Source organism: Odocoileus virginianus, chromosome 1 (genome assembly GCF_023699985.2).
Source record: "Odocoileus virginianus isolate 20LAN1187 ecotype Illinois chromosome 1, Ovbor_1.2, whole genome shotgun sequence".
Taxonomy (NCBI): Eukaryota; Metazoa; Chordata; class Mammalia; order Artiodactyla; family Cervidae; genus Odocoileus; species Odocoileus virginianus.
The window spans coordinates 40,630,410-40,774,221 of record NC_069674.1 but is presented as its reverse complement, the minus strand read 5'-3'; the positions used below and the strand labels follow the sequence as shown (position 1 = coordinate 40,774,221).

Sequence of the window (143,812 nt, the reverse complement as noted above, 5' to 3'; positions counted from 1 at the left end):
TGAGCCCTCTGGTCTCAGTTCTACTGCTCAGCGCAGACAAACTGTGTGAATCATTTCCAGCAAGACTTCGCTGCCCCAAGTACAAAGGAAGAGTCTGCCCTGGGCCCCTGCATGAGCTGTGGGAAATCAGTAACCTCTCTGCCTCATTAGGCATCACATTATGTGGTTAAGCATTGAAGGTCATTTCTTGGTGATGAGGCCTGTGGTTACATAGATGGATAAAGTGTCCATGACTTCTATGAGTAGGACAGACTGGACCCATGACATCCCTCAGTAGGTCTACCCTCCCCCATTGTCCACACAAAGACCTTAATATGTCTATGGGCCCATCAGTCAACCTCAAACATTCAGGATCCCACTCACCAAACCCCATCCAACCAGCCCAAGGGCAGCAGGACCTCTCCCACACACACAAAGTAGCAACAATGTAGTGTTTTACTCATGCCTACCAGGCATGAGGTTGCACAACTCTGCTAATTCTCTGACCTGGGCAAAGGGCAGGGACCCTGGGCAGAAAAGTAGGGGATGGCCTCCTACAATACAATCTCTAGCAGTTACCCACATCAAGTATGTACATCACAGCGGGAAGGGTCTCAGCCACACTAGAGAGTGAATATCTGTGGGTGCCCTTACCAGGAGTAAATAAGTGTTCTTTTGCTCCACACCATCTTCATCAGTTGGTTTGTCAATATGTGGATTTGGGCCATTCTATTAGTTGTATGGTTGTATCTCTGCCGTAATTTTCATTTCCCAGATGAAATATGAAGTGAAGCATTTTTTTCATGTGCTCAGTTACCATATGTTTATATTCTTTGTGGATGTGTCTTGTAAGGCCTTTGACCATTATTAATGAAGTTGTTTTCCTATCTTTAAGTTTTAAGGGTTCTTTTAGCATTTTATCTAACAGTCCTTAATTAGATTTGTCTTTTGCAAATATTTTCTCCCAGTCTGTGGGTTTTCTCCTCATTCTCTTGACATTTACTTTCTCAGATCCAAAGTTTTTAGTTTTATTGAAGCACAGCTTACGAATTTTTGTTTTCATGGATCATGTGTTTAGTGTTGTATCTGAAAAAGCCATCACTATATCCAAGGTCATCCAGGTTTTCTCCCAGGTCATCTTCTAAGAATTTATAGTTTTGCATTTTACATTTAGTTCTGTGATCCAATTTGAGTTAATTTTTGCAAAGAATGCAAACCTATGTCTAAATCTTTTATTTTTATTATTTTGCTTATAGATGTGTAGTTCTTATAGCACCATGTGTTGAAAAAATTATCCTACTATATTGTATTACCCTTGTTCCTTTGTACAACACCAGTTGATGATATTAATGGGGCTCTATTTTGGACTCCCTAAACTTCTGCATTGCCTTGTTTTGTCTATTAATTCAATACCACACTCCATGCTATAGATCTATACATTTATATATTATAATCTATTTACTGTAGATTTATAATAAATCGTGAAGTCATCTAATGTCGGTCGGTCTTCCAACTTTGTTCTTCATCAATATTGTGTTAGCTATTCTGAGTCTTTTTCCTGTCCATATAAAACTTAGAATCAGTTCATCAATATCTACAAAGTAACTCAGTGATTTGATTGGGATCGTCTTGAGTCCATGGTTGAAGTAGGGAAGAACTGACATCTTGACAATATTGAGTCTTCCTATCCGTTAATTAAATTCCATTATTAAATTTATTAAATTATTTATTAAATTTTTCTTTAATCTCTTTCATCAGAGTTTTATAGTTTTCCTCATATAGATCTTGTACATATCTTGTTACATTTATACAAAAGTATTTCATTTTGGGGGATGCTAATGTAAATGGGTGTTATGTTTTTAATTTCAAATTCCATTAATTTATTGCTGTTATTTTCAAAAGGGACTGACTTTGGTATATTAACCTGTATCCTGCAACCTTGCTAAAATTACTAATTAGTTGCAGGAATCTTTTTGCTGATTTTTCCAGATTTCTTTTTCCTAGACTGCCACGTCAGTCTGCAAATAAACCCAATTTGAATTCTTCCTTCCCAATCTGTGTACTTTTATTTCATTTTCCTGTCTTAGTGCATTACCTAGGACTTCAAGTACAGTGTTATAGTGGTGAAAGAGGTCATCCTTTCCTTGTGCCTGCTCCTATTGGGAAAGCTTTGAGCTTCTCACTATTAAGTACGACTTAGCAGGAGTTTTCTTGTAGATAGTCATCAACAAGTTGAGAAAGTTCCCTTCTATTTGTAGTCTACTGAGTTTTTATCATAAATCGGTGTTGGATTTTGTCAAATACTTTTTCCATGTCTATTGGTATTATTGTGTGGTACTTCCTTAGCCTATTATGTGATAGAGTACATTAATTTTAGTGTTGATCCAGCCTGTATACCTGGCATAAATCCTATTTGGTCAAGCCATATGATTCTTTTTAATACACTATTGGATTCAATTTTGTAATATTTTGTTGAGGATTTTTGTTTCTATGTTAATGAGAGACATTGGTCTGTAGTCTTCTTTTATTGTAATGTCTTCATCCATTTTTGGTGTTATGGTAATGCCGGTCTCATAGAATGGACTAGGAATTATTCCCTCTGCTTCAATATTCTGCAAGATTATTATAGAGAATCGGTATAACTTCTTCCTTAAATGTTCAGTAGGATTCTATGTGGACCCGGTGCTTTCTGTTTTGAAGAGAATTCTGGCATTTTCTCTTTGCAAATTTGAATTATATTTAAGTAGTATTTGTACTTATTTATTAATGAACTTTATGGATTTTATTCTCCTCCTATTATTGTAAAGTGGTTCTTTACAAATGGTACCAACTCTTAGCCTCTCGTTTGTAACCTGGAGTCAAAGGCAACCCTGAGCATATTGGTTTTGCAGAAACTGTACTAAGAATTTATGTGTTGGATATGGAATTTTAAAGTTGATGGACCACAGGAGTAGATCTGAATAAATAAACTATGTATTTTGCTCCCAGGTCCTGGACATAGGAGGCCCAGCATGCCATTCAGGGCCACAGGAGAAGCACCAGAGTGGCCAGGAGGTAGAGAGCAGGAGAAGGGCTAGATCAAGGCCATGGCCTTTACTGAGGTCTCCTTGGGAAAGGCAGGGCAAGGCAAGGTGAACAGCCTAGGATTGGCTAGTTTGAATAATGCTAGTGGCTTTAAGGTAGAGGGGTGGCCTCTGGTTGCCTGGTATCTGGCCCTGGGGTGACTAAGGCAGAAGAATTTTGCTTTCAGGGAAGCACAGCCTAGATAGTATAGGCCTGGCTCTGGACTGATTGGTTCTTATATCAAAAACATGCTCCAGGATGAGCCCTTTTCTACCCAAGGAGGGCCAATAACTCCCCGGCCAGAAAGTTTCTAAGATGCCAAAACGTCATCCTATGTTTTATATATATATATAAATATATATTATACAATACAGAAACGAGAGGTAATTCATCATGCTGGAGTTCAGAAGAGGCAGCAATGTGAGGTGTGAATAGAAACCACCAATGGAGGATGACAACTGTAACAGCATGGGCAATAGTTATGCTGACTCATGCCCGTTGCTGAGGATTTACCACGTACCAAGCGCTGTACTGAGGATTTCCTACACATGATCAGCACACACTGTGGGGTGACTCTCATTCTGGGCCCACACTTTCAAAATGACCAGCCCCAAGCTCTGAACCAGCCCTTCAACACCAAGAACATTATTTGTACCTATAATGCAGGTTTCAGTGTGGCAGACTAGCAGGCACGTGTGTGCCTGCAACTTGTACTTGAATCACACTTGAGTTCAGCCTCTCCAGGTCCTTGCCTACACAGTGAGGGGAATCCAGGTTCTGGACTACTGAACCTCTGAGGGTCAACACAAGGAATGTACTGGGCTGTGGGCAAAGATGAGAAGCTTGGAGACTGTGGGTCAGCTGCTGCCATGGGCCAGTCTTGGAGCCCATGTGGGGCCTTTGCACATGCCCAGAACCCCATGTTTCTCCCCAGAGGGCTGCCCAATGTCATAGTGAAAGGCACCGCTCACAGGTGACCCTGAGTGTTAGACTAGTGCGACTCTGGACACACACTGCAGATTTCACAATGTTTTTATTCACAAACACAAACAAAAGAGGCTTACATTATGCTCAAAGCAGTGTGACTAAGTGCCATGAGGTCAGGAGGACCCTAGGGGTGTACCAATGCAACAACAAAACATTGACCCAGACCTCAGGACACTGGGATGGCGTCCAGGCAGCCTCCACCTTATTCACTCCGTGACTTTGGGCACACCCTTCCCCTCTGCAGCCCTCTGTTTCCCCATCTGGAAAATGATCCACTGCACCAGGTGAACTTTATTTTTTTAATTATTGTTTAGTAATTTACATGTTCTTTTTAGAAAAATATAAAGTGGATTTAAATGATATTAAAATTTACTTATGATACTGACACCTAGATACTACCAATCTTCCCATTTCCACGAATCTCTTTTTGGATGTGTATGTGTGTCTGTGTGTGTGTGTGTATGGCATGTATTGTGTAATTTTAAAATGGGATCATATTGTGCTATCTATTCTACAGCATTTTTTCATTTAATATATTATGAACATTTTGTCTACAGTGTGTATTTACATCCACAAGCATATGTGTGTGTACATATATGCACATGGACGCACATATGTTGAAACACAGATTACTGGCTGCAGAACATTCCTTGTCCTTGGACGTATGTGCACTTCTGCTGGGGCTCTTAAAGACAACACTCCACAAATACAACAGAAAATGAGTCACTACTTGGTCTGATCACTTCCTGGTGCTCCTATAAGGGCCTTTCCCTGTGGCTCAATGGTAAAGAATCTGCCTGCAATGCAGATGACACAGGTTCGATCCCTGGGTCAGGAAGATCTCCTGGAGGAGGGCTTGGCAACCCACTCCAGTATTGTTGCCTGGAGAACCCCATAGACAGAGGAGCCTGGCAGGCTACAGTCTATAGTGTTGCAAAGAGTCAGACACAACTGAGCAACTGAGGATGCAGGCATGCGTGCTTTTGTAAATGGAACTGCTCCGTCAAAGGCTGAGCATGTTCTCAAGCCTTGCACCTAGCTGACCTGCCCTCCAGAAGGGCTGTGTCCACTGAGCCCCAGCCGCACGGTGAGGAGGGCTCCCTTCCGCTGCCCACAGCACTTGAATCTGAAGCACTTCCTCAACTGTGATGGTCTGTGCTAACAGGTGGGGAAAGGTTCCCAGGAGAATCCTTGTCTCTGACAATCACCTTCAGCACTCTAGGGTGCCTCCAGGATTCAGAGATCTCAGAACATTCGGAAAATTATGACCTCAGACATTGCCTAAATTTATAGACAGAGGAAGAAACAGTGACAACATCCATCCACCCAAAATCACACAGTAACTTACTGGCAAAGCTCAGATGGATAACACTTTTTAAAAATAGAAGATTAGTAGCAAGGGCAAGAGGGTTGCCATGTCTTTGGTCTCTATGCCTTAGGGGACTAAGTTGGAATGATGATCTCCACTCTTTTGAGGATCTCGATAAACCATTTGGCACGCAGTGAGAGCGCCATGCCTGGCCCATTGTTGGGGGCCGTCCCCAGGCACCCATGGGCCCTGACTTCCTGAATTAGGACACCTAACCCAATGGACACAGAGGCAGTGGGCCAGGTGGAGACCCTCAAGGCTCGGGGCCCCGCCCCCGAGCTGCCCTGCGCCTGCGCAGTCATCAACGGAAGACTGCACACAGGTGGGCTCCTGCACACCTGCGTGGGCCTGCAGCACCGACGCCGCGGGTACTTCAGGGCGCAGGGGCTCTCCGAGAGCGCTGCGGGCGTCCGGTCCCCGCTGGGAAGCAGGATGGAGCCTGGGGAGAAGGTAAGCCAGGGCATGATGGGGACCAGTTTAGGAGTGAGGACTGGAAAGTGGGGGGAGGCGGGGCAGTGGGAGGGAGGCTTCCGAAAGTGTCCAGGGGCAGGTAGGCCAGGGCAGGATGGGGCTGGGGGTGGGGGGGTGGCGGGGCGCTTGAAGGAGGTAGGAGTGGAGGGGTGCTTCAGGGGGCCGAGGTAGGAATCCCCGGCTCCTGCCGCTGCTGGAAGCAGCCGCGGAGTCCTGTCTGAGCTCCAGGTTGGTCAGACAGCACCTGAGCTAATATCAGGGGGCATCCTGGTCCTTGTCCGAGGCGCTACACGACTTCCCTGGTCCAGAGACACCTGTCCACTTTTCTCCCTCTGCTAGCGACCTCTTCTCAGAGCCCCGGCTTACCCGAGTACCGCACCCAGGGCCTCATCCCGGAGACATCAAAGGGGATTCCCCTGTTCTGACACACAGCCCCTTCTGCTGCCCCTCCCCACTCCTATGGGGGAGTCCAGGGGGCTCGCTAGCGGTGAATCCGCCTGCCAGTGCAGGAGAGGTAAAAGATGTGGGTTCCATCCCTGGGTTGGGAAGTTCCCCTGGAGAAGGAAATGACAACCCATTCCAGTATTCTTGCCTGGAAAATTTCATGGACAGAGGAGCCTGGCGGGCTACAGTCCACAGGGCGGCAAAGAGTCAGACACGACTGAGCGATTCCCCCTCTCTGGAGAAAGCCTGGAGGCCAAGGCCATCAATGGGAGACAGAGGGGAACCCAGGCGTTGCCTTGTCCCAGATGAGAAATGGAAAGAGGGCTGCAGAATTAGGTAACAGGCCCCCCGGTGAAGTTCAAAACCTGACCTTCATAACCCTGTATTTTGGCTCCAGCGGCACCAGCTGACTAAGGAGCCCTCAATCACTGCCCCCCACCCCCAAAACCAGGGATTTTCTTGGGATTTCTGAGTTTCTGTATCTCTTCATCAGACAAGTAGGGGTTTCTTTTTCCTTTTTCATTTGTAAATAGGTAACACATGCCCCTGGTTTCAAAATTAAAAAACATAAACAAGTACACAGTGACTCCCATCACCTCTGTCCACCCTTATGTTTACACCATAAGTAAACATCATGTTTTTAGCCTCTTCTAGAACTTTCTTTAGATTCTTTTTTCCTCAGTTTGTACAAAAGAATTCTACCTAAAACAAAGAGATCTTTCCTTGTCAGTATATTTAAAACATTGTATATAAAACACTGTTAAAGGTCCTAGCACATTTATCCTTTAGTTTGTCAGTTTTTTCCTAGATATCAGAAAGATTAAGCCCTTATTTATCTCTTCTGAAGTTTGTGGTTTACCTATTCTACTTAGTATATCATCTTTTTAAAAATTATATTTTGTTTAACTTTTTCCTTTTTATGGCTTCTGTATTATAAGATAGTTAGAAAGCCTTACTTCTGACAAACTTACAGAGAAATTCACCATCGTTTCCTTCCAATACTTTTATAGCTTTTTTTTTATATTTAAATCTTATGTCCATTTGGAATTTATCATAATGAATTATGTGAGTAAGAATCCAACTTTGTTTTAGATTTTTTTTAATTGTTCTTTTTCTAATAATCTATGAATTTTTAAAGAATATAATATTCAATCCCTTGTAATTTATTTTATGTAAGGCATGAGGTAGGGGCATGATTTTACCATTCTTTTTTTTTTCCCCCAAATGGCCAACCAGGCAGAACAACGCATAATGAGAAAAAGATCTCTTCCCTACTCCTCTGAAATCCCATTTTTTCCCCATTTCTCATATGTATGACTAGGATATCATTTTTGTAAAACAATAACTTTTTTTATCTGTAAGCTCTGTGTATAAATATTTGTAAAACAATACTAAATCATTTTATCTGTAAACTTTCAATATGTTACAAGATAACTGTATTCAAATTTCCAAAATTGAATTATTGGTTCTTTTTTCACTTTCATAAATGTGTTAGTTAAAAGTAGCTCTTGTTAATAAAGAATATCTCTCCTTGAAGTTTCTCTTTTGTGAAAGTCCCAGTCTTCCCCCTCACCCCACATCTTTATTCTGAGCTCTTGGTCCCTGTTTGAAGTAGGAAGACTTAGTCTCGTTTCACAGGTGCTGATAATCTTCCAAGGGGTTTAGATCATTTCTTTTTCTCCTTGATCTAGCAGGGGCTAAAAAAAGAAAAGTGAATTATCATCACTACTTCCTTTCTGTTTCTCCTTATTTCTCCTTGGATTTTGCCCTATGAATGTTGATGCTATACTATCTGGTGCAAAGATAATAGAAAATTTTTAACATTTATTTTTTTGTTACACTGTACTTTTGTGGTCTTGATGTAGTAGTGTATTTTGCCATGAATTCGGCCTTTTCTGATATAAATAGTGAAGTCCCTCCATTGTTACATCCTATTTGAAACTTTCTTGGGCTTCTGATCTTAAGTGCATCCTACTGTATACAGTGTGGAGTTGGATTTGTGTTCTAATCCAATCTGAGAGTCATTGAATAGGTGAGTTTATTCTAGATGTGGCAGCTGTTTGAACTTTACTCCACCAAACAACATAGATGGTAAATAAATAAAAAGATGTTCACTATCATTAGACATTACAGAAATTCAAATGAAAACTACTATGCAAATTAGATACCACTACTCATATATTATAAATACTGAAATTAAAAAAAAAATAAAAACGGACAGTACCGAATGTTGGTGAGGATGTGGAGGAACCAGAACCCTCCTGTGCTGCCAGTGGAGTAGAAGACTGGCACAGCTGCTTTGGAAGACAGTTTGGCAATTTCCGATGCCAACTCGATTCTCTGGAGTAAATCCTATCTTTCAGGTTAATAAGAGTTGCTGCTGCTCTTTAATGAATTAAGTCATGACCAACTCTTTGTGACCCCTTGGACTGAGCCTGCTAGGCTCCTCTGTTCATGGGATTCTCCAGGCAAGAATACTAGAGTGGATTGCCATTTCCTTCTCCACGGGATCTTCCTGACCCAGGGATGGAACCCAGGTCTCCTGCTTAGCAGGCAGATTCTTTACCACAGATTCTTTACTGGGAAGCCCTAGTTAGAGTTACAATAATCCATTTCTAAGGGTTTTTGCTAAATGAAACAGTGTTAAAAGGACCCCAAGGGCTGCACAGTAGACCCTGTGTAAGTGATTGTGATCAGCTCATCCTCCCAAGAGGAGGGAGTACTTCCTCCCTGCTTTCTGGCCCAGCTTGAGGCATCTTAATGGGTGAAATCAGGCATCCCCAAATGTGAACTTCACCAGCTCTGGTCCACCACTCAGCCCTGCTGCTTACCTGCTTCCAGTCACTCACCCCACCTGAACTTGACTTCCCCTCAGTTTCTGGGTGATTACACCCACCTTATAAGAATACTGTGAGAAATCCAGGAGAACAGATTTTGAAAGTTCCAACACACTCCATGGATTAAATGTTTCCATAGGAAACCCTCTCTAGACTGTATTTTCAGCACCTCTGATGTAATCAAGGGTTTATTTTGGAAGAAGAAAAGTGGCCATAATGAAATCACTACCACCTATCAATGGGTTTGGGGTTGGGATATTATCAAGATTTTGAGAAAATATCCTACCCCACTCTCAGCACCCATGCCCGCCCAATGTGATTGCATTTACATACAAAAAAACTGCAATTTTGCTTTTTCATACTGAGTTTCAAGGTTAAGATGATTTCATTGACATTTCAAACTTTTTTCTTAAAGAAACATTATCTAAAAGTCATCTGTTTTTCAGTCTTATCCTTAAAAAAAAAAGTCTTTTTGATGGATGCTTAACATTTTACCAAAAAAAGAGAAAACTAGTAAAAAGGCAGGCAGAGTACAGGGTGGTCTTGTCCTATGCCAGGTTTCAGCTTAGTGCTGGAGGCTCCCCTCACTGGGGAAGAACTGGAGGGCCTGCCTCATGGTGGTCACACCTCAGGCAAGTTCCCCAGGGGCTTGGTGCCCAGCCCAAGGCTCCCCCGGCTGTGACCAACCTTCTGGGATTCTGACCTCTGTGTGTTGTTTTGGCAGGCTTCTGGGTTGAGCTCCCCTGAGGATGAGAACCTTTCTTTTGTGACCAGACGGTCATCCCTGAGGTGGGCCCTGAAGCACAGCACCCCGGCGGAAGCTGCCCTCAGCCGGCACTCAGGGTTACAGGGCGATGTCCCCAGCCACCGGGAAGGGGGCCCTGCAGGCGGGTCCCCACGACCTGCACGCTCCTCCTGGGACCTCCTGTCATCCCCAGGAGGGGTCAGCCTCATGGCCTCCTTCAGAAAGAGGCGGCTTTCCACCATCGAGGCCTCTGAAGTGTCCAGTGAGCAGCTCGGATCCAACTCAGACCCCTTTGATTTTGAGGAAGACCCGCCCGTGCCAGCCTCAGTCACCCAGCAGCAGCAGCGGCAGGGCAAGTCCCCACCAGCAAAGAGATCACCACCAAACTTGAGATTGCCCGGGATCCCAGACACCGCCAGGAAGAGGCCTCGGGACCTGAAGAGGCTGGCAGCTGTGGTAGGACCTGACCCGACCCCAGCCCACCCCCCGGAACTTGGAGTCCCTGCCCACTGCCCCCCCCCCCCCGCCCCCCGGAAGGCAGCCTGGTGACAGTTGAGAGAGTAAATGCTGCGCTTTCCTCACTGATGGGTCATGTCCTGGGTATCAGGAGGTCACCAGGACTGAAGGAGACCATCCAGCCTAGGGCCCTGCCTGTACCCACCCTTCCCCAACTCTGAGGGGTCCCCGTGACCCCACAAGAAGGACTTTCACTTGTGGTGCCTCCCACAGTTCCCATGCACTCTTTGAACTCTGTAGCACACCTATCAGCCTTCCCGGGGCCCTGGGGATGGGGGGCTGGGGGGGGGTTGGAGCGGAGTCCCTGGAAAGCCGCTCTCTCGGTCCTCCTTTGAGCTGTGACTTGTCCTCGGAGATCCAGCCCTCACACCACACACCACCAGATCAGGCTAAGCCATCTGAACTTTGCCCACTGTGTTTCTAGTGCCTCTACCTTGTTCAGCAGCCTGAGACATCCCACACCCATCTTCTCTACCTTGTTCAGCAGCCTGAGTCATCCCACCCCCATCCCATTGTCCTAGGGGCCCTTCCTCCTCTGCCTGCCCTCAGCCGCCCTGAAGGAGCCCCTAGAAGACACAGCAGGAAAACAGCCTGTCTAGACAGCCTCATACACTCATCTGCAAGTGACCACCCCAACCCTCACACACTCTGCCCACGCCTGGCTGATCCCGCCTTGTTCCTGTCTCCTCCCCCTCAACCTCTCTCTGCCCTCATCAGACCCAGATCCTGGGGTCCTAGCTCCCTCCATTCGCTCATGTACCTGCTTGTCCTCACACTGAGCTCAGTCCCCTGGGGTCTGACTGGCTCCGTCATGGGGTCGTAGTGCCTGGCATGCAAACGCTGTCCAGGCTAGCTTTACTTGTGAGTCCTGCATGGTGCCCAAGAGCAGACCCATGTGATGGCCTTGCAGTCCTGGATGGGCACCTGCTTTTCCTACCCAGCTTGTCTCTGGCAAAGATCAGTGTTCTTACAACGTGGACCTCAGAGATGCCTTTCTGTTAACAGACAGAGCGAGTGAGGCAGTGGGAACTCCACCTGCTTCAGAGCATTGAAGAGGCCACCCAGCACGAACTCACTATCGAGGACGACTGAGTGCTCAGCCCTGGGCCCAGGATGCAGCTGTGCTCAGGAGCTCCTGCTATGGCCTGACTTACTCATCTGTCTGACCAACCATCTGTATGTCTGTAGACCTTCCTCAGGACTTGCCCTGGGTCCGACCTTGCCCTCCATTGTGCCTCTGGATGGGGTGGGAGGAACTGGCTGATTGATGATCTTGTTACTCAGATTCCAAACATGGTTCTCAGAGTCCCCAACAGAGATGAAGGGATGGAGGTGGCAGGTGTGGAGAGGGGAGATGGATGCCCCAGGGCCACCCTGGAGTACCCGGAGACAAGATATGTCTTCTTCCCTCCCACCCTGCCTCCTTCCCCAGCATAGCCAGGTGAGTCTGAGATACTAGGATGACACAGTGTAAGAACAGGACCAGTTTTAAGGTAAAGACCAGGTTCCTAGGCAGCCCACTCAGCTTAGGGGAAAAAGTCTTCACACCTAGCAGGCTTTGAACACCATTCCAGGAAAAACCAGAGCAGCGGCTCTCATTTGGAAGATATTCTGACAGTTTGCAGGCGCTGGCTTGTTTAGTGTTGTTGGGAGAGGAATTTAACCCCCTCTAGTAGCACAGGCCTTCTGCTGTCCTTTTCTAGAGCTGAGCTCACTGCCTCATTGCTTAGGATAAGGATCCCACCAAAGGACTGGAGGTATATATGACCCTTATACTGTAAGGAAAATGAAGCAGGGTGCCCAGGGCACGTTGATCAACAGAAACCCAGCATTAGCCTCCCAGATCCAGATGTCTCTGAGACTTGTCTGTTAGTGGACACATTATGGTTACCAATATAGAACTAGTTTTATTCCTGCAAATGCTTTCATCCCCTACTTTACCTTAAAAAAAAAAAAAAAAAGTTTATTTTCTGCCTTCTAAAAACCAAAGATTGCTTATGTTTTCCGTGCCATCCTGCGCACCTCCACAGCCCCTCCTCTAGGCCAGTCCTAGGTGACCTGGCTCTTCTCAGGGACACAGATAAAGCCTATTGCTAGAGCAGACTCCAACAGGGCACCTAAGCAGAGTCTCAGGCTGGCCGGAAATGACCAGAGACAGGTCATGGCAGATTCAACAAGGCAAGGTCAAGGATGGCCTAAGAGAAAGAGGAAAGGCTTACTCTGGAGCTGCTGGGTGGGTGGAGGGCATTCCAGCTCAGGACGGTGCTTCCTGGAGAAGCCTCTGTTTATGCAGTGGCTTTGAATAAAGAAGGAATGATGGAATTCCTCATGAAGTATTAGATGCAGGTTGGGGGCTGCGAGGATGAGATACTTCAATTGTCATTTGTGGGTGTTCACATTTATGTGGTAAGAACTTATTTACTGTGTAGTGCATTTAAACATTTAAGTTTTATGAGCTAATTCCTGCTTTATAGGCTGGCTATTTGATGTGTTCACTTTTTCCTTTTTTATAACAATTATCAGATTATAGAAATAAGTTTATACTTTTGTAAAAATGTAAGAAGCAGAAAAACTGACTTTAATCAAATAACATGGAGATAAACACTGCAATGTAATTCTGCCCACCTTTATTATTAAACATAAACTGTTTTCATGAGAACGGTTTCCAAAGCCTGTGTCTGATGCAAAGTGATTCTCATGTGTAACCTAATGACTTTTATCTCTCTCCATCCTTTGAAAAGTTCCTCCTGAGAATGAGTCCAGGAAGGAAGGAAAAATAATGCAGAGACTGTGGGAAAACTTGTTTTTGAAAGATTGGGAATTACAGGTACTTGGGAGAAAGTTTTACCCATGAGATAAATTCCTAGATATTTTACATTGAGTTTTCTCTTGTTGACTGAAAAAAAAGCACAACCTAAAAGTTGACAGTTGTTTTATTCTGCAGATTTACTGAGGACTTAAGCCCACTATACAGCCTCTCCAATCATTCTGAGAGGCTGTTTCGAGGAGATAAAGGAGGAGCCAGAATATATTTGAGTCTGGGGGGGCTAGGGGGAAGAGTAGTCGAACATAATATTACTGCTAATTAAAGAAACAGACATCTCAAGTTAAAGCTTTTAGTGTTCTTCTATGTATGAGAGATACAAGAGTCTGTTGAAGTCATTCCATTGATCTGCACCTTAGCTAACAAAATCATTTGTTTACAGGCGATATTCTTAGTCCACACTCTGAATTGTTAACAAAACAGATTCTTGACTTCCCTGGTGGTCCAGAGATTAACACTCTGTGCTCCAAATGCAGGGGGGTTGAGTTTGATTCCTGGTCGAGGAACTAAGATCTCACATGCCACACAGTGTGGCCAAAAAATAAATTAAAAAAAAAATTTTTTTTTTAAAGCCAGGGTCTTCCCTGGTGGTCCAGTGGTTAAGACTCTGAGCTCCCAGTGCAGGGGGCACTGGTTCGATCTCTGGTTGGAGAACTAAGATCCCACATGCCATGCAGTTTTGACAACAAAAAAAAATTCTTATACAATTGGAATATATGTAAGTATCTGTAGGCCCTCTCCTTAAAGTGTTTAAAGTGCAATTCCTGTGAATATTTCACAAATAAAACAGATTGTGAGCATGTTCCGTCCACGGGAGGGCGCTGGTGGGAAGCGGACTGAAGAAGGAGCAAGCCAGTGCTGGCCAGTCTGCTGCTCAAGGGCAGTAAGGTGTGGTCAGAGCGGAGTCCCTCTGACCTCCAGCAGTCAGCTGTGTCCTGGAGAAGGGCTGGCCCTGGAGATGCTGGGAATGAACTAGAGGGCATATTCTCAGACCAAGACACTCAGGACAATGGGTGCCGCCACTCAGCTGGCACAGACAATGAGAAGCTGCAAGATCTCCAAATGAATGATTGTCTGTGGGCAAAATGACAAACCTCTAATAATAGCCCCTGGGAATTACGCTAATCATAGTCATTTAGAGGCCAGCATGGGTGTGACTTGGACCAGCACTGAAAGAAAAAGGATTTCCTTAATTCTTGTTTCGTTTGCAAACCCATATGTTTTGCAGAAAATACAATTTTAAAATATATGAGCAAAGAAACACATGCTGTTTCCTGGTGCAATTTCTGTTTAACTTAAAATGAAAAGTTATCTCAAATATTTATTTAAAGAGTACATTTTCCCCTAAAATCCTATTTATACACAATGTGTGTATTTGATGTCCACACAGCCCAAGCATTCCCCCTTGTCATCAAGCATGGTTCAGAAAACTGCTCTGTGGAGATTGTATTTGTTGTATGAACATGCCCACCTCATGTGTTCCAATTTCCCTATTGCTGACTGTTTGGTTTGTATATTAGTGTATCTTACTTTCTGTTGTGTTTTAGTTTTCTATGACTTCACAACAAATGACCACAAACTTAGCAGCTCCATCCACCTATTAGCTCAGTTCTGGTGGCTCAGTTGGAATCAAGGCAGACTCTCACCTGGAGTACCTGGGCGAGAACAGAACCCAGTTCCCCGTGGTCATGAGACTCAAGGTCCTCTTTCCTAGCTCGCTGTGGGCCAGGTGCTGCTCTTAGATCCCGAAGGCCACCTGCATTTACGTGGCCTCCTCACTCTTCAGCAATCAACGGTGCAACAGAACCTGTTCATGCTTCAACTCCTTCTTTCTTTTCTGCCACCAACCAAAGAAAGTTCCCTGCTTTTAAGGACTTTCGTGAGGTCTGGTGTGCCTGGTGATATAAGCAATCACACAGCTGGAGGTGGGGGTTATATCTCATCCCAGTCACAGGTCTGGAGATTAGAAGGCATGGACTCTTTGGTGGGGGGCAGCTTTAGAATTCTGTCCACCAAAGTGTTCCCAAGTTTTCATCATTACAAATAACACTGTGATGACAACTTTGATACAAAATGCTTTGTGCCCATGTCTGCTGATTTTGTTAGGTGGAATCCTAGAAGTTATTTTACTGGATTTAAGAATGTTAACACTTTGTGGTCTGTTTTGTGTTACCAAGTAAGTTACAAATTCCCAAGAGCAGTGCCCAAGCAGGAGTTCACTATGGTTTTGCTAGTGTTAAAAAATCTTCTAGGAACTTTCCTGATGGTTTAGTGCTTAAGGATCCACCTCGCAATGAGGGGACATGGGTCCAGTCTCTGACCAGGGAACTAAGATCCCACATGCCACAGAGCAAAGAAGCCTGCATACCCTGCAATGAAAGATCCCTCGTGTTACAACGGAGCCCCAACACAGCCAAATAAATAAATATTTTTTAATCTTTTAAGACATTTACCAAACTGAAAGGTGATAGGAAAATTGTTTTCTATTTTCCTTTCTTTCACTGGTATAGTTTGGTTCAGCGTATTTCCTTATGTTTTCTAGTCACTTTTATTTTTTCTCTGCAAAGCCTGTTAATGTCCTTTTTTCTACTTTGGGGATATTGTGCTTCTCAGAATGATTTTAAAAATCTCTTTCCTATGAGTTGATTTTATTTTAAATTAAAGACACTATCAGAGAAAAACTATACATCGTAAGTGATGGTTAATTTTAAGTGTCAACTTTGCTGGGCTATGGTGCCCAGTTGTTTGGTCAAACATCAATCTAGATGTCACTGTGAAGGTTTTTGTTTTGTTTTTTTTTTTTTAGATGAAATTAACATTTATGTCAGTCAATTTTTGAGTAAAGCAGATGACCTTCCATATGTAAGTGGTCCTCATCCAATCAGTTGAAAGCCTCAAGAGAAAAGACTGGGGTCCCATGAAGAGGGGATTCTAACTCCAGATGGCCTTCAGACTCAAGCTACAGCCTCAACTCTTCCCTGGGTTTCCAGCCTGCTGACCTGTCCTGCAGAATTTGGACTTGCCAGTCCCTGCATCCTTGTGAACCAATTCCTTAAAATAAGTTTCTTTCTTTCCCTCTTTCCTTCTCACCCCCCCTCTCTTCCTCTCCCCCCTGTCCCACCAACTGCAACCCCTAGACCTCACACACACACACACACACACATGCACACACTATTGGTTTAATTTCTCTAGGAACCGTAACACAGCATAAAGGAAAAACAATTTGACTGATAGATTTCTCAGCAGCAGTCACAGAAGTCATCCCTCACTATAAATTTGAATGGGATAATATTTCAGAGAAAATAACTGTCAACCAATAGCTGAGTCTTCAGGTTTGTTGTGGTTTTTTTTTTTAACCTTTTGAGAAAGGAGATGAAGAAATTTACAGATAAACATAAGGTTAATTTATCACTGAGGCCTGAGCTAAATGATCTCCTAAAAGATGAAAGAAATACTATTCCATCAGGATAGTCTGAGATGCAAGAAGGACTGGTGAAAAATGGGGAGTACAAATGAAATTTTCTAAATTATCAAAGTGAAATACAAGCATATGTCATTTTATTATGCTCCACTTTATTGCATTTTACAGATCACGCCTTTCCTACAAATTGAAAATTTGTGGTAACCCTGCAATGAGTAAGTCTATCAGAGGCATTTTTGTAACATTTACCGACTTCATTTTGGTGATTCTCATATCAAATGTTTCATTATATTTGTTATGGTGATCTGTGATCTTTATTACTACTATGACTTGCTGAATTCTCAAATAACAGCATTTTTTAGCAATAAAGTATGTTTTAATTTTTATTACTTTTAATATATATTTATTTGACTGTGCTCTTAGTTGTAGCACACCAGAATCTTTAGTTTTGACATACAAACTTAGTTGCAGAATGCAAACTCTTAGATCTCTAACTAGGGATAGAATCCAGGCCCCCTGCGTTGGAGCATTAGCCACTAGATCACCAGGAAAGTTCCAATAAAGTATTTTTTAATTAATGTATGTGCATTTTTTAGACATAATGCTTTTGTACACTTACTAGACTATCAGTTCAGTTCAGTTGCTCAGTCGTGTCTGACTCTTTGCAACCCCATGAATCGCAGCACGCCAGGCCTCCCTGTCCATCACAAACTCCTGGAGTTTACTCAAACTCATGCCCATCGAGTTGGTGATGCCATCCAGCCATCTCATCCTCTGTCGTCCCCTTCTCCTCCTGTCCCCAATCCCTCCCAGCATCAGGGTCTTTTCCAATGAGTCAACTCTTCACATGAGGTAGCCAAAGTATTGGAGGTTCAGCTTCAGCATCAATCCTTCCAATGAACACCCAGGACTGATCTTTCGGATGGACTGCTTGGGTCTCCTTGCAGTCCAAGGGACTCTCAAGAGTATTCTCCAACACCACAGTATAGAATAGTGTAAATATAACTTTTCTGTGTGCCAAAAAACATAACTAGGAGGCCAAAAATATTGTGCAACTTTGTTGCAATACTCACTTTACTGTGGTAAACTGAAACAAAACTTGTAATATCTCCAAAAGATATCTTTTTGTGAAATTTTAAAAAGCACAGGACTAAAATAATAGTTAAGAATACCATGTAATTAGGGTGGGGCAATGATGACAGTTCAAGCACCTATTTTTCAGTGAGAACATCATCTTGTTTTTTACCTTTTAACCTTGAACTATTCAGATGTGAATGCATTACTGCTTCAATGAAAACACTTTTTCTTTTCCCATTTGCCATTTTTGTTACTTTGTTTTAATGTTTATCAGAGCACCCAAAACATTCATTCTCTCTCTCATCAATAATTCAACTTTTTACAAATCATCCTCGAAGACAGGGAAGAATAAGGCAGACTGGCATCTATCACTTGGAAGAGCATGCAACAGGAAATAAGATTCAAGCCAAGCAAAAGGTTCTCAGGTGCATTATTCTTTCATTTGACCGTTGGGTTAACTTCACCAATTATATTCTCCAGTGTTTACAGTAGCTGGGAATGGAGGCCAAAACATCATTGCCATCTTGGTGCTCAGCATTGTTTATTGAGTGGGGGATAATGTAGCAATTAATACTGTGAATAATGAAATTTTCTTTTCCCTCTGGCAGTCTTAATACTCTGGGCTTCCCAGGTGGCGCAGTGGTAAAGAATTCACCTGCCAGTGCAGGAGACTCAAGAGATGTGGGTTTGATCCCTGGGTCGGGAAGATCCCCTGGAGAAGGAAATGGCAACCCACTCCTGTATTCTTGCCTGCAGAATTCCATGGACAGAAGAGCCTGGCAGGCTACAGTCCATCGGGTCACAAAGAGTGAGACACGACTGAGCGACTGAGAACACATGCACATCTTAATACTTACAATAAAGTGAATCAATAAAAAGGGAAATTAAACAAGACAAGAAAATTGAGAAGCGAGATGGTTCAAGTTCAAATATAGCATAAACAAAATAAATGGGTTGAATTCCCTGGTTAGAAGACAGAGCCTCACACTGAATTTTTTTAATCAAGTCATGTGGTACTTTGAAGATAGTGACGACCTTTGAGAAGGGTGGGAATACTCATGGGGAGACACGGAAGGAGCTTTGAGGGCTAAGATGTTCTAACTGTTGATGTGCATGCTGGGTACAGGGTGGTTTACATACTGGACACTGAGACTCTAGGTGCCTCCCTACAGTTCGTGGATGCAGCCAGGCCCAGAGCCCCAGGAGAAGATGGGGGCATCACCTCAAACAGAAACATTGAGGCACACAATTAATACCTGTCCCACAGGAGATGAACCCCACTCATATACGCAGAGCTTTTAAGATGATGGCAAATACTCACTTCAAAGGACAAAGAGAGACAAGTACATAAAGAGCACAAGGAGGTTATGAAGGTAGAAGAAAACATCAGAGAACCTAAAGTTTGTCTTCAGGGAATAATGATGAAACAATGGGATGCCACACAAAGACATACCCAGCAGATAAAAGATGCCTCTGAAATTTAAAACTTAACAGAATCACATAAAAGCATTGGAAGATGAAACTGGGGAATTCTCCCATAAAGAGTCCAAAAGGCAAACTGAGAAAAAATAAGATTAGAGGAACAACATCACCTATCCGATATCCAAATACTAGGAGATTAGGAAAGTGAAGACAGAGAAACGGAGAAGGGTTACTTATCAACAGAATCACTCAAGAGCATTTCCCAAAAAGGGAGGATGTGATTTCCATATTAAAAGGCATGGGCATGCAGCGTACAGTGTAGTGGGTAAGCCTGATCCATTCACGTGGCACAGGAATTGTCAGCACACCGGACAGAGACCTGACCCAAGAAACCTCCTGAGAGAAAACTGTCCTACAAAGTTTCCCACTGAGGACCCTATGGGTCCCACTTCTCCAGGGCTCGCTGGGAACCAGGAGGCAGCAGTTACTGTCCTCAGAATTCTCAGGGAACTCACTTCCAGTCTAGAATTCTAGCCCCCAGACCCAGAAGAAGGGCTGCCTTCTGCACAACCACCACCCAAATCTGTGATCTGGACCCACTGAATAAGTGAAAGGGGAACATGTGGTTTGCTTTTCTTGAGCTCGGAGTCATATTGGTTTGCCTGTTTTTCTCTTGGACTGTTTCTTTTCTGACCCATTTGTCTTTGCTTTTCCTATGCTAGTGTTAGGCCATGACCCTCTGTGTCTGTTAAGGAAATAAATTCTTTGGTTTTGTTAGTGGTGGTTTTCCAGTCCCCTTGGATCCTTTGCCCAGTCCACTCCTGCCCCTTGGAAACCCTCAGTCACATCTCTTCCTCTGCCCTCCCACCTGCCCCTAAATATATTCCTTCCCATTTCTTCTAGCCCCTCCGCCACTCAGCACTGCTTATCTGACAGCTCCACCAGCAGGGACTCCCCGCTGGGAGAGGTTCACTGCTGGATCTGTGAACATCTGCCTGGGGCGTCCCTCCACGCTGGGCCCCTGGGATGCTGGGCAGGCAATGCCAGCCCAGGGACACAGCAGCTGCTCAGCAAAAAGCTACTCACCTGTGCTTCCCTAAAACACACTGTCTTCAGAGGCATAAACGCAGATTCCAAGGCGACCACACCAGAGCATGGATGTGAGGAGGGTAAATGGGTTAATGCGCATGGGTGCTCAGAGCTCTTCTGATGTTGCTGCTGGTGCTCCTCCTCCTTCTCCACCTCCTTCCTCCTCCCCCACCATCATCATCACCACTGCCATCATCACCACCATCACCATCATCATTATCCATGGGTACTCAAGTTTTTCTGCTCTGATCCTCATTCAACCTTGATGACTTCCATAAAGACCTCATTTTCAAGCACAGCCACACTGGAAGACAGACTTCAAAATATGAATTTGGGGTGCACATAGTTCAGTCCATAGCAGATCTTATTTGGAATAAGGGTCTTTGCAGACATAATAAAGGTAAGGGTCTGGAAATGAGATTATCTGCACTAAAGTGGGCCCTTATTCCAGTGACAGCAAAGAAGACACAGACACTGAGGGAGAAGACCATGTGAAGACAGTGGCAGAGACGAGAGTGGTGGGACCACAAGCCCAGGACACCTGAGGCCACCAGAAGATGGAAGAGGCATGGGACAAAGTCTCCCTCAAGCCCCAGAAGGAATCAATCCTGTGGCACCTTGATCTCAGACCTCTAGCAGGCATGGGACAAAGTCTCCCTCAAGCCCCAGAAGGAATCAACCCTGTGGCACGTTGATCTCAGACCTCTAGCCTCCAGACTGTAAGAGAATAAATTTCTATGGTTGTAAGTGCCCCCCAGTTTTTGGTAATTTGTTACAGGAGACTAATACAGCCGCCTAAATGGTAACCTTGTTTATTCAGTGATTCATTAGATAAATTTCTATTGAGTAGGTGAGTACAGAGGACAGAATCCCTACTCTCAGGGGATTACCTTCCAGTGAGGAGTCAGGAAATGGTACAGACAAAACCTATACATTGAACGCATACTCAGAGGTGATGATGGGCAGGAGAGTAAAGTGAAGCAAGGGCTGAGGAGGCTAGTTTTAACCACAGAAGTGAAGGGGCCTTTGGGGAAGCTGACATTTAAGCAAAGACTCAGAGGAGCAAGGAGTCCAGTGGGAACCAGGAAGGCGCATCCAGGCTCATAGCCACATAACACAGAACCCATCAGACATCTGGGCGCTTCCAGAGCCCATGGACCCCACCTCTCCTCCTGCCCCTTCTCCTGGGCCCACCCCTGCCACGGCTTCCTGGTGGTCCAGGCTCCCCACAGGTAGATCTCAGCTCTCCATGGTGACTGACGCCCAGCCACTCTTCACCCCACCCCACAGCCTCATCCAGCAGGAAGTTTTGCTCATCCAGGGCAGGGATACAATTTAACCTGCTCTCAAGGAGGGCCATGGTGTCCACTGACATTACCTGAGGATGCCTGAGTTTCAGAATCAGCCACAACTAGGGACCACACTCTACTCAGGGCTGGAATAGAATTTTTTTCATAAATCACAAGACAATTGTCATTCAGTCCACTAAGTGCTGTCCCCAGCAGCCCTGAGATATGCTGCGTCACTGTGGCCTCTGCCTGGAGGTGGTCATTGCCACCTGCTCAAATGGCCCAGGACCCCAGAGCCCCTCCACTCACTAGATCTGCAGGAGTGCACAGCAGGTCAAGAGCAAGACTGAACCCCAACTTTCATATTTCATTCAGACAGGCATGATTTTTCCCTGTTCTTTTATCAAAGATTAAGCAAAAGATACTCATTAGACAGAGAGACTAGTCAAGGGGAATTATCTTCCCTGGATTCTCATGGTTAGGTGAAGAAGTTAAAAAGAGCTTAAGTGTGTCCATCCATTGCTCCCACTTGGGAGCAATTGCTTGTCATTTGAGGGGGCAGTTCATCAGAGGAGCAGAGCCCACACCAGGGGCCAAAGGAAGAAAGGGGTGACAGCATTTTAGAAAATTACACTCTCTCCCCGCAGGATAAGTTAAACAGATAGGAGTGTCTTTAAAATATCCACACAACCAATTGTTTTTCTATTAAAATGGCCAAGGAGTTTAGTCAAGCAATTTTTTTCCTTTATTTTTGTTAAATAAGATTCCAGAAAGTATAGTGCAAACACTCAGTAGAAAAGTTGCAATTAAGAAATGTACATTCACATTTAACTTTTCAGTCCATTCACTGTTTTTTTTTTTAAATAAAAATAGGACAAATTATTCAATTACTTGTCTCAATTTAATAATCTTGGAAAAGACTGGAAGGTACTCTACAGTGTTCAGTGGACGTAAAAATAGACCCGTATTGATTATACAAATCTATCATGAGAAGTTACCCAGTGATATTGAGTTGTTGTCGTTCGGGTACAGACATTTTGTTTCCGCGTCTAAAGAAGCATTTTCCGTGAGCTCTACCAGCGGGACAATGTGTCACCCCAGCCACTCTGCGCTCCCTGGAGGGACACAGGAGGGTGAGGGGTTCACACAACCCTTCTCAATGAGTAAAGAAAATCCAAGAGTGAGCTTTGGGTTTATCTTAAATGGGAGTGGAATCTGCTGCTAAGAGATGGTCAGAATTGGTACATTAGCTCTGCGTGTGCAAGGTGGGGTGCCATCGGTGTGAACGGTGTGCACGAGAGACAAGGGGAGTGCATTGAGGCTGAGAGGCGACACTGCAGGAGGGGTGCAGGAGCTGCACAGGCTCAGGGTCCAGGATCCGCCGAGGCGGGATGCGCTGCGGCCAGCCAGCAGACGACCCGTGATGGCCTGGGCCATGCTGTGTGTTTTGGATCCAAACGAAGTTTTACACGGTTAGGGATTTCACAGCATGCGATGTTGAGTGCAAACGGCTCACGCGGCCACAGTTTCTAAAGAGATGAAGGCAAAACCACGTGCCTCTCTGGGGCGGATGCCCAGGGAGCATCGGTGACCCTGGCCCGTGGAAGAGGCCGCAGCAGTGGCTTCGTCAGGATTCCCGGAACATGGGAATGGTGCCCTGAGACATGTGCTGCGTGCCTGGGCCAGGGGTTGCGTGGGGGTTGCTGGTGGGAGGCAAAAAACAAGTTCTGGCTACTGGTGGGCCCGCTGCCCATGGAGTGACATCTGGAGCATGAGCCCCAGACATGGCTCTCTGGCTGGCTGGTCCCGCATGCTGCCCTGCATGCACTTATGAAGCCCAAGGGTGGGCAGATCTCTGGGGGTTAGTCTAGGAATTCCTCTCTGCTTAAACATCAGTTCTCAATAAGTGACTGCCAGCTGTTTTTGGAATCCAATACTGCTGAAGATGAGCAGCCAGCTCTGGGAGCCAGCCAGCCCTGGGGGAGTCAGGGACACCTGTGCTCTGGAGGCACCCAATCCTTCACCATCCACCACGTCTCTGCCTCATCTTCCACACATTCTCAGTGAAACCTGCACTTGGACGTTCTCTAATCCCCAAGGAGGAACACTGGCTGCCTCCTCCACACCATTGCGTGACAAGGACATCAGAGGACCCTGACCTGGTAGAGCCCCTTGGTGGGGGCTGGGTTGGCTTCATGTAAGTGGAGAACTGTGTGGTTTGGGAGCGTCTGAGGGCCTGGTTCTCTCCCAGGCCGATGGCAGAGGCCTTTATAGAAAGTGAGAGGACAACAGTCCTCCTCACTGAGGGACAGTTTCTAAGACACGATGACAGATGGTACTGCGGGATTCAGGTTTAGGACAGAAAAGGATGACAAGACAGGGCAGGGATTCCAGCCCAATGTTGTCAGTCTTTGCCGGGGACCAGCTGCTGGAGCAGAGGCAGCACTCAGAGGAGAGAACACACACTCTCTTCATCTCACAACGTTAGGCCCAGCTGAGGATGCCTCTGTGCCTGGGAACACCCAAGGGGTGGGCTGTGGGGCAAACTCACTGCCTGGGGACCCGCCTGGCTGCTCAGAACTAGCCTGGCCCGCACCCCCACCACCCGCGTGCACACAAGCTCAGGGCGCCATCAAAACCAGCACAGCTTCGCCAATTTCACCGTTAGTTAAGAGGCGCTGAATAGAACAGAAAACAGGAGCTCGGAATGGACAGGAACAGGATGAATCCTGGTCCTGCCACTCAGGGCTGTGTGACTTTGTCCACATTTGTAGCCTCTCTGAGCCTCAGATTTTCATCAAAAACGTGGGGAGCATAGCCACACCTCTCCCTGCCAACTGTTTGGAGGTGGGCGGGGTGAAGCACAGGGAAGGTGCCCCGTTAGCTGCCGAGCTAGACATGGGTCTTAGTCATGATGGTTTCCTTAGTTTGTGGTCACATGAAAAGTCCACTGCAGATGTAGTTTAACTGCACAGAGGAGTGATCTGCCATTTCCCTGTGGTTATTAGTGTAGAACAAACTGAATCTAGGGAAGTACAGGAATTTCATAAAGGAATGAAGGATTATATTCATAACTACATGGACAGTCATTATTTGCGGCTGAAGAATAGGAGCCATCTGTAATCACAAGAGATCCAGGGTTTCTTTCCCCAGCCAATTGTGACCCACTCCCCAGAAGACCACCTGTCTATTGCTTCTTCCTTCAGCCTAGATATTGAAGCCAGACCTCTAAGTGGCTCCCCAGGTGCAGAGAAATGGGGGTGCCCTGCCAGCTCCTTCCCCCAGAACTCCGGCACCAACAGCCCCCCACCTGCAGCTCTCCCCACAGGCCTACACATATACCAAAACCCAAACACAACAAAAATAAAACCACCACACAGACAATAAGAAGTAGAATCAGGCTGGGATCTTGATGCCCTGAACTTCGTACTGATACTGGAGAGAGATTCTTAAAAAAAAAAAAAAAAGAGGGAAAGAGAGGAAGGGAGGGAGGGAGAGAGATAGGAAGCTTTCTTACTCTCTAGTAGTTTCTGGAGATGGAGGCCTGGGTTCCACCTGGTTGCCAGCAGGGGTCAAGGCCGCCTTTCTGTCCACCCCTCCCTGCCCCCTGCTTCCAGGCTCGGAATCTCTAGGGGCACGCAGGGATGACTTCACCTGATGCCCTGTGGGGCAGTCATTTGTATGTATTCCTAGTTATTCCTGTATTCCTGTAGTCTGTATTCCTCTATTCCTAGTATGTTTCTTATATGAATCCATCCTGATTCCAGGAACAAATAACTGATTCTAATTTTGCTTATGCCATGCCATGCAAATACACATGCACGCGCGTACACACACACACACACACACACACACACACACACATACAGATTCAGATTAAGTTAGGCCTCTGGCAGAAAAGTTATCTTTTATCGTAGTGAACACATGTGTTATACTTTCAGGAAAATTAAGGAATATGAATGTCTGAGCTATTACCATGAAGTCAAGCTGTTTAGGGAAGTCCAGCCCCAAATGGGGCACCTGAAATTGGGCTTGTTAATTTCATGAGATGGACAAAGGAGAAGACAGATTTCCTCTCACCATCACAGGACCTGCCTCCCACACACGTGAGCACAGAGGGAAGGACAGAGCACAGAGCAAAGGCAAACCTCCCTGAATCCTTTCCAAAGCTTCCTGGGGCTTCCTGGAAGTGAGAAGCCCCGAGGAGCTCCCCTGAATGCCTACAGTCTGGGGTGTGCCCCTGACCTGGGAGGGAAATATGGGTCGGGTCCCAGCCTCTGGGGCTGAGCCCACGGTCCACAGCTGGTGTGACTGACCACCCTGCTGGCCATGCCCGCCCGGCCCCAGCCACTCAGCTGTCCGCTGCATCCCACTCACCCTCCCACACTGTCTCCCTGGCACCGGCCTCCCGGCCATCAGTTCGCAGAGAATCAAGGATGCCTTTCCTGCTTTTGAGGGTGGGAAACAACTGTCTGGTAGCACTCCCCAGGTGCCACCCATGCAGGCCTTGGGCACCAGCCCCAAGCTCCTGAAACCACCCTGGGAAAAGTCACAGCTCCACTCCCCCCACGACACACAAGGCCACCCCCTGGGCACCTGGCCTGGTCTCTGCTCACAACAGACCAACAGACTTCACTGGACGCTGGGCACTGTGTCAGCGAAATTCTGAGGGTAAAACCCATCTCTGAGTTGTCTCCCAACTGAAGGTGGAGGCCTGAGCCATTACAGCTAGCCTCCCAACACCCAGGCCTAGGGCCCCCTGTCTGGCCTGCTGACCTCCAGACCTGGCAGCACAGCCCCCAGTGGACCTGGAATCTGACTTAGACCCACCCTGAGCCTAAGGTCCTGTGAAGGCAGATGCAAACCCAGGAGGCTGCATGAAGTGATGTCACATCTTTCATCGTTCACAATGTAACTGGGAATGTTACATGATAATCTAGGAAGGCTAATGCACACTTGCAACTTTCAAAGCAAACTGCGGCTGGCGAGGGGGACATCCGGGCCCTAGGACACAGTCATGTCCTTCAACTGCCAGCCAGCCACAGCCCACCTCTCATTTAAATACTTCACCAAAGCAAATATTTTGAAACCAATTGCCTCTACAAAGTTTGGATTTTGGGGTTTTGTTTTGTTTTGTTAATTGAAGCCATTACAAAACCAGGGCAAGTCAGTTTTCTGCAGGGGCTAGTTATACACAATCGACGGGCCTGCACACTTCAGAATGACAAGTGTGAGAGCAGGTCTGTGGTCCCCCTGTAAGGGAACTGCTTGATGCAGGGCATATGCATGGGAACCCGCATTTCCTGTGTGCATGGTAGATGTACACTTAGGCAGCGTTTGCCTTACGAGTCATGCTTTTTGTCCCCAGCAGGACCTGCCACATAGGGAGAAACCTCCAGGATCCCCAAACTCAAGGAATCACAGAACACGCCATGTGGAAGGGCGGACGCACCCTGGAAATGAGACAGGTCCACCTGCCAGGGAGAAAACCTAGACACAGCTGCCAGACCAACCCAGCTCTTCCTTCCTGAGCGGTAGGTGAAAGCAAGGATTCAAATATTATATCCAGGTCGCTGCCGGGACAATGGTATCAGGTGGAGACAAAGCAAGGAAGGCTGGCTGGATCCTGTCCAAGCCTGCACATCAGCCAGGGATTGGGGGGTATCAGCGCCCCACAGTGCCCTTCAGTTTGGAGAAACATGTGCACATGGCTTGTCTCTGACTCACCAATCTGCTTTGGACCAGACCTGTCTCTACAGTTTGGAGTTAGAGTTATTGCTTCTAGTGACAGAAAGGGTCGGAAGCCCTGGTGGCTCTGGAGTCTGATAAACACGGCAGGCTCACGGCGGCCGGGTCTGGGGGGAGGCGTCCACCCTGTAGGACACGGACCTCCGAGTGGACTGGCCCAGGGTTGGGGGCCGTGGAAGCGTCTGGAAGGTCAGGGCTGCGTTCTAATCTACTGAGGTCAGGCACAAGAGGCATGCAAGGGTCTTGAAAGGACACAAGGATGGGGTCATTCCAAAGGGTAGCGGCCTAGCCAGGCAGGGGGATGCATTAGGGACCTCACGCGTAGGCTAAAGTGTGCTGTTCACACCGGGTGTTGGGCTTGCCCTCATTTTGGTCAGAAGGGAGCAGGCAGCACCTAACCCAGTGCACTATTTACAGAGCATCTTAAAATAAATAATTTAGAGAGAACCCTACTCGGGAGGCTCTAACATTTGTACATGATTATTGTACAAGGTTAAAAATAAATAAGGCAATATCATACAGTCTTATCACAAATAAAAAGGAAATTGTTGACCAAACCCCAAGGAACGTTATGGCTGAACACGGCCCCTGTGCCCACAGGAAGCAGGTAGGGTTTGGAGCTGCTGATGATGAAGGTGGTTCTGCTCATCGAAGGGGAGACCTCGCAGTTTCAGAACAGCTGAGGCCCCGATGGCTTCCCGAGGCGGCGGTGACGGGGTGCCACGCATTCCGTGGCTTTGCCAACCCACATGGGGATCCCGCGGCTCTGTGGACCCTAGGTCCCAGCACAGCAAGGCTGGGATCTCACACCAGGCTCAGGGTCCATCTCGCTCAAGTCGATGTGAATTCAGAGCGAGCCCGTGGCTGTGGGAGCAGCGACTGCTTTCTCACTGGCTGATGGCTGGGCCATCCTCACCTTCGATCGACTGCAGCCCCTCATCTTTAAACAGAAACCTCGTGCTCAGAATATTCCTGACTGCCTACCCGCCTCATCCACTTCTAAGGGGCCATGTGATCACACTGGTCACACTGAGTTAACGCACATGGCCCAGGACCCTCTTTGCAGCTTACCGCCTGCACCCTGAGTGAGTGCCCCCTTTGCCAGGTGACAGCGTATTTGCAGGGTCATGATCCACTATGCCGCCCACCTCCTCCCACCGTGCCCTGGGGTGGAAGCTCGGCCATGGTGAGCAGATGGGCAGCAGGACCCTGGACAGCATCTCAGCCCCACAGCTTGGTACAGACATGCACACGTGCAGGAACCACGTGCTCTGGAGATGACTCGGTTCTGCCCTGTCTGTAGGAGGCGGGGGACCACTCATCCAGGGTGCATCTGAGCAAAGACTGCCCACCTGCCCACCTCTGTCACTGGCCCATCCATACTGGCTAAGCAGCCGACTCTGTTGGCTACCCGCCCCCACAGTCACAAGACACAGGCCCACAATGGGGAGAGCCTGGAGGACACGGGGTTCAGTCCAAAGTGAGCCCCTGTTCCAATACAGAAAAGTCAGGACCCCCAAGGAGGGGGTTGAGCCCTTGGAGACCAGCGAAGAGAGGGACACCCAGGCTTGCTGACTCTGCCAAGCAGGGCTCCCCTGCAACCCACAGGACCCCCCAGATGCTGTCGAAGCTCTGGGTCTTGGATGGACATTCCCCCCTACATTGACTTGCCTGCCCAGAACCTTCCCTCCAGTTTCAAGCTGCCCTCCTCCTTGCGGTCGAAAGTCAAAGTCTCCACGTCCAGCTATTTCTAGACAGTTCCTTCCCACTGGCCCTCCTGCACCTCTGCCCCCTGCAACAGTGTATTCCAGCATGGTCACACTCCTCGTCTCCATGGCAACCACAGAGATACACTGGTAGGAGATTCCCAGCCTTGCACAGAATTATTCGCAGTCACCTTCCCCGCAAATTAGAGCAGGGGCATCTAAACTGACAACCATGAACGCCAAAACTCCACATCCAGGGGACTGGTTCTGCTGGAGAAGCGCCTTCCATCCAGGAAGCTTTCTCATGCTTGTGAGGTTCACTTATCTTCAGAGTCAGCGAAGCCTTGCACCGCTGTTCAGCACACAGGAACTCAAGATGCCACGGTAGAGAGGTCAGAAATGATACCAACCACCTTCTCTCCTTTGAACAAACACAGTGGCATGGGCAGAAAAGGGAATGTCCAGGTTTCACAGGAGCTGATGCACTCAGGCAGTGCAGGTGGAGAATGCAGAGGCAGAACATGAACTATGCTGGTCACAGAGATGTGGCTGCAGGGACCCCCAGAATTTCAGAAGACCCGCCTCTCTCAGCGAAAACTCAATCTGAAGAAAGCCAGTGGCCACCACCATGCCTGCAGTGGGACAGGTGCTCCTAAATTCTTCCCAAACCATCCCCTAAGGCCTGTCCTGCTCTGGCACTGCTGAGAGAGTCCTGACTCCCACTCTGGGCTCTGCAGGCCACCGCCCAGGGCTGGAGCTGCCCCCATGGGACCCACACTGCTGGGCTGATGCTGATCCATCTCAGGACACGAGGTGGGCACCCCAGTCACTCTGCCAGCCAGACCTCTGAGGCTCTCACTGTAGCCTATGGCCCTGGCGAATGTCCTAAAGGTCCTGACACCTGCAGCTGACCCAGCCAACCTCCCTCTGCCACTGAGATGAGGACAAAACAAACACGGTCGCCAGTAAAACCTCAGTGTCCGTGCGGTCAGGGTTCGCCCCTCACCCGACTTGCTGCTGGACTCACTGCCCAGCTGCTTCGGGTCATGCCTGGACTGTGCCCCTTCCCCAGCCCGGTCACTGGCTCCCGGCCCTGCTCTGCTGGCTGGGCTGGTCCCTGAGGGAGCCCCAAAGACCCCCAACACCTTGAGCATTTGTGCCCTGTGCCCCAAGCGGCTGGCATGGGCTCCACTAAGCCTCCTTCCCAGAGGCTCCAGGGGGCAGGTGTTGGCCTGGGGGGCCTGGGGCAAGCCCCGAGCCCTGCAGAGCCCCTGGCCCAGGTCCAACTGGGAGGCCGGCCGCAGGGGGCACCGGGGGGTGACCCGCGGCCAGTCTGGTCTGGAGGCCAGCTCTTCCATAAGGACACATTTTCCGCTCTGAGTTCAGGGACCTGGTTTGGGAGCCATTTCCATCGGTCCTGCCTTCCAGGAAGTATGTCAGCATCTCGCCCTTGCCCTTGACACTGACTTTGCCTCGGCACACGAAGCGGTAGGAACCCCGCCGCAGCAGCCGGTGAACTTCCTCTGTGACCTGCAGCGGGGAAAGGCCGTCAACAGGGAGCCCACGGGAGGGTCCCTCCTCCCCCTGCACTGCCCACCCCAGTGGCCCAGCCTCGGGCCTCCCCAGCTCTTCCTGGAGTCTGAGCCACGCTCCTCCCATGTTCACGCTGGTCTCTCTGTGAGAAGGACGTGATCATGCAAAGAGCATGGGACTCGGAGGGGCCTTAACAGAGCCCTGGACAAACAGGAGCGGACAGCACTCACCATAAGGGGTACCGAGAGTGGAGGAGCAGGCTGGACGGGGCCCCAAGGACCCAGCCTCAAGGACTGGCATGTGGTCGAGCTCTGTGGTCACCCCAAGCCAGATGCCTGGACACCAGGCTCCAACTGAGGGCCGGAGCTACGTGGCCTCACTCAGCTCCCCAACAGGCTCAGTGCACCCCAAAGTCCTTTGTGGAACTGAGCCACAGACTAGCCGATTACACAGGGAAGACGCTATCCTCAGAAAGGTCACCTCTCAGATGTGGCCTCTGAGATGCAAGGTAGCAAAACGTATGGTGATAAAAATCTCTTTCCTTTCACGTTGAACCCACAATTCATCCATTCAAAGAGATCTGTGCTCCCTAGAACCCTGACATCCAGCTTGAGCCCAAATACACACACTGACAAAACCCTCTGAGTCTTATCCTTATGGTGAGCTCCCTCCCTTCTTGCCTTATGAAGAATGAGAGGCAACAAAATTCCAAGATCATTGCACAAAGAATTGCTGGAGGTAAAGGTAATCCGCCACTACACACAGTCAAGCTGAAAATGAAGGTTTCAGGTTGGGATGGGCCTGGGTGTCCTTCCAGGTTGCCCGGGAGCTCCAGCTACCCCTGTCCTCTACATCCCTCCACCCTGAGATTCGAGCCAGGAAATCCCAGGCTGTGAGTCGGGGCTGTGCATGATGTTGCCGTGGTGGGTCCCAGAGAGGGTCAAGGTCGGGGCTCAGAGACACAAGGTCCCCAAGAGGCTGAGAGGGCATCCCCCAGGAAGTTTGATTTTTAATCATCTGCAGGAGAATCCCTGTATTTCCCAAGAGGCTGACTAGGAACTCTCCCTAGAGTTCTCTGTGAGGCCTGGCCAGCATCAGGGGTGGGGGGACACCTGCTCTGTAGCCACGTCGACCTGACTCTGTCTAAGAGACAATGCTGGGCCCCCATAGAGGAATTTCCAGGGAAGAACCTGCTTGATCACCAAGCAGGTGGCTGAGGTGGAACCTAGGAATCATCACAGGTACCTGCTTGAGAGTTAGTGCCCAATGAATGGGGGCGGGGCCCCAGGAACTGAAGGGGCACGACACAGGAGAGCCCCAGGCCAGCAACCTTCTCACTGAACTGCAGCCTGCAGGATCGCACCCCAGTGTCTCTCTCAAACCCTGGGGTGAATGCACGGGTCTGTGGAGGACCGAGTGAGAAGTTGTGATAAAAAGGATCAGCGTTAACTGGCTGCAAGATGGGGACTGCCGGCTGTGCAGTGCTCAGAGGCGGCCTCGGGGCCCGACCACAGCGGAGGGCCTGGCCCCAGCACTACATTCTCTGCCACTGTCTTTCACATCTTCACTGCCAGCTGGCATCATGGCACCAAGTTCTCGTCCCCCATGAGCCACCCACAGGTTCCCAGGTCAGGTGGCCCACTGCACCCACCTTTCAAAAGGCAAGGAAGCCCCTTCTCTTCTAGGGAGCCGTCACCACTCCCAACTAACTGTCCCCTGCCACTCACCACCCCAACTCTGCTCCTGAAAACAGAGGGGTCACCCCGCCCCCCGCCGCCAAAGCCGCAGACACGCTGAGCCACATGGCTCGGTGTCCCCACCCAGAAGAGTCAGACAGGGACAAGAGGATGCAGGCTGCTGGGCTGGGTGGCCACCCCCACACGACCCTTGCCCCTCCCACCTCAGTCTCCCGGCACCAGGATGGACACCTGGGCCCTGGGGACTTCTGAGAGAACTGACCTGGATCCGGCCCTGGACGCCAGTGCTGTCCATGCGACTGGCCACATTGACCGTGTTTCCCCAAATGTCATACTGCGGCCTGCGAGCCCCGATCACTCCAGCTACCACAGGGCCAACGTTGATGCCTGGAAAACAGCCATGGCATGGTGTCAGTGCAGAGGCTTACGAGGGGAGGAGCTGCCCCTCGTGAAGTCACGGCTTCCTGGGGTCACCGAGCAACACTCCTCCCCAAAGCAGGGACCCTACGGCATTGCCGAGGGGCAGCTCCCGACCTCTACTTGCACACTACACCATTAACCAGCAGTCCCCACCTCAAGAAGAAGTCCCGTTTCCTGGAAGGGTGACCCCATGCTGAGTCCTGCTGCTAAGAAAGCTAATCTTTCAGTCTGTAGGTGTGTCCCCACACCCAGCTCCCTCTTCCAGAAAGGGCAGTAGCTCCTGTTTCCCCAGATGGGATCCCTCTGTTCTTTCCAGTGTGGGGCCCAGAACTAAGTATTTGGGGATGCTCTAAAGAAAGTGAGGCCCCCTTCTCTTTATGTGGTCAGGGTCTAACTGGCCTGGACAGTGACACAGACCCAGGTGCCCCAAATCTCCCCTACAGCCAGGTCGGGGCTGATGCCACATCACACCTTCTGACTCTGTACTCTGCATCAATTTTTCTGAGCTTACCCAAGCATATTAATAACATTTCAGACATTGACCCAGTCAGCCCCCTAAAGCCTGGGCAGTAGGTACTTAGCATCTTCGGGAGAAGGCGGGGGCAGAAATGGCTAAAGTGAGCTGGGAAGCTCAGTCTAGGTGAATATGGGGACCCAGGGATAATCCCCAAAAGGGCCACTTCCAGATGGCTGGAGGAACCTGGGGAACCCCCCTTTACCACCCTGGAGGCCCCAATCCACGTGGACAAGACGGAGCCAGGATCCAGCCTCCTGTTTGACCAGCCGCCCAGGCACGGAGGTCCAATTGGCCTATGGGTCCTCAGTAGGAGAGTAAGAAGCAGAATCTCCCTGATGGACCCTTGGATCTCTTTCCTGTCACATCCGTTCATCTATGAATCTGAGCCCACGGCCCCGGAGGAGAACGGAACCCTGCGGGTGAGGCATAGAGGGTGCCCTGCTCCCACCTCCAGTACATCTGGCAGGCCAGGCACCAGGGCCAAGTTATCCCTTGTGTTTAAGCTCATCAAAACTGCCCCCACTCTGATGGACACTGGCGACTACACCTCAAACCCACTCAAACCCAGCTCTAAGTTCTGTTCTTAAGGTCACTAAACATTTGAATTGTAAAACAAAAATAAATGTCCAGTTTAACTGTATCACAGACTAGCAGGTAAGTGTGGGGAGAAAGGGGGTAGGGAGGGAGGGAGGGAGAAAGAACTCTCTAATTTTACTATATCCTCAACTAATACAAAGTTTTCTGCTAAACCTATCTTACCAGGAAAGAAAAAAGTGAATTTAAGACTAAAAGGAAAGAAACCCTATAGTCTGGTAAGAGCTAGAGAGGAGCTCAGATCCCAGCTGGTTCCCCTCCTCACTCACAGGCGAGGAACGGGAGCCCAGGAGGACCAGGGCCCGGACTGAGCCTACACCACTGGGCTGCTGCACAGCCTCTCAGATCCCCAGGCCTGCTGACAGGAAACGGGGCATCTTCCTCCAGGTAAGTGTGGGCTCAGAGCTGTATCTGAGAGTCTCTAGGACAATCAAGATTCCTCCTGTGTTGTGTGAGCTGGACAATGATTCTTCCAGGCTCTTAAGTCACCGATACCCAGTGGTCCCTGTATCACTTGCACTCCTCTGGGTGGCGCCATCCTCCTTCCTGTGAGACAAGGGAGTCTGGACCAGCGACCCCTGCTCGTGAGGAAAGGCCCAAGCCACAGGCTCGCAGGGCAGCAGAGGAAGGGTGAGCTGGCCCACGTGATGGGACAACTTGCAGCCACGTACCAACACGGAGCACAAAGTCGTTGTAAGACTGGTAGTTGATCTCATCCAGGACATCAAACATCTCGATGGCAAAATCTGCCAACGTGCTGAGGTGGGAGGAGATGCACTTCTTAGCCTGGACATGAGCACACACAGGTTATTACATTTGAGGGGTGCAAGGCCAGAGAGGACAGGGACCTGCAGGGGTGAGGGGACTAGCCTGTACCCCTCATGGCATGAGGGACTTGATCCCCATGTCAATAGCTGGCTGGGGCTGGAGGCTGGCTGGGTGGTTCTCATCAGGGATTGAGTGGCACCCTATAGCTGCCCTCGGGTGTGTTTATCATCCCATTCTACAGGTAGGAGACTGAAACAGAGGTATAATATTATTGCTCAAGGCTTACAGCTCCTGAGCAGAGGCTGAGGCCATTGGAACCTAAGCAGAGCCCTTCTGCAGGAATGGGCTGGTGGGATGGGAGGGGACCCTGTTGTGGGAAACCAAATGTCCCACTGCTCAGACAATGCTGCCACTGGCTGATCATAGACAAACAAAGCAAGGTGACCACAGTGGGTGGTCAGCGTTCACAACAGCAGAGAGCAATTCCAACCCTCCTTCCTCACACACTGAGACTCTCTTCACTGTGTTGTATCTCCTTGGATACAAATCAGGTGGTTTGCAAAGATTTTCTCCAAGTCTATGAATTGTCTTTTCATTATAGTATTTTCCACAAGTAGAATTTTAAAATTTTAATCAAGTCCAACCTAACAGTGTTTTCTTTCACAGATCATGCTTTTTGTACCACGTCTAAAAACTCATGACCAAACCCAAGGCTACCTAGATTTTCCCCTATGTTATCTTCTAGATATCTTATAGTGTTGCATTTTACATACAGGCTTATGATAACATGTTGAATTAGTTTTTGTGAAGAATGTAAGGTCTGTGCCTGGATTCATTTTACAAATATAGATAGCTAGATATCCAATTTTTTCTAGCACCATTTGTTGAAGACTATCTTTACTCCATTTGTCAAAGATCAGTTGATTGTATTTATGCAGATCTATTTCTGGGCTCTCTATTCTATTCCACTGGTTTATTTCACTACTCTTTTGCCAAAACCATACTGTATTAATTATTGCAGCTCTAAAGAGTTTTTTAATATTACTTATTTATTTGGCTGTGCTGGGTCTTAGTTGCAGGATTCGAGATCTTTGATCTTTGTTGAACCATGCAGGATCTTTATTTTAGTTGCAGTATGTGAAATCTTAGTTGCAGCATGTGAGATGTAGTTCCCTGATCAGGGATCAAACCCGAGTCCCCTGCATTGGAAGCAAGGAGTGTTACCACCAGGGAAATTCCATAAATCTTGGTGTCTGATAGTTTCAGTCCTCTAATTTTGTCCTGCTTCTGCTATGTTGTGTTGACTACCCTCAGTCTTTTGTCTTTCCATGCAAACTTAGGATCAGTTGGTCAAATAACAAAATAACCTGCTATACTTTTTATCAGGATTGCAATGTCTACAGATCAAGTGAGAATAACTGACATCTTAATGATAAATGAGTCTTTCTATGCAGAAACACTGAGTAGTTCTTGACTTATTTAGACCTTCAATCTCTTTAATCAGACTTTTATAGATTTCCTCATAGAGATATTATATATATATTTTTAATTTCTACCTAATATTTAATTTTGGGGTACTAATGTAAAATTGTATGTGTTATTTTAAACTCCCCTTGTTCATTGTTGGTATACAAGAAAGCAATTGACTTTTGTACACTAACCTTGTATCCTTCAACTTTGCTATAATTGCTTACTGTTGTTGTTTTGTTGATTCCTTTTTATTTTCTATATAAACAATCATGTTATCTATGAACAAAGATACTTTTACTTCTTCCTTCTCTGTCTATATACTTTTTATTTCCTTTTCTCATCTTATTGCATTAGCAAGGACATCCAGTATGAATGTCAACTATGAGTGGTGAAGGGGGGCATGTTCCTCATCTTAGTGGAAGATATTTATTTCTTACCATTAAGAATGATGTCAAAGCTACAGGGCTTTTGCAGATATTCTTTAAGTTGAGGAAGCTCTGTCTCTTCCTAGTTTGCTGGGAGGTTTTCTTTTTTTTAAATCAGGAATGAATTTTAGATGCTGTCAAATAATTTTTCTGCATTTATTGATATGTTCATATGATTTCTCTTCTTTATCCTATTGATATGGTACATTTTACTAATTCATTTTGTGGTTTTTTTTTTCTTTATCAATTATTTTTTTATGGAAATTTTTTTTCATTTATTTTTATTAGTTAGAGGTACTAATTCACTTTGAAATGTTGAACCATTTATCTAGAATAAACCATTTATCTAGAATAAATCCAACAACCTGCTTGTGGTATATAATTCTTTTCATACATTGTTGGTTCAACTGGTAAATATTTGCTAAGGACTTATGCATCTACATTCATGAGAAATAGTTCTATAATATTCCTTTCTTGTAATTCTTTATCTGGTTTTGATATTATGGTAAAATAAAATGAGTTAGGAAGTATATCCTCTACTTCTACATTATGAAAGAGATTTTAGGAAACTGGTATGATTTTAGGAAACTGATATGAGCCAACTTTCCTCACATGCCTGCTGGAATTCAACAATAAACCCATCTGGGCCTAGTGCTTTCTGCTTTGGAGAGTTATTAACTACTGATAAGTTTTCTAAAATAGATACAAACCTGTTTAGATTATCTGTTTTTCTTATGTGAGTTTTAACAGATTATGTCTTTCAAATAATTGGTCCATTTCACCTAAATTACCAAGTTTTGTGGTCATAGAGTTACATTTTTATACTAGTTGGAAATGGGAACTTTAAAAATATTTGATTTTCTAATTGTCTGTAGTTAAGGAACATAAAATATAAATTTCTATGTTGTTTTACATCCAGCAAGTTTCACAAAATTATTTAAAAATTCTTTCAGTATATACAAACATTTCAGCCTTGTATATTTTAAATATGCAAGCAATTTGAGAATGAAGGTTTGTTCTTACTTTGCAATTCATAAACCATCTATTCACTTTTCTTTCCTTATTGGACTGGCCAGGCCTCCACTGTAGTATCAGAGAGTTGTCCATAATACACTTTAATATCTTTTAAATGTCCATTGGTTCAGTGGAATTGGCCACTCTTTCATTTCTAATATTAGTAATTTGTGTCTCCTCCCTTCTTCTTGGTTAGCATGGCTAGAGATTATCAAATTTATTGACCTTTGCAAAAATCCAACTTTTGGTTTCATGTATTTTCTTCACTTTATCTCTTTGATTTCATTCATATGTGCTCTGATTTTTATTATTTCTTTCCTTCTGTTGCTTTAGGTTTATATTGTCCTTCTTTACTTTTCTAAGATGGAAGCTTTCTGATTTTGAATTGGTCTTCTTTTCTAACGTATAATTCAATGACATAATTTCTCTCTAAGCACTGCTTTTTCTGCATCCCACAAATTTTGATGTTATATTTTCTCTTTGGCGGGGGGTTGGGGACTGTTAGTTCTAAAAGGTCTTGTAGGTCTTCATAGAACCGTTCAACTTCAGCTTCTTCAGCATTACTGGTCGGGGCATAGACTTGGATTACCATGATACTGAATGGTTTGCCTTGGAAACGAACAGAGATCATTCTATCATGTTTGAAATTGCATCCAAGTACTGCATTTCGGACTCTTTTGTTGACTATGATGGCTACTCCATTTCTTCTAAGTGATTCCTGCCTTCCTGCCCACAGTAGTAGATATAATGGTCATCTGAGTTAAATTCACCCATTGCAGTACATTTTAGCTTGCTGATTCCTAGAATGTCGACATTCACTCTTGCCATCTCCTGTTTGACCACTTCCAATTTGCCTTCATGGACCTAATATTCCAGATTCCTATGCAACATTGCTCTTTACAGTATCAGACCTTGCTTCTATCACCAGTCACATCCACAGATGGGTGTTGTTTTTGCTTGACTCCATCCCTTCATTATAACACCCAAAAAAGATGTCCTTTTCATTATAGGGGACTGGAATGCAAAAGTAGGAAGTCAAGAAACACCTGGAGTAACAGGCAAATTTGGCCTTAGAGTACAAAATGAAGCAGGGCAAAAGCTAATAGAGTTTTGCCAAGAGAATGCATTGGTCATAGCAAACACCCTCTTCCAACAACACAAGAGAAGACTCTACACATGGACATCACCAGATGACCAACACCAAAACCAGATTAATTATGTTCTTTGCTGTCAAAGATGGAGAAGCTCTATACAGTCAGCAAAAACAAGACCAGGAGCTGACTGTGGCTCAGATCATGAACTCCTTATTGCCAAATTCAGACTTAAATTGAAGAAAGTAAGGAAAATCACTAGACCATTCAGGTATAGCCTAAATCAAATCCCTTATGATTATACAGTGGAAGTCAGAAATAGATTTAAGGGACTAGATCTGATAGAGTCCCTGATGAACTATGGACGGAGGTTCGTGACACTGTACAGGAGACTGGGATCAAGACCATCCCCAAGAAAAAGAAATGCAAACAAGCAAAATGGCTGTCTGAGGTGGCCTTACAAATAGCTGTGAAAAGAAGAGAAGCCAAAAGCAAGAGAGCAAAGGAAAGATATACCCATTTGAATGCAGAGTTCCAAAGAATATCAAGGAGAGATAAGAAAGACTTCCTCAGTGATCAGTGCAAAGAAATAGAGGAAAATAATAGAATGGGGAAGACTAGAGATCTCTTCTAGAAAATCAGAAATACCAAGGGAATATTTCATGCTAAGATGGGCTCAATAAAGGACAGAAATGGTATGGACCTAACAGAAGCAGAAGATATTAAGAAGAGATGGCAAGAATACACAGAAGAACTGTACAAAAAAGATCTTCATAACCCAGATAACCATGATGGTGTGATCACTCACCTAGATCCAGACATCCTGGAACATGAAGTCAAGTGGGCCTTAGGAAGCATCACTACGAACAAAGCTAGTGGATGTGATGGAATTCCTGTTGAGCTATTTCAAATCCTAAAAGATTATGCTGTGAAAGTGCTACACTCAGTATGCCAGCAAATCTGGAAAACTCAGCAGTGGCCACAGGACTGGAAAAGGTCAGCTTTCATTCCAATCCCAAAGAAAGGCAATGCCAAAGAATGCTCCAACTACCGCACAATTGCACTCATCTCACACGCTAGTAAAGTAATGCTCTAAATTCTCTAAGCCAGGCTTCAGCAACATGTGAACCGTGAACTTCCAGATGTTCAAGCTGGTTTTAGAAAAGGCAGAGGAACCAGAGATCAAATTGCCAACATCCACTGGATCATCAAAAAAGCAAGAGAGTTCCAGAAAAACATCTATTTCTGCTTTATTCACTATGCCAAAGCCTTTGACTGTGTGGATCACAATAAACTGTGGAAAATTCTGAAAGATATGGGAATACCAGACCACCTGATCTGCCTCTTGAGCAACTTGTATGAAGATCAGGAAGCAACAGTTAGAACTGGACATGGAACAACAGACTAGTTCCAAATAGGAATAGGAGTACATCAAGGCTGTATATTTTCACCCTGCTTATTTAACTTATATGCAGAGTACATAATGAGAAACTCTGGGCTGGATGAAGCACAAGCAGGAATCAAGATTGCTGGGAGAAATATCAATAACCTCAGATATGCAGATGACACCACCCTTATGGCAGAAAGTGAAGAAGAACTAAAAAGCCTCTTGATGAAAGTGAAAGAGGACAGTGAAAAAGTTGGCTTAAAGCTCAACATTCAGAAAACTAAGATCATGGCATCTGGTCCCATTACCTCATGGGAAATAGATGGGGAGACAGTGGAAACAGTGTCAGACTTTATTTTCTTGGGCTCCAAAATCACTGCAGATGGTGACTGCAGCCATGAAATTAAAAGATGCTTACTCCTTGGAAGGAAAGTTATGACCAACCTAGACAGCATATTAAAAAGTAGAGACATTATTTTGCCAACAAAGGTCCATCTAGTCAAGGCTATGTTTTTTCCAGTGGTCATGTATGGATGTGAGAGTTGGACTATAAGAAAGCTGAGCGCCAAAGAATTGATGATGCTTTTGAACTGTGGTGTTGGAGAAGACTCTTGAGAGTGCCTTGGACTGCAAGGAGATCCAACCAGTCCATCCTAAAGGAGATCAGTCCTGAGTGTTCATTGGAAGGACTGATGTTGAAGCTGAAACTCCAATACTTTGGCCACCTGATGCAAAGAGCGGACTCATTTGAAAAGACCCTGATGCTGGGAATGATTGAAGGCAGGAGGAGAAGGGACTGACAGAGGCTGAGATGGTTAGATGGCATCACCGACTCAATGGACATGAGTTTGAGTAAACTCTGGGAGTCAGTGATGGACAGGGAGGCCTGATGTGCTACAGTTCATGGGGTTGCAAAGAGTCAGACACGACTGAGCGACTGAACTGAGCTGATTTTCATTTTTATTAAGTTCAAAATGTTTTTCAACTTCCTTTGAGATTTCTTATTTGTCCTTTGTATCATTCACAAGTATACTGTTTCATATCCCAATATTTTGGATTTTTCCAATTATTTCCTGGTAATTGATTCTCCTAGCAAAGGTTTCCTTGGTAGCTCAGTGGTAAAGAATCCGCCTTCCAATGCAGGAGACACAAGAGACGTGGGTTCAACTCACAGGTTGAGAAGATCCCCTGAAGAAGGAAATGGCAACCCACTCTAGTATTCTTGCCTAGGAAATCCCATGGAGAGACGAGCCTGGCAGGCTACAGTCCATGGGGTCGCAAAAGAGTCGGACAAGACTTAGCAACTAAACAACAACAGTAGATTTCTACTTTAATCACAATCTAGTCTGAGAATATAGTTTACATTATTTCAATTCTTTTAAATTTTTTTAAGCTGTGTTTTATGGCCTAGAATGTGATCTATCTTGGTAAATGTCCCACGTGAGCTTTAAACGAAGTAGATTCTGTTGTTTTTCAATAAAGTAGTCTATAGATGTCAATTACATCCAGGTGATTGATGATGCTGTTCAGTTCAGTTCTCTTTACAGATTTCCAGCCAACTGGATCTACCAATTACCATTAGCAGGGTACTGAAGTCTCCAACTATAATAAGGAATTCATCTACTTCTCCTTGCAGTTCTATCAGTTTTTGTCTCCTGTTGTTAAGTACATAAATATCAAAGATTTCTATGTATGCTTGGAGAATTAACTTCTTTATCATTCTGTAGTGTACCTCTTCATCCTTGATAATTTTCCTTGATCTGAAATTTGCTTTGTCTAAAATTAAGATAGTTACTTGAAATTTTAACAGGGCTGCATGGTATCTCTTTCTACATCCTTTTACTTTCAATGTATCTGTGGCTTTATATTTCAAGTGTATTTCTTGCAGAAAACCTAGTTGGGTCTTGATTTTTGGCGACTCTGTCAGTTTCTGCTGTTTAATTGATGTGTTCAGACCTCTCACATTTAAGGCGACTGCTGATTCGATTAGCATCTACCATATGTATAACTGCTTTCTATTCACTGCTTTTTCTTTTTTTTACATCTTCCTCTCTTTTTTCTGTCTTTTTATAGGGGCACTCTGGGGATTTTATTCAGAATCCTGAGCTGAGAAAGAGGAATACTCAGCAGTGCCAGTTCCCAGGATAGGAGTTGGGGGGATGGGGGTTGAGGAGGCAGGGCTGGAGGAAGTTCCTGTGTTCGGCCTTCTGCATTGATTTTCCATAGAAGGCTGTGACTACAGAGAACTGGCCACTGACGAGACAGCCTTCAGGCTGCTCCCTAATCCAACACAGAGGAAAACTGAGGCCCACAGCAGGGAGCCTGCCCATGGTCCCTGGGCAGCTGGGGACAGAGCCAGGACTCAGTCCCCGAACAGGGCACACCTGTCAGTCCACACTCACCTTGGTCCCAGCAGTAGGCGCCAGCCCCACAGCGGCCATGTACGTGCTCCCGATGGTCTTGATCTTCTCTAGGTCCTTGTAAAAGTCTTTGTCCATGAGCTTTGTTTGAAACACAAAACTGTTAAATGTTACATAACATTTTAGACAAGTCACAGCAGTGTACAGCGCTGGAAGCAAGCACAGAGCAGACAGGTGCATTCTGGAAAGCAATGTTGTCTTCTTCATGTGGGCACAAGACACGATCTGGGATCAAACTGAGAAATGCAGGCCTCAGGGGCTCTAACAAAGGCATTTTAAAAAGGCACCAAGGAAGAACTGTGCAGAACACACCCCCATCCTCCAGCAGCTGACCTCACGATCACCCAGGAGGAGGACAGGCCCCAGGGAGGGAAGCAGGCCCAGACTGGAGGCCCGCTGTGGACAGTGCAGAGACACCTGCCCGCCCATCCTGCAGGTGAGGCTGCCCACCTGAGCTTGGCATTCACAAGGAAGAGCACAGGTACCACCACTCACCCTCCCCATCTTAAGGCAAAGTTTCTTCCTCAAATGTCACGATCGGCTGGGATTCCCAAGGAGACAAAATACTTGTGATCCCCCTGGCCCCATGCCATCCACAGAGCACACACTACATCAGTGGACACAATTCAGGACTCTGTTGGAGGGGGCACACAAGGACACCCAGGCCCCAGGGTGTCAGGACTGCAGGGCAGCCCTTACCTCGTCAAAGTCGGCGATGATCTCGTTCAGAAGGCGCAGACACTCCACGCCCATGTTGTTGCCATCCAACTCGATGTAGAAGTCATTGAAGTTGGGGATGGATGCAAACATGACTCCCACCTGCGAGTATGACTGGTAGTACAAGTCCTGGGGCAAGGGGAGTCAAAGGTCAGGTCAGGCAGCGAATGGGCAGCCAGAGCAGCATTCAGGGCTGGTACTGGGGGCTTGTGCCTTCAGGACCTAAAAACCTAGCCTGAGCCTCTTTATTTTTGAGTCAGCTTTTGTAAGCCCTGCTCTGTGCTGTCCAGGTGGTCCCAGAGTTTTACTGCAACAGGTTGTGGCCATTTGGATGTTCAGACCAACCCAGACGAGCTGAGCACAGAGAAGGGAGTGAATAGCCAGGCAGGTGGGGTGTGGGTTTTTTTGTTTTTTCTTTTTATGTATCTGACTTTTTTTTTTAATTAGTTGGAGGCTAATTACATTACAATATTGTAGTGGTTTTGTCATACATTGACATGAATCAGCCATGGATATACATGTATTCCCCATCCCGGTCCCCCCTCCCACCTCCCTCTCCACCCGATCCCTCTGGGTCTTCCCAGTGCACCAGGTCCGAGCACTTGTCTCATGCATCCAACCTGGGCTGGTGATCTGTTTCACCCTAGATAATATACATGTTTCGATGCTGTTCTCTTGAAACATCCCACCCTCGCCTTCTCCCACAGAGTCCAAAAGTCTGTTCTATACATCTGTGTCTCTTTTACTGTTTTGCATATAGGGTTATCGTTACCATCTTTCTAAATTCCATATATATGTGTTAGTATACTGTAATGGGGTGTGGTTTTGAAGGCACCCGCTGCCCAAACTCAGCCAGGAGGGGGCCACCCAGGCCTCAAGGCAGAGTTTGCAACCTCATGTTGCAAACTTACTGCAGCATCCTGCCTTCCTTGTGGGGACAGTGGATGCTATGCTCTCTCCCAGGATCAAAGGGGAGGACATGCTAATTCTGAGCACCTGTCAACCCCACATCCCAGGAGTCTTGGATCTGGCCCTGCCCTTGAGGGTGGGTAGAGGGGCCACTGCAACTCAGTGCACACAAGCCCCAGGCTCACCATGTTGCGAGGGTTGGACATCAGGAAGTGCTGTGCAACGTGGGCTGGCAGGAGGTTGAAGAGAATCCTCTTGTTGTCCAGCTTCACTCTCTCCATGTCATCCCGCTCCTCCTCTGCCTGCGAAGGGGGTCCTCTATTAAGTCACCCAGCCACCCGTTCATGCCTCCTTCCCTCACTTGACAGCCCACCATATGACACTCCCTTACTTGACACCCTGCCATGTGACAAGTTCTCACTTGGGTCAGACTCTGAACCCTCTTCCAACAGGGTCCTGACTTTGAGGTGTTCATGTGTCTAGTTTTAGCAAGAACCCTGCTAAGACAGTTTAACCAGATACCCCATCCTTGACATCTGATCACCCCAGATATCTGATCAGATTCCTCATCCCAACCCTCCCCAGGTGATGTTAGATCACCCTGACCTACCCCCAGCATGAATCCTGTTAGGTCAGTTCAGCCAGAACATCCCTCACCCCAGATGTCTCCTCTTAATAATCTTCCATCCACCACCCCCCACACTGCTCCTTGACTATAAACCCCCACTTGCCCACGCTATATTTAGGGTGGAGCTTCATCTCTCTCCCCCACTGCAGTGGTGCCTACACCTAACACAATGCTCCTGAATAACGTCTGCCTTACCATCTTTAACAAGAGTTCTGAATCTATGCCTTTAACACATTCTTCCCTGTAATCATCCAAATTGAACACCAAGGGCACTGATGGTCTATACCAGGTTCATCTCCAAGCAAAGGAACTAAATCAACATTGGGGGCCCAGAGGATCCATGAAATTCTGGACCAGTCATCACCCAGATCAACTGGAGCTTTCAAAGGCCAATAAAGGGCTCAGCCCCCATTTCCAGGCTGAGAAGCCCTACCTTCTGCCATCTGCAAACTGGAGGCCCAGGAGATCTGATGCTGTAACTCCTGGAGATCTGAGACCCAGGAGGGCTGAGAATGGAGATGTCCCAGATAGTGCAGTCAGGAAAGAGGGGCCCCATTTCTCTCTTCCTCCACCTTTCTGTTCTATTCAGGCCTCCTTCAATGGATGGATGAAGCTCACCCACATTAGGAAGGAGAATATGTTCTACTGAGTCCATATTCAAATGCTAATCTCATCTAGAAATACCCTCCCAGACCAACCCAGAATAATGTATGGGCAAATAACTGGACACCTCATGATCCAGCCAAGCTGACACATAAACTAACCATCATGATGTCCTCTTCCAAAACCCTCCTGTGCTGTCTCGCTTGCCTTCTGGGGTGTACAGGCCCCTCTTTGGGGCACCCAGGCTCTGAGAACCACCTCCTCCTAGAGAAGTACCAAGAGAGAAAGGACCTTTCCAGAGCACAAAGTGAGAAGAACCTAATCTCTAACTCCGGGACTGGTCTCACTGGAGGAAAAGGCCCTTTGTGAAACGTCTGCATGGACAATCATCAGCTAGGCAGGGGATCAATGCTGGTGTTTGTTCCCACAGAGAGCAGCTACACTGCAGAGGGGAAGAGTGTGGAGATTCAGAGTGGGCCAGGCTCATCAGACCACATGGGGCACAGAGGAACCCCTACCCCACTGTCAAGAGGGTGAAACACGAGAGGAGATGGGGTCAGAGGAACATCGATAAAGATGATAGCAATATCGTAAAAAAGCAATGCCAGACAAAAGACAGTGGAACAGTATCTTTAACATATGGAAAATTTAAAAAATCAAAAACTCATAATCCTAAACCCAGCAAAAGTATCTTTCAATCATGAAGGCAAAATGAAGAGTTTTTCAAACATACAAAAACTGAAAGAATTCATCACCAACAGACTTGCGAGAAGCATCTGCCCTTCAGGCAGAAGGAAGATAACACCGGATAGAAACCCGGAAGTGCACAAAGAATGAAAAGTACCAGAAATCATAACGAAGTGGGCAAACAAAAAATATTCTTTTTCATTATAATCTATCTTTAAAGTATGCTTTAATGTTTATGATGGAAACAATAATATATTTGGGGGTTTATAATATATGTACAAATAAAGTATATGATGATGTCAATGCAAAATCCCTAGGATGAAAAAATTGATGTATATATTGTTATTAATATTAAGGTTCTTATTTGTAAGGTAGTATAATACCACTTGAAGACAATGCTAAGTATCCATTAAAATAACACAACAAAGAGTTAGAGCTAATAAAAATACAGATCAAGTAGAATAATAAAAATATTTAATTAACCCAAATAGGTAGAAAAGAGGAAAAAGAAAACAAATAGATGGGCAGGTGGGACAAATAGGAAACAGCAACATGGAAGATTAAAATACAACCACATCAATAATCACACTAATTGTAAATTATCTGAAGACCTCAATTAGAAGGCAGAGATTTATAGGAATTAGATTAAAAGGCAAGATTCAATTGTATGTTGCTTACAAGAAATCCACCTTAAATAAAAAGATACAATAAGGGGGCACTCTCCGTCCCCCTTCTGATGTCTATGTCAGAAGCTTTCTCTTCTCACTTTAATAAAATTCTGCTATACAAAAGTTCTTGAGTGATCAAGCCTGGTTCCTGGTCCCGAAGCTAAATCTTCTTCGGAGATCACAAATCTGACATCATTCACTGTAAGCTATCTCGGGGGCTTGTCTGGGATCTTCAGGTCAAGTAAAAACAGTCAGAGGTCTAGCCTCTCTGCTTTCTCAGTATGCACCTTTTCTGCTTTACTTTACTAAATCTACAGTGTGCTTGTGTGAATGAATGACACGCCCGGCTCAATGATGAGCCCCTCCTCTGCAGTTTCATGGTGCCTTGTAATGACTACAGGCAGCCCCAAAAAGGGGAGCCTTGTCCGGGATTTATACTGACCTGCCAATGGCAAGAGTCACCCAAGGTTCCTGCTAGGGGAGCGGCCAAAGCTCCCTACACGGGCAAAGCATGTAGACCAAACTTTCCTTTCTCAGTCACCTTTTCCTGGCCTCTTTGATCATTTCACAATTTCGTGGGGAATCAGAACTACTAACATACTCTGTTGGATCTAGACTATGTGGACTTGTGATTCATGCTGTTACTATGTACTTTTACTCAGACCCCAAACTTGGTAGTCATGGAAGCACCTAGCCTTGCTAGGAGCCAAAAGTTACAAGAGCATGTTTGGGAGCGAGGCGCAGCTCTAGCTCCAGCAATGCCTCTCAGGCTAGAGGTCACTCTCTTCGCTGCCTGCCTCAGGGGCAAGCGATCTGGCAAATAGTCTTTGTCTCCTATCTATGTGGACAGAAGCACTGCTGGTGACCATGAGGTTTTTAAGGACACAGATCGGGAGCTGCAGGATCTGGTCAGATTGGAAGTGAAATGGGCTTCTTCCTTTGGTAGCACTAGCTCTTCTTAGTGGACCAGAGGAGGCTTCCTGGTGGCTTTTGTTTCAACTCCTTAGATATTCCTTTTGTGGAATCTGTGGAAATGAACTGGAAGGATTGGCCCTAACAGCTCAGGAACAAAAATCACTTTTTCCTCACTAGCCAATCCTCCACCACCTCTTTTGCTATCACGTATACTGGCGTGGTGACACTCAGAAAGGACATCGTGGTTGTTGTTCATCCGTTTATGACTCACTGCTTCTACTGTGGTCAGGACTGTACTCAGGAATGTGCATGGGCACATGAAAGACAGATGCTTCCCCTAGGAGTCCTAGCTTGGGAAATGTTCTGGGAAAACTACTCTGCTCCACCTCAGGTAGCATCAGAGAAAAGGGCAAATCAAACAAAGGTCTTGGTGGTATGAAACTAAATCATCTTGGGATGCTATCTGGAATGCACCCCTGGTGCATCTCTACCCTGTGTCGGTGGTAGAACCAGGAGCAAAGAGTAAAACGCCTGCGTCGGTAAGGGACAGACTAAGTCCGACCAGGGAAGGAAAGCTTTGGTGGATAGTCTGTCTACACCCCCATCTAGAGCAGGGAAGGACACTTCCAGTGGAAAAAAGCCACAGCTGTGGATGCCGCTTTTTTCTCTCTTACAGATGGGAGCTAGCAGTTCCAGAACCACTCCTTTAAAATGTATTTTTAAAAAGCTAGGACAAGTTTGATCTTCAGAGTTTAAAAAGACATGCTTAATCTTCTTCTGTGATACTGAATGGCCACAGTATCCTTTAGAAGACAGGGAATGCTGGCCTGTTGAAAGGTCTCTTAATTATGATACTATTTTACAACTAGACTGGTTCCTTAGAAAACAAGAGAAATGGGTAGAAGTGCCACATGTGTTGCTCTTTATCTCTCTGCAAGACATGCCAGACATATGTCCTAAGGGTGCAGATTTGGGTGTGAAACCTTCAGCTCCCTCCTGTCCTCTTACTTTGCCCCTGTATCTGGGGCTCCCAACTGAATAGGCTGAGGGTCAAGGGCACCGTCTCAGGAGGGGTTTCCTCAGCCTCAGTAGAAATTCATACCATACCAATTGTGGTCCAGACTATCTAGAGGATCCAGAAAAGTTCACAGAAGCCTTTATAGGGCTAACTTTGTGACCTTACTTGGAGAGATGTAATGTATGTCTTGGGACAGACAGGCTAACTCCTGACTCAAGAACTCGAGTTTTGGGGGAAGCTACTACTTTTGGAGATGAATGGCTTGAACGTGAGACAAGGGAAAATAAGGAACATGAAATAGCCCTCCTTCCTACTGGGAGCCAAGCAGTTCCCATAACAGAGCTCCTTTGCCAGATGTATTCTTGAAGGACTCAAGCGAGTGCAAGCTAAGACTTTAGACTATGCTAAGTTGACTGACATAGAATAGGGAGAGAAGGAAACTCCTGATAAACTCCTATTGAATTCCTAGACAGATTACGGGAGGCTCTCTGCAGGTCTACTGACGTTGACCCTGAAAGTACAGAGGGAGAAACGGTCTTAGAAGATAAATTTCTCACTCAGTCAGCTCCAGATACCTGCTGTAAGTTACAAAAACAGGCGTTCGGACCAAATCAGTCTTTAGAAAAACTTGTAGCTGGCTCAGACAGTATATTATGGTAGAGAATATAAGGAGGAAAATAGCAGGCAAAAAAGAACCAGGCTATAGACTGAAGCTGTGGCTGTTAGACTGAACAGTGGCTGTTAGACTTGCTCTGAAACAGCCTGAGGAAAAGTGCCCAGAGGGACCCAGGTGAAAAGGGAGAGGCATCTCAAGTGGGATTGCCATCAGGCATCTAAGCCACCCCCAGCTCCATGTCCAGTGTGCAAAGGACCATACTGGAGAAGAGACTGCCCTCTGAGGTATAGGCCCCAGACGTCAGGCTCTCAGGACAATCAGGACCAAAGGTGCCTAGGGGTCCCCACACAAGCTCCCATCCTAATAATACCTAAGGAACCCAGGGTTTTAGTAATTGTGGAGGGTCAACCAGTAAATTTTCTTTTGGACACTGGGGCAACTTTCTCTGTGCTCGCTGAAGCTCCTGGCCCACTTTCCTCCTGATCCACTACCATAATGGGACTGTCTAGACGAGTCAACTGTTATTATTTCAGTCATCCTTTAAGCTGCAACTGGGACTCTGTATTATTTTCTTGAGTTTCTCCCTCACTCCTTCTGGGGAGGGATATATTGAATAAGGTCCAGGCCTCCGTTTTCATAAATATGGAGCCTGCTCTTTCTCTCCCATTAATTGAACAAAATGCAAATCCTAGAGTGTGGGCTGATGGAAAAACTATGGGTCAAGAACAAAATGCTGTTCCTATCGTTGTCAAGCTCAATGACCCTCATCTATTTTCACATCAAAAGCAGTATTCACTAAAGCCTGAGGTTAATGAATGGGCAAAATCTTACTGTACTGACTTCTCATGATGTAAGTGGGATCTTAAACTCTAAAGTTCAGAGTGACAATGGCTCTGTCTTTAAAGCTGCTGTAATTCAAGGGGTGTCAAAGCTCTAGGAATAGAATATCACTTACACTGTTTCTGGAGACCCCAACCTTCAGAAAAAGTTGAAAAGGCTAATGACATTATTAAAAGACACCCATGTAAGCTAGCTCAAGAAACACAAGACAGTTGGTTTAAAGTTCTACCTGTAGCTTTAATGAGGGCTCAAACTGCCCCTAAGAAGGGACTATCTCTATGACAGAATGCTTTTGCACACAGATATTGCCATAGATCCTAAAGCCTTAGAACTATTTGACTCAGCTTTCAACTTTTCAACCTTATCATCAATTGAAGGCTTCCCATGGTGGGTTACTCCACTTCAAGGAAAGGACTTTCTTCAACTCCGCAAAACATTCACCAACAACCATATGCAATGCCTCTTCTTGATCTGATGACATCTAACAATCCTAAGATGGACTGGTATAACATATTGTACCTTAACTATGGACACAATGTGACTTTTAATTTTGATTAGGTTTTAACTTGGCTTAATGACTATTTTGCCTTACATCTGTAACTGTAAACTGGGGTTTGTTTCTAACCATCTAAAAGGTTTTAAGTTACAATAGGTTGTCCAGGTTCCTATGAGTGCCACAGCCTCCTCCAACTATTACTTGGGGCCCCTGGATGACAGACTACATATGAGGGTTAGGAGAATATGTTGGCTCAACAATTTAGGGACCACGCCCCTCAACAGCAGGAAGTAGTTATGGAATGAACATGATGCTCCTTTTCCTAGGCAACATAATTCTCCTAAAAGAAAAGGGGGGAATGAGAGGGTAACAGGCAGGAAAGCCAAGGGTCTCCAAACGGAGGAAATAGGCTGCAAGTGTCAGACATTTTTTATCTCTCCCTTAAGCAGCAGGAAGAAACAAACTTCAAGTGTCAGACCTTTTCCTCTTAAAATTCTGTGTTGCCATGATGACACCTGGTTCCACCTGAACTTAACTTTTCTTGAACCTTGAGCTAATCAATGTGTTTTTCTTATGGAAGTGTTTTTCTTAATCCATGTTAATAGATTTGTGTATTTGCTTTCTATTTGCAAAATCTGTGTATTTGCTTTGGAATTTGTCTTTCTTTAAAATGGTTCCACCTAAGACTAAATTTTGGCTGATAATAGCTCAACAAACAAGTATTCATATCAATTGTTTTATGGCTGGGGGATGATACACCTCGTGCCATCCTATCTCAAAAATGCATGTTGTGGGAGAGGGGCCTGGTGAAACTCCCTCAGCCTTGAGGTGTCTCTCTAATCTGATTAATAGCTTTCTAACAGATGGAAAACATCCAGCTAAAGACTAGCAGGGGGGGCATTCTCTGACCCCCTTCTGATGTCTATGTCAAAAGCTTTCTCTGTCCCTCTTTATACTTTAATAAAACTCTGCTATATAAAAAAAAAAAAACACAATAAGGTTACAAGTAAAATGAGGGGAAACGCATAACAAGAGAGCTGGATTACCTGCATTAATATCAGACAAAACAAACTGCTGAGCAAAGTGCATTACTTAGGAAAAGGTCTTTTTTTTTAAAGGTTCAATATTTATTTAGTTTTTGTTTTAGCCTGAAGATATTTTGAACTGTAGTGTTGGAGAAGACTCCTGAGAGTCCCTTGGACTGCAAGGAGATCAAACCAGTCAATCCTAAAGGAAATCAGTCCTGAATATTCATTGGAAGGACTGATGCTGAAGCTAAAGCACCAATACTTTGGCCACCTGTTGCAAAGAACTGACTATAAAGAAAAACCCCTGAAGCTGGGAAAGATTGAAGGCAGGAGAAGAAGGGGACAACAGAGGATGAGATGGTTGGATAGCATCACCAACTCAATGGACGTGAATTTGAGCAAGCTCCGAGAGCTGGTGATGGACAGGGAAGACTGGCATGCTGCAGTCCACAAGGTCACAAAGAGTCAGACATGACTGAGCGACTGAACTGAACTGAAGATATATGAAAGGGTCTTTTTTGATAAGAGGGACAGAGGTTTCAATTTATCAAGAGGACATAATCTAAAACATTTATGCATGTAATAACAGATCATCAAACTACATAAAACAAAAACTGATAGAACTTTAATAAGTTAGAAAGAATGGTATTGAAATCTCTATCTATAGGTATAGCTGGAGATTTCCAAGACCACTGTCTCTAAACTTGACAGAATGACTAGAGAGAAAATCAGTAAGGGTATAGAAGACCTGAAGGACACTGTCAGTAACCCGATTTAACTGACATTTATAAAACACCATCCGACAGCCACAGAACCTCTCCCTGGCTAATTCCTCCGAAATCTCCAGGTATTCTCTCTAGAGGCTGATGTCACTGACTTGAGGGCTGAGTCAGGCTACGGGCTGTTTTATCAATGCAATGGCACTTCTATCACTGTTCTGGAATCATCTATGACTGACACATTTATTCCTTTATCAGCCTCTGGGCATTCAGGGCAGGGTTATGCTCCACTATATGAGTGTCCCCATACAAGGCCTGGTGTAGACCAGGTGCTCAATAAGCAGCTACTGGATGGAGCCAGGCAGGACACCAGGCGCAGAGAGAGGGCCGCCCCAGGCTATCTGTGCACTTTCCAACATGGTGACAGGTCTGACTTCCCTCGAGTGGGGAACATTCCAGGACTCAGAGCCCAAGGTTCAGCACCAGTGTTTGATTCTGTGGGCATTTCCTTGGCACTGTGTTTCAGAACACAGCCGTGATAAACCCAGAAGCACTGTCTTCACTGAGGGATGTTTTCAACCCAAGTCCCAGAGGTGACACCAGGGGCCGAGAAAACAGGATGAACAACACACATGGCATTTCAGATGTGAAATCAGGGTCATGAACTGTGTCGCATGAACTTCCTATAATCCCAAGCACCAGGTTACTGTCCCACATGTGGAGAAAGGAGGCCTGGGAAGGGAAGTGACGGAGGAAGTGCAGCTGGCCTCAGCTCGGCCCAACGACCAAAAGCCTCATGTCTGAGCCAGCCCCAGCTCTGAGTGCTGAGAACAGCAGCTGCACAAATGGAAATTACCCTCAGAATAGGTATTCATTGTAGAGAAATTGTTTTACTATAATTGTCATCATGATTATCCACTGAGTTCAAAGAAAAAAAAAATCACTGGAGCGAAAGCATTCTGATAGTTACAGATTAAGAGGTTGAGAGGTCATCAGAAAGGAAAAGTCCATCTGTTTATTTAGGTTTATAGAACCAACTGGGTCCCAGTAAATAATTAACCAATGAGTCTTTGGTCTGACAGTTTTGCAATAGTTTGAGGCACTCTGATACCTGCATGACAGCCTTAAATATCCACAGGGCAAACGGGCAAAGTCTAAAAATTTTCTTGTTTTGTTGTGTTTACAGGAAATGAGGTGTTTCATGTTACACATCCTTAGAAAAATGTGTCAGTGTGTTCTGTACAGGCAAGCCTTCCCTCCATGACACAGAGGTTCTTTCTTGCACCAAACTGCCTGGAAAATTCATTTCTCGGTGAGGCTGGGTGTACAAGGGGTATCACTGAAGGAGAATCCCAGGACAGGGTCAACCACCGAACTTAATAACATTTAAAGGGACACCAGAGATTTCCTTGGAGGTTCAGTGGTAGACCTTCCTTTCTAACACAGGGTGTGCACATTGAATCCCTGGTCCAGGAACTAAGATCCCACGTGCTATGAAGTCAAAATACTAAAACATAAAACAGAAACAATACTGTAACAAATTCAGTGAAGACTTTAAAAATGGTCCATATAAAAAAAAAAATCTTAAAAAATAAAGGGACACCGATGCCTAGAATGGCCCTTGCCCACCCATCTGAGAGAAACTGCTTGCCCTGGAGGAGGGAGTCCCCATTTGGGAGAGCCAACAGCAAGGGCCTCAAACCCACTGAGAGTGAGATCCAGAGCAAGCATCTAGTCAATGAGTGGGCACCATCTCACACACCCCCAGGCCGATCAGGCTCTTCCTGGCTCATCCTAAGTCCGTTCTTCTCTAGCTCTGAGTCTCTATTCCTAACTGAAAGACTTTAAACCAGAGGGGCCAGCTGATGGCAGGGTAGACACATCTCAGAGACCAGCCAGTCTGGTCAGCCTGGAGAGCCAGTCAGAGCGGGACAAGACCAAGTTCAGCTGCACAGTCTACCACAGAGAGGCCGTCATCCATTACCTGGCAAGGCTTTGGCAAGCTGCAGTGGCCAGATGGCCTTTCCAGGAATGGTGTGCACCACTCTCTTCCCCTGACATCCACGCTGACCCAGGGCCAGCCCAGAGGACCTACCCCCCGGCCCCCCTCACAGTTTCTGGTTAGGCTCTGCTGCTGGAAGCACCAGGCAGGAGCTGGGAGGGAGGGAGCAGTGTGATGAGGTCCCTCCCAGCATGGTCACTGTAGGCTGGCCGTGTCCCTTGGACAAAGGTGGTGAGTCCTGTCTGGTGGCCTGCCTTGTCCTGGTTCTGGGGACCACTCCTGCACCCCCAAGGTCTGGGATGGGGACCCTCCACTCTGCGGCCCTGGTCACTGCACCCCTCTAGGGTTGCCCTCCCCTGACCCACCTTTCAGATGGTCCAGTGCCATCAGCTCTCTTGACCTTGTCAGTCAGAAATGTGCCCTCTGCCCTCTGCCCAGACTGAGTGACATGTGCCTGAGACCACGCCCACCTCCATCTTAGCCCCTTTTCCAATGGCCAACCCTGCCCAGGCTCCACCCAGCCACTTCAAAAGTGCCCTTCTGGTGGCCCCCATGACGGTGGTGTCTCCCCTCAGGATGCCTCCCCAGGCCCCCTGCTCCATTGCACTCTACCACCAGGCCGCCTTCCAGAGTTGGGATGGGACCCTGCCACCTCGGCTGCCCCCAGAGGAGGCAGAGTTCTGGATGGCCTCCCCACCACCCCGCCCCCATGAGGTCTCTGTGAAGGTCCCCCTCCTGTCACACTCCTTGTCTCCTTTCCTCAACACCGGCCCCTCCCACCCTCCCACGACAAACTCTCAAGCATCCAAGAGGCCCAGAGAAGCCCAGGCACTTCCAGAAGCCTGGCTGGGTATCACGTGGGCATGCCTGGGGAGCAGCGGCCTGGCTTTGGCACTCATGAAGGCAGTAGCTGGAGCCCCTCGAGGAGGAGGACAAGCCAGAATCGGGTGCACCACTTGCATGCCCTCACCACCACCACCCCTGCCACGCTGCCTAGGAACTGGGGCCAATTCTGTACAGACAGCCCACCTGGGAATCTCTGCCCGTGGAGAGGGAATGCGGGGTTCAGATCTCAGCAGCTCCCTGCCCACCTGGAATCCAGAAGCCAGGTATGGAGTGAAGACAGGGCTGGGCCACAGCCCCTTAGAATCAGAATCAGGAGGTCTCTCCCTCCAAGGCCTGATTCAGGGCCCCACTGGCTGCACACAGGGAGTTAGTCTGTCTAGAACAGGCACTGACTTAAAAGTACACACAGGCTGCAGAGTGGAAGAAGCAGGCTAATCCAAGGGGATAGAAAGCCGACAGTGGCTCAGGGCTGGGAGTGGTTAGAAATGGGGAGTGACTGCTGATAGTTACAGAACTGTACTAAAATTGACTGTGGTGACGGCTGCACAATTGTGTGAATATATTGAATATTACCGAATTGTACACTTTGTATAGTGGGTGAATCTTGTGGGAAGTGAATTACATCTCAGTAAAGCTGCTACACAAAAAGGAATAGATAAGCCAAGTTTTTCACTTAGTTATCTATGTGTGCACAGATATACATACATACAGAATATACATGCACACACACACATTTTCTTTCTTTTGTTTGCCCCAAGTAATGGATTAATTCCTCATGATCTTGAATATACAATCTGCCCTGATGTGCAGACAGAAACCTGCTTAACTAGCATCTTATCTTTTCCAGGTTAACTAAAGGGTAAACAATAGTTTTCATCAGAGAGATCACCACCTTCTGCCCCCATCACAGGCAGCCTACCCCTCCATCCCCAACCCCTCCTTCCCATAGTGAGAACACTCAGCAGCGGCTGTCCTAAGGAAGTCCCCTGAAACTTACAGCCTGTCAGATGTCGGGAGCAGGGTGTCTGCACCTACTTTGTGCCAGGGCCCCAGCCAAGCCCATTGGGAAGGAAACTGTAATTATTCCTCAGTGCAATGGCTAATTGTATGTGTCAATCTGATGGGCCACAGAGCACCCAGATGGCTGGTGAGCATCATTTCTGGGTGTGTCTGTGTAAGGACACATAGGAGAGATTAGCTGGACTGAGAGGCTGGACTGTGGGAAGATGTCCTCCACTCCAGCCAAGGGGGTGGGCATCATCCAATCCTTCTGAATAGAAGGAAAAGGCAGAGAAGGGGCAACTCCACTCTTGGCCTGAGCTGGGCATCTATCTTCACCACCCTCAAGATACCAGCACTCCGATTCTCTCACAGCAAGTGCTGATGGACAGGGAGGCCTGGCGTGCTGCAGCTCATGGGGTTGCAAAGAGTTGGACACGACTGAGTGACTGAGCTAAACTGAACCGAAGTGGCACTTGGTGTCCAGGACTTCTCAGCCTCCATAACTCACAGGCTAGTCCCTGGAATAAAACTCCTTTCTGCAGAACCCGACCAACACACCCCCACACAGGATTAGAGTCATCACCCAGTTGGACTAAGGACCAGGGAAGAGAGTCACATAGACACCAAGGCGGGTTGTGGGGGTTTGGGATGAAGACCACCTAACTCCAGGCCCATCGAACACGGCTGACCAGGGCCTCAGTCACTGACCACCCACCTCCTGCCTATTCTACCAGAGGACGTGGACAGGAGTCACAACATCTCCTGAAGAAAGGATGTGGGCAGGCAGCAGAGGAGGAGCCTGGGCCCCCAGAAGGCAAGTCTGAGCCTGTCCCGCTGCACGGAACGTGGGGCGACAGCAGGGTGCACCCAGCCACCTGTGCGCCCACAGCCACAGCCTCCTGTCTGGGGCCCTCTGGGCTGCACCTGTCTGGGGTCCAGTGATGCACGCCACTGTGCTGCAGCTCTGGGCTGGATCCCTGGCTACACTCTGGTTCCTGGTATGCGGATGCTCCCACCCACCTCAGACCTGCCGGGACTCCTGGACTTTCCAGCTCCGGCCCTGGGCATGTTAATCCATATCTGATCCCCATCTGTGATCCCACCTCCTGGGCAGGGCTGCCGTGGGGACTGAACAAAGCGAGTTCCCTCAGACAGCCAAGGGCTGCTTCTTCATGTGTCAGAAGGACAAGGCCCTCCTGCAGCCTCTGTTCTACCGCACACCTGCCTCCCCACTTTCAGTCGAGGAAACAAAGGAAGCAATCTGCCCAGGGCCACCGATGGAGTCTGAACTCTGGACCCGAAAGTCAGAAGACCCCGGTTCCCCGGGCCAGGGTCACAGAGAGGCGGGTGACAAGGACACATGGAGAGGGTGACAGAGGACACAAGCAGGCAGTGAGGGGGACGCAGAGACACCACACCACACGTGACCTGGGCTGAGCTGTGCACCCAGCTCTGGCTCCCGGCGGGCGAGCAGGGAGAACTCTGGCGGTCACCAGCTGCCACCAGGCCTCAGGGCCTAGGACAGCCCCCAGGTCTGCCACCCCTCCACCTCCCCCAGGCCCCTTGTGTCAGAATTCCCCCGTGTGCACTGTAAAAATATGGGTTCCTGGCCCCCAGAGCAGACCTACTCAATCTGGAATAGGCCATGTGAGATGTGACAACCTCAGGGCTTTCCCAGGACCCTGATGAGACCCGCTGTCATGTCTAGCCTACTGAGGCTGAGTCCCTCTGCCAGAATGCCTGTGGGGATAGGAACCTCACAGGCAGCAAAGCATCCAATCTCTGACCATCAGACAGGGTTCATCAGACTGTCCCCCTCCTGCCTTCCTGCCATCTTGCTCCTTGGCCCCACCACAGCCTCCTCCACCCAACAGTGATGCCCACATGGCTACTGGCATCCAGCCAGGAGCCCCCACCTGAAACTCCTCCCAAGGGATCGCCTGATCACCACCCCCCCCAAAAGGAAGCAGAGGGTCTCCTCTTGCCTGGGCCGCCCAGAGGTAGTCCAGCCGCAGCTTGACATCCACCTGCCGGGCGTGCAGGGCCAGCGTGCACGAGAATAGCAGGATGGCCACGATCGGCTCGAAGCTGCGCCCTGAGACGGCACCGGCCCTGGGGGAAGAGAAGGAAGGAAGCCAATGTCAGTGCCAAGTACACGAGGCCCATCCCCAGGAGGCCCTCAGACGTGACACCCCCAGTGGTGCCCAGGAACCTCGTCCACAGAGAAACCCAGGAACTCAATAGCGTGTGGGCCCAGGTGAAGACAGGGAGCAGCCCCAGCTCAAAGAGCTTCTAGTCAGCAGATTGGAACACAGAGCCCCAGGCAGACACTGGCAACGCCTGGCCGGCAGCTCTGGCGGGAGCAGCGTACCTACCCCATGGCCTTCGTGTACCCGCTGAGCTCCAGGACGAGGATGTAGGAGGTGGTGAGCACGGCGAGCAGGATCATTTTTGGCAAGGAGGAGACCCGCAGGAATATGGCCAGCGGGAGGGTGCCCACGAGGCCGCACAGCAGGGCGTGGGGTGCAGACTCGCACGGCGGGCCAGGCAGCACTGGGTCCCCGCCCCCGGAAGACAGGACCACCAGGGACCCGTTGGGACTGGAGCTCCAGGCCCAAGGCAGGCAGCCCACCTGGAGGAGGAGGGAGGGAGCAGGAGCGTGGGAGGGGCCCCACTCAGGACACGGGGTGCACCCTCCTCCCAGCCCGCCATGGCCTCTGGTTCCAACCCACTCCCCTGGTGCCAACAGCCAGGTTTCAGACACTCCTGTCTGCTCATGGCCCTTCTGGGCTCCTCACCACTAGAGGGGGAGCCCCAGGATCTGGGCCAGGAGGACACAAGGCCCCTACCATCCTCCCAAACCACTCAACGCCACTCTGTTCCTCCCCACACCACCTCCTTCCTGTTTCTCTGCCTCAGCTTCGTCCGCACACAACGAAGGGCAGAGTCCCCAGTTACGAGGAGGACATCACATTTCCTCCACTGGGAGATGTTCCTTTCCCCCACCTCCTTGGGCACCCCCAGGCCGATCTCTGACCCCCCCTTGTTTCCCTCTACAGCCCAGGGACAGGACCTCCAGGGTGGTCCCTCGCAGGGGCGCCCCCATCCCTGCACCCAGCAGAGACGCTCACCACACAGCCTTGGGCCACAGAGTAGATTAAGACCACGATGAAGATGCACAAGACGGTGCGGATCTGGATGGTCAGGCACCCTGGAAAACACTGAACAACAAAATACTATTTTAAAAACTGCTTCTTATCACAAAGCCAATCAGGTCCACAGTAAATAAATCATGATACAGAATGTCCGCAGCCATCTGTATGTGGCTAGATTCTCACCCCACGTTCATCTTCCACACACATTTCTTGACTGTTTTCATATTATTAATCTCCCAGGTGAAAACGCTGCCCAAACTAAAAAAAGTAAACTGACATTTTTAAATTTAAAAGGGTCATACCTCCCACCACTCTGTGACACTGACTGGCACTGAAATTCATCAAAGAGATTATGTTGACATTTTCATGATATTACATCCCTCTATCTCAGAAATGATATTTCTGATATCTGATATCAGATATCTGATATCTGACATGATAAAGACTTCCCATTTATTTGTGGCTTCCTTTATAGACCTTAACATTTATCATTTTCTTCACACAGGCTTTATTTTGTCCAGCTATTATGTTTTAAGCCTATTTAAACATTGTGCAATATTCAACAAATGATTTCATGGATAGAAGTTCTTTTTAGACTCACACTTCTGAAATTAGAAATGAAAACAAAAACAGAGACCACAGCGACCTTACAGACAACACTGACCAGTCAGGGAGCCTGGGGCCATCTAGAGCGTTATCCCCCTAACTCTCCCTGCTCTGAAGTCAGGTACATTACCATCCCTGCCCTACAGGTGGGAAAAAATGCAGCCCAGACACCACCAGCCAACTTCACTCATTCTACAGCCCAGCAGAGACAGTGGGCGCTCCAGCTCACACAGTGGTGGGTATGGATCCGGGTCCCAGTTCTGGGCTCCTGCATGCTTGTATTTTCCTTGAAACGCAGGTCTCCTCTGAGCTTCTCAGAAAGACAAGCTGTTCTGTGGTGGTGCCAGCCCTGCTTGTTTACTAACTGGCATCACACCCTCCCACAGGGTGTCTGCTCTCCCACAGAGCCCAGGCCTGACCACAGATGCGCCAGGGATTCAAGCCCTCAGCCCCATGAAGCACCGGCTGCTCATGCTGTCACTCAGCACACCCTGAGACGCTGCTTCCGGTCCAGTGGACTTCAGAGGCCCCCGGGGCACCACCTGGAGTGAGGCCTGGCCCCAGCGCTGCAAGAGGCAGGGACAGGACCAGAGTCTCTCGGGAGGCGAGGAGAAGAGGGCCACCTGCCACGGATGGGCAAGCCCTGCCCAGGGTGTGTCCCCCTCTGAGCATGCTGGGTGGACGCGGACACACAGCAGGACTGCCAGGCCTCTAGGCCACCCTAAGGGAGGGCAGCTTTGGGGAAGTGAGAAGACTCAGAGGAAACTGGTCTCCGGCAGCAGAATGGGGTTACTGGATAAAACCAGCCTTGGGCCCACCCTCCTCCCCTCTCTCTCTCCCTCTGGTTTTTCCTGAATATGTAGGGCCAATAAATTCCCTTTATCATTTAAGGCCATTTGAGCCCCTGGATCACACAACGGTGAACAGCTGTGACTGCCAGCCTCAGGGTACCAAGACTCTTCATTCAATACTAAATGCCTGATCCTATGACTGTGTTTGATTAAACAGACGAGAGTTAAAATATCCCTCTAGTAATGACAATCACAGGGACCCAAGTAGAGCTTGGACTTGTTTGCTGGGAGCAACGAGAGGAGTAGGAGCACATACACACAGGATAAGAAGGGCTGTCTGGTCATCTTAATACTAACAGCCTCCTTCTTCACAGTTAATTTGGTCAACTTATCAGTTCTTTTTCATGAGCAAATATATATATATACATATATATATATATACACACACACACACATACAGACAATACAATTTATATATATGTGTGTGTGTATATATATACATAGATACACATATAAATATATACACACAGACCTAACAACAGCATGAAAAATAGTCTGTCATGATACAGAAAAAAGGTAGTTGAACTGACATGAACAATGAAAAATTCTCCCCAGAACATGATCCACAGTTAGTCCCTAGTGACGGGGGCACCAACTGTGTGGGTGAAGGTCCCAGATGGCCTCAGCTGCCCTCGGCCAGAAACCCTGGCTGTCACCACTTCTATGTCACAGTTGACTCGAGGCTTTTTTGGTGATATTTGGCTGCAACGGACAATCCCACCTGCGTCTCCCCATCTCCACACGTGCTGGCCGCTGCAGGAAGGCTTGTTCCCACCCCCACCGCCCACCAGTCAGAGCCTATGGTCTGGCCCCTCCCTGTAACCCAGAGCCCCAGAGTCCTCTGCACAAGCCTGGCAGTGAACTTAGAGCCCAGCGCAGGGCCTGCAGAGCAGACGTGGGATTGGTGGCACGCGCTGGTCAGGTGACCCGCAGCCACCAGCTGTTAGGACCACGGGCTGCAGCACGGAGTCAAAAATCACACACTTAGGAAAAATGCTCAGACCCACAGGCGAGGGCAAGGACGGGCAGGGGTGATGGAAAGAGAGGGGCTGGTGGAGTCAGGGCCACCTCTGCCAGGAGAACTGTTGGTCCACCAGAAACAGATTTCAAATACTGGGGACAAATGGAACAGGCCATAGAAATTAACATCCACTTGCTTTCACTTGAAATTAGGTGAATAAAGCAATCTTATTTGACGTGGGGGAAATTTCACCGAACCAGACGCCTCCATCTATGAAATCAACGAGCTGGAAATGTGGTTTGAGTAAGTAGAATTTTTTTCCTAACTCAAGAAGTTACCTTTGAATAATAAAGAATTTAAATAAAACTGATTCAATCTTCTCCCAAAGTAGCTGTTTTCGACAATTGTGGGAAAATAACCCTGGGTCTGGCAAAGGTGACAAGTGGGAGTCTGGTGGGGACCTGGGATGTTTGATAATGAAAGCCGAGGACATGAGAAAGGTGTGTGGGACAAGACAGAGTCCTCTACCAGCAGCTTCACGTGACACAGGATCGCAGGCTCAATCCGTACATGAAGCATCCTCGAGAGAATGGATGCCCCAGTCACGGACATGAACACACAACAAGCCGCAGGACTCTCTACCCACACAGAACAGTGTCACACTACATGTTCATTTATTCCGTCACTGTCAACCACCACCCTTGTCCACGGGGCACGCTGCTGAAACTCCACAAAGAGCACCTGGCACGTAACAGGCTTAATATGTTCCTGCCACATGGACAACTCTTTTCACCTGCCAGGGAGGCGAGGGGACAAATTGCCTCCACTGCTCCTACCTGTCCTGCCAAGAAGGCAGCCAGAGGCCATCGCTTGCCTGTCCGGGTGATGTGTAGGTGCAAGACACACACAGACTTATGCCTGGATCAGGTAACATGCAGGCACAGAACACACACACATATGGACCTGGACCTAGTAATGGGCAGGTACAGAACACATGCACACATATACCTGGACCCGGGTGATGTGTAGGTGCAAGACACACACAGACTTATACCTGGATCAGGTAACATGCAGGTACAGAGCACACACACATATGGACCTGGACCTAGTAATGGGCAGGTACAGAACACATGCACACATATACCTGGACCTGGGTGATGTGTAGGTACAAGACATACACAGACTTATACCTGGATCAGGTAACATGCAGGTACAGAACACACACACACACATGTAACTGGACCAGGCAATGGGCAGGTACAGAACACACACACATGTACCTGGACCCGGGTGATGTGTAGGTACAGGACACAGGCCACCAGGAAGCAGATGCAGAACACCAGCAGGAGCAGGACGGCCACACTCCTACGACAGAAGACATACGGTCACTGCAGGTTGGGCCAGGTGACATGTGCCTGACAGATGCCATCTTTCCTCCCCTCCCCCAGCAGGTCCCAGCCCCCAGGAAGACACACTGGTCCCTGGGGACTTGCCCATGCCGGTCCTCTTCTAGGAGACAGGCTTTTCCTGTGTCCACCCCAACTTCTAAATGCCCCCCTCCAGGGTCTCTCTAGTCCTAGGAATGCTCAAGAGATGCCCTCCGCATGCACAAAGGGCTAGGGTTGCACAGACTTGGCTGCTGGGCACTGCCCTCTTTCTGGGCTTCATCTGGGAAGGGTTTTCTTAAGAAAGTTGGATCCCCTAATAGGCCATCCAGGTGGTCACTGTGTGTCCACAGGGTCTTGGGGTGGGGGCTGGCTTCCAGTGTCTTCTGGAAACTCACAGGAGAATTGCTCCACTCGGGAGGTTTATTAAGAAAGTGGTACATCTAGAAGAAGAGCAGGTTCTTTCTTGCCAAGAAACCAAAACTGTCACTCACTTTGATTTAGTATGATTCAACGTTATTAAAATCGTATGTTTTTTTTCCTTTCCAGGGGCTACTTGTCCTCATTTAAATGTTTCTGAAAATGACAAGCACCCAGAAGCCAGGGTGCCCCATTGGCGGTCCTGTGTGTGATCTCCCGCAGTCGGGGCCATGAAGTTAAGAGTGCGTGTGCTGTGGACAGAGTACTCTGAAAATATGTGGTGTCTGAGGATGAGCACATTCAGAATAACAACGGAGAGGGAGCAGTCCCATGCATTTGCCATCAGGCATGCTTAGCTAGGTCCTCCAGGTAATGGAGAACTGGCATGTGGCTCAGGCGGTCTCCAAAAGCGGGGACTCCGTGGGAGAGTGACCGCAGGAGTTGAACCTGAACTTGAAAACAAAGGGGTTCCTGGTAACCTCCTATGACTGATGGACCCAGAATGGCACTTACTGTGGGATTATTAGAAGGTAGACAAGGCCGAATAAGGCGGCCAGAATGAGAGCCAGAACCACGGCGCTGGTGAAATACTCGTCCTGAAGCTGGTGGTACTAGAAGACACAGAAATAGACCATCAGCTGCCAGCTTCCAGGAGATGCCAAGGGCTTCCCAAGGGCGCCAAGGATGCCTAGGACCACCACAGCGAGAGGAGCTGCACCCACATCCCCAGGACGTCCCAGGGCCTCTGACTCGCAGCCACCCTGAGCCCCCCGGCACTCACCTTTCGCTCTCGCTCAGCCTGCTTGTACTTCAGGGTGAAGAAGTTCAGGTCTGCCATCTCCAGCTCCATCTGGCGGGCTTCCAGGAGGCGGCCGATGTACCTGTTGACACGTGTCCCGGGGGTGGCTTGGACAACGTTTGTAGAGAAAGACGAGCGGTTTCTGAGTTTTTCCGAGGCTGTTCTCAATGCCCTCCGCTGACCATTATAGAAAGAAAGGCAGAGATATGGTCAGATTCTCCACTTAGTAAAGAAAAGAGCTCTTATGCTCCATCCTCCCGGGTCCTCGGTTTGGGGATCTGAGATGCATTCCTGGCTCCTCCACCTGCTAGTGAGGAGATCCCAGGTGCGTTATCACATCCTTGGTGTTGGGGTTCTGTGTTTGTAAGTGGGGCCACATGGCGGTTGTGTAGTGGCACCATGTGGAGGGTTATGGGACCCCACACGTGTGCGGTGGACAGTGTCCAGCAGAGAGCAATGAAACTTGTTCTTTGAAAATATCAATAAAATCAACAGATCGCAAGCAAGCATGACAAAGAAAAAGAAAGAACTATATAAACAAATTCAGGAAAGAAGCAAATTTACTACAGACACTGCAGACATCAAGAGGATAATGAGGAAATTTTATGAACAATAGTTCACATAAAAATTTGACAACTCAGTGACTTTTCTGATGGTCCAGTGGTGAAGACTCTGTGCTTCCACTTTAGGGGGCACAAGCTCAACCCCAGGCTGGGAAACTAAGATCCAATATGCCATGAACAGACAAAAAAATTTAAGAAAAAAAATAATTTTTAATTATAAATAAATTTGACAACTTAGATCAATCACCTACTCCTTGAAACATACAAACTACCACAACTCACCCAACAGGAAAGATAATAATAGAAAAGCTCTATAATGGCTACATAAATTTAATTCATAATTTAAAAATTCATGAAAAAGTAATCTTCAGGCTGAGATGGTTTCATTGTGAATTCTATCAAATATTTGAATAAGAATTAACATCAATTTTATAGTCTCTTCCAGAAAATAAAAGTCAACACTTCCCAACTCACTTTGTAAAGTATTATCCTGATACCAAAACCAGACTAAGAGAGTATTAAAGAAAACTACTTGTGAGGGCATGTCCCTCATGAATATTGATGCGAAAATCCTTAGCAAAACATTAACAAATAGGATTCAGCAATATATAAATAGAAGTCTATACCATGAACTTTTCTAGATACATAAGGTTTAAATATTTGAACACTCCACGCAACTTATCATATTAACACTGTATTAACCACCACATGGAAGAACCCACGGTCACATCAACTAAAAAATCTTTTGACAAAATTTAATACCCACTCATGATAAAAATCATTAAAAAACAAGGAAAGGTGGGGAACTTCCCCAACTTCATGAAGAACAGGATACCTACAACTAGGTAGATAAACCTAGAGCCTGTTACATAGAGTGAAGTAAGTCAGAAAGAGAAAAACAAATATCATGTATTAACACATATGTATGGGATCTAGAAAGATGGTACAAATGAGCCTGTTTTCAAGGCGGGAAGAGAGATGCAGTCATAGAGAACGGACATGTAGACATGGGAGGAAAGGGGACGGTTAGACAAATAAAAAGAATAGCACTGACATAAATACACTACCACGTGGGAAGTACACAGCTAGTAGGAAGCTGCTGTAAAACACGGGAAGCTCAGGTCAGCGCTGTGATGACCTAGACAGGTGGTAGTGAGGTTTCAGGAGGGAGGGGATATATGTATACATGTATCTGATTCACCTCGTCACACAGTTGAAACTAACACAATGCCGTATAGCAACTATACTCCAATAAAATAAATTAATTAAATTAAAATTAAAAGGGGGAGAGAAATTGGGAGCCTCCTGGTGTACATTCCAGACGGGACAAATCTACTAGCAGTTTTAGGGAGAGCATCCCCCCACACTGGCTGGGGCTGGGGAGACACATCTCCGCCCTGCTGCTATGGGGGACAAGGGCACTACCACCTCTAACCAGCTACACACCCACTCCCAAACAGACACGTGAGGCAGAGAAATTCATTTTACAAAATGATCAGAGATGTACATGCACGATCATGAGCAAAAGGCTGTGCATTAGTTACTTTGATTAAAAGGAAAAACAAAAAGAAAGCAGAAATGACATAATTATCAGTAGAAGTGGAATAAGTAAATGGTCTCTCCTTAGATGGGAGATTTACTCAATGACTGAGGAATCCTACTTTTGAGGAATAGTCAACAATATAAGGAAATGCTTATGATACACTGGCAAGTGAAAGAAAGCAGCAAACGTTGTATATCATCCCATCAATTTTATTTTTTAAAATGTGTAAATATACACACATCTAAGAAGCTAGAAGGACCAAAATATTAATAATAGGTTGGCTGTGGATTGTCAGATTGTATATGAATGCTTTTCATTCTCTTCTTTGTGAATTTTTGTATTTTTCTATATTTTCCACAATGAATTCTTTTATAGTCAGGAATATTGAAGGAAGAAATAGAACAAGTGTAAGCACACGGGTGTCGGGTTTTACTGCAGGTACTTGTCCCTGCGTATTAAGAAGAGCAGCCCCTTGGGCGCCGTCTGAAATGGGGGTGCAACTGGCCTGTGCGGGTGCCCTAAAACCAAACCTGGAAGCCCAGGCCGCCCTGCAGGCACCTGCATGGTATCGCCACCTAGCGGCCGACCTACCCTGGGCTCCCACACTTCTGATCCAGGGGAGGCCAGGAACAGGGGAACCCAAGATGGGCTGTGGTCTGAGGCTGACCACAGACACCTGAGTCAACACTCCCCAGAACTTGGGACACAATTTCTCACAAATGAAGCACAAAGGCTTCATAGATAGTGGTGGCCTCCACTGTCTGGATCCCGCCAGCCTTCCCGGCTCCATCTGCAAGAACACCTCCATCAGGCTGTTACGCCTGGGGGTGAGGATAAAGTGAACAGAAGACAGCAACAGAAAAGATGAGGCAACCTCGTCCTAAAGCAGATGCAGGACTTGGGACCCGCTGGGGAGAATGGCCCCAGAGAAGGGACTGCTCTGCTCGAGATCATCGGACGGGTCACTTGTCATCCTTCCCCCGCTGGTGGCCAGCCCCACCCACGCACGGCCTCTCCACTCCATCCTTTCAAGACCACCATGGACTCCCCCGTCCAGGCCACCTGCCTGTCACTGCCCTGCCTTCACCACTGATGCCCTCCCACGGTGCTGACACTGCTCCCTCTGGAAACTGGACTCATTTCCCCTGATCACAGGGCAAAAGTGAAGAAGGGGCACAGAGTGGAGCAGAAGTCCGGGCTCCCAGCTGGGCCCCCAGCCCCTGGCACGTGCCCACGGGGGCTGCACTGTCTCTCTGCCTCCCCAGCAGGGGAGCTGCCTGGGCCCACAGAGGCTGTGGGCAAAGAGGTCAGAATTGGGTGCGCTGGGGGTGAGGGATCAGAGTCTGGAGGAGGCAGCAAGATGGAGGGAGAAGAAGGATGGATGCAGGAGGGCGTCTCAGAGCAGAGCACAGGACTGGGCTGTGGGATCCTCAGTCTGGGGCCAGCCAGGCAGCGGCGGAGGTGTCCCAAGCACCCACCAGCGATGTCGGGGATGCTGGAGCAGGGGTCGAAGGACCCTGAACACCCAGGGAAGACCCGTGGGAGACTGTGGGGACAGAGGGGCTGAGGATGAAACCCGGGATACCACCCCTCATCCTCCCAGAGGAGACAGAAGGACCACAAAGCCAGGGAGGTGACAGGCTTGGGGAAGAATCCAGGAATCCAAACTCTGGTGTGGAAGGAGGGGGAGAAGGGGCCCTGAGCACAGCAGGTCTCCCCAGCAGGGATGGGAAGGGTGGCTCTGCAGGGCTCCCTGGGTTCCTGGGCCATGGCGCCAGGAGGATGGGCTGCGGACACCAGCCAGAAAAGGTGGCCAGTGAGCCCAGCGTGGGATTCCTCCTCAGCTAAGGAGCCATGGGCGGGGTAGGGTCTGCTGCTGGCACTCGTAGGTCCGAGCCAGGACACTGAGGGGGCTGCTCAGTCCCTGAGAAGGAGAGACTGACGCTAACCGCGTGGGCTCATCAGACACAGTCTGAATCCAAAGGCCACAGGCTCCTTTCACAGGTCAGCAAGCTCTTCCCAGGAAAAGCCTGGGCTCCTCGATCTTATGAACCCCACCCTCCCGGGCAATCCAACAGAAATGATTCGCTCTCTCCCCTCTCCCCACACCAACTTCCCTGAGGAGTCCTGGGGACACCAGCCCTTGCCTTGGGCTCCAGATCGATGACTCTGCACTGCCCTGGCTGGCTTCATCTAAAATTTGATTTTTTTGTTCATTGTGGGTTCTTTTGGATTACACTTAATTTTTTTAAAATACTGCACTATTATTTATCCTGATGCTTCCCAGATGGCTCAGCAGTAAAGAGTCCACCTGCAATGCAGGAGATATGGGAGACCCAAGTTCAACCCCTGGGTCGGGAAGATCCCCTGGAGGAGGAAATGGCAACCCGCTCCTGGAGATGTCAGGAGCCCCCCTTCCTTGGTTAAGTCCCTCTAGTTGATGGTACACGGCCTCCAGACTTGAAAGAGGTTCCTTTTGGAGGTGTTCCTGCAGGGCAATCTGGGTGCAGGACTTTCCATTTTTCTTCTTGGGTTGGTCAGAGTCACCTTCGGATCATCTTTAATCTTCTGCCGGAGTTGGGTGGGGCCTGGGGTGAAAGCATGGAGCTGAGTGGGGAATCAACATCTATTCTTGCCTGGAGAATCCATGGACAGAGGAGCCTGGCGGGCTACAGTCCATGGGATTGCAAAGAGTTGGACACAACTGAGCACGCATGTAGGAAATTTATCCTGACACTGAGTTTTGGACATGTATTTAAATTGTACACCTCACTCCCCTCCCCCAGTCCCATCTCTGGAGGGTTAAGTTGAGTCAAGGGGGCTGGGGGTGGGGGCGTGCTGCAGGAAGAAGACAGCGATTAAGTCAGTATTTCTACGCTGGCAAGCTGGCAAACAGGAAAGCCTGAGAGTGCTGCTGTTACACGTTCTGGGTAAATATATCAAACCACTCATACTGTGAAATGAGCAACTGAACTGACAAAACAGTGAGGGAAATGACCAGAGGCCAGAAACAATAGGACAATAGGAATTCAGGCCAGGAAATGGTGCCATCATGCTCTTGTGGGGCTCACAGGAAACCCAGGGCCCAAGCAAGATGGGCAGTGAGGTCACAGACATCTGGCTGAACCCCAGACCCTGAGAGGCTCCGTCAGAAAGAATGACCAGGAGAGACTGAGCAGTGGAGTTGGTGAAGAAGCTGGCCTGTCTTAGACCTGACTCTATATCAAAGGCGTGTGCCTGCCTGTGCCTGCCTCCTGGGACATCTAGAAACCACAGGTTGGGCATTTAGTTTAAAGACTCCCTCGTGGCCGGCAGAGGAAAGACTAATCTCCTTGAGAGAATTCTCCATCAACAGAGCTCTTACTGCATTTCCAGATAAAGTCTTCCCAAATAGAAGCCCATAATCAAACCACAAAAACTCCCTCTAGAATAAGGCACCACAAGTGAGAGTCAGCAGGTTTTGCTTCTTCCTAAAAAGTCACTGAAACTGTGGTGAGGGACTTCCTTTTAAAGGCATAAAACCCACAAGGCAGAGAAAACCAGAGTGCAGAAGGCAGCAATGCAATCTCAGGAAACAGGCAATCAGTCATTGACAGACCCAAGAACACAGACGACCATGAAAGTGAGAATATTCAGAAGGTGCAATCATTGGTACAAGGACAAGGGCTGGAAGGCCAATAGCAAGAGGACTCGGGAAGAGGATGCTCAGAGCCACTGATGAAGTGATGGAGCAGGCTTTACCCCAGGATCCCAAAGGACCAGAGTCTTCCCTGGAGGGGAGGGGATCAGGGGGGTTATAGACACAAGGTCCGTGTGGTTGAGGCAGACACTGAGGACCACCCCAGCCACAGCGCTGCCTCCCCACTCAGCTCCATGCTTTCACCCCAGGCCCCACCCAACTCCAGCAGAAGACTAAAGACAATCGGAAGGTGACTCTGACCAACCCAAAAAGAAAAGTGGAAAGTCCTGCACCCAGGATGCCCTGCAGAAACACCTCCAAAAGAAACCTCTATCGAGTCTGGAGGCCATGTACCATCAACTAGAGGGACTTAACCAAGGAAGGGGGGACCTCTGATATGAGAGCCAGAGAGGGAGGGAGCGGATGGCCAGAGATGTTCCCCATGGAGGTGAAGGACCATGCTGTGGTGACACCACACTGAGGCTCTTGGGATGCAGACGGAAGGGGAAGGAGCCTCCAGAAGCAGCAATACAACATCTGACATATGCGAATATCCTGAGGACAGATTTAAACAACACTGGGGTATCTGAGCTCAAATTCACCGATAAATCCATGGAATGTCAATTTGTGGGGAAAAAAAAATACAAGATAATAAAAAGGTTTCTGCAGGAAAGCAAAGCAGCCCAGCTCCAAAGAGCATTTACAAGACTATGAAACATGAGGGGTGGGGCTGATGGAGCTGACCACAGCAGGACCACACTAGGAGGACAGACAGGTGGGGACTCGGCAGGGCCGGCACGCGGGAGCAGGGCCAGCCTACCTTGTCATCGTCCTCACAGGTCATGACGTTGGAGAAAGGGATCTCGGCCTTGAACATCTTCCGGCAGTGCATGAGCTGCACCAGCAGGTAGCACACGGTCTTGAACTTCATCCTCTTGGCCGGTTTTATGTCTGAGAGAATCAGCCCTGGAAATATCTGTGCAGACGGGCAGCAAAGAGATACACTGTGAGTAACAGGCATGCCCTACCTCTCACGGGGAGCACAAATGTGACAGGGGAGAGGGGTCATGGGCAGCTAGCTCAAGGCCTGCTGCTCGCCAGGGAACAGAACCACAACCCAGCCCCCAAACATGCAGCTCTCAACTCCACCCAATGCGTCTGAAACTAGAGCAATGCCTGAATCCCGGGGCGGATGTGTGGACATCACCCAGCTAGGTCTGCACCATGCTGGTGAGTGTCACCCACCGGCCCCCGAAGGTCGGTAGACCTGTAGACCTCCTATAGACCTCCCCTTCTGCCTTTTGCCTTTTTCTCTCCCTTTTTCACCCCAAATTTCCTCCAAAGGGGCTGCTCGTTGTACAAACCACATCATCCTGCTCATCCTCAAACCACAGCCCTGCCTGACGCTGTCGTTTAATTCTGCATGACAGGAGGGCGGCATCCACACAGGGCCCCAAGGCTCCCTCCACCAACTCAGAACCTCCTACACCCCGGCAGCAGCTCCCAGGCCTCCCTCCTTGGGCTCCGCCCTCTGCTCCCCTATTCCCAGGTTCACCCAAGCTGGTTAGCCAAACCTCTCACCCGGCCTTCCTCCAGAGCACCGGACACCTGCCCTTCTCCTGCACACTCACTCCCCTTCTCCAGGAATCAGCTCACCTCACCCTACCTGTCCTTCCCAGAGCCCCACTTCTCTCACCTTGCCAGCACTACACCATCCAAGGTCCCCATGTCACATGGTGCACCGCATCCCAGGCTGGGGAGGGCTAGACCAGGGATGCACCAGGACAGCGAAACCCGAAGCTCTCCCTCATATCTGACCTGCTTGTGGCCAGGAGTACCACAGCCTCTTGTGTCCTGCGCCCCTCACTGGAGCCCTGCACCCCTCACCGGAGCCCTGCACCCCTCCCCAGAGCCCTGGAAGTGGCTCAGTCACCCTTGATCATGTCCAGATCACTTCCCCAGGGCCGAGTGACCTTCAGTGCCCACACAGGATGGTCACAAGCCTTCCTTTGTGCACAGCACCCCTCAATCCACAGTGCAATCCATCCCTGACTTCTGACAGAAGGTTCTCAAACCTAATTTGCAGGAGAGGCAGCAAAGGCCCAGGGACGTGCAGGAGGACTCAGACGGCCCAGCCCTTGAGGACCCCAGGGCCCCGACTCCCAGTTCCCTCCCCGCCCCTCCCCACTCGTGCAGCAGGCCAGGCCCAGCACACAAGGTCAGCGGGAACACCCTCAAGCCCGCAGAGCTCAGGGTCTGAGAAGCAGCGACCCGAGGAGAATGAAGGCTCCGCACAGGAGGCGCTCTCAAGCCTACCTTTCGCCGATGCGAGGGCACAATAAAAAAGGTCTCGATGTTATGAGTTTTCAGAAAACTGTTCCTCTCGTGTCCGTGCCCCGGCTCCACCTCATAGTCACCGTTCAGGCACGCCAGGGTGGTCTTTGTGATGTGAACCTTCCTGTGGAAAAGGGCGTGAAGATCCCTGCTCAGGGCCAAGGCGGGGCCTCACCCACAGGGCCGACACTCGGCAGGGTCCTGACGGGGGCGTCCCCTGCCAGGGGCAAGCTCTGGAAGGACCACTCAGCTTCCCTGGGGCATAAGCACAGAGGGCTGGCAGGTGGGGAGGGGCGTGAGGGGGACCCAGAGGGAGGGGAATGTATGCAAAGAGGGGGGAGAGCAGAGAGAGCTGCAGGCAGAGGGGAGAAGGGGCTGGAGGGGAACCGAAGGGGAGGAGGGAAGCAAGTGTCAGGATGCAGAGGGGATGATGAGGGACGCAGAGGGCGGCGAAGTGAGGGAGAAGGAGGCCTGTCCCCGGGCCATGGTCTGTCCCCAAAACCCCCAGGGAGGGAGGACTCAGCCCAGTGCCAGGCCCTGCAGGGGGAACGGCAATGCTCTGCCTCCTCTGTGCCCCCCACCCCCGTGCCCAGAACCCTCTGCTGAGGCCACTGCTGATCTGGCGTCTGGTCCTCATTGTGCAGCACTGAACACAGCTGATGGCGCTCCTCCTCCCCAGGCCCTGCTCCTGGCGGCCTGCATTCCTTCTCACCACCCTGCCCCTCCCCTGCTCCTCTTTCTGCTCTCAGAGACTCTCAGGTCTGGGCTTCATCACTTGCCCTCCTCCTTGTGGTCAGTGTGGAGTTCCAGAGTTTCAGGGCCCCAGGGGCCTGTGAGCCCCTAACTGACCTCGGTGCCTGGGGAGACCCAGTCTGACTGATGAAAAAGGGGCCCCCCAGCCCTGTGTCATGCTCCCCTCTTGTGCACTCCCCAGAGTGCTCCCCGCGGCCCCCAAGAATGTGAACCCCACCAGGGCCAGGGGCTCTGTCTTTGCTGCCAACGCCCCCTCCAGGGGCTTCCCTCATAGCTCAGTTGGTAAATCATCTGCCTGCAATGCAGGAGACCCAGGTTTGATTCCTGGGTCGGGATGATCCCCTGGAGAAGGAAATGGCAACCCACTCCAATATTCTTGCCTGGAGAATCCCATGGACAGAGGAGCCTGGCAGGTTCATGGGATCGCAAGAGTCAGACACGACTTAGCTACTAAACCACCACCACCACCACCCCCCTCCAGCAATAGCGCTGCACCCGTCAGGTGCTCTGTAATCAGTATGCTCCTGGCTAGTGGTCTTCTTTGGTGGGGGTCGGGGAGAGGAGTGTCTCAGAAAGGTGGAGTGGAGGAGAAGAGGGAACAAGGAAGCCAAGTAGAGAGCGGGCTCGGGGGATGAGGCCCCTCCTGGGAGTCTGGTAGGTGGAGTCAAGGTAGGTGTCTGGAGTCTGAAGTCTGGTAGATGGAGAGCTACAGGTCAGCCCCAGCTTGAAAGAGGCCCTGGCCAGGTGAGGGGGCCTGTGGAGAGCCCCCTAACAGTGGGGAGTCCCTGGGCTTGTCCTAAGCATGAAGCTGCAGAGCAGGTAGGACCTGTAGGACCTCAGCAGGCAGGGGAGGATGGAGGTGGACGGCTCCTGTCATGTCCTAGCTGGCTGAGGGTCTGGACTTTGTGCCAGACAGGGGGCTGTGAGCAAGGCTGTCAGAGAGCCAGACACAGTGAGAAGGTGTTTACAGTGATCCCCTGAGACCCTGCTGTGAAGGGCAGAGAACAGGATGGGGGTGTGGGAGGGAGGGGTCAGTGCCTGTGAGGGTCCCCCCAGGGGATGTGCAAAGGCAGCCTGTTGCAAACAACAATGCCAGAGTTTCTTAGCTCACTTAGAAATGCCCTAGACTTCCCAGGTGGCACTAGTGGTACAGAACCCACTGGCCAATGCAGGAGACATAAGAGACGTGGGTTTGATCCCTGGGTTGGAAAGATCCCCTGGATAGCATAGCAACCCACTCCAGCATTCTTGCCTGGAGAATCCCATGGACAGAGGAGCCTGGAGGGTTACAGTCCATGGAGTTGAAAAAAGTCAGACACAACTGAAGCGACTGAGCACGCAGAAATGCCGTGGCCATTCCTAGGGCAGGTACAGTGAGGCTTTGAGGAAGATTTTGAGCCCCCACCTCCCTTTTTCTGCTGCTGGATTCTAATCTCCAGGCTGGCTACTTCCTCAAGTCCCATCAGCCTCCCTTTCCTGATTTCAAAGCCACTCTCCAGAGCACGCCGAGCAGCCTCAGATGCCACCTGGCCCTCAGCCAAGCTCAGGGCCTCAGCACAGAAAGGGGACTCCTGTTTCCACACTCCCCACTGAGGCCAGGCCAGGAGGGAGGAGGAGAGATGTGGTCCAGAGGACGTCAGCCTCCAGGGTGAGGACAGGATGCCTGGGGGCAGGCAGAGGACAGGAAGCCAGGGTCAGAGGGGCCACAGAAGAGGGCACAGAGCTTTGCCCTGAAGTTCAGAGGAAGTGTGCAAAAGCAGACACACATGTGCAAGCATCTAACGCTCAGCTCGAGCCCCTGGGAACCACAGCTCAGCCCACGAACCCCTTAAGGAGAGGAAAGCAGGAGGGTGTGACTGAGAGATGAGTGTGCCTCAGAGCCCCCTTCCTGCAACCACATCATCCTCCTGCTGCCCACCATTCATGGAAGGAGGGGAGCACCCACTCAGCTCTCAGATTAATGTTTTCACAGCAATGCAATGCCTTGGCTCTGTGGAATGGTTTGAATAAAATGAGATCAAGGGAGGCGACTGTAATTAGAAGGCATTAGAAGTGCAGGGACCAATGAGAAACACATCCTCATTCTAGAAGAGAATCTGTTAACTTCCCTAGTGGGGCGCTAAACCACAACACTTTCCACTGCCTAAGTCTGAGAAAGAAAGTGAAATGAGAAGCGGCAGTCAGCACTCTGGACAGCTCCCAGCCAGGCAGACACGGGGCTTTCAGTCTCCGCCTCCTCCCGTCAGCTTGCCTGCTCTCTATGGGGCCAGGAGTCTGAGTCAGCCCAGCGCAAGCCCCCCCAGTTGTCGATGGGGGCTAGGATGGCCAGGCTTCCCGGCCCTCCAAGCAGAAGGGCCAAGTACTACCCCCTGCCCCTGCCCTCAGGGTCCCGGACTTACCCAGGCAGGCCAGCGGCCTCCATGACGTTGGCCAGGGTCACGTCGTTGGACCACACGTCATACTGCCACTTACGCAGGCCTAGGACCCCGCAGAGGACCCTGCCGGTGTGCAAGCCCACACGCATGTTCAGATCCACCTCAGTGGCCTCGGCCACGGACCTGCGGCAAACACAGACACGGGGCAGAAGCTGGGACCCTGCAGTCTGCTCCCATAGCGCCATGAGCACAGGGGAGCAGGAGCGTGGATGGGAGGGTGGTCTCTTGACCTAATCAGCCTGACCCCTGAGCTGGAGCCTCTGGTGGGCAGGGGTCCCTCCAGGCTGGCTCCCCCAAACTCCAGAGCCACTGCTCAGCTCACAAGGCATCGCACCTCCCCGCCCTGCTCCTTACCCAGGGCAGCCTCAGAAGGGAAACGAGCCCAGGGTCCCGGTCCCAGGACCCTGATCCTGCTCTGTGTCCCACTGACCTGATCAGGGTGCTCATGCCTGCTGCCTACCCGGGGGCCAGCGTAAGGGGGAACATCTGACGGGGCCCTGGGAGCCCCAGGAATGGTCAAGGTTTGACCCCAAGTTCCCTGACTGAGAGGGCAGGCTAATCCTGTGGGGAGGCCCAGGACTCTGCAAACCCGCCCGAACAACAGGAGGACTCTGTGGGACACAAACTGTGCCATGGTCAACTCGCGGGAGAAAACAAGATGAAATGTGTGGATGCTGAAATCAGACTGCAGGGCCAGTATGCACTCCACCTGCCCAGCCGCTCACGTCCCTGGGCTCTAGCTTCCAGCAGAGGGTGGCTTGAAGCCCTGAGGCCCCCAGCAGAGACTACCCTTGGAAGTGAGGGCATCTGGGTGAGGAAATGGGAGGTGGTTTTTAAAGCTCCTGGAAAGAGACTCAAGGCAACCTGTAGGTGGGCAGGGCTCAGAAATCCCCTCTGGAGCCATGAAGATGCCTGCAGGGTCTCTCCAGGCCCACAACGCCCACAGTGGAGTGAGATGCGGGAGGCACATGATGGGCTGTGATCACAAGTCAGAGCACAGAAGACGCAGCGCTGCCACGGGGAGACCCTCTGATGCCATGTTTCTCTTTTTCCCACTTTCCCCAAAAGGCAGAACAGTCTTAAAGCATATTGCTGAGGAAGCAGTATCAGGCCTGCTTGGTGTGCTCCAAGTGACAGAACTGCAAGGAAGCATGAGGGTGGGCGGGGGGTCAGTCATGGCGCCCCGGCCCCTCCACCCTGGCTGGGTCCAAAGGTGGGCCTGCACAGCAGGTGTGTTAGAAGTTCCAGAGCAAGAAGGGAGGGAGGCTGAGCCAAACTGGGGGACACAGCAGGCCCATGATCAAGACAGTTCAGTTCCCCTCACCCACCCACAGCCCCTGAGAACAGCCAGCTCACTGTTCTCCAAAGAAAAACCCTAAAGGACCAAAAAAAAAAAAAAAAAAAATTAAAGGATGAGGGGCTTTGAGTGATGTTGGAATAAAGAGACTGGGAATCTTCATCTGGAACCAAATGAATGTGACCAGGACACAACTTAAGTCTACAACATTGCAAGGAGAATGAAAGAGAAGGAAGGTCCCAAAGCTTTGGCTCACCAGGCCTCTGACAGCGAAAGGAGCCAGTTCCGTGCAGAAGGGAGGGCTGAGCCGGCCACCCGCAGGAATGCCAGATGGAAATGGCCAAAACTCCCCAAAGACTCTGAAACCCATCATCTCTCCAGAGCAGGTTATTGATAAATGATGCCCCTGCTAATGATTCACAATTTACTGATCATCATAACAGGAGTGGCAGTGTTAAAGAAGGGAAACTTATCCACCCAGGGTGCCCCACCGGCTGAGCCCTCAGAGCTCTGCCTCCCCGGCCCAGCCCTTGCACACTCAGTTGCTTCAGTGCCACTGTCCTGTCTTCAGAACAAGGACTAGAGGCTGCAACCAGGAAGGGACAGGATGAGGGGGTGTGGTCGAGGAGCAGGGGAGGGAGGGAGGGAGGACAGAGCGTGGGGAGGAACACGGGGCGGGGGAGGTGGTTTAAGAGAAATGAAGGCCTCTGGGGAAACCCCATCTGACCTGGCGACTAACCACCCCGACCTCTGCCCTCTCTTGGCCTCGGTTTCACTGTGTGCAATCCAGCGTGGGGCTGAATGAGCCACCACAGGCTCTGAAAGCATTCAGACTCAATCCCAGTGCCCCTCAGCACCCACATCCTGCTGCTCCTCTTGCATGGGCTGTGGAGATACTAACAGAGGCTCCACGGGGCACTCCAACAAGAGGGGATGATGATGGCAAACCTGCTCGGCCCTGAGCTGCCGCCACTCTGCTCCACTGAGGCCAGGATTTGTCAGCATTACTGACAAAGTCCCATTTCTCAGTAATAACACAAGAAGAACGAGGCTCACTGGACCCAGCCCACTTGCCAGGTCAGCATCCCCCCAACCTGCCCTCGCCCTAACTTCCACTTACACACTGCTCATTTACCCACTGCCTGGCCACAGGGGCCCCCACTGGTCACAGCCCCCTGCCCCAAGCAGCCTCCACTCAAACCTTCCCCCCAATCTAGACTTTAACCAGGAGCAGCTCTGCCCATAACTGGTCACTTCATCCACCAAGGGCCTGTCCCCCAAAACCACAGCACCAGGGGCTCCAAAGGTGAGCTAAGACACCACCTTCCTGGCTGGCCCTCCAGCCTAGCTCACCAGCCTCTGCATTCAGGAGACCAGACCACAGAATCATGCAGGGTCCAGGGCAGCTTGGTGTTCAGCTTTGAGAATCTCAGAAGTATGGATGTCACCAACTTTTAATAAAGGTTTTTTGGAAGTCTGGCTGTCCACATATCTTTAGTACCTAATTAGCTGAATATATTTTGAATGTGTATTTTTTTTCAGTTTTAACTTTTTTTCATTCACTTGCCAATCTCCAGTTAAAGGTACTGAAATAAGAAAACTAAGATTTTTTTTTTAATTTTTTAATTCACAAAAAGAAATCAATTTGGGAAATGTAAGTAAGTAAACCTGCAAAAGGTGTTTTTGTGCATTTTAGGCATTTCTATTGTTGCAGCAATCGAAGAAAGGCAGGGGGGACTTCTGGGACCCACGTCCACCTCCCTCAAGCAGGAGTCCCTGGTATGTAAGGACTGATTCTCCAGCTTCCAACCAACCAGGCAGCCCAGGACACTCTACCAATTCACTCCATCTGTCATTGCTTCCAGCAGGTTCTCAATTGCAGTAACAGATGTGCCGTTAACTGGACAATCACTTAAGATAAATCTTTCCTCAAGAACTGTCTCACTCTAGATCACCAACAAGGACCTACTGTGTAATACAGGGAACCATACTCCATACCTTGTAATAACTTATGAGGGAAAAGAACCTGGAAAAGAATATACACATATGTATAACTGAATCACTTCACTGTACATCTGAAACTAACACAATATTATAAACAACTATACTGTAGTTTTTTAATAAAAATTTTTTTAAAAAAGAAAAACCATTAAAAAAAAAAAATGTCTCATTGAGGAACATTTACCAAGAACTGAGAAAATTGAGGAGGGGGAGAATGGGGCCTCCAGAACCATCAGAAATGACTTTTGCCACTTGAGCATCTCTTCTCATTAGACCTCCACTCCAGCTGGGTACATTGGGTCTACCCATGACCTGAGCACAGGCAAGCTGGCCCTTACCAGTTCAAAGATGGGTCAGGGAAAGAAAAGCACATGCCATTTACTTCTACTTATTACAATGAACTAAAAATACCCAGACTGCAAGCAAAGCCATGTTTGGATTAAGAATTTCTCAAAATGGTACTTGTGTGTTTGGAGGTCTGACTTGCGAATGGCTAACTCCTGTGATGGTCGAGGAGGTCCCGGTGGAGTGGAAAAACCCGCTTCCTGTAAGTGCACAGAATCAAGATGCTCTGGAGCCCCAGGGACAGCAGCCATCCAGCTGGCTCACACTTGAGCCACTCCTTTTTGGGAAGGGGAGACTTGATGAATTGACATCTGCAGTGCCTGGGGATCCAGCATCTTCCCTGCCAGCCCATTTAACCTGGGATCCCATTTAATTCTCACAACAGCTCATTTCACAGCAGAGAAAATCAGGGATGTGAGGAAACTGAAGCACCACCTTAGGGATGGGACAGGGGGCCCATCTGCTTCCTTGGGCAGGAAGCCCCAACCCGCTCAAGAACACCTGAATCTGGGGACTGATGGCTTGAACCCTAGGAAGTGCTCATGTACCAGACCTGGCGGCAGAGAAGCAGTTCCTCAGGACTGACCTAATAATGTTCAAGGCCTAATGAAGGAACGCTGTACGCTGGGGTGCAGGAAAGAGTGGAGGCACAGATCTCACACGGGCAGCACACCCTCTGGTGGGAGGTGGGGGGACAGGCTCAGGCCTGGGCACCCTGGGGAGGGGCCACAGGAATTAGGGTCAAGGACATAGGTCCAAGCAGCATGACACCACCAGGAGTCCTAGAGAGAGAAATAAAAAAAGGAGTCCTGGGGAAATCTCCCTGGAATCCTCAAGGTCTATCCCCTGAACATCAGGCCGCAGGGCCCAGATGTAGAGGCCAAGAGTGGGTTCCACTGCCCTGGGTTTCTGCCAGCCCATCCTCACTCAGAGCCCTGGATGTCATGAAGCCGACACTCCCATTTTACAGATGGGGAATCTGATGGCCGGGGTCACAGCGCTGCAGAGGCAAGCCCAAGCCAGTCATCACACTCACTGGGCATATAAGGCAATTCTCACTCTATCTCCATTCCTCCCACGGGCACGTGCCATCTGACCAAAACCAGGAATACATATAACTTTAAATTATTATTAAAAATCACACCAACAAAATTAATCTGTGGTGTTTCTTTTAAGAGTGTATTGCACACCTTAATTAGGTCCACAAGTCTGAGAGAAGGATCTGATTTGGGTATTGAGGGCAGACAGGGTCCAGATGCCCCAGAGCAGGAGTCCAGGGGGCCTCGGGGCACCAGCCTTGGGCACTGCCGCTCTCCTGGGAGGGTAAGAGTCCTCTGTTCTCAGCTGCTCAGTCATGTCCAACTCTTTGTGAACCCATGGACTGCAGCCCATCAGGCTCCTCTGTCCCTGGGAGCCCTGGGACTCCACATTCAAGGCAGTACTTTTTGCTTTGTCTTTTACACGGAACATGAAAAATCTTTTCCTCTGTTCTCCCCATAGAAGTGAACTTTCTACCAAGTGGAAAACAATATCGTTCCCCACTTGCCGGCCAAGGAGACCCTCGACCCCTCCGTTCTCACACAAGTCAGAGCTGGTCAGGCTGCTCACCTGCCCTAGCAGAGATTTCTTCCTCGGTTTTTATGAATTTCAGTAAATTACTACACTCCTCTCTATCCTGTGATATCAAATGCTTGACCCACACAAGTTGGTCCTGTGCTCACAAGGGTCAGAATGGATTGCCCTGTTTCGAGAATGGTCCTGGTGGATGCACCACCAGCAGAGCATCAGCCTGAAAAGGGAGGTGACGGCGGTGGTCCAACACACCACAGTAGGACAAGCACATTCCCGATCCTGAGCATCCGTGTCACCACGCACAGGATCTGTAGGAGACGCTTTAGGAGTCATAACCGTGAAAACCATCCCTCCTGCTTTTGGACTTCCTCTGTCCACTCAGAGGCCCCCAGGCCTGCAGCAGACCTTTCTGTGGCCTTGGCCAGGGACGTCTCAGCACTCTGCTGCTTCCTGGTCACTCACAGCGCCATGCCCACCACCCAGGAGCACCTGCGGCCTCCCCAAAGAACACAGTGGTCAACAACCAGCCTGTCCCCCAGTTCAGCCTCTTTTTCCAGAGCAGAGGGTACATACTGAAATCACCTGGGGGTGATTATCCACTCTAGACCACAGCCCAGATCAGCTTCCATGGGCTCTCTGGGCAGAGCAGCCCTCCGGGGCTCAATTTGCCCAGGCAATGCTGACGTGCAGGTCCTGTCTCCTGAGAAGTCGGCTACCAGACCAAGCATGTGGTCTGAGAGCGCTGAGTGCCCTGTCTTTACACGCAATGTGCAGGTGTGTGGACCCTGCAATCTGCCTCATGGGGACGGTACAGCAAGCCTGCTGTCCACCCCTGTCTCATTCCACTCTTGTGCTACTAAGTCTCTTCTCCCAAGTGTGAGACCACACCAGGCCCTGGTAACCCCACTCACTGAGACGAAGCCATCTCTCCACGCTGCTGAGAAGCTGAAATGTGGATCTATGCACCAGCCACCATCTCACCCTCCCGGCTCCACACTTTCCTTAACCAAACAGAAGGCCCCTACTGCCTCATCCCAGGACCTGGGGACGAGGACTGTGAGGAGACAGGGTGGCTAAGAAATCGGTGGGCAGACCTCCCGGTGCTCCAGAAATACCAGCTCCATCTAACCCTCTCCCGACAGAGAACACCTGCCGCCTGGATATCTGCCCTCATGGGCGAGCACACGTGATTCCTTTTCAACTGGAATTCAGCCAGATTTGAGCCAAAGCTTTCCCACAACCAGAGCTCCCCTGGTGGCTCAGACGGTAAAGAATTCACCTGCAATGCAGGAGACTTGGGTTCAATCCCTGGGTGGGGAAGATGCCCTGGAGAAGGGAATGGGTACCCAATCCAGCATTCTTGCCTAGAGAATTCTGTGGTCAGAGAAGCCTGGCGGGCTACAGTCCATAGGGTCACAAAGAGTCGGACACGACTGAGGGACTAACACTTTCCCACAATCAACTCCCTGAGCATCTCATCTAGCTAAGCTAGAAAGGTTCTTTCTTTTGACTGGACTAATGCACAGTTCCTTGGAAGAAAAGTTATGACAAACCAAGACAGCATATTAAAAAGCAGAGACATCATTTTGCCAACAAAGGGCCATATAGTCAAAGTTATAGCTTTTCCAGTAGTCATATACAGATGTGAGAGTTGAACCATAAAGAAGGCTGAATGCCAAAGAATTGATGCTTTTGAACTGTGGTTTTGGAGAAGACTCTTGAGAGTCCCTTGGACTGCAAGGAGATCAAACCAGTCCATCCTAAAGGAAATCAACCCTGAATATTCATTGGATGGACTGATGCTGAAGTTGAAGCTCCAATATTTTGACCACCTGATGGGAAGAGCCAATTCATTGGAAAAGACCCGGATGCTGGAAAAGATTGCAGGCAGGAGAAGGGGATGACAGAGGATGAGATGGTTGGACAGCATCATCGACTCAAAGGACGTGAGTTTGAGCAAACTCAGGGAGATAGTGAAGGACAGGGAAACCCGGTGTGCTGCTGTCCATGGGGTCACAACGAGTTGGACATGACTGAGCGACAACAACAGCAACAACACACAGCTGACAATACCTGGGATCACCACGAACAAAAAAGCGCAGCCCCAACAAAATGCACAGTAGGGACCCCTAGAGGCGGAGCCCCGCAGTGCAGGCAGGGCGCCTTCACCCTGCACCTCGCCGGGAGGCACCGGTTCTCTGCAGCCTCGGCACAGGTGACCCACCTCGGACACTGGCCAGGACAAGGCGGGTTGCACGGCGGGGCGGGCTCCCCACAGGGCACTCACGTGATGGTGTCGATCATGTCCAGGCCCATCTCCACGCAGCAGTGGGCGTGGTCGGTCTTGGGCTGCGTGAGGCCGGACACGCAGTAGTAGCAGTCTCCCAGGATCTTGATGCGGCGGCAGTGGTTCTCCTTCAGACGAGAGGGCAAAGGGCAAGTTAGCAATGTACCCGGGGCCACCGGAGAACCTGCTCTTCTGCCACCAGAGGCTGAGCTGGAGGCACAACCTAGACCAGGGTCCAGACTGTTCCCCCTACAGTCAGGGCACCTCCAGAATGCAGGTGTTCCCCATGGCTGGGACTAGGGTCGCTTTGGGGCACCCCACACTGCCCCACACCCCTCCACCATTCTCGCCCTTCAGTTCACCAGGGCCAAACCCACAGACCCTTCAAGGTCAGGAGGCCACCCCATGCCCGGAGCCAGCTCCTCTCCCCAAGGAGGGGTCCTCTCTCCCAAGAGGGGCTTTGACAGTCTGACCACCAACTCAAATCATCATGTGATGGCTCTTCTGGAACATGCTAGTCCCCTCCCCACCCCAGGAAGGGCCAGGCCACACGCCTCTGAGCTACCCGTAGCTTAACTCAGAGTCGAGGTCCACAGGCCATGTGAGCAGCTCTCCCCAAAGGATCACCAGCCAGGGTCTGAGCCCCGACCTCACCACCCACAGGGAACACCTCAGAAAGGCATCCTATACCACACAAGATCTCCTCTGACATTTACACAACAGGAAGAATGCTGGCTCCACCTCGTCCTCAAGTTGAGGACAGAGAGACACAGGAGACGCTTGCTACCATCCACCCTGCACTCACCCATCGGGGCCGGCTATGATGACGATGGTGACTGTCAGCTTTATGCAAGGAGAGCCTTAAAACAGCATTTCTGGAACATTTTGTTTTCAACGCCCCTTTATACCCCCTAAATAACTGAGGACCTCAAAAAGTTTTCATGTAAGTAGGTTAGGATTATGGATATTACCACATAAGAAGCTATGACTGAGAAGCTTTTTTTAAAATGTATTAATGCATCTAAAGTAATACATGACCCTCTTCCCCTCCTCCTCCCTCCATGGAACATGTTGCTGTTCACCAGGACCCCAAAGCAGAGAGAGCTAAAAGAAAAGAGGAAGTGAAACTCAAGATTAGGGCTGCTTCAGATGATACAAAGGATTCTAAAGACAGCATCATCCGTGGGGAGGGTAAAACTGTCCATTCAAGTTAGAGTTTTGGATTATTTATGGGCTTTATTTATGTGTTTTTCCACTAACCTTGAAGAACTTTAATAAAGGAAACAAAAACCATTAAAAATAAAGTAACAGTAGCCAATCCATTACATATTAACAAGAGTATGTAACAAATTTTATGAAAAATTATGACACTTTCCAAAACAATCACTGTGAGAACCAAGGCTTTGTTCTCCCTTCTGCCAGTCTCGGTATCTGTCTTCACAGAAGACAGCTGTTTTCTGTGTTCCACTTTCTGGTTCTAGTCTATCTGTTCCAGCTGATTCTATGTTCCACCATTCACTCCATGGTCTCTCCTGGAGGATGTCTGTGAAGGAAACAGGCCTCACACAACCTGTCCTTGGATTAGACGGATCTCACAGCCCCCAGGCAGTCTGGACACCCAGAGCTACACTGACCCCACTCTGAGGACACATTCTATAAGTTTTATTTAGTTCTGCTCTTCATTTTCTTACAAACGAGCCACCTCCTGCAGGTTTTCTCGAATGCTATGAATTCTCAGCGCCCTGGGATGAGAATTCGCAGCCTTCACCACCCATGCACTGATGCAGGACACGCTCCACCAGGCAGAGGGGTGGGGGACAGGCCAGGGCCAGCATCCCAATGCTCTCCAGAGTGGTGGTCCAGGCATCAGCGGAGGGGCGTCCTCTGTGCACATGACTCAGTGCCTGGCTCCTCCCAGCCCTGGGCCTCCCTCACCACAGGGACACTCCGTCAAGGAGGAGGAGAGTGGACATTCCCCCTGTTGGGAGGGCTCTGGGAAAGCCCAGTGACTGGGTCTGCCTCAACCCGAGCTCTGAAGGCACCTGCTGTGGTCAGGGAGCTGGCCTCAGGGAGGCCCAGGATCTGGCCACTAGCCTTCAAGTGACCAGGGCAGTCACTCAACCATCAGACATCCGCCTCCTGGCCTGCAGAGGGGGTTTCCCCGTGTCCCACGGCAGACCATGCTGCGGCTGACAGTCTGGGAGCCCAGGGCCAGCCAGGTGCAGATGTCCACATCATGGAGCCAAGGGCCAGGCTTCTGGCAGGCAGCCTTCTCCAGGCCAGGAGGCAACACTGGGCTCTCTTCCGGAATTGCTAGCATGTCCGCCCCCACCTGTCCCTTCACTGCCAGGACACACGGTGTAGGTCATTGCGGGACAGCTCCCTCCTCCACCCCTTCCCCATCTTCACACTCAGGCTACCTTCACTGGACCCAAGGACCCAGGATGAGACGAGGGTCCACTGCCAGGTTCCACCATTCCCTGGGCACAGAGACCCTCAGTGGAAAGCTCGTGAACCCCCAACTCGTCCAGCGTTCCTCCCAGCTGTCCATCTGGGGAGCTAGACCCCTCCCCCTTAGGAGCCCACAGAAGTGACAGGACCTACTCCACTTGGGCACTGCTCCTGCAGAAGATTCCTCAAGGTCACCAAGCCCTGATTCTGGGGACCTCAGGGATGACAGGTGTCCCTACCCATCAGCATCCCCCTGAGGCATGAGTGTGGGTGACCGTGGACGTCCCTGCATCCCCCAGCTTGCATTCCTGGCCATCTCCAGGCCCCATGGTCCCAGCCTCCTGTTTGTCTCTGTGTGTCCCTAACAGGACTGCCCCTAGACTGGAAGGTGTGAGCAGGTGTGTGTGTGTGTGTGTGTGTGTGTGTGTGTGTGTGTGTAAGTGAACGGACCGTAAATTTGATAGGCTGGTCATAAGTGGCAGCTGTACCGTCAGATTCGAAGGAAAATCAGAGGCCGTGGATGGGCCTGCCCCAAACAGCCAGTGTGAGCCTGACTGTCCCCCGTGACACTGACACTCAGAGTGGCCGCCAGAAAAAGGGGAGCATCTGTGGGGCTGGGGAGGCTCTCTGATGGCCGGACCCTCAGGACAGGAGGGGTTGGGAGAACAAAGTGTAAGTGAAGATGAAGGTAAGTGGTACCCCAGCAAGCCTCAGGAGTGAGCCTCCCTGCCCAGCATGGCCGCTCTCCAAGGGAAGACAAGAGCATCTAGCAGGTGACATCCAGGCCACAGGCTCACAGGTCCACCGGGTTCTGGGGAGAGCTTCCTAGAGAACAGCCATCCTCTGCTGGACTGGTCGACACAGTCAAGACTGGGAGGATAATTACAGCCAGTCAGTGACACGCGTGTTCTTGGCGACCATCCTAAACTGGTCCCTCCTGGGCCGGCTCCACCGCAGGGCAGCCGACACAGCCCAGAACAGACTAGGGAAGTGAAATGCTAACCTGTCGCCTTGTTTTTTTAATCTCAACTGCACCGGCTTTGGTTAACAAGCTTAAGACACCAAAAAAGGTTTCTTCCATTGCTTTGGGTGTTTTAGATTACACCACCTTCGCTGTAACTAATGAAAGCCAGCGCCTGGAGTTCCCCAGCAGGAGCGCGTGTGACAGCTGAACAGCTGTTTCCCAGCCAAAGCAAGAAAGAAAATGGAGGGGGAGGGCCGGAGGAGCTGGCTCGGAAGGGACAGGAGTGATGGGGACATGACAGACAGAGCCCCCTCAGAGCAGCAGAGGAGCTGCAGGAGGATCCAGGGAGGAGGCTCTCACGCTTTGGCTTCCAGATGTGTTCTGCAGGCTCGCAGGTCAACTCTGGACCTGGCTGGCCCTGCCGGAGAAGATGGCAGAGATCCTCACACTCAAAGGCTCTGTGAGCCTGCCCCACTGGCCCCAGACCTGGGAAGAAGCAGAAAATTCAGTGGGATCAGGAAGACCCACTGCAATTTCAGAACCCAAAGATGCCCAAACCTCTCTGGGACTGAGGCTGACTCTGAAATGGGAGTTCAGAGAGGCCAGAGGCCATCAGGTGGACTCCACACTGCACCTGGATTCTGGGAAGGCAAGGAAGCTCCCAGGACCTGGTGGCACCCCCCAGGGGAAATGGAGGTGCAGACGGAGAGCTGGAAATAACCCAGTGACTGCACCTGATCCCCAGGTGATTGCATCCAAAACCCAACAGGCTAAGTCATATTAACTTTGTACGGTGGCTGGCCATCAGTGGGAAAACAACGGGTCCCAGGGAGGCTGGCTCAGTCAGTCAGTCGATAAGTTGTGCCCAACTCTTTGTGTTCCCATGGACTGTAGCCTCCCAGACACCTTTGTCCATGGGATTTCCCAGGTAAGAGTACTCGGAAATGACAGTTTGTCATTTCCTTTTCCAAGGGCTCTTCCTGACCCAGGGAGTGAAACTGGTGTCTCCTGCCTGCATCTCCTACAATGGCAGGTGTGTCTTTTACCACGTGAGCCACATGGGAAGCCCCCACCGAGGCACACTCTTCAGTAATAAACAGTCACATGTATATATCTGCTCCTGGTCTTCAAAAGGAACAATGGAGGGGCAACCCCAGACACAGAACAGATGCCTAAATGCATGGGGTGGGAGAGATGGTGGGGCAGGGCAGTATCTTGACCCTGCAGATACTTGGCAGTATCCGAGTATCTTGTCTCGGAGTCTCCATTGTGGGATGAAGCTACGCCAGTATTTTATGTACTTGAAAAATTAATTTAAAACAGCAATGCCTAAAAATCAAAACCAAAATAAAATAAACCTAACTACAACCTCGCTGGCAGTGAGCACACAGCAGAGAACTATTCCAGGTGAGGAGAAAACACATATTTGACTATATATCAGTGCTATTGCTATGCTTAGTCACTCAGTTGTGCCCGACTCTTTGCGACCCAATGGACTGTACCCACTAGGCTCTGCCCATAAGATTCTCCAGGCAAGAATACTGGAGTGGGTTGTCATGCCCTCCTCCAAGGGATCTTCCCAACCCAGGGATGGAATTCAGGTTTCCCGCATGGCAGGTGGATTCTTTATCCTCTGAGCCACCAGGATATAAGGCTTCTCTGGTAGTTCAGAGTATCTGTCTATAATGCAGGAGACAGCAGGAGACACAAGTTCAACCCCTGGGTCAGGAGGAGGGCATGGCAACCCACTCCAGCATTCTTGTCTGGAGAATCCCATGGACAGAGGATCCTGGCAGGCTACAGTCCATACGGTTGCAAAGAGTTAAACACAATTGAAGTGCCTGAGTATGCACGCACACACACACTAGTGGGATATAATCCAAGGACAAGATAACCACAGAAACCACTAAAGAAATCTTAGGTTGTATTCAACGTCTTATTGTGGGTAATAATATTGTTGATGCTCTTTTGAATCAACTGTGCATAAAAGAATGAAACAAAAAATTATAATACTGTCATTAGGGTTTCCAACATCAAAGGAAAAGAGACACAAATGTAAAAATCAAAGGACTGAGTGAACTGGAAATATCCATATGAACTCAGAATTTGTTTCCCTTTTTCTAAAAAATATTTTCCACCTCTGCCTTCTGGAAAGTCACAGGGCCAGAGACAACCCGGATTACAGGCTGGAAAACCCATTTCCTGCTGAGAGAAACTAGAGCTTCTGAAAAGTGCCGCATCTGTGTGTGAGGCAGGAACATGCTGGGAGGGTGTGGGCCAAGTTGCTAGGAAGCAGGAGGTAGCCTCAGGCTCACCCCCTTGGAGGATCTAGTCCTGAACCTTGATAAAGAAATGAAAAGAATCAAGCATTCACTGAGGATAACCAAACAGCTCATGAGTAAATGTTCTTCATTTTTAAAGAATCACAAGCTAATAAATGCAGAAGAAACAACAGGATCAGAAAACTGACGCTGAGTGTGTAAACCCAAGTGAATACAGATCAGCCAAGCTTTCAGGCAACTGCTGTGACCCTCGGGCACATCGTCTTGGGAAGCCCATAACAACACAGGAACCTCAGATTCACACGCCCCAGTGAGAAGAGGCCAGCAGAGGAGCCAGCACAGGGGGGAAGCAAAGTGATCAGGGAAGGGACGTTAACACAGATGAGAGCTCAGGACCTAAGGCAGGTGCAGAAGGTCAGCTCGTTCAGGTGCCTGGACAGGCCGGGAGAAGTACAGAGCACACCCACCCCTGGAGCTGAGCTGCCACCAAGGGCAGGCGCATCAACAAGAAAGACCAAAACCAAGACACACTTGGCACATCCACTGAGTACAATGTGTGTATCCATCTGGTTTTCTGGTTTTTGTACGCTTTCAAGGTCTGACATCTCAGGGGCCTTGCTGATAGGAAAGGATGCCCCCAGCTTACCGCCGCTAAGTCACTCCAGTCGAGTCCGACTCTGTGCGACCCCATAGACGGCAGCCCACCAGGCTCCCCTGTCCCTGGGATTCTCCAGGCAAGAACACTGGAGTGGGTTGCCATTTTCTTCTCCACCCCTGCCCGGGGCTGGCTAATTCTTGGAGACAGTAGACAGCTTGTTCCTATCCCACTGCAGATCAGACTCTCATACTCCTGCCACTCCTAATCATCAGGGTGGGGACCAGGGAGCAGGAGACACCGACAGCCCAGAGCCCTCACCATCCACACTGTCCAGCCCTATGTCTGCTCGTCGCCATGGAAACACCTATAAAGCCCTGTCCCCCTCTCCCAGCCTCTCTGCCTCTTGGGCACCCAGTGATCCCTCCTCTGTGATTAATAGAGCATCCTTCCCTGGCCTGAGCCTCCATGCCATCACTGTCACCTCTGAAAAATGGAGTATTTCCTGCCATATCAGTAAACAAGGATGTCACAGCCATCAGAGATTGCAGCCCTCCGTGTGTGAGCCGGTGAGCCCTGAGGGAACTCAGGAAGAAAAGAATACCTGCCATCAGACCGAAGCCACTCACTACCTCTGAGCCTGGAGGAAACTCAGGATATGAAAACCACAGGATACGGCCCCAGATAGCTGAGGGCTTATCAAAAGAATGATTTCACTGAGCCCAGACTTGCGTCTTCCCCTACAGAGAAAAGCACTAAATTCCTTAACTTGGGTTATCTGTTTTTCTTTAATTAAAAATAATCTTTTGATGATTAGACTACCTGCCCTTTGTTGCAAAACTTCTATATAACCTGGCTCTCTCCTTGCCTCCTTGAAGCAGTTCTCTCGGGGTCACTTGAGATACTGTCTCCTAGGCTTAAAGTCCTAAAAATTCCCACCAAATTAAACCTAACTCTCAGCTTCCAGGTTGTGAATATTTTTTAAGTCGACACCTCCATAAATTAAAATCCACAGGCACAACCCAGACATACATCCATCTCATGTGAATCCTGACTGAAATAAATGAGCTCTGAAGAAGAGATACATTTGAGACAAGCAGGGTGACCAAGCCCAGATCAGGACTCAGTTACCTGTAACTGTGGGCAGTGTGGGCAGCGGTCATAGGGGTGTCAAACTGGCACCGGTCACAACGTGCTGAACAGAGGAGCCATTCTCCAAGGCTGCCAGGATGTGGCACGCTGACGGGTGGGATCTGGGGGGAGGGTGCAAGCCCACAAGACTGGCCAGACGTTAGTTTCTGTTGAAGAGGATTGTGAGTGCCTGGGGGCGGTTGTTATGTTACTGTCTCTAACTTTGTGCATGAGTGAATTTCCTAACACCTTCAAGGGCAGGGTTTACATCTGACTTGTTCCTGCTGCATCCCCATCACCCAGGACAATTCGGGCACATAGTAGAGACCCGGCAGCTGTTTTCTGAACCCAACTAAGGACACGTGCCTTCTCGATGACACACAGAGGCACCGCATCCTCTTCACACGCAGTGTGAAAACTGGGATTCTATTCTATATGCAACTTTACATTCTACTTTGATCACTTAAAATCGTACTTTTAGGTCAGTTTTCCAAGCTGAGCTCAGGTGATGGTCCCGTGGCCACCCCTTCCAGGCTCTGCTCATGATATCTCTTTATATCCTGACCACATCTATTTCAGCAAAATCCTGGTTTCACAAAGTTGGCTCAAGGTCTCCCTGCCTGGATTGTAATTTCCCTGGCCAAGGTTCTCTGACTCCGTCTGGGGCTCCAGTCTGCCTCTCACCCCCACCAACAGCAGGTGCACAGGCAGCTTTGCTGAAGGAACACTGCCGAGCAGAGTCACAACTGGACTCTGGCACATGTCAGGCCATGGGACCAGCTGTCAGAACAGGAAGGTATGACCCTCTGAAATGACCCAAGGACAGTTTCCTGAGGAGGAGGAAGAAAGATGAGGATAGGAAGGATGGACATGAACATAGAGCCAAGCAGCTGAGAACTGGGTGGGGAGCTCCACCCTCTGACAGGCTTCCATGGGTCCCTTTCAGAATCATCCAGAGTAACACAAGTAACTGGGAAATAATGCCCTCACTAACACAGGCCATCACAGTCATCCATCAGGCACTGGACCCCTCACATTCCTGTCCAAGTACTCCTCGGTGTTGGGTCCTCGTGGCCTGGAAAGGCTCCCAAAGCATCTGAGTTCAGGGACAATAAGGACTGGCCAAGCCCAAGGGCTGGCATCCCCAGGGAGAGCCCCTGGCAGACCCCAGGAAGGCTTGGACCTAAAGAGGGGAAGCCTCTGAATTTGTCCAAGCTCTCTAACCACCCATGATGTGTGCAGGTCAGCTGCCTGGCCCTGGGCACCAGCCTGAATCCAGTGCATCCCCTTCTTGTGCCTGGCAATAGCCACGCCGGGGCCGAGAACAAGCTCTTGCTGCAAACAGTCCCTGAAGGATTCCTGGTGTCATGACCAGAGCTGAAGACCAGGTTCTCACCTGCCCGTCACCCCTGAGGACCAGTCTGCCAGCCGACAAGAGGCCAATATGAACCCAGGCTCATCCCCATGGCTGGCACACCAGGAACCCTCCCCACTACCACATGCCTCCTGGAAGCTGCCAGAGGGGCATCTGCTTTGTCCGGGCAGATCACTTTCCCATGGGAAAAACTGACATCCAGAGATGGGTCCACCCCCAACAGGTGGTGGTGAAGCAAGGCTAAACCCAGGACAGGTGTTTCTCCGTAAATTCAAAGGGTGTGGCCAGTTTCCGAGAGACACACAGACATCAGAGCAAACACAAATCTAAAATAGATCCAATAAATGGAGGAAAGGTCAAAAACAGTGCACATCTGCGGTCGTCAGCCATGGATCAGGGTAAACAAACCGTCAGCTCCTACAGAGATGAAGACAAACACACTGTGAGACTGTCTAACCACCCACCAGGGACCTTCATAAAGGAGGATGTGTTTGCATCCCCGGGGTCGCCACGCCTTCCACACAGGGCACTCGGATGTAAAACAAGCACATACACAAGGAAAACATGTCCAGGTGCTCCTCTGAACAGGACACAAGCAGAAAACAGTGAAAACATACTGAAGACACAAAACACCAATGCATGAAAGAACAGAGGAAGAAAGCAATAAATAAGAAGCAAACGAGGCCATTTTAATTTTGAGCTTCCTCACGGTCAGTCACCTCAACAAGGACAAAAGATTCAAATTGCTTCTAAAGAAGAAACAATTTCTAGAAAAGACGGAAACTGCACTGGATGGTAGATGGCAGATTAGACGCTGTAGATGCAAAGATTAGTGAACCTAAAGGTGCAGCAATATAAACTGTCCAAAATGAAATAGAAAAAAAAACCAAAATTTTTTATAAAGATCATCATCCTGGACTTCTCTGATGGTACAGTGGATAGGAAGCCATCTGTCAATGCAGGGGAGATGGTTCAATCTCTGGTCCAGGAAGATTCCATATGCCGCAGAGCAACCAAACCCATGACTGCAGCGACTGAACCTGTGCTCTAGAGCCCAGGAGTCACAATGACTGAGCCCACAGACCTTAGGTGTGACCTGTCCCAGGGAAATCTCAAAACCCCAGTGCTCAACCCACAGCACAAAAAGGGGGCAGGCATCCTCAGATGTCACCAACTGACCCCCAGCAGGCAAGTTTCAAGTCCAGGTAGTCGTCCCAGAAAAGGGCAGTGCAGGCGACATCTGCCAAGGGACAGAGAAGGTGGAGGGTGGCCTGCAGGCAGTCCACACTCACGCAGGGCCCCACAACCCACCAGTGTCTCCTCCTGTCCAGGGCCCTCCACTGGAGGTGCTGACTGGGTTCATGCAGCCTCTTGCCATCTGCAAAGGCAGCAAGCACTCTGGTCCCAGGGGAGGAACCAGTGAGGCTGAAACAACAGCCAAGACCACATCTCCACCAGAGGATCCACCAGGCATGTCCTGGCCCCAGGAGCAACCTCATCAGATGAAGCAGGTAGCTGCACTTACCGTGGCCAGCTCATCAAACTTCCCGAAGAGCTCGTTGAGGAGTTTCACCAGCTCCTGGGCAGTACACTGTGACGCCAAGCCCGTGAAGCCCACGATGTCTGCAAAGAGGATGCTGCAAGACAGAGAGGTACCAGCTGCCCTCTTCCATGAGCTCAGACAGACGTCACCTGAAACCACAGCCCCCCGTGTATCCCTGCTGGATCCGGGACAAGACTGAGATTGGGAGAAGCTGGGGGACTCCTCGGTCACAGAGGGAGGAAATACTGGAGCCACTCAGAGTTCCTGCTGACTCCTCCCAGGACACTGGAGGGTCAGAGGTGACCCCCACATGCTGTCTATATACTCCGTGTCCCCCAGACCCAGGGAGCAGCTCAACGTCCATTAGGCCTGCTCCGCTTCCCAGGGTGGCCTGGTGACGGGGTCATGGCTGGTGGCAGATGAGCAAGAATGACATGTTCTTAAGGAATGAGCAGCCCTCACACCATCTCCCCACCCCCTCCCTCCACAGCTAATTCCAGTGACTGAGCCCAGGCCCTGTCAAAGCCATCCAGGGGTGCTGTGCTGTGGGCAGGGCCGCCTTTCAGTCAAGGGTGACAAGGGTGAGGGCAACATCTCTCTTTGATGCTGGGCACCCATGTCAGGGTAAACAACACCGTGTCCACCCATAGTACACAGCCAGCAACCTGGATTCTGCAAAGACTTTAAAAGTGTTAAGTAATGAATCAACACAGAGGACCAAGGCAGGACAGAGAACTTGTAAAGCAACAGAGAGCTTCCCCTAGCCGTACGTTTGGAAGAGGGTGGGGTTCCTTCTGAGTCTTCCAAGCACCTTGATCCCCCACAGGTGTAAGGGATGATGGAGAGGTGTCCAGGGCTAGCTCAGAACAAGCTGCTCCACGGGAACCACGAGGCCTGATCACGGAGTTCCTGGATCAGTACCAGGTGTCACCTCCAAACCACTCACCCCAGGGGAACACCCCTCAGTCTTGAAGACACTGTATGGCCAACTTTTGTCACCTTCAGCCAAAAGCACCCTCAGCTATGAGAGCTGGGAGATCACTCACGTGGGTACTGGAGAGGTTGACGAGACATAAACGTGCATCTCCAATTTAAATGAAGAAAGTGATGTGTACAGTAATTTGTTCTTTGGACACAATTGCATTCACATCTTAATTCCTGATGCCAGATCTTAACTCAGGGTTGAATTTTCAATAATACCTCATGCCAGAAAGTGGGAACCCACATTACAGGTAGAAAGTGGGAACCCGCATCTCAGAAAGGCTTCTCTCTGATGAGGTCCTTACCCCACCACGTCAACCACGCCCTGCCCAAGTGCAGAGAGCGGTTGTGTTCACCCCAGGACAAGTCTCATATGCTGTTATAATCCTCTAACTGCAGAAGAGCATCGCCCACTGAGACTGTGAGGAGCTTAAGGATGCAGACCTGACTTGTACATCCCACTGTACCAAACACAGAGCAACAGGGGGTACACATCTGTGTTAGGATGAATGAATGGGTAAAAACTGTGTCTAGGCTATAGGTGTGTCACTGATACTCAGAAGCTGAGAGTGGGCGGAGACAAACAAGTTTTCTCCCCTCTGTTTAGTATAAAACTCAGGCTTCTTTACATCTCTGAGGATCCACCGTGTTTTCTTCCTTCTCTGTAACTACCCATGCATTCACACGCCCTCCTATAGCCTCTGGTTTCTCAGCCTCTGCTCATTCATTTAGTTCCATGAACACTGACTGAGCACTGCCCACCTCCACGACTGGAAAACCCCCAGTGTTTCCCTGCCTGTCCACCTCCACAACCCATGGAAAACCTCACCCCTAAAGCACCCAGGTCTCTTAGATGCCAGGTCACTGTCCTCAGGAGCTCAACATCTGGGAAAGAAGGCTCAGAGCAGAAAGGGACAGAACACAGTGAAGCAATGATATGGTAAGGCTGGAATTCAGCAGGAAGGCACAACACCCACTTCAAGGATGCAGCCAGGCTCGAGCAGAGTTTGGAGCCTATCCAGGGATTTCCCAGACAAACAAGAAAGGAAGAAAGGAGGAAAGGAGAAAGAAAGGGAGAGGGGATTAATTCAGAAGTACAAATAGTATGTGGAAACTAAGATGGGTGAGAAACCATATAATAACTTATCAAAAGCTGAGAGAGGCAGACTGGTTGGGACATGGATACAAGTGGTAAGCAGTGGAACACAAGTATCCAAGATGAGAGATTCCTGGGTGTCAGCCCAGGAAAGGCAGGAGGGGGAAAAGTGGTTAGACCTTGGATTCTAGAAGGATTGTCCAGCTCTGCTAGTTATGACAATGTGCTGGGACCTCAGGTAACCTTTCCAACACTTTCACATGTCAGTCTTTTCATCTTTAAAATGGGAATTTAAAAAAAATAAAAATAAAATGGGAATAAGACCAGAGTCCAGATGATACGTTGTGAGGGTTAAATGGATTAACAAAGTACTTAGAATAACACCTTGCACCTAATAAGAGCTCACCAATTGCTTAGTTACAATAATTTGTTAGTGTTACAATGCAATAATTACTTACTGAAGAATCTACATGTTAGTCAGTGTTCTAGATGCTTGGGACTTAGCAGTGAACAAAAAGATTCACACATCACTGCCCTCCAGAAGTTTCCATTCTAGTCGGAGGAAGTGGATGCTCACAGTATGTCAAAGGTGACAAGTGTAACTATGGAGGAACATGAAGGAAGGAATTCGGGTGTGGAGCTTGGAGTAAGTCAGGTGACATTTGAGTCTTGAAGGGAGGAGAAGGGGAGCCGTGAAGACACCAGAGAAGGTTCTCCAGGCAGAGAACAGCAGCTGGTACTGTTGTGACTTTCGCTGGATACAGAATTCTTATCTTTCTAGTTCAGCTTTTAAATAAGCCATGCCACTGCCTTGTGGCCCCCATGGTTTCTGATAAGAAACCTGCTAGAAACTTTACCAAAGTGCCTCTCTCTTCCTGCTTTCAAGATTCTCTCCATGTCTTTGGCTTTTGACAGTTGGATTATGATGTGTACAGGTGTGGTTCTCTTTGAGTTTATCTTAATTGAGCTTCTCTGATGTGTAGTTGAAACTCCAATACTTTGGCCACCTCATGCGAAGAGTTGACTCATTGGAAAAGACCCTGATGCTGGGAGGGATTGGGGGCAGGAGGAGAAGGGGACGACAGAGGATGAGATGGCTGGATGGCATCACTGACCTGATGGACATGGGTTTGAGTAAACTCCGAGAGTTGGTGATATACAGGGATGCCTGGCGTGCTGTAATTCATGGGGTTGCAAAGAGTCGGACACGACTGAGTGACTGAACTGAACTGAACTGATGTGTAGTTAAGTGTTCTTCATCAAATTTGGGACATTTTGGACCACTGTTTTTTTTCAATTTTTCTTCTCCTTTTTCTCTTTGCTCAGACTCTCATTATGAGTGTGTTGCTACGTTTGATGGTGTCCCTCAGTTCTCTGGTCATTTTTCTTCATCCTTTTCTTCATTCTGTTCTTCAGACTGGATAATTTCAACTGACTTATCTTGAAATTCACCGATTCTTTCTTCAGTCTGCTCAAATCTGCTGTTAAGCCCCAGATGGATTTTTCATTTTATTTTTCACATTTGAAATTTCTATTCAGTTGTTCATTTATATAATTTTTATCTTTTTATTGGTATTCTTTATTTGATGAGAAATCACTCTCATATTTTCTTTTAGTTTCTTAGACATGGTTTGTTCTTTGAACATATCTAAAATAGCTGATTTTAAAGGTACTATCAAGTTCAATGTCTGGGTTTCCTCTGGGATAGTTTCTATTGACTGCTTTTTAAATATATTCTTATGTAAGCCATGCATTCTTTCTTTTTGCATGTTTCATATATTTTTATTGAAAACTGGGTAATATAACACGGCAACTCTGAAAAACAGATCCCCCTCCGGATTTGTTGCTGTTATTGTTTGTTTATACTATTGCTTCTTTAGTGACTTTTCTAAACTAATTCTATAAAGTCTGTATTCTCCGTTATGTGACACTACTAAAGTCTTTGCTTCATTAACCTGGTATAGTGTTCAGCTAATGACTAGACAGAAATTTCCATAGACGTTTGGAGCAGATAAGTCTCTCAGTCTTTGACAAGGGTGTGTATGTAAACGTTGGGACATGCTTTCAACACTCAGCCAGGCCATACTAGGCTTGGACGTAAAAGGACTGCAGAGAGCCCAATTAGATGTCCATATGGGCTGTAGAAAGATGTCTCTGCATCCTGATGGAGGGCAGCCAGAAGGGCTATGGTGTAGCTGGCACTACCTGTGACAGGGGGCCTCAGCTTCCTCTCCTGTCTCAGGGCTGTCCTGCCTGCACCAAGCACACCGGCCCACAGGACACGCGCTTAGTCGCTCAGTCGTGTCCAACCCTGTGCGACCCCACGGGCTGGAGCCCACCAGGCTCCTCTGTCCATGGGGATTCTCCAGGCAGGAACACTGGAGTGGGTTGCCATGCCCTCCTCCAGGGGATCTTCCCAACCCAGGGATCAAACTCAGGTCTCCTGCGTTGCAGGCAGATTCTTTACCAGCTGAGTCATAAGAGAAGCCCAAGAATATAGAAGTGGGTAGCTTATCCCTTCTCCAGCAGACCTTCCCGACCCAGGAATCAAACTGGGGTCTCCAGGGTCGCAGGTGGATTCTTCACCAGCTGAACTATCAGGGAAGCCCACCATAGGACATGGACAGAGACTTTTCAGCAGCAAAGGGGGGTAGTAACTTGTCACATCTGTATTTACTGTTATAGGAGAGGAGAGGAAGAGAAAGGCACTCAGGTGCCCCATGCATGTGCCCACCTCTACCTGCAGCCCCAGAAGACCCCTGATATCTGATGCCTTCCTTGCTGTATGCAGACGCTCTGCCCTGGCAAGGTGTGCCCTGGACTGTTCTGGTAGTCTGGCCTTATCAGCAGGGCATTTGGTCACTAAATCGAGTCCTGACTCAGTAACAAAAGGTAGTGTGCAAAGTGGAAAGGTCTAGGTAGGCATCAGCATCAGCCAATCCTAGAGTAGCTTCAACCCTATCAATCACTGGCCAGGGAGTCCTGCACACTCACCTCACTTTGCTAAAGCTCAAGTTCCTCATCTATAAAGTAAAGGTGACAGTGCTCATAGATATCAAGGGTGTGATGACATTAAACAGAACCAAGTGACCTTTCCTGACTGGGCTTGAACGTTGGCCTCACATATCAGGCCTTAATCCCATTTGGTTTCACCGTCTTCTGTAGGAAGATAAAACTGGTCCTTATCAAGAGACACAACAGTGGGAGTGAGTGCACTCACCAGACAGCTGTTAGCCACACCAGCCCACACACAGGGGCGCTTGGACCCTGACAAGGATGGGCAGTGGGCCTTGGCTCATTTCAGACGAACAAGCACCAGCTCGTGGGGACCCAGTCTGCAGCACTCAACACGAACAGAATGAGGATTTTCTTATCCTTTTGTGTCCACAGGGGCTGAGTGGGCAGGGAGGCCTGACACCAACACCCAAGAAAGCCAGCAAAGACCAGAAGGAGAGGGAGTGCATGGGTCCTTCAAACCATCATTTCCTACCTGACACTTCTGTCAAGTATTACTCCCAGGAAACACTGCTATTCTAAGGACCTTTAAAGGCAATGCATGCTGCTAAATCACGTTAGTCATGTCCGACTCTGTGCAACCCCATAGATGGCAGCCCACCAGGCTCCCGTCCCTGGGATTCTCCAGGCAAGAATACTGGAGTGGGTTACCATTTCCTTATCCAGATGACTTAATATAATAAACTACAATTTAACAGAATCTTTAAAAACAAATAACTTCAGAGTGTCCAGGGAAAGTTGGTTCATTCCAAGGGTTCAGTCTCCTCACCTATAAAATAGGAATAACCATCTCTACCTCCTGGGGCTGCCATGAGATGAACAAAGTAAAAGGAACACCTACCCCAGAGCCCAGCACTAACTAGAACAATGCTCAGTTATTAACCTGATACAGGCAAATTCCCAGCCCAACGGCCACTGTCCAAGTTTGGCTAAGGGACAGAGTTCCCACGCTCTCCAGCCAATACAGGAAACAGAAGGTGAAGAAATGAGAAATAGCAACTGTGAAATGCATCACCCAAGAAGCCTACCCACACCCCTTGTGGGAACTGCTTCCCTGCTGGGCAAGTGCTCACCTGGGCTCCTGACCCACACCTGCTCCCTCCTTCCCTCAAATTAGGGCCCTCTGCTCACCTCTGCCATCATCTCTTCCTCCTGCATCACCTCCACCTCCACCATCACCTCCCAACCCTACCACTACCTCCACCATCACTTCCACCTCCACCATCACCACCCACCTCTGCCATTACCTCCTCTTCCCCCACCACCTCTACCTCCAACACTTCCCACCTACATCACCTCCACCTCCACTATCTCCCACCTTCTCCATCACTTCCCACCTCCTTGATCACACCCCCACACTTCCATCACCTCCCACCTACAACACCATCTCCACCTCCAGCATCTCCCACCTCCCCCATCACTTCCCACCTCCTTGATCACCCCTCCCACACCTCCATCACCTCCTGCCTCAGCTCCCCAGGTCCATCACAGAGCCAAACCAGTGCCAGCTCTACCTCACGTTGTCATGCCGCTGGATGTAAATCTTGTGGAAAATCCTCTCGGGGGGCTTCAGGAAGTCCTCCTTCATCTCCATGGCAACATTCCGAGGCAGGAGGCTCATGAGCAGCCGCTCCTGGACAGAAGAGACAGGCCTGTGTGACACAGCAGCTCCTCCCTGTGATTCCTGGACATGCCCAATCCAGTGACTGTGGCGCCAAGGGGCTGCCCTCCACGAGGGGCCCCAGAGCCTCCTCACACACGGCCAGCACGTGGTCCAGTCCCACAGACCCTGCCCAGCCCCAGAGCCTTGGTGGGTTGTGCCCGGGCCTGGACTGTCACTGCACAGGTAACTCGTTCCCAGAGTACTGGGCAAGCTTGCTGGGGCAAGTTCACCCGTGTGCCCCAGCTCCAATGAGTGGGGGTCACAGGGAGGAGACACCGCTGCCTCCAGCCTATCCAGCCTCACTCCCCACACCACCGCCCAACACAGCCTCAAAAGGGACCTCAAGGTGAGCTGCCCATGCCCAAGGACAGACAGGAGCCCATGTTCCATAGAGGTAAGTGACTTTGGACACAATGTGGCATTTTCTCCTGGTCTTGTCTTCTGATTTCTCCCAGACCTGTAGGAGTCAAAGGTTCTCCACCCCTAAGAGTATGGACCAAATGCCTGGGCTTATTCACAGGAGCCATGCTGCCCCCGGGGGCTCTGTCACCCTTTCTGGACCTTGGTTTCCTCCTCCGGTCCCCACCTCTTCTCCTCATGGTGGAGCCTTCGCTGGCCTCAATCCCACTGGCCACACCGTGTCTGAGAAACCATGTTCCAGAAACCTGGGGTGAGACCCCCGTATCCTCCCTTAGTCCCTTTCACAGCTCCTCCCCAACCACACACACTCTGCTTTGGAAAGAAAATAAATTGCAGAATTTAGATCCCACCTGCAATCAAGTAAGACGTCCTACTTACAAGGGTGAACGTGGGGCAGGGAAGGGGCAGTAGTCCCTCCCTCACTCTCTCTCCAGTAGCACCCCCCAACCCAGCTGGGCCCACAGCACCTGGGCCTCAGTTTGGTCAATGGAGGAGGCTCAGAAGGGGCCACGTGGATTTCTGGCATCTCCCACTGAGAGTGACATCCTCTGCAGGGAGATCACAGCAGCAGCAGTGACAACAGTCACCGACCCTAAAAGCCCTCCCACCTCCAGGAAATGGCCTCGGGGGCCTAGGGTAGGGGTGTGAGGGCTTCACCCCCTTGGCTCCAGATCATAAAGTTATTTTAAGATGGGAGAATGTGTCTGATGCACAGGAAGAGTCTCCCCAGGTGACGTATCCCCACATACACTTCTGAGGATGGAGGCCAGGCCCAGCCCCGCCCGGCACCAGGTGGAGCTGAGTGTGTGCACCCAGGTGAACCAGGCCTGGTCTATGCACGGTGGGGGGGTCCACTGTGGCCCCCACATGGCTCCAGGCTGGACAGACCCCCACACTCAGGAGGAACATCGCAATAGCACAGCAGTCCATGACACTCCGTGACCAGCATGGGGAGAGGACCCTCTGAGACAGAAGTGCCAGTCTACGTGAGCGTGTGAGGACAGCCTTGGGGAGAGAAAGTCCCAGTGCCCCGGGCGTGGGAGCTGGTGTGTGGCTTGAGTGTAGACAGGACTAGATCAGCCCTTCCTTAGCAGCAGGGCCTCTGGGGATGAACCTGAGCACCACCCGTGGACAGGAGCCTCTGCAGGCGAGCCCACTGTCCCAGAGAGTACTTGGCAGGGGGCTCACTCGGGCCACCATCAAAGGACCACCTGGAAGCTTCCAGAGACTGTCACTGCCCTGAGATGCACGGTGGGAAACAGAAGCAGCTGGATGACAAGGCAGGCCACCCCGGAAGGGCCCTGGGAACACACAGAGCGCTCTCTGCAGCCCCAGCATCAGAGGCATCTACAAGCCCAGGCCACTTGCCAGTCTAGGGGCTCAGGGTGCACCCCAGAGCCCCATGCAGGGGGTCTCAGGGAGGAGAGTCCCAGGGCCTGCAGGACAGCTGCCTGGCCTCCCATCCCGACTCTGCCTCCTCCAGGGCCATTAGTTAAGCTCTGTCTCAATCCCATCCTGTCTATCAGGGTGATAACCACACCAGCCTCCTCAGCAGGGTGTTCTGAGAAGGGGACAAACACCTCAGGCCCTCGCTGACCCTCAGGAGTCCCTATCTTGTATCACACCTCCCAGCACCTCCCATGACAGCTCTTTATGGCTTCTCTTTTTGGTCTCCTGCATCTTTTTTTTCCCCCAATTATTTTTATTAGTTGGAAGCTAATTACTTTACAATATCGTAGTGGGTTTTGCCATACACTGACATGAATCAGCCATGGATTTACACGTGTTCCCCATCCTGAACCCCCTCCCACCTCCCTCCCCATCCCATCCCTCTGGGTCTTCCCAGTGCACCAGCCCCAAGCACTTGTCTCATGCATCCAACCTGGGCTGGAGATCTGTTTCACACTTGATGATATACATGTTTCAATGCTGTACCCAGCAGGTAAAGGAACATGAAAAATGTCCTGTGTCTTTTAAATCTGTCACCTGCTCTTGGAAAAGCACTCGGGTGTCGCCCAAGTCAAATCAAGCTAGGGAAACTGTCCTCCCCAGCGCCCGTCTCACACCTTCCTTCACCGTCTCACAGCCCCAGAACTGACCGCTCTCCCTGAGTGAGCTGCCGCCTCCCCCTTGGGGGTCCTGCTGAGGACAGCCCTCCCCTCTCTCGGTCTCTCCATCCCCTCAGCTGTCCTGCACGACTTGGAGTTAGAACAAGGAAACCGAGGCAGCCACCAGGAGGGAAGGGCTGAAAAGGCAGAGGGATACTGACCAGCCTGGGACTTCAAGAGGAAATCAGGCAGCAGGTATGGAGGGTTAGGCCAGGAGCTGCTGCAGCCCAGGGGTGCACACCCAGCGCAGTGTGGGGTGCCGAGACAGACGGCTGAGTTAGCACTGCCCCAGGGTCCCTTCTCCACCACTAGCACCACAATCTAGCCACTCGTTCTCATCAGAGGACTTGAAAACCTGGAATGAAAACTGTATTGTCCAGCCTCCTGTTCCACGAGATGTGGCCAAGGAGGTAGGAGCTGAAGGATCAAGTGGCAATTTCTGGAATATTCCCTAAAGACAGCTTGTTCTTCTTCCCTCCTCCTGTTGCTGGGGATACAGTCATGATGGCTGGATCTGTACTGACCATCTTAGTTCAGGAGGATGAAAGCTATACGCTAGCAATGGCAGACCATTTAACTAGATGGAGACTGGGTTGTGAGGATTGCAAGGGTCATATGTGCATCACTGGCCATAAAGTGCCGGCCCTGGAATATGTATGTAAGAGAAAAAGAGTTATCTCACTTGCATAAGCCACTGTCATATGAAGTTCCTAACAGCAGGCTATATTTCCGACCAAGGGCTCAGCATTAACTCCATCCACAAGATTAGTGATAGTGCTGAAGCCAACACACATTAATAATCAAGACTTGAAAGTACACAACCTCGCCCACAGGGAGCAAAGCAGCCAGCCATCTGAAAAGATCAAGCGCCCATCCCTGATTAAAAACAAAAAGCAGCAAACAACTTAGCTGGCTGACATCATAAAGATAATACCTGAAATCCACATCCAATTCCAGACCCAGCCCTAGAGCCTCAGGCAGCAATAAACATTACATTAGAAGCAGACAGCTACATGATGAGTTCTAAAGTGAAATAAGATACAAAGCCAGAAATCAAAGGGACAAATTTATAAATATGAATCATACAAAATATCCCAGCATCCTATGAAGGCTATATAAAAACCTCAATGTTTATCTTGATTATCAAAATGTGACTTTATATATTAACCTTAATGAACATTAGATATTTAAACAACAATTATGAAGACTCTGTTTCTGAAAAGATGGAAAAGCATTTTTCCCTATTCCCCAACTAAGTACATCAAAAGTCCTGGACATTACATATAAAATAGTCATCTGAAGGCTCTGAAGGCAGAGGGAAGGAGGCAGAAACCTCTGTAGGAGCAATGGCCTGGAGGTGAGGGCCTGGACTCTCTTTTTGCCTTACATATCCCAGACTGGGTGCTGGAATGTGGGTGGCCCAGAAATGTCAACAGGCACAGCAGTAAGCTCCAACAAATTCGACCCTCTCTGACTAAAAGATCAGGACAGGGGTAGCCTCATGAGATGGAAACTGCTATACAATAATTGTCCCACTCCAGGCAAACCACTCCCAAAACCCAGCAACTTGTTAGAAGGACAAACCGAGCATACACTTTGTAAACAACTGCATGCAACTTTGGAATTGTGCTGTAATAATGGCATTTGAGGCATGGCAGGGACTTTGGAGTGGCGGCCTCTGCAGTCAGGGCAGGGACACTGATCTCAGGCTTCTTGGCCGGCTTGCAGGGAGCAGTAGGGAGGAGGCCCCAGGGAGCTAAGGGGTGACCTTCAGAGGCCTCTCACTCCCTTCCCTATGCTCCCCAGCTCTGACAGGCTCAGACCTCAGGGTTAAACCCCAGGGGAGCTGTGGTCACCTGAGGCCCCCAAGTGGTCTCTGTCCGCTCCCTACCCCCACTCAGTGGAGTAGGTTGTCCAACTCTGCCCCAACTCTCCTAAGCTGAAGGAAGACACAGCTGCAGCTTACCAACCTGCCTGCCCTGACTGGAATACCTGTGTGCCCCACCCCACCCTCGTTTGCTGAGTGAAAGCCACCTACTGCTCCCCATCTCCCAGTCTCCTCTACCTGGCAAACTCCTACATAACCTTCAAAGGCCCAACAAAATATTTCTATATTTCTTCCAATGCACATCACCCCCCCCAACCATGTAGCATGCTCCTCAGACACCCCATCCTCCAATTGGGCCTCCCCACAGGAGCCAACTGCTGCTGTGCCCCATGCAGTCCCACATTTGGCTGAGACCAGGTTCCCTCCATTCCAGGGTCTCTGGAGCCATAAGCCAAGCATTCAGATGTGCAGGGTCAAGGATGACCACCCTCCGCAGGAGTTCCAGCTGGGCCTCTCCAACAGGCAAAGGGCCTCAGGGCAGATACCACTCATGAATGCAGGACTAGGGGGCAGAAGCTGCTCCCCTGTGCGTCTGCCTGACCTGCATTTCTGAGCATCTGGAAATCTGGCTCCATCCTCCGAAATCATGAGCAAGGTTACCCTGCACTGTCACAAGGAGTTTCTGTCCTATGGATGACCAGCTTGGAACAACGTTTTCCTCAGAAGTTTCTGTGACTCAGCTGTAGAACCACGGGGTCTGGTGATGACTCTGGGGCAAGCTTTTCATTACTGAGTCAATCGTTTTAATGATCATAGGATGTTTCAGGCTTTCATTTTCTTCTAGAATCAATTTTAGTAACTTAACACCTTTCTGGGAATTTATCCATTTTGTCTAAGTTTTCAAATATCCTGTGCAAAAAAAAAAAAAAAACTAAAAGTCTCTAAGTACTTCCCTCTTATCTATTTTTAACCCAGCTTTATCTCTGTGCCGGGTGCATTCCCGTCCCTAATCATCTTGTGCCTGCTCTTTCTTCTTGGTCAGTCTCTCCAAGGCTTTTCTGTTTCAAAGAACCAACTTTTGTCTGAAACTGAAAGAGACCTATTAAAAAGACCCTTTCACAGCCCTTTGGAATATTTTAACCCAAAACCTCTGTGCGAGCCTTTTCAATGGCTGAGGAGACGTGGGCTATAAAGGGAGAAAGTGGGCCACGGCTGGTTTGGGGGGATTCTGGGCTGTGGCCTCTGCTGTCCTCACTGTATCACCAGCTACTTTGTCACTCGCCTTATCATCCTTCCCACAACATTTAAATTCTTCACGCCAGCCCTAGTTCTCAGATTTATAAAACAGAACGAAGTTCTTACATGCTGCACTATGGACACAGAGGCCTAAAATTAAAGATCTAAGAACCTAGAGGAAAGAACCCTTTCAGATCAAGCTCATTCATCTGTTTTGCCAAGACCCTGGGGGGCAGGACAGAGTTGGGCAGCTCTGTGTAGGGGCTACTGTCTGTTCTGATTGACTGTAGGGGGTGCGGGAGGGTCACTTCAGCATATACAAGTCTCTCTTATAGGAGTCAGTCTCGGGGACACTGACAACTCAGGTAGCTATTTCAAAGTATAGCCGGGAAACTTCCAGAACGAGAGTGTGCCCCATGAAGCAGACGGTCCCCCTGACCATACTCTCCAGCCCCTCTGCTCCTGCGGGCTGCACTGAGGAGGACAGACCACTTTAAACATTCCCACTGTTGAAAACATCGGAGGAGGCCTTGCTCTGGGAGACATGTCTGGGGAGACCATGCCTGCCCACACATGCAGGGAGAAGGGCAGGAGACAAATACAAACTCAGATTTTGTAGACAAAGCAGGTGGATTTTCTTTTAAAACAGCAACTGTAGGGCTAATTAGTTCTAAACAATGTAGGAGGGGAGGGGATGTTCCTGATTACTGGAGCAATTATCACCTTCTTCTCAGGGTTGCCTTAAAAATCAGTGATTACAGGCATGGAATGCCCACGGCTGAGAGCGGGTGAGTGGTGAGAGCTCACAGTGGCATCCTTTCCTACGACAGTCAGGGGTTCTCCCCAAGGTTTGTGATGAAGTACACCCTGAAACCTGAACAACTAAATCACTTTGCTATACACCTGAAACTATTAATAATACAGTATTGTAAACTACAACCGACTCTAGTACTCTTGCCTGGAAAATTCCATGGATGGAGGAGCCTGGTAGGCTACAGTCCATGGGGTCGTAAAGAGTCGGACACAACTGAGTGACTTCACTTTCTTTCTTTCTATAGTTCCTTTTGGAGAAGGAAATGGCAACCCACTCCAGTGTTCTTGCCTGGAGAATCCCATGGACAGAGGGGCCTGGTGGGCTACAGTCTATGGAGTTGCAAAGAGTCGGACACCACTAAGCAACTAACACACACACACACATTGTAAACCAACTGTGTGCGCTTAAGTCACTAAGTCGTATCCGACTCTTTGTGACCCTATGGACTGTAGCCTGCCAGCTTCCTGTGTCCACAGAATTCGCCAGGCAAGAATACTGCAGTGGGTTGCCATTTCCTTCTCCAACGGATCTTCCTGGACCAGGGATCGAATCCATGTCTCCTGAATTAGCAGGCGATTCTTTATCACTAAGCCACCAAGGAAGCCCCTATAAACTAACTATACTTCAATAAAAAAGAAGTAACCGATCAACAGGAGCAAGAACAATGTTTGTGCAGAGTAGGCACGTCCCAGGGAGAAAACATCTCCTGCGGCTCAGGAGAAACATCTGCTTCAAGCCATGAAGCACAACCTTCTCCTGCCTGCCTCTCAAAGCCTCCAAACTCGATACCTCCAGGAGGATACTCACCCTGGAAGAGAGGAAAGAACAACCCACCAACTTCTAGAGTATCTGCCTCCCACCTGCCTCCCACTCCTGCCTCCACACCAACCCCCCAAAACCTGCATCTGACCAACTGTCTGACCTGCTCGAACACATCAGAGGCCCCACGTCACAGGCACATGGTCACAGGCTCATGCACGTCCTTCCACAGAGTGCAAAGCCCAGCCTCCCTCTCCAGCTTGGCCTCTGCGCTCAAGCTCCTCCCCAACTCGGCCTCGTTCAAGGACCCCACTCCCACCCCTCCAGCCCCAGCACAGTGTCACCCCACCTCCTACAGAGGCTAAGGGCATACCTGCCATCACACAGGGGTCACTCTGGAGCCAGATACCCCAGTGCCCCCTCCAGAACTGGGGTGCACCCCCAGCATCGCCTCCACAAAACTGGGCAGAACCCACCAACATCACCCTGGCTGCCACTTGATGGGGTCAGGGCCTGGAGAAGACTCTAGAAGCAGCTATGGAACTGGACTGCTCTGCAACTTGAGCTGAGACATGAAAACACAAACAGATGACAAACCTATATGGCCGGGGCACCCCTCACCTGCAACTCAGGGGGCTGTGTTTTTCACAGTGACACAGAAGCGTGAGTTGGGCAGAGATGGCTGGCCACCTGCAGGCTGCCCTGGCCCAGCCAGGCGGTCCCCGGGCAGGCTTTGATGTATCGAGTGCCTACGGGTGCTTGAGAGCCCCGAAGGGGTGCTAGAGCCCCATGTGAGCTCGAGGGTTTCCCTTCTGCCACCCAAAGAGACAAGGCTCCCTGAGCTAAAAACAGTCAGGCATGCCAGAGGCAGGGAGCAACCTGAGTGCCGGGTACAAGGCTGCTCAGGGAGACAGCTGTCCTGTGATACCACCCGCCAGTTCCAATCGGAAACACAGAACAAATCAGGATGCTGCCTCACCCTCTCGCAAGACCAGCCAGGGGAACTCATGGGAATGACCCATCCTCATTCACTTCCACATTCCATGCGCTCAGCTCTGCAGCAATAGATGAAACCACCAAGGAAGATGACTGATAGATTGGAAAACATGAAAGATTGGGTTTTTACACAAAGAAAAGCAGAGCTAGAGGAACAGGCTTGGGCAACACGGGGATCCCTTCAGATGAAGCACCAGCCTTTCTCTAGTGAGAGGCTTGTTCAAACCCACAGGAAAGTCAGAGCATGAACGGGCAAAGGATTAGAACACGCACTCCACACAGAACTACAAATGGTAAGCATGCATGGAGAAGTGGCCACGGCATTAGTAACCAGCATCTGAATAAACGGGAGGAACCGAGTTCTGACAGGAAGCGGGGAGAAGGGGGAGGGAGGGAAACAGTGGGTCACAAGCGACAGTGGGAATACACACCAGAACCCCGAACGCTGGGCCCACCCCAGCTTTCCCACCCATGGGACTGGGCAGGCCTGAGAATCTGTATTTCTGACAGGCTCCCTGTGAGGCTGGCTCTGTTGGCCCCAGAAACCCACTCAACCACTGCTCCCCAGAGCCCAGTGTAACTAATTATTACTTATAAAGATAAAACGAAGCACGACATGTTTTGGGAAATGCCCAGGACCCAGGGAGAGAAATAACATCCTATTTGCACTCCTGAGGATGTAACCAAAGCTATTTCAAATCTATATGAATAAAGATGCTTATGAAAAAGAAACATTTTTTAAAAACTGTATCTAAATGTCAGATGCCAGATGTGCATGCAGGAAGCAGCAGCTGTTTTCCTTTACCTTTAGAGCACCGGGTGGATACACCTATGGGAAATAAGTCGAAACGCAGAAGTAAAATCCTATATACAGCACAATCACAATGATGTGGGCAGAGAATGTGCATAAGGACAAAAACTTGAAGATACGGAGCGTTCGGCTGGGTTGACGGGATTGGGTGACATTTACCATTTTGTAGATTGCCTGCTTAAGAACATCAGGCCTGCTATCAGAACTCAGACATGTCTCTGAGCATCCAGGAGTCTGGGTTTCCTCAGCTGTGGGGCTGAGAAAATAAACTCTTGCTCTCGGAGCTGCAGAGAAGCAACACATGAACAGCAGCAGAGGCTGGGATGCAACTGCTCCATGAGATGACAGCAGGAAAGATTGCTCAGCCACTGTGTTCCCAGGGTGGGAATATGGGCACAGGGGGAGAAACACATGAGAAGAGCCCGCACGTGTGGCCAGCATCCTCACCATTGACAGGCAGGACCCACTCGAGGGACAGAGGGCGCATCAAGCATTTGAACATGTTTTAAAGGTGGAAGCTAGGTAGTCTATAGGAAAGGTGGCAAGAGTAAGAAAAGAAATGAAAGACAAAATCAGAGAAAGTAAGTCCAGAGAAAACAAGTCCAGAGAAAACCATAATTCTAAAAAATACATGCACCCCAACGTTCACTGCAACACTGTTCCCAACAGCCGAGACATGGAAGCAACCTAAGTGTCCACAGACAAATGAATGGCTAAAGAGGATGTGCTATGCTTATACAATGGAATATTACTCAGCAATAAAAAAGAATGAAATAACACCATATGTAGCAACATGGATGGACCTAGAGATTATCATACTCAGCAAAGTAAGTCAGACAGAGAAAGGCAAATATCAAATGATATAACTTATATGTGGAATCTTTAAAAAAAAATGATACAAATGAACTTAAAAACAGACTCAGAGACATAGAAAACAAGCTTATGGGTTACCAAAGCAGAAAGGGGGGATGCATAAATTAGGAGTCTGGGATTAACATATACACACTACCATACATAAAATAGATAACCAACAAGGACCTACTATATAGCACAGGGAACTCTATTCAGTAATAATCTCTAAGTGAAAAGAATTTTTTGAAAAAAAATATGTATAACTGAATCACTCTGCTATATACCTGAAACTAACAGAACATTATAAATCAATTGCACTGCAATAAAGACAAATAATTTTTTAAAATTAGAAACTGTGGGAAAGGAAAACATTTGAAAGGAGATGGAGAAGAGGGAAAACAGAGGGAATGCAAAGGAAGATTTAGATTCATCCACACAAGAATGGCCCCCACATCAATCTTTCCAGCACTTCAGCAGATGTATTTAAGGGGAGAGAACTCTGAAGACTCACTTTGGGGATCTCTTGGACGTGATGAAGGTAAGGACACCAAGTTCAAGGCCCTCTAAGCAACAGAGACTCCCCATTGGTGCTTGCTAGTCTGGAAAAATGTTCAGGGCACAGCCCCAGAAGATACACTGCTTATACTTGAGCATACACAAGTATACACGTGTGTGTGCACACATATACACACATCCACATGTGCACATCCACACAAATGCACATATATCCACAACCATACACACATGGACACATGGACACAGACATACAGGCATGCACACAAGATCCACATGAATGCAAATCCACATATGTGGATATACCTACACACTAACATGAGCACATATACACATGTATACATTTGCACACATGCCCCATATACTCAATATACACGTGTACAGAAATGCAAATCCACACATACATGTGCACACAAAACACACATGTGTACACGCGCACATCACACGTGTGCACATTTCCTCACAGACAAGTAGTTCCCACACCCATACACCACTCACAGACAAAGCCACCCACAGATGTATGCGCGATCTAAATATACATAAAGCCACCTACTCCTAAATGATATCCAACTTTTACTGTAAATACTAGGCATCATTACAATACCTATAAATGGAAATGTGTACATTTTTAAATATACAGTCAGTACTTCATGCCTTATATTTACCATAATAGCGTCTCATTTATAAACCCATCCCATCCATCCCACCCCAGGAAAACAAGCCTCTGCACTTCCATAAAGCCCAGGAGTCTGATGGCTCCTAGCTGAAGGCCTCGCCCAGAGCGCTCAGAGTGGCCCGGTGGTCCCAGGACAGCAGCAGAGGAAACATCACTGCGGGAGTGAGCCCAGGACACACAGCTGACAGTGGCTGGGGCGGTGGGAACCCAGCCCGGCTCCCTCCAAGCCTTCAGGTCACAGGGTACAGTGCTGCTGCCCCCAGGGCTGGCAGGAGCCGGGCAGGGTGCTCTGCGGCCTCGGCCACGCTCAGCTGTGGGGCTGCCATGGTGACCACCACTTCCTAACAACTCAGCCCTTCCAGAGACACAAAGCCCAGCTCTCCCCTGCCTCCACTTAAGGCCTGCAAAGGCCCCCGGGCACCTCCTCCATACTCCAGCACCACATATCACCAGCAGGCAAACTGAGGCCACAGGTGGCAGTCCTTCCGCCTTCCCTCCCACAGTGCCCCTGACAGCTGTCCTCTCTTCCCGACAGGCCGAGGGAGCGGGCCCCCAGAGGAGCAGGGGCCAGTGGGGGCCTGAGGCCCCTATCCGACTCTCAGGTGAGTCGGGCTGGCCCCACTCCCAAAGCCCTCGGTGTAGAAGACTGTGAGGCTCCATCCCCCGACCCCGGGCCCCCCACGCCCCTCTGGCTGAGACCCTGGGCACTGACCTGCTTCTCATTCTCGTCCTCCAGCCTCAGCCGGTCCTCAATGCAGTTCCGGGCCTGCAGGAAGGCCTTCCTCTGGGCGCGCTCAGCCAGGATCCTCACGAAGACCCCATACATGTTCACACCAAGGAAGAGCAGAGCGTTGGCACCCAGCTGGAGGGAAGAGAACAACGCAGAGGGCTGCACCAGGGGCCTGGCTCCACAGAGGCTCCTCCGCGGCCTCCAGCCACCAGTCCACAAAATGACCACGCCAGTCAGACCCTCGTGCCAGGCCGGCCTCGCGTGGCCACAAGCCAGGCCTCATCCTGCACCCTTTGAGGGGTCATCTGTGCTATAAGCTTTTCATGTAATGGAATAGTGGGCAAGGATGCAAGGTGTGTCCCCCAAAATTCACACGGAAGTCCTGACCCCCAATCCCCCAGGAGGGGTTATACTTGGAGACAGGGTCTTTCAAGAGGTAATCAAGAGAAAATGAGGCCGTCAGGGCGGCCCTAATCCAACACGAGGGGCCTCCCTGGTGGCTCAGTGGTAAAGAATCCGCCTCCAAGGCAGGAGACATGCGTTCAATCCCTGGGTCAGGAAGATCCCCTGGGGAAGGGCATGGCAACCCACTCCAGTATTCTTGTCTGAGAATCCCATGGACAGAGGAGCCTGGCGGGCTACAGTACACAGGGTCACAAAACAGTCGGACACAACTTAGTGACTAAACAATATCAACAACAATCCCACATGACTGGTGTCCCTATAAGAGGAGATGGGGACGCAGACACACACGGAGGGACGGCCGTGTGAGGACACAGGAAGAAGGCGGCCATCGACAAGCCGAGGAGAGGCCTCGGGAAAGACCAGTCTCCAGAGCTCTGAGAAGTAACATCTGAGGTCTAAGCCGCCCAGCCTAGGCACTTCATTAAATAGCCCAAGGAAACACTACACCTAGAAGCTTTGAAGATGAAGACAGAGTGGTTATTCCCATAAAGGCAACATGGAAAGCTCTGCAGAAAAAGAGTGAAGGCAAGTTGATTAAAAACAAAGAAGGACGAATGGCATTTGGGTACGAAGTGAACCCCTGTATGTATGAAGATGAATAAAATGCAGTGTCCAGAGCCTCTGATGGCTCCAGTTCTCACTCCACGTCAACAGACAAGAAGGCAGAAAGGGACCCGGCCAGGAAGGACCCCTCCAGGGCAACTTCTGCCCAGGCTGGGAGTTAAAGCAGGAAGTCTGAGGACCGCAGTGTCTGACCGCTTCCTGCTTTCACCTGCCTAAATGCAAGTCCAATCCAGACTACTCAGGACTGAGCTTGGGGGACTTCACAGGAACCCACAACAGATGAAGGTCACATCACACAGACTGGCAGGGCTAGGAAAGGATCAAACCGTATGTCCCCTGCTCAGCCTCCTGAGGTACAGCTGACCTGTACCTACCTCTCGTGGCCACAGGGCCCAGGGCCAGACAGAGGTGCCCTCCATTGACCAGCAGGACCCCAGCACATCCCCCTGGAGCTCCCAGGCCACTGAGACAGAAAGGACACCCACCCACCTCCCTGTGAGGCTGCAATGTTCATAAAACCGCTGCACCCACTCACCCCCATCACAGTCACTGTAAAAATGGATGATTTTATGTTTGATTAAACTCCAGCATTTCCTGCAGGTTCTGAGTGGCACTGCTCCTCATGGATTAACCCGAAATACTCCCCACCCCGGACTGATATCACACACAACTACACAGGACAAACAAACACAGTGGCAGATGGGACAGCAGTCCACGATCAGAGGACACCTTCCAGAGTCCAGGCAGTGATGGGCAAGGTGGCCCAAACAGGGAGAGTTGAGGGACAAGGACAGGGAGACCAGGGAGGTCGCAGTTGGCAGTAACATCCATCTAGAGACATGGAAACTGTTCACAGGAGGACACAGGGAGACAGGCCAAGCAACTGGAATCCGCAGGACCCCAGCACCCAATGATCATCTCCCTAAACCTCCAGCAGGGAAGTGAGCTCCCAGCAAACTCAAGAGGGACAACTCGTCCACTTACACTTGGCAGAGGATGGACACACGCTTACACCTAACACAGACTGTGTACACAACACTCTCCTGCAAATCACCTCCTGGATCCTACCTCTGCCCCCCAGAGAGAGGGACAGCCACCCTGAGAGGGGTCTAGGAGAACAGCCGAAAGTTCAATAAAAATGGTGCCTGCCGTTACCTGGAACATTGCATTGTGACCTGACCATCTCCATGTGACCCTGGACAGCTCTATATGACCTGACCAATTCCATGTGACCCTGATCATCTCCCTGTGACCGTGATTATCTCCACATGATCTCATCATCTCCACATGACTCTGAGTATCTCCATGTGACCTGACCATCTCCAAGTCAGGTCCTGACATCTCCATGACCTCATCATCTCCCTGTGACCCTGCATGTGACCCTGATCACCCTCATTGTGACCCTGAACACCTCCAAATCTGAGTGCCCCCCGAGCTGGAGCATCCATGCTTTAACCAGGTGTAAGACTGGAACACAAATGCTTCTCCGAGGCCAGTGCCAGTCGGTCTCAGGCCTGGGGGCCGGCACTGGTGCACCCAGGGCAGTTGCACAGGGCCCCAGTACCAGACAGTATTTTCTGTGTCTAAAGGACCATCTGCTGTGTTCTGGGATCAGTTCATCCCAGTCTGTTGATGAAGGCACTTTTCTGGTGGCACCAGGAAGACCAGCGTATATGAAACAATACGTTGCACATTGGTAGAATCAATACTTGGTCTTCCCAGGTGGCGCTAGTGGTAAAGAATCCGCCTGCCAATGCAGGGGACATAAAAGACATGGGTTCGATCCCTGGGTCGGGAAGATCCCCTGAAGGGGACAACCTCACGGTTGTGCATGGCACAAGTGCATGGCAACCCACTCCAGTATTCTTCCTGGAGAATCCAATGGACAGAGAAGCCTGGTGGGCTACAGTCCATAGGGTTGCAAAGAGTCGGACACAACTGAAGTGACTTAGCAGACAGGCAGGCAGAATCAATATTTAAACACATACTAAGTGTGTTTAAAACATCCACAGGTACAGTGCTGGACAGGTTTCTAAAAATTTAAACAACAGTGAGTCTTTGCACAAAACACTCATCTCCCAGTAGACCCTTAATCATTTATGGCTTCTGCACGCTGTCCTAGCCTCAATTTAAGGTTCTGAACATGGAGACGAGATAACACACAGGATGCCTCTTCTGAGATGCTGTCCAGCCCAGCACCCCTGCAGTGAAGCCCTCGGCTGTCACCGTCAGGCGGAGGACAAAGTCCACCTGAGGGGCCAGGCACCCAAGGTCAGCTGAGCACAGGGTGCACAAAGCCACAGGTCACACTTGAGCCTGGAAGACAGGGCTTTTCAGGTGGCCTGTGGCAGAAACAGGAAAGTGGAGGGCCCCAGTGAGGTCTGGGTGGAGAGGTGAGGGCCAGCGGGCAGAAGGGCTGGCAGAGGCCGGGCAGTTTGGTCAAGGGAAAAATCAGTAGCAGAGAAGGGGTGAGCTGGGTCACCTTGACACACCCTCTACACCCACCTTCCTCACACCTTCCCTTTACTCTGGCCACAGTGATCCCCAGGGACACTGAGGCCCAGCTGGATGCAAACCTGGCTGCCCTGTCAACATCATCTGAGCCAGTCACACAAAGAAGAGCCCCATAGCCTGCCCCACAGCTGAAGTCTAGCAGGCAGAGTGGAGCAGAGACAGGGGGTCTCCCCTGCCCGATGCTCTGCATTCACATTCACAGACCTGCCGATCCTCCCCCAGGAAATCAAAGGAGGAGGCCGTCCACATGATGCAAAAGCCCCCAGCACATCTGGCTCCCTGCCCCCACTCAATTCCCACACACTCCACGATCAGGAACCAAGGTGACAGGCACAGCAGTGACAAGAGGCCCAGGTCCTGCCCCACAGGGCACAGAGAAGTTTCAAGACTGGCTACCTAATCAGTGACCAGGGAGGAGGGTGACAAGGCAGAGAGAAGCCCAGGGGTCACCTGCTGGCAGGCGTGGCCTGGACAGGGCGCTGGTTCACACCAGCAGCAGTAGAAGTGGTGACTGGGGAGACAGGCTGAGGGTTCTGAGCTTGGGGAAGGGTCCTTGCTGGGATGCAGGCTGAGTACCACACAGCCCGGAACACGCTTCCTGAGACTGAGAGGTCCTTGCCACCCCCACCAGCATCCTCACTCCACAGACACAGGGGCCCTGAGGAAGGGCAGGGCACACCCAGCAGCCCCACCACCTGGCCTCCCTGTAACCACCCTCACTCCTGCCTCAGGGCACCTCCCCCACATACCTGGCCTCAGCATCCAGGCCCCCCAGGCCCCCCTGCAGCCCATGTGGCCCTGGATGCCTGAGCCCTGCCAGGAACCCCATCTGCACCATTCTGGCCCCTGGGAGGCTTGCCCTTAGAGCTCTCTTCTTCTCCAGCTGAAACTCTATGGCCCAGCAGGACACTCTCCTGCCCCTCACACTCTGGAAATTCCGGGCTGGTCAAATCCAGCTCCATACACACTGCTAGAGGAAACGCCTGGGCCTGTCTGCCTGGCCACCTCCTAGGAGTGAGTGCACAACTCCACACCAGTGGCCCAGAGTGCTTCTCCATCCCAGTCCTCACCTGTTCCTCCTCCCCCGGGGCCCTCTCTCTGCCCAGCCCAGCCACTCACACTGCCCATGCCCAGGGTCCCCTCTACCTTCCAGCTGGGACCTACTGCTCTCAAACTCACGACTCTTTCTTTCTCCTGAAAGTGAGACTTCTCTTCCTCTCCTGGGCCTGCCCAGTTTTCTCCCCTTTCAGCAAAACTCTTGGAAAGGCCCCGTGGAGTTCCAGCCTCCATCCCTTCTGCAGCTGTCCTGGGTGGTCTGTGACCAGGTCAGGACCACCTTCACATCCTGAACCCAGGCTCAGGTCCCAATGTCCAGCCCACCCTGCTCAGGCCGTGACCTCCCCTCCATGGGCGCCCTCCCCAGCATCCTCTGGTCCAAGCCTCACATCTGGACCCCTTTCTACCCCAAACTCCATCCCTCATGGTATCTTAGCCACACTCCACTTGGGAGCCCATCCCTGTGCCAAAGACCCCCAAATCGACACCTTCAGCTTGGCCCAGCCAGCCATCCCCCTCCCCTATCCATGCATTTCTCCTGCTGGGTCAAGCCTGCATGGGACAGGCCCTGGTGGGACCTCTGGTGGCAGCCAGCACTCACCCCAGCAGCCTCTCCCACCTCAGTTGATCCAGGCCCCTGGAAACCTCTCAGGCCACAGCCCTTTTCCACCACCAGCAAATCCTACCAGCTCTGTCTCTAACACATGGGGCCCTGACCGCCCTTCCTGCCATCCGCTGCTTGGTTGCCAAGCTGCCTCCTAACCCAAGCCTGTGCCCCTCCTGGCCCTCGAGGCTCCTGGACAGTCCTCTGCTCTAAATCCCTAGTTCTGAGTCTCCCTGGGCCCAAAGCTCTCTGTGGCTCATGCCCTACAGCCTGTCCTCTTCGTGTGCCCCAGCCTGGCCCGCTTTGCTCTGGGCCTCTGTCCTGCATTCCAGGGCAGGAAGCCCCTTCCCACACAAGGCCTGGTGCACTCTTGACCTGCAGGGGCTCCACTCAAATGTCACCTTCTCAAAACCGCTTATCTGGCCCCTTGCTAAAAGTACACACACTTCCACCTTGGCTTCCGGTTTCTCCTGCTGGCCTTTTCTATTTCTTTCCTTCTGCTGCTTTCAGCAGTTACTATCTTCCAGTACATTATATCATTAACTAATTTGTCACCTCCCCTACCCACTGCTGCCTCTCAAGAGGCTTCAGTCTGTCAGGTCCGCGACAGATCTGGGAACCTCTCATAATACAGCAGGTGCCCTGGTGTTGGTTGAATGAGTAACGGAGGGCACGTTGGGGGGGAGGTGGCCTGGCCCTGGCACACCCCTGGAAAGGGGCGGAGGCAGGTGCAGGGAGACACCTCCACTGCCACGTGCACTGCCCGACCTTTCTCCAGGTTGTCTCAGACAAGGCCTGACAAGACTGCAGCCCAACTCTCGCATCTGTCATCAGTCGGGCAGTGGGGCGGGATCCAGCTTTTCCACGACCGACAGAGGCACATAAGAGGCAAGGCATCAGTATGTGCCACCGTCTGGAGTAACATGGCTTCTGGGGCATGCTGAGCTGGCGGGAGCCGGGCATGGCAGGGCAGGGTGGGAGGGGAGGGACACAGTGCAGACGTGTGTACACATGGACTGGGTCACACACCGACTCTAGCCCCAAAGAGGCTCTCACCTCACTGCTCATTTCTGACCCTTGAACAAACTGGACTTCAGGAATGGATCCCACTGTGCAGGGTCCTCCAGGGACATGGTGAGAGCCCAGGAACCACTTGTGATTCCTGCAGATAAAGACCTGCTTCACAATAAAGTAGCAGAGATATTTCCAGATCCTTCGACTACACCAGTGACTCCCCAAATGTGCTCACTGGGCTTTTCATCCACTGAGCAGGGCAAGTGTGTTTGGAAAAGCAGCCATCTTGCAAAACAAGTTCAAAGAGCACATATTTCAGATCCCTTTGGCCACGGATGATTCAGAAGGCAACACACTCCCTTAACATGAGAGCGTTTCTCACATAAGGAAACTAGGCAAAGGCACCAAGAAAAACACATTCTTTCAGAGAAGGTCATCACTCAGCACATCACTCCAGCATGAGGCTCTCAGTGGGCACCCTCCATCCTAACCACCAGTGCTCATAACCCAGTTCTCCCAGCGGCAGTGGAGAGAGTCCCAGAGCAGACACCTCGCTCAGATGCTCAGATGCGGCATGAAGCGGCCAGTGCAGACGTGGGAGGCACCCAGGGTGCAGTCTCCCAGGAGCTCGTCGAGCAGCTGCCGAGAAGGGCAGCAGGGGGACAGTGCATGGGATGACAGGTAATGCAGGAGGGCTGAGCACGGGGCCAGGGTCCCAGGCCAGCCCAGGTTTCAGCACCCAGGCCCTTCTGTAGCTGGCCATTCTCCTTGTCCAGAGTGTAGCATCTGACATCCAGCCTGGGCACGCGGTGCCTTGGGCCCCAGACGAGCTGCTGAGCGAGCAGCAAGGCCCATCCATCCCCTGGAGGAAGCTATGCTCCCGAAAGTCAGGGTCTACTTCAGCACGGGGAAAGCTGAGCTCTGTGGAGCTTCTCTGTCCTTCAGAGTCAAAACTCAAAGCCGCTCTCAGATTGGGAATGTGGCCCTGGGGAGGACTTCCTGTCTGACAGCGTGGATGGCAAGAGGGAGCACCCAGCTGTCTGGAGCTCCTGAGCCATTATAGGTGGGAGTCCCATCCCCAGGGTCCTTAATCGGCCATCCTATTCCCTTGCACCCAGGTTACTCACCGGGGCAGGCGACCTGTTCCCCTGCACTCTAGTCCCTCAGTGGGCATCCTGGACCCCTCACCTGGGCACCCCTCACTGGGCACCCCTCAGGAGCACAGCAGGACACCCTGGTTCTGGGCCTGCAGCAGTCCCACAGCCCACAGGATCACTATGGACCATGACCCCTGGCCTGCCCCATCTTAGCTGCCCTGCCCATTTCAGCAAGTGCCCTGACTCCAGACCTACACACACAGTGGCCCTGCTCTCCATCCCTGTGTGCAAACTGTGGGCCCTCAGACCACACACCTTATACCAAGCCTGGCACAAGGTGGGTGCTTGATTCTGGAAGAACAGTGGATGGCCTCAAACCCAAGGACCCAGACTCTGTAGGTGTGGGGTGGGACTTGGGCCTCTGGATGCTACCAATACATGCACACGGACACATGAACACACTCACATTCCTGTACAGAAGGACATATGCACAGGTGTACGCACAGGCAACTACACAGATGCACACACATTACACATGTGCACTCACCTGTGCCCACATTCATGCACACACGTACACACACAAGCCCCACCCCCAGAACTGCATAGCCCCACCCAGAGAACCCGGAATCAGGAAGCTCTCCCTCAGCTGGAGGCAGAGTGAACACCAGCAGCTCGGGTATCAGAGCAGATCCTGCCACCCTCCAATCCAGGAAGGCAGGGCCGGGAGCTGCAGGGGAAAGAGCAGGATCTAGGGAGGATGAGGACAGGAGGGACACAGACGCAGCAGTGAGGGGCAGCCTGCACTGGGGCGGAGAAGGCAGTGAGTGTCATTCTCACGCCACGCCCCACACATGGACGTGTGCACAAGGGAGCCCAACATTCCCTGCAGAGACTCACACACAGCAGACAGAGGGGACGGCCTCAAGTGGTTGGGGATCCTGGGCCTTGTCACCCCATGGCTCTCAGGCCTACATGCATGGCCCACCTCACCCAGCCTCCCCATGTGGGTGCAGCCTGGGGCCTGGTCTCATTCCAAGGGCTGGCCTCTGAGGTCGCGGGGCTGGAGGGCCCCAGACCCCATTTTCCTTGGGGAAAACACATCTACCCAGGAAATCGGAAAAACAATCAGTGCAGCGTGTGAGCGTCTGCCCGTATGTGAGTCGGCATGTGGGTGCATGCGATCCTGTGTCAGTGTGCAAGGGTGTGTGTCTGTGTGTGTGAGTACTCGCACGTGAGTGCATGAGAGGAGACGGCTTCCACCTCACTGAGCGCCGGCCCCGCGCTGTGGGGATGGCACTGTCCCCGGGGGCCACCTGTGCCTACTCAACCACAGGCACGACCTCGGAGGAGAGAGAAGCACAGGGTAAGGGCCCTGCCCTCAGCTGCATAGCTTGGAGCAGAGCCCTGCGTGCAGGGAGTTCCCACCCCACCCCCTCTGCAAGCCCACCCACCACCATCTGAGTCAGGAAATGGCCCAAGGACACTTCTGGGCTCCAAGTTTGCAACACAGAGCAGGTGGCCCATCAACCGGGCCCTCTGGACATCAGAGATGTGACGGGTGAAGGGCAGCACCCCAGAACCACGCGGAGGGAGCCCGTGGAAAGGGCAGTGGGTGGGGACGTTTCCCCACAGGACCCGCTTGAGGAAGGCCTCAAAACATGCTGTGTGGCCCAAACCCCAGGGCCTCCCCTGCACCTGCCCTTTCCTCCACACCTGCCTCCCCAGCCCCACGGTGACCAGTTCGTTCCCTCAGCCAGCTGCCTGCTGCCCCAGAATCCAGCAGCCTCTTGGCCTCATCTGTCTGGGACCTTGGAGTGTACTGTCCCCAGGAGGCAGCCCCGAGCTCTCCCTCTGCCTTGTCACCTTTATTCTTCTCTGAAGGTCACACACACTCCCCCCAGCACAGACTGCAGTTCCAGTAGTTGACCGGGGTCCCTGAAGACTAACTTCCTGGAGGGCAGGTGGTCCTGTCCCCTGGCTTGGCATCTGCCACCCAAATGTGGACCCAGAACCATCCAGAGAAGGCGCCACAGCCCGAGGAGCCGCAGAGGCTTCACAGCTGTGTCTGCTCCAGTGGTTCCCAGCCCCTCCGCTAAGTCCCCCCGGGGGCCAGACTCCAGCACATGGACAGTCTGGGGATCCATGGCAGCAGAGGAAAGCCTGGGACCCTCAGGACTCCCCGGAAGGGGAGCAGGTGGGAACCCTCACTCTGATGCAGGATGGTCCCCCCAGCCGGGCCCTACCTCCCTAGTTCCTGCTGCCCTGGTGTCGGCAACTCTAGGTGCTTCTTACTGTGGGAGCTGGATGACACAGCTGTGATGCAAACAGACCAGGTTTAGGGAGGGAACCGCCCATCAGACAAGAGGGCTGGGAGCCCAGGTTCCAAGGACTCAGGAGTTTCCAATTGGATACCCACAGACATGAACCTGCAGCCCTGGAAGAGGCACTGGAAACTGCCTAAGCTGTAAGGTGCAGGGGATGGGAAGCCAGTATGTGCCCTGCCCAGCACCCGGAGGCTTGGGGGAGCAGTGTCCAGCCCAGGACAAGCCTTGCAGGGTAGCCGCCTCCTCCCACCCTGCTCGGCTCAGCCAAGGCAGGTGAACAAACAGGTGACAGAATCCAGTCAGGGTGGGGGTGGGGGGAGAGGGAGGTACTGGTGGGGATGGTCAGGAGGCTGGTTACGGGAGCAGGAAGAGGGGCCCCAGCTGGGAAAGAGTCCAGCCAGAGGAGAAGGGGCACCGCTGGGGTGAGGGGCCAGCTGTGGGGCGGGGCTGCACAGGGGGTCAGGAGAGCGTCTGGCGGAGGGAGTGGGGACAGCCTGCAGAGGACCAGAGGGGAAGAGGGATCCCCTGGTGGCTCAGTGGTAAAGAATCCGCCTGCCAATGCAGGAGACGTGAGTTCGATCCTTGGACTGGGAAGATCCCCTGGAGAAGAAAATGGCAACCCACTCCAGTATCCTTGCCTGGGAAACCCCATGGACAGAGGAGCCTGGTGGGCTACAGTCCATGGGGTCGCAGAGTCAGACACAACGCAGTAACTAAACAAAGAGGGGAAGAGGGCCAGCCAGTGGGGCAGGGGAGAATTGAGGCGGGGGGCGCCTGAGGAGGGGCTAGGCTGAGGGAGGGACACAGGTCCTGACAGATGTCCCAGAGGCCTGCCTTGAAGGAGGAGTAGGAGACGCAGGGGCAAGAGGCATGGGTTGCCAAAGCCCGTGTGGCACCCAGCACCGCCAGCACACACGGAGGTTCTGAGAGCGGTCACGTGGCTCCACCTGCCAGCACTCCCAGCTCCTCAAGAGCTCAGACCACACTACAAGGGTGGGGGGCTGGGGACGGAAATCTGGCCAGCTCCCACTTCCCCAGGACAGCCTGATTTCTGCTCCTGTTCCATGGTTCAGGCACTAAACATATTTCCTTTACACTGACAGGAGGCCACACTGCAGTGGACCCTCGCTGTCCCCCTTCTGAAAAATACAGGAGCCCTGCCCCCCCCTGGCTGAGAAGCGGGCCTCTGGGAGCTGTGAGCAGAGGGGCAGCACAAGGAGGAAGCTGGGGCTCTACCTCCTGCACCTGCCACAGGCAAGGCACCTGGGGGCAGGGCAGGCACCATGAGCCGGCGACCCTGCTCCAGAGACACCCATCCTCCCCCACCATCACTCCCTGGCAATGACCTTCGGCAGTGACCTTCACAAGCACTCCCCTGACTCTACTTCCCCGCCCTGTACCTGAGCACAGCCACCCCCAGTATGTAAGTCAGCAAGGGACAAGTCAGACGTTGCCAGCTTCCCTCCTTCCCCCACCCTCGAAAGCCCAGGACTCTGCAGCCTGCCCACCGCTGCTGGCTCTGAGCAGGCCTCTGGTGTTCCTGCATGGGATGCCTTCAGTTGTGACATGTCACCCAGTTAAACAAAAGTAACTGTGCTGAGGTACAACCGTTGGGCCTTGAAGGCAAGGCAGACAGAAGAGACCCTGTTCGGTCCATATTTATGGGACCCGGCCTTGGTCCTGGGCCAGCGGGAAGTAAGGCCATTTCCCTTAAACTCTCTCTGCCCCAGTGGAAAGCAGTAGCAGGCACACCTTCCCGGGAAAGGGAGGAGCACAGCCCCCCATATTTCAGCTGTGCAGTCACATGTCTGGCTTTCTTTGTGTTCTCCTCTACCTCCCAGCATCTGGGCTGGCCTGGGCCCTACAGAGCCCCAAAGCACACCAGGGCAGCACAGGATGGCTGCAGGAAACCCCTGGAGCCCCTCTGTGGAGGGCCAGAGGAGCCCACACTTTAACCCAGGTCTCAGGCCCCAGCACAGGCTTTCTCCGGCAAGCACACGGCACGCTGCGTATCTGCAGCAAAGACGGCACCCCGGCACTGACTGGCTCATCCATCCAGCCCTTCGGCCTCCTTTTGGCCTCTACCCTGGGTCCTGCAGGGCTTCTGTCTGTCCTGGGTTCCATCCTGCGGGCGTGGTACCATCAGCAGGTGAGTGCACTGCAGGAGGGCAGGGAGGCGCAAGCATGACTAGCAACCAACACGCTTCGGAAATGTGGCTGCCATCTTCTCCACCGGTCTCAAGTACCAAGTTGCAGAGCTCACTAAGGACAGATTTCACAGACTCCCAGAATTTTCTCATTGGAAGGGAGAATCCCTGGGGCACCATGCGGTCCGATCAGCGCATGTTTCTCTGCATCCATCTCCATCTGTCCGTCAATATCACCACCACCGGTACAGACCGGTGGACTTGAATACCAACATTCTAAGAAGCCACAATTCGGAAGTGACACAAGATTCCGAATGTGTGTTTTTCCAGTGTGAACTTTCTTCACTTTCACCACAGCCCTGAAGGTGAGACAGGACAGGAACCTGAGGCTCAGTGAGGGAAGGGCCTGCCTAGCCCAGGGAGTCACGGCCATTAGCCAACTGAAACCCAGGTGTCTGCTCCCTAAGAATTCACCTAAGTCCAGGATAGGCTCCCTTCCTCCCTAGAATACAGGAGCTCATCTTATCCTGGGGGAGGGGTGGAGTTCTGAATGCCTGGGGCACCTTTACAGACTCTTCCTGCCCCCCCCCCCCCCATCCCTTAATCTTTTAATTCTCTAAAAGGAATGTCTACAGGCTACCTAGAACACTGGTTATTATAAAAGGAGACAATAGTACAGCCTTTCACTGAAGCAGTCGCCTGAACCCCTGGGGGACCAGAACTCAGCTGGGGCCTGTCCAGGTAGCTTAGGGCCCCTCTCCCCTGAAGTTGACCTGGCCACTGAGACACCCACCCCCCTGTCCGGATAGAGAGGAGGTCCTTGCTGGGAGGAAGCTGGCTGGGAGGAAAGGGGAGTAAACACAACACATAGTAGGGTTGTGGGGGGAAAGATACAGGAGTGCCCCTGAGAAGGTCAAACAAGCGCCACTCAAAGCCTAAGGATGCAAGGTGGGAGGCAGGCTGGAGAAGGGAGCCCTCCCCTCTCCACTCCCTCCTTCCTCTCCCTGGGGGCAATCAGCCCCCTGACCTTTTTCCCTTCTTTTCTTTATCTCTGCCTCCTCACAGTCTCTGGCCTTCACCTCTATTTGTCCTCCTCCGTTCCCCCCACCCCACCAGCCCCTCTCAGCCCACTCCCTTCCACATACTCTCTCCTCCTCCCCTCCCAGCCCCCACCACACACCGGTCTCTCTGGGCCCTGAAATATGTGTCACTCCTGGGTGTCCCATGGCCCCTCTGACCCTGTGCATTCCGGACATCACCATCTGGGGGCACCTCCCTTGGTCCTTGGGCAGAGGAGCCTTGGTGGGGCCCTGGCACCAGCTGTCTGACTCTCATCACTCCCCCCACACCCCCCCAGTTGTTCTTCCCGAAGCCAGCTCCATCCAGCTGCCCTTCCTCACCCCTGTCTCCTCACCTCCCCTCTATTTCTCTTTAGATGGGCTCCCCCAACCCATCAGATTCCCACCACCCTCCTGCCAAAATGCAACCAGAGGGAGAAACAAAACCCTCCCTCTGCGCCCTCCAAGACTAGGTGGGATGGGCTGGGCTGCACGGAAAAACACCAGGCTGGAAGACACCTGCCTCAGACCTCTGGGGTCCTTGGGCTGGGGAGGAGCCCCTAAGAAGCAGTCAGCATGGGGTCCTCACCACGATCTTACCCCTGGGGAAAGACAGTGACAAAGTTCAGGCGCTGCGAGCCTGGATCCCGGCTCAGGCGGAGCAGGTCGAGAGGGACTAGAGCGAGCCCTGTGCGACCTTGGCAAACCCTGTTCTTCAAGACCCCAACCACAAATGGGAGCCAGGGCGGCTGGAGGGGGCCAAAGTCCTTAACCGCCTCCCACATCCCCCATGACGGCAGGGTTGGGAAGGGAACTCTGCGAGACCAGCACGCGCTCGGCGCTCCAGGCGCAAGCGAGAGGAGCCCGGGGCTGAGCGCACAGCCCGCAGCAATCCTGCTTGCCCAGGCCCGCTCCTCGTGCTTACTTTTTGTCCATCCTGTGGGGATGGGTGCAGCCAGACAGCGTCGGACCAGAGCTCTGGCCTCACCGCCCGCCCACCAGCTGTGTGACCTTGGGCCAATCCTTGCCCTCTCCACGCCCGCTAGTTTCGGGTCTCCACACCCAGGAGTGCTTGTGGACTGTAACTCGGGAAAGAGTTCAGCCCCAGGGTGCCAACCCTCAATGTGTCCCCAATTCCCTGAGTGACCTTGAACGTCCCCCTTCCAATTCTGGGCCTCAGTTTCTCCACCTGCCCACCCTTCTCCCGGCGTTCCCAGTCCCTCCCGAGAGCAGGTGTATCCCAGACCGGATCGAGGGCGCGCGGCGACACTTACCGTTCTCCAGAGACGTGGGCGCTTGGCGGGGACCAACGTAGCCGTGACCAGCAAGTGCGAGGCGGCCACCACGAGCCCGAAGCCGATGGCCAGCAGGCTGCGCACGGGCAGCAGGGCATAGGACACGAAGGTGACCAAAAGGAGCTGCCAGACTCCCTGATCGGCTGTCGCCGGCACCGCTGCCGCCCCGGCGTGGGCACCGGCGGGGCCGCCGAGCGCGAAGGGACAGCACAGCAGCGCGAAGGTGAGGCTGAAGAGCAGCGCGAGCTGGCCGACCTGCTGCAGCTGGGGCACCTGCAGCGAGCGGACGTTGGTGACCACGAGCAGCGCCAGGAAGAGCACGCAGTGCACGGGGTGCGAGCCCTTGGCCAGGCCGGGCGCGGGCCCCGGCGCGCCCAGCAGCTCGGCCAGGGCCAGCGCGCCCGCCAGCAGGCTGAGCATGGCCAGCGCCTTCAGCGTCGCCGCCTGCTCCAGCCGCAGCGTGTAGCCGCGGAACAGCGCCTCCAGCTCGGGGCACGCGAACTCCTCATCGCACGCCCGCAGCCCGCGCCGGCCGCCCGGCCCCGCCGCCCGCTCGGCGCCCCCAGACTCGCCCGCGCCGCCTCCGCCTCCGCCGCCGCCTCGGCCGCGCGGCGCCCCCGCCATCCCAGCGCCATGCAGCGGGCGCGCCCCTCGCCGGCCGGGGCGCCGGGCGGGCGGGCGGGCGGCGAGGCGCCGGGGCGCGGCGGGCCGAGTTGGGGCGCCGGCTGCCCCGCGCGCGCGCCCCGAGCGCGTCCCCTCCCGCCCGCCGCGCCTGCGCACTGGCGACGCCCGCGCCCGGGCCGCGGTCCTCCCGCGACCGCGCTGCGACAGCCGAGCTCGGCGCCGCGGGCCTGGGCGCGCGAGGCCCACGCGCGTGCGCGAGGCCCGCACCCCAACTCCACAATCTGTACGCCCCGCTGCCCGAGGAGTCGCGTGACCTTGGGCGCCCACCCTGCCCCTCCTGTCCTCAGTTTCCCCACTGGTGAGCAGTGCCACGCACTATGCTGTCTCTTGGGGGCGTTAAAAGTGCTGGAATTCTGCACCGTTCCCCCAGAGGGGGGCAGCTTACCTTGTCAAATGTAACCCCCCAATAAAAGCGGGTCACTCTATTCTAGAGGAACCCAAAATGCCCCCCCCCCCCCCCCCCCCGCTTGACCACAGACCCACACCCAGAGCCCTGCGAGGTGAAGGGATGCCCTAGAACCCCCGGGGCAGAGAGGAAGGTGGTGACCCGTGACATCTCCCTCCCCCCAGCCTCCTTGCACCCAGAACCCGCCACAAGTCAGGCTGTGGGCAAGTCCTGTCCTGGTTCCTACAACCCACCCACCCCCACTCCCTCGTCAGCGGGTGCAGGGGTGGAAGCAGTGACCAGATGGTGAGATCGGAGGAGCTGAAACCCCAGCCGAAGTTCAGCCCGCAGGCAGCCTTTCCAGTGCCACCTGAGTGCTAGAGGAGCCAGGTTAGAGTCACAGCGATAGAGTCCGTGGAAGCTGGTGCGAGGCTGCTGGTGCAGGGATGGAGTGGGAGAGGGAAAGGAAAAGGGAAGCTGCAGTTTGCCCTAAGTGGAAGCTGGAAACCCAGTGATGAGATGTTTTCTTCAGCAGGACAAATGAAGGGACTGTTGCTGTGGCACGTGTGTGGGACCCACTGCTTACACTCACTCTAAAGGAAAAGGATTTGTGCCAGCCTTAACCTGCATTATGCTCACAGGGGCCCCTGGGGGTCCATGCTTATGTCCCCCTTAACACACAAGGATCTCAGAGTAAGCAGCTGACTCCAGGAGATGTGGAGAGGTGTCAGGACTCCAAGCAGAACCAGTGTCTGCTCCATCATTCCCTGCTGCTTCTCATATGAGTGGACCACCACGTGGGTGGACTGGGAATCGGAGATCCCATGAGTCCCAGAGACCAGGAGGCTGGTTCCCTGCAAGGGGTCCTACCTGAGCCCAGTTCCAGACAAACAGGTTAAACTACTGTGGCTCAGGCGTGGGTCTGTTTCAGAGGGGCTCTAGGGCTGAGAACCCCTGCACCATATACTGTTATATGGACACAAGAATTAAATTTTAGGTGTATGTCACACCTTTCTGGAATCAGTATTAGTTGAGCCGGGTGAAGTTGCCATTTTTATAAAAGGTCCAAAGTAATCTGGTATCAGCTGTGATAGTTGTAAACATAGCACCTCACAATCTCTGCCTAGGCCAGGAACACCTCCACCCCTTGTTTCCCAGCTGTTCATATCAGCAAATTTTGGTGGTTATCTGGTCCCTCCTCCTGAAATGGCCTCTCCACACAGGACACTTCCTCTGTGAAGCCTTCCTGACTCCCCCTGCCCCAGCCAATTGCTTCCACATCCCGGTTTCTACTCTTCCTGGTACCCACCACTCTGTTTGGTCATCAGTTCATTTGTCTCCAACCCTAATGGATCTGGCAGCTCTGGGAGGGCAGCAACTGAGCCAGAAAGATCTCCTGCCTCCCCCTCACTTGGCAAAGTGCCCATCTTCTGTCGTCTGGTTTTCTGCCCCTCCCCAGAAGGTAGCAAAGTCTGCAGGATTTTTCTTTTTAAGTACTGAGTGTCAAGAGTAGATTCTCTTGTTAAATGATGCAGTATATCTCTATATCTGAATGACTTTGTGAAAGGAAAGCTGAATAATATCTGAAAATGAATCAAACTACGTAAGAATGCAAGAAGTATGATAAAGTGATCTGGGTACAAAGTTCACAAATCAGTAACACACTCTTCCTTCACCCAACAACTTTAATGGGCAAGATCAACTCTTTCTACAGAACTTGTGTTTATCAGGGTCAATGGAAAGAGATTCAGCCACGGGCACCATGCCTTTTGTTTGCTGCTACACACAAAGCATCTCCTGACAAAGCACACTGCTCCTCCTGACAAAGCATCCAGGGCCACGGGGGCATGGTTCACAGGTCATTGTCACGTCCATCATGTCCTTTGTGCCTCGTGGCATCCTGGTGAAAAGGTTTATCACCCTTGTCTTGTTGACCAGGAAGCAGAGGCCTGGAGATGTTCCTGCAGAGGACCCCCCCACCCCCACCCCAGAGATGGGGATGCACCAGAGCTTCGTGGGAGCTATGGAGGCTATGGCTCCCTAACTCCAGATGGTGGGAGAGATTGTTACCATCACAGTGCAGACCTGCACGGCTCATAGGTTCCTCTTGTCTCATCCCATTGGCTAGAAGGAAAGGAGAAGACCACACATGGGCAATTTGCAGCCAGGGGAAGTTATCTGAGAGTCAAGTGCACACATCCAGTACTCTTGCTGGGTGTCATGGCTTGAATTGTGTCTGCCTCAAATTTATACTCAGAAGTCCTAACCTGCAGCACCTCTGAACATGACCTTATTTGGGAATGAGGTTATTACAGATGCAATTAAGTTGAGGCCATTCTGGAGTAGGGTAAGTCCTAACCCAATATGACCGGTGTCCTTATAGAAGGGGGCATTTGGAGACATATTCACACACGAGAACACCGCGTGAAGACTGGAGTGATGCTGCCACAAGCCAAGGCAGCACCTGAAGTCAGGAAAGAGGCCCGGGAATGGATCCTCCCCCAGTGTCTTCAGGGGGAGCATGGCCCTCCCCACTGACCTTGATCTTGGACTTCAGGCCTCCCACTTCTGTGAGAGAATTGTTTGCAAGTCTCTTTTCTGTTGTTTAAGCCCCCAGGGTGCAATACTTTATTACAGGGGCCCGAGCAGACTAATATCTCTAGCATATGGTTTATCTTGGGTAATGTTCCATGTTGCAGAGTGCAAATATTGACAGATATAAAGGGGTTGCAAAGATCACCAGGGGAAATTCTGTTCTGGGGAGCATGTCCTCCCCAGCAGAGGTGAGCAGATAGAGGGCACCATCGTGGGCCACATTGAGTCCTGCTGGCCTGGGAGGACAGACATTCGGTTACCTCCTTGTCACCAAAAAAAGTTTTCCTCTCCCCTGTGAGGGGCTGCTCACAGTCCTCTCCCCACTTTCCTAAGGAGTGGGGAGATGTGCCCCAAGCACACCTCTTGGGGCAAGCAGGCAGTGTTTCTTGCACCAGTAACACCACCGGGCCTCCCTCTGACTTTTGATTATTTACAAATCTCATGTGTATGTTTGCATTTGAGCATCACAACTGCCAATGGCCCTGAACTTCGCAGAAACTAATCCAGTTTCAGATCATGAGTGAGTATGGTTCAGGGTGGACCCAGCCTGGAGCCAGATTCAGCATCACAGACAACACAAGGATGGTGGACTGTTAGTCACATAGCTGGGCTGGTGTCCCAGCACCACCCCTCCCAGCTGTGTGGCTTTGGGCAGCTTACTCAGCCTCTCTGTGCCTCATGTCTTCCTTAGATCGAGTAGGTAACAACCCCTGGCTCACAGGGTTGTGGTAGGCAGAGAGGCACATATACCCACAGAACCTGCACTTCATAAGCACAAAATAAATGGGTTTTGCCTCTCATGGGTCAGTGTTCCCTGCATACAGGAATGGGGCAAAGGCCATTCAAATGCTTTGAGATAAATGTAGAAGTTTCAGGCATTCTGAACAGAGACCATGATACCAGGGTAGTTGCTCTAAGCCAGCCCATTGAGTTCCTCAGACTTTGGCCAGAGACTTAGTTTGCAGACAAGTGTTTCTTATTCCACACACCACCACTCTGTATTTGGAACAAAGTTCTGTCTGTGGGTCTGTGGGGAAGAGACCTACCTCTAGTGGACTGATTCTGAGCCACTGTGGAAATGCAAGTTGGTGGGGACAGAGGTAGGAAAGTTCAATAGGAAACTACATTCCACAGAGTTAATTTTGTCAGAGCCATTGCTTCTTAATCAAAAAACCGCATGACAGGTTCAAAGGAGAGCCACGAAAGTGGAGTAGCCCTGCAGCCAGGTGACTTGGGTGCTCAGCCTCCAGGGACACTGGGATGCGCGTTCCTGACACCCGGGCAAGCGCACTTCCCAGGCCTTCCTCAGATCGCTTCTGGTGGACTTGTCTGGGGCTTGAGAGGCCCACGGATGATTTGTGGACAGTGATTAGAAAAGTTCAGGGGCTCTGCTCAGGAACCCTCCAGTCAAAAGGGGGCAGGAGAACTCCAACCCCAACTATCTTAATCTGAACACTTGAGTCAGTTCTAGTGAGAGGAATGAACCTAAAGCCTATTATACGGAGTGAAGTAAGTCAGAAAGAGAAAAACAAATATCGTATATTAACACATATATTTGAAATCTAGAAAGATGGTACTCATGAACCTATTTGCAGGGCAGCAATGGAGATGCAGGCATAAAAAATAGTTTTGTGGACAAGGGCACGGGGGAAAAGGAGAGGGTGAGATGAATGGAGAGAGTAGCATGGAAGCGTATCCACTACCATAGGCAAAATAGATAGCCAGTGGGAATTAGCAGTATGACTGGGAACTCAAACTGGGGCTCTGTAACAACCTAGAGGGGTAGGAATGGGTGGGAGGTACAAAAGGGAGGGGACATACGTACACCTATGGCTAATTCATGTTGATGTATGGCACAAATCAAACCAATATTATAGAGCAATTATCCCTCAATTAAAAATATATATATATTTTTTAATCTGAAAACTAAGAGGCCCTTTTACTCTCCCGACTGAAAGCCTGAATGGCTGACCCAGGACCACAACTTGAAGGCCCGGGGAGGCCACCGGGGGAGGTGCTCCCCTCCTGAAGTCCTCGAACCCAAGCAGGGGCTGCCCCTGGACAAGTGGATAGGTGACAGTAGGCAGACGACCAGCCTCCCCTTCACAGGTCACTGTCCCTGCAGTGCCAGCAGGAAGAGAGCTAACTGCAGCTTCAGAGTGGCTCTACCACTCGCCTCCCCGGGGTGGTGGGCTCGCAGATCCTGGGGGACTCAGCATCCTCACTTCTGCGCTGGCGTCTCTGGCCAGCCTAGCGGCAAAGGCATCAGATAACATCAGAGTGTCCACTGCTTCTACAGGGAGACCCGGCTGGCGGGAGGAGGTTGGTGTGACAGGCACTTTTGCCGATTGCCCTTGTCACTTAGGATGTGGCATCAAGCAGAGCAGGACTCCGGGCTGGTGGGAGAGGCGGGTGCCAGCCGAGCAATCACGCAGATGGATACGTGATCGCACCTGTGGCAAGCATCTCCCGGGAAAGCAGGATGTGTCCTCGGAAGAGCCCTGTGGTGGGAGAGCGGGGTCAGGCTACACGGGGCTCTGTGAACCGCGCCCGCGCACCCAGAAGGGTGGGCTACTGTTCTTGATGCCCAGAGCACACTGTGGGGCCTAGACGATCAATCCAGACTTGGTGGTGGTGGGCGGTGGTGGGCGTGGGGGCTGCTGACCTCCTCTACTGCCTAGAGCTGAGTTCCTGTGAGGTTTCTGTGTCATCTTGGTGAGACAACTTGTGGCCTCTTAAGTGAACATCAGCCACGAGCAGGGTGGAAGGGCCCAGATGACTCTGGGAGGGTTGGCATCAGCACGGGTGGGATGAAAGTTTCCATTGACCAACCCTGGGACGGAGGCCATGGTGGCCACTCTCAGGTGCAGACAACAATTCATTCAAGCCCCATCCATGCCCACTCAGGTGCTCCAGGGAAAAACCATCTGCCCTAATGTAACACATCTCCCTCCATGAACCAAAGCAAATGCTTCCCCTTCCTGTGTTCTCTATATTGCATTTTTTTTCCCAAAAGAAATTAGATTCTCTGCAGGTATGCTGTGGTGCTTTCTGAGAAGGAGGGCAGCTCTCCATCTAGGTGGTGACTGTCTGGGGGCCAAGTGTTCTCATGGGAGTGTGGTTCTGTCTAGCAGGAGGAAGGAGGGGACACAGTGTCCTGATGGTCACCTCTGCTGTTAGTGAGGACAGGGTGGTCAGTGCAGACAAGGACCACCCACCCCAGAGGCAGTGCCTGGCATGCACCCTGGCACCAAATGGCGTGCCCTGGGAGATGAGGACAAAGCTGGGATTCCCTATGGATTCCCTGGTGACATCTGGGGTCCTGACAGCTCCTGAAACAATGCTCTTAGTACCAGCTCTCCTGGCAGACCATCCACCACAGGGACAGAAGGCGACAGGAGAGGTGCCCGCTCGGTGCTGCCCCAAAGCCGCCTGCCGACAGTTATTTGTAGTGACCCAGGGGACCTAAGCTGACCGGCACTAAATGGATTTGTATAAACCCTCCCCAGGGGGTCAGGCTGAAGACAACGGGAGGTAGGGGACGGGAGCTAAAGGCTCACCCTGAAACGTGCCGGGTGGGGTGGGGGGGCGGGTGGGAAATAAGCTGTGTGCGGCGGAGAGTCGACTCTGACAGCTGCGCCCGAAAGGCAGGGAAGCTTCAGCCTGAGGATTTGCACTAAAAATAGAATCACTGGCTTGTGGGTAGAGAATTTGACCCAATTAGAGATTACCAGTTTCAGGAATTACTGGAAAAGAAATCTCATTAAATAGGTTAAATATAGGCGCCAGAGGCTGAAAAGGCCATCTGGGACTAAAGGGAAAACCAAAACTCCAGAAGGATTTTTAAATGCATTTTGCATCTCCTGTAAAGGGAAGGGACTTAGAGTGCTGTAAATACAGCCTAAGGCACCTGGACGATGAACTCCCAGGCCTGCATTTTACATTTTGCAGAGGGTGGAGGCTGGTGCAGAGCCACGCTGCCCACTGGCCCCGTGCTCGCCACTGTGGGGTCTGGCTAAGCGGACCCTTCCCTGTGTTAAAGAGCTGCAGCTCCGAGTCACACTCAAGTGTTGGTGACAGCACTCGGGTCAGCCCATGGGAAATATGAGTGGGACCCCACCCCAACCCACTCTGGATTCCCTGAGTCTCCAGGCACCGCCTTATCCCCATCAGGAGCCCGGCAGCCTCTCCCTCCAAGCCTGCCTTCCTCGCCTCATGTCCAATCTGCCTCCAAGTCCTATGAATCCGACTCCTGAAATAGCTTCCTCCCGTGCATCTCCTCTCTCGCCCGCTACAGCTTGCCTTCATCCGGGTCTTCACCGCTTCTTGCCAAGACCACTGGAACCACCCTCTCTCCCATCACTCAGACGCTGGCACATTTTCCCTAAAATGTAGAAAGCATCTTATCCACTCCATGCTCTAAAAAAAGATGCTTCCTACTGCCTCAGAGCATCCCCCAAGCGTGATTTTTACAGCACACGTGTCCTGAGGAAAACCCTAAGAAAAGAAATGCTGTGTCTGAAAGCTCTCGAGAGATGCTGCAGACAGGAGCCCCGCTTACCTTGGCTGAACGCTGCCTTTCAACTAACTTGACCACGGAACACCTAGGGGCACCATGTAGCATGAGTGCTGCCCTGGGCAAGGCTGGGCAAGGCTGGGCAAGCCGGCACCCAGCCCATCCCCTCTCCTACACACCTGTACGCTGGTTGCCCCCAGTTCAGACTGGTAATTCTTTAAGTGTTCCCTGCCATCCCCTGTGTGGCCAGGTCCTCTCTGAACCTCTCCTCTGCCTTGCAGAGTCTCACCCACTATATCAGCCAGAAACCTTCGCAGTCAATCAAGAGGAATGAAAACCACAGTGGCAGGTCGGTTCACACACATCTCTGATGGGTCCTGAAGCCCAAATCGTGTTTTCCTGATACCAATGGGAGCAACACAGTGAAGGGCAGGTGCCTCCTGTGCCTTGGGTCCTCAGCACCGTCCTCCACGTGCCAGCAGAAGCAGCCCCGTAGCCGCCACATGCTCACTACTCGGACCACCACGGGGCTAGGAGCCCAGGGTCTCCGACAGCCAGCTGAGTCTGGGTCATGTTCCTTCCTAGGCAAGAGGGCATCAGGGAAACACACAGTTTGGCAGCCCATTGGAACCATGTCAACTGGGGAAGGTTGGGATGCTAGTAGGATAAAACACCATCAGCACACCCCCATTTATGGGCCAACTCAGTTCCCTCTTCATCAAAGGAGCCCCACACCAATTCCCTCCACACTCCCCTGCCTTCCCACGCTCATCAGCTTCTATCTCTGTAGCAGGTTGAATGGGGTCCCCCCAGAGCTCATGTCCACCTGGATCCTCAGAATGGGACTTTAGAAATACATTCTTTGCAGATGCAATTAATTAAAGGTCTCAAGATGCCATCATCCTGCATTTAGGTGTCCAAGTGGAAACACTTATTTTCTTGGACTCTAACTCACTGCAGATGGTGACTGCAGCCACCAAATTAAAAGACACTTGCTCCTTAGAAGGAAAGCTATGACAAACCTAGACAGCATATTAAAAAGCAGAGGCATCACTTTGCTGATAAAGGTCCATATAGTAAAAGCTATGGTTTTTCCAGTAGTCATGTATGGATGTGAGAGTTGGACTATAAAGAAAGCTGAGCACCAAAGAATTGATGCTTTTGAGCTGTGGTGTTGGAGAAGACTCTTGAGAGTCCCTTGGACTGCAAGGAGATCCAACCAGTCCATCCTAAAGGAAGTCAGTCCTGAATATTCATTTGAAGGACTGATGCTGAAGCTGAAACTCCAATACTTTGGCCACCTAATGCAAAGAACCTACTCATTGGAAAAGACCCTGATGCTGGGAATGATTGAAGGTGGGAGGGGAAGGGGATGACAGAGGATGAGATGGTTGGATGGCATCACTGACTCAATGGACATGAGTTTGAGCAAACTCTGGAAGATAGTGAAGGACAGGGAAGACTGGTGTGCTGCAGTCCATGGGGGTCTCAAAGAGTCAGACACAACTTGGAGACTGAATAAGGACAAATGAGAAGAGAAGATGGCTGTGTGAGGATGGAGGCAGAGCTTGGAGTGATGCTGCCACAAGCCAAGGATGCCAAGGCTGGCCAGCCACCTTTCAGCTGGAAGCTGAAAGGCACGATTCCTCTACAGGTTTCAGAGAAAGCACAGCCCTACCAATACCTTGATTTTGAACTCCTGGCACCCACATCGGGAAAGGATAAATTTTTACTATAAAACAACCACCCAGTTTGTGGGTTGTTTTTTTTTTTTTTACAGCAGCCCTAGGAAACCTTTACAGTCTTGAAAGACAATTATTTAGCTTCCTCCATCTCCCTCCCTAGTGAGCTCCATGAGCACACAGTCACCTCTTTCTCATCGTCATGTCCCTCTCCTTCACCCCCGGGGCTTAGCTCACCTCAGCAGCTTCCCAGGGAATATGGATGTTTGTTTTTTCTCCTATGTATGTCTGTTTCGATGGCTATAAAATTTTTATGAGAAATTTTTATAATCATGAAAATGTAATTTAATATCATGAGGTTGGAAATCTAACACATTACAGGTCTGCTATGAAGACTAATGAATAAGTCGGAATAGATAAATTACAATTCAGCCACTGTAAAGCATAAGCAAAATACACATTATTATTGTAATAATGTGTCTTTTTTAGGTCAAGACAAATTGTTATCAGTGAGAGGAAAGCAGGCCAGTTTATATGTGCTTTGAGTTGATAGTTATCAAGTCCCTGTTCTTGGCCTGAGGGGGAAGATGAACCTGCCTCCAGGACCTGGCCACAAGTGATGGCAAACCAGGCCTTGGGCTGCACTGAAGTCTGGTCAAGACACTTTTTCTTTGGTCACATGCTGTTTTAAAAGAGAGCTGGAACACTACAGGTGGGCCTCCTTCTCCCCACAGACAGTTACAAGTGGGGAGTAAATGCTTAGTTACCACATATTAATTAATTAAAGTTCCCAGGAAGAAACATTTAGGATGCTAAGAAGTCCTGCAAGAATCCAAACCCCAAGGAGATGCCACTGCACCTGGGGGGATGGGCAGTCCTGGATGCTGGTGAGGATGTCACAGTGTAAGAGCACACTGAACAAGGCTCGTGGGGCCCGAGGTGGTGTAGCCCAGGCCCCCTTGTGCGGCAGGGTGCAGCCTCAGCCCTGAGCACACCGGTGTGCACACCTGCCCCCCTGAGCAGAACAGGCAGGCTGGGCGCTCCCAGGCACTGCACCTGGAATTTGGTGGAAGTTACGGGAGTGGGGGGCAAGGTTCATTTTGCAAAAACGCTCAGAGCTTAGCTGTGGCCTTGCACAGTCACGGGTTTGCTGCTATGACTGAACTTCTTCCAGAGCCAACCTCCATCAGCCTCACTTCTCTCAACTTTGACATTTTCATCTGTTAGAAGCAGGGTAATGGATGATCCCTCCTTGCTGTGAACAAGGTGATCTGCCCACTCTGGAGGTGTGGGGGAAAGCCCCCGACAAATCCCCTGAAAGAGACTGTGGGGGGGGAGCCAGTCACCTCATCTGCGGAGGAGAGGGTCAGCCCCCCGGTGAAGGTGATTGAGGAGTGTGGGAATGAGGAAGGGGGTAGCTCAAGGGCTGGGGGCAGGCTCTCCCACTCCTTCCTTCCCGATGGCAGGCAGAAAGGGGCAACCTGGAGCAGTCCTTGGGCACCCGCTGAAGTTCATTGGCGTAGGTTCAGCCAGTCCCAGACTCCTCTTTGAGACATTACATGTTAGGTGAAAACCACTCTTATATTAAAAAAGGGGGGGAGGGGAAACTGTTCTAGAATAAAATAGACATAATAACCAATAGTAATACGTGAACCTTGATTGAATCCTAGCTGTTGATTATTTTTTAATTGAGCTACCATTGATTTGGAATATTGTGTTTGTTTTAGGTGTACAAAGTGATTCAGTTACACATATATAGGTTTATCTATCTATTCTTTTTCATATTTACTTCTATTATAGGCTATTCCATGATATTGAATATAGCTCCCTATGCTATACAATAAATCTGTATTTATGTCTTTTATATACAGTGGTATATGTGAAACCCATACCCCTAATTTATCCCCTCACCTTTCCATTTTAGTAATCATAAATTCATTTTCTATGTCTATGAATGTGTTTCTGTTTTGTAAATAAGTTCATTTGTAATATTTTTTAGATTCCATGTATCAGCGATATTGTATAATATTTGTCTTTCTCTGACTTACTTCACTTAATATGGTAATCTCTGGAATCCTAGTTTTTAACCATAAACTAGCCTTTGGGGACAGTGAGGGAAATGTGAAAATGCCCTGGGCCTGAGATGATATCAGGGAATTAGTAAGCGGCCAGCTGACTTTGTTTTCTTAAGTGTGATAATGATGTTACAGTTACAAACTAGAGTGTCTTGTTTCTTAGGACATGGATGCTGAGAAAGTCAGGGATGAAATTTTACAGTGTCTATCAGTTCAGTACAGTTCAGTTGCTCAGTCATGTCCGACTCTTTGCGATCCCACGGACTGTAGCACGCCAGGCTTCTCTGTCCATTACCAACTCCCGGAGCCTACCCAAACTCATGTCCATCGAGTCGGTGATGCCATCCAGCCATCTCATCCTCTGTCGTCCCCTTCTCCTCCCGGCTTCAATCTTTCCCAGCATCAGGGTCTTTTCCAAGGAGTCAGCTCTTTGCATCAGGTAGCCAAAGTATTGGAGTTTCAGCTTCAGCATCAGTCCTTACAATGAATATTCAGGACTGATTTCCTGTAGGATGGACTGGTTGGATCTCCTTGCAGTCCAAGGGACTCTCAACACCAACCAAGGGACTTCTCCAACACCACAGTTCAAAAGCATCAATTCTTCAGATTTCTTTGTAGTCCAACTATCACATCTATACATGACTACTGGAAAAACCATAACCATAGCCTTGACTAGACGGACCTTTGTTGGCAAAGTAATGTCTCTGCTTTTTAATATGCTGTCTAGGTTGGTTATTGGAGAAGGCAATGGCACCTCACTCCAGTACTCTTGCCTGGAGAATCCCAGGGACAGCGGAGCCTGGTGGTCTGCTGTCTATGGGGTCGCACAGTCAGACACAAATGAAGCTACGTAGCAGCAGCAGGTTGGTTATAACTTTCCTTCCAAGGAGTAAGCATCTTTTAATTTCATGGCTGCAGTCACCATCTCCAGTGATTTTGGAGTCCAAGAAAATCAAGTCTCTCACAGTTTCCATTGTTTTCCCATCTATTTGCCATGAAGTGATGGGATCGCATGCCATGATCTTAGTTTTCTGAATGTTGAGCTTTAAGCCAAATTTTTCACTCTCCTCTTTCACTTTCACCAAGAGGCTGTTTAGTCCTTCTTCACTTGCTGCCATAAGGGTGGTGTCATCTGCATATATGAGGTTATTGATATTTCTCCCAGCAATCTTGATTCCAGCTTGTGCTTCCTGCAGCCCAGCGTTTCTCGTGATGTACTCTGCATATAAGTTAAATAAGCAGGGTGACAATATACAGCCTTTTCCTATTTGGAACCAGTTTGTTGTTCCATGTCCAGTTCTAACTGTTGCTTCCTGACCTGCATACAGGTTTCTCAAGAGGCAAGTCAGGTGGTCTGGTATTCCCATCTCCTTCAAAATTTTCCACAGTTTACTGTCATCCACACAGTCAAAGGCTTTGGCATAGTCAATAAAGCAGAAATAGATGTTTTTCTGGAACTCTCTTGCTTTTTCAATGATCCAGCGGATGTTGGTAATTTGATCTCTGGCTCCTCTGCCTTTTCTAAAACCAGCTTGAACTTCTGGAAGTTCATGGTTCATGTATTGCTGAAGCCTGGCTTGGAAAATTTTGAGCATTATTTTACTAGCGTGTGAGATGAGTGCAATTGTGCAGTAGTTTGAGCATTCTTTGGCATTGCCTTTCTTTGGGATTGGAATGAAAATGGACCTTTTCCAGTCCTGTGGCCACTGCTGAGTTTTCCAAATTTGCTGGCATATTGAGTGCAGCACCTTCACAGCATCATCTTTCAGGATTTGAAATAGCTCAACTGGTATTCCATCACCTCCACTAGCTTTGTTCGTAGTGATGCTTTCTAAGGCCCACTTGACTTCACATTCCAGGATGTCTGGCTCTAGGTGAGTGATCACACCATTGTGATTATCTGGGTCATGAAGATCTTTTTTGTACAGTTCTTCTGTGTATTCTTACCACTTCTTCTTAATATCTTCCGCTTCTGTTAGGTCCATACCATTTCTGTCCTTTATCGAGCCCATCTTTGCATAAAGTGTTCCCTTGGTATCTCTAATTTTCTTGAAGAGATCTCTAGTCTTTCCCATTCTGTTGTTTTCCTCTATTTCTTTGCATTGATCACTGAGGAAGGCTTTCTTATCCCTCCTTGCTATTCTTTGGAACTCTGCATTCAAATGGGAATATCTTTCCTTTTCTCCTTTGCTTTTCACTTCTCTTCTTTTCACAGCTATTTGTAAGGCCTCCTCAGACAGCCATTTTGCTTTTTTGCATCTCTTTTCCACGGGGATGGTCTTGATTCCTGTCTCCTGTACAATGTCACAAATGTCTGTCTGTAGTTCATCAGGCTCTCTGTCTATCAGATCTAGTCCCTGAAATCTATTTCTCACTTCCACTGCATAATCATACGGGATTTGATTTAGGTCATACCTGAGAACCTCTCCTTAGAAGGGCACTAATCCCATTCATGGGGGCTCAACCCTCATGACGTAATTACTTCCCAAATAACCTACCTTCTAATGTCATTGCATTAGAGATTGGATTTCAACATATGAATTTGGGGGAGGGAGATAAATATTCAATCCATACATTATAATAATTCTGAATTTGCATGAAAAAGTCAACTCCAAATATATAAATTAAGAATTGCTTGGGACTTTCCCAGTGGTCCAATGCAGGAAGCATGGGTTCAGTCCCTGGTCAGAGAACTAAAATCCTACATGCCTCAAGGTATGGCCAAAAAGAAAGGAAATTGGTAGAACTATGAGAAAGTGACAAGTATATTATCAGAGTAGTTGATATCAATCCACCTTTTTCAATTATCAATACGTTAAGCTGACAAAAAAATGACTAAAGGTAAACTAGGTTTGAACATTATTAAACTTGATTTATTCAATAATACACTCTTCTAAGTATATATGCAACATTTACAAAAGTTAAACACTAGGTCACAAAGTAAATCTCAAAAATCTGAGTCAGACTCAGATATTTACAAACCAGTCATCCAGTCACAATTAAAGTAAAATATGTATAAACATAAAATGATTGCTAAATGTTCCTGTGTGTCAAAATAATTCATGACTCAAAGTGAAATAGTACCAGAAAAATTCAAAGTACTTAAAACTGAGCAATAAAAGATACTGCATACCAAACCTTGAGATACAATGGACACAGTATTTAATGGGAAGTTTATAGCCTCAAAGACTTTAATAAGGAAGAGGCTAAAAATAAGAAACTAAGAACCCAACCTAAAAAAAAGAAGAAAAAAAAAGAACCCAACCTAAGAGGCTATATAAAGAACTATAGAATATCATGTGGAAATATGTTAAAGTCTAAAATTAAGTAGAAAACAAGTATTCAGTCTTCAAAATCAACAAGGCCAAAAAAGTTCTTTAAAATGACTAAGAAAATTGACAGTTCTTTGTAGAAGTTGAGTGTTTTAAAGGAGGGGAAGCATAAGAAAATATTAGGGGGCCTGCCATGGTGGTCCAATGGTCAGGGGTAGGCCTTGCATTGCAGGGGATACCAGCTGCAATGGACCTTGGTCCAGGAAGGTCCCACATGCAGCGGAGTAACTGATGCCGTGCGCCACGATTCCTGAGGCCCTGCGCCTAGAGCCCACGCGTCACAACAAGAGAACTCCGCACACTACCACTGGAGAGTAGCCCCTGCTTGCTGCAACTAGAGGAAACCCAAGGGCAGCCAAAAATAACTAAAATAAATAACAAAAGCCATAAGAAAAAAATATTAGGAATATGAAAGAGGACTTAATTACCAAAACCACACTGTAAAGAAATTAAGATGATGCCATTTACAAATTTGTGGTAACATATTTGAGAATGTATATAATCTGATCCTGGAAAAAAAATAGCTTATAAATAACATCTTGAGGAAATGAAACATTTCAATAGTGGTATAATCATTAAAAGAACTGGGCCAGTAGTTAATAGCAAGCCTGGGAGATTTTAGTGATCATTTTGAGGAATCCATCTCTCCAGAATCAGAGAAAATTCCCAAGAATAGAAAAAGAGGGCACACGCCACTTTGTTTTATGAACTACAAGGCTTTGTTAGCATTTGAAAAAAAAAATCTATAAATATCATTCTCCAAATTAATAGATTAATAAGGGAGAAACCATAGCATCATCTCAATTGATGCCATAAAAGCATTTGATAAAATTCTTCACACATTCTTCATCAGTCTAATTGAATAAAAATGGAAGCAAGCTTCTTAACTTAATAAAAATCTTCAAAAACATTATCCTTTGTGATGAAATCTTAGAATCATTTTCTTTAAAAGTCAAGAATAAGACAAAGACTCCCAATCTCATATTTATACCCACTATTTATTTGAGATCCTGGCAAAGTATTATAAATAGTATTAAATCAATGAAAATGGTATTAAAGAATTTCTAAAGATCTAAAAGCTTTAAGCATTGGAAAATCATAAGGAACCAAGCTATTATTATTTAAATATTATGTGATATTCTATTGGGTTGGCCAAAAAGTTCGTTCAAGTTTTTCTGTAAGATGCAATGGAACAACATAAATGAGCTTTTTGGTCAAACCAATACATCAAAAATTCAGGAAAATCCATACCTAAATTATCAAGTGATATGTATTTAACAATATGATTGACTAGAAGATCAGCAGCAAAAATTAAGAAGGTATTTATATCTCTAAAACAGGAACAGAGTTTTCCAAATGATCCCATTTATAATGATAGTCAAAACTGCAAGGTACCTAAAGTGAAAATGAAGTCGCTCAGTCGTGTCCGACTCTTTGCGACCCCATAGACTGTAGTCTACCAGGCTCCTCTGTCCATGGGGTTTTCCAGGCAATAGCACTGGAGTGGGTTGCCATTTCCTTCTCCAGGGGATCTTCCCGACCCAGGGATCGAACTGGGGTCTCCCGCATTGTAGACAGATGCTTTACCATCTGAGCCACCAGGGAAGAATCCAAGGTACCTAAAAATACATGTAACAAAATAGCAGTTCATAGGGACACACAAAGTCAGACACGGTTGAAGCAACTTAGCATGAAGCACGCATGGACTGCAGTCCACCAGGCTCCTCTGTCTGTGGAATTCTCCAGGCAAGAGTGGGTTGCATTTCCTCCTCCAGAGGATCTTCCCCCTCCCAGGTATTGAACCCACGTCTCCTGCATTGTCAGGTGGGCTCTACCACCGAGCCGCCTGTGGTTCTCAAATTTGAGTCTGCATCAGCAGCCTCTGGACGATTGCCCTCCCCTCTCCCAGCTTCCAGTTTAGTAGGTTTTGGCTGGGGCCAAAGGACGTGCGTTTTGAACAATTTCCCAGGTGAGATGAGGCCACTGGTCCAGGGACCGTACTGTATTTATTATGAAGTACTACCAATAAACATTTCTTTCTGCCTAAAGAACCTATGTTGCTCTAGTTTCTCAATAACTTTATAAGATGAAAGCACCAAAATCTGATTGAAAACTTGGGGAAATGCTTTTACATTATTAAAATTTGCATTTCCCATTATCTGAACAGGAATAGAAATTAACAATTTTATTTGACAGACATAATGTGTTCTATATATAACTACATGATTATAGAAGCAGTGACTCTTCCCATTAAATTGTCAAGGTGGTCGCTGTGTTGTCTCTCACTCTGAGTGGGTCAGGCAGGCAAAGCAAAGGGGGAAGGCTCCACCACTCCCACCCACCAAGGGGAGGAAACCGCCAAGGGAACAGAACCGTAATTTACATCACTAAACCCAGCACAGCAGGATTTGAAAGCTAAAGGAAGAGTTTTCACATTTACCTAAATGTTTTTCCATCACTTTAAAGATTCATGTTGATGACTTCAGTGAGTTTTATTTTGACTAGATCCAGACTGAGTAGTTTCAGTGGGAAACCACTGGATCTCCCCACAGTTTCTAGTTCA

General features: G+C 50.0%; 2 protein-coding genes across 4 annotated transcripts; one reads left to right on the top strand and one right to left on the bottom strand.

Moving 5' to 3' along the window:
• The first annotated feature begins 5,617 nt into the window (after window positions 1–5,617).
• CCDC201 (coiled-coil domain containing 201) lies at window positions 5,618–13,070 on the top strand. The gene is made up of 3 exons (XM_070476410.1): window positions 5,618–5,848; window positions 9,875–10,351; window positions 11,417–13,070. Exons 1-3 carry the CDS (start codon window positions 5,618–5,620, stop codon window positions 11,501–11,503), a joined length of 795 nt encoding a protein of 264 aa, XP_070332511.1. The 3' UTR covers window positions 11,504–13,070.
• Window positions 13,071–22,255: 9,185 nt separating this feature from the next.
• Window positions 22,256–126,711, bottom strand: ADCY1 (adenylate cyclase 1). 3 transcript variants are annotated; one of them, XM_020915421.2, is made up of 20 exons: window positions 125,960–126,698; window positions 111,825–111,974; window positions 99,951–100,069; window positions 93,327–93,438; window positions 83,004–83,131; window positions 75,466–75,624; window positions 72,296–72,437; window positions 70,800–70,955; window positions 64,177–64,371; window positions 63,909–64,006; window positions 62,871–62,955; window positions 59,149–59,238; window positions 58,393–58,649; window positions 58,003–58,129; window positions 44,135–44,251; window positions 43,023–43,169; window positions 42,306–42,404; window positions 34,420–34,534; window positions 32,480–32,604; window positions 22,256–30,517 (listed from the first exon to the last, which is right to left on the bottom strand). In XM_020915421.2, the coding sequence occupies exons 1-20, from the start codon at window positions 126,602–126,604 to the stop codon at window positions 30,179–30,181; spliced, it is 3,405 nt and encodes a 1,134-aa protein (XP_020771080.2). In that variant the 5' UTR covers window positions 126,605–126,698; the 3' UTR covers window positions 22,256–30,178. The 3 variants fall into 3 exon arrangements, with proteins under 3 accessions (XP_020771080.2, XP_020771082.2, XP_020771083.2); XM_020915423.2 differs by lacking the exons at window positions 22,256–30,517; window positions 32,480–32,604 and having other exon boundaries at window positions 42,306–42,423; window positions 125,960–126,705; XM_020915424.2 differs by lacking the exons at window positions 22,256–30,517; window positions 32,480–32,604; window positions 34,420–34,534; ... (7 more) ...; window positions 63,909–64,006; window positions 64,177–64,371 and adding an exon at window positions 64,737–68,888 and having other exon boundaries at window positions 125,960–126,711.
• Between the last annotated feature and the right edge of the window lie 17,101 nt (window positions 126,712–143,812).

Bases quoted from the DNA above. Each gene is read 5' to 3' on its own strand.
- ADCY1 (XM_020915421.2), bottom strand. From the start codon at position 126,604: ATGGCGGGGGCGCCGCGCGGCCGAGGCGGCGGCGGAGGCGGAGGCGGC. The intron at 100,070-111,824 runs GTCAGTGCCCAG...TCTTCTGTCCAG, and splicing joins AGGACGAGAATGAGAAGCAG to GAGCGGCTGCTCATGAGCCT. The intron at 58,650-59,148 runs GTGAGCGTCTCT...CTCCTCCTCCAG, and splicing joins CTGTGGCCCAAGGCTGTGTG to GTGGGCTGCCTGCCTTGGGC.
- CCDC201 (XM_070476410.1), top strand. From the start codon at position 5,618: ATGGACACAGAGGCAGTGGGCCAGGTGGAGACCCTCAAGGCTCGGGGC. The intron at 5,849-9,874 runs GTAAGCCAGGGC...TTGTTTTGGCAG, and splicing joins GGATGGAGCCTGGGGAGAAG to GCTTCTGGGTTGAGCTCCCC. The intron at 10,352-11,416 runs GTAGGACCTGAC...TTCTGTTAACAG, and splicing joins TGAAGAGGCTGGCAGCTGTG to ACAGAGCGAGTGAGGCAGTG.